This window comes from Xenopus tropicalis, chromosome 6, assembly GCF_000004195.4.
Source record: "Xenopus tropicalis strain Nigerian chromosome 6, UCB_Xtro_10.0, whole genome shotgun sequence".
Taxonomy (NCBI): domain Eukaryota; kingdom Metazoa; phylum Chordata; class Amphibia; order Anura; family Pipidae; genus Xenopus; species Xenopus tropicalis.
In genome coordinates, this window is record NC_030682.2 from 49,629,607 (window position 1) to 49,751,502 (window position 121,896).

General features: G+C 38.0%; 1 protein-coding gene across 1 annotated transcript; it reads left to right on the forward strand.

The window, feature by feature from the left end:
• The first annotated feature begins 63,762 nt into the window (after positions 1-63,762).
• stt3b (STT3B, catalytic subunit of the oligosaccharyltransferase complex) lies at positions 63,763-121,394 on the forward strand. The gene is made up of 16 exons (XM_031903523.1): positions 63,763-64,939; positions 78,731-78,839; positions 80,802-81,089; positions 85,364-85,429; positions 86,573-86,672; positions 102,286-102,384; positions 103,304-103,450; positions 105,102-105,150; positions 106,823-106,977; positions 110,425-110,630; positions 113,699-113,886; positions 115,579-115,750; positions 116,026-116,199; positions 116,285-116,398; positions 117,711-117,923; positions 118,973-121,394. Exons 1-16 carry the CDS (start codon positions 64,635-64,637, stop codon positions 119,051-119,053), a joined length of 2,466 nt encoding a protein of 821 aa, XP_031759383.1. The 5' UTR covers positions 63,763-64,634; the 3' UTR covers positions 119,054-121,394.
• Positions 121,395-121,896: the final 502 nt, after the last annotated feature.

The following is a 121,896-nucleotide window of genomic DNA, read 5'->3' on the forward strand; positions in this document are numbered from 1 at the left end:
GGGAAGGTGCAGGGACGAGGTGGCTGACTTGGTTGTTTAGGCTGCCCCTTCGACTTGGTCTGTCCCTGGGCTCATTTACTACACAAGCTCTGTGTATGCAAAGTGCAATAACAGACACAAATCATCACGTTTTCTACTTTTTCCAGGATGATTTCACGTAAGGAATATGGGAACTGTGAAATTACAAATATATTGGGTGGCAATAGTTCCAGGATCTCCTTGCTTTAATAAGAGCATTTGTGTGTGATTCTTTTTGACAAACAATGTTCAGTGCAACAATGTAGTGTAAGAAGTGTTTCTGGATGCAAGTGTAAGGTTATGGCAAATGCATTGACTTTACCAATAATTCTCCCAGATGAGACTCTTTTTCTCAGGTGTGGGCCCTCATGTATAATGGAGGCAGGGTGTAGTTAACTATATTTCTTGGGTTGAGACAATAATTGACCCCAGTGGTTCTTGAACAATACAGGCTTGATTAACTTACTCCACATAGGAGTACTTGAACATCAATGTAGCAAGATATATACATTGCATTGTGTCAGACGTATACTCAGAGTTATATCTTAACAAAATGCTCATCCCCTCAGGGTCAATCAATGCACAGAGTATTAGTTCAATAGGAAGGGTTACCCCCAGCGTTCAGAATCTTTTCTGCAAATGGAACCTAGGCAAGCTCCTTTAGTCACTAGGTCTATACTAGGGAACTGCAAAGGCCATTACTTTGACCCAGGAAGGTGAGCTTATTCCCTTCTAACATAAGGACCCCTTAGCTGTATACGATTCTGCCTGAGAAAAGGGACACCCTGCACAAGTCTTTACTAGTCTTTACTAGTGTGAGTATTCACTCCCTTTTTATTGCCCCTGCCCCTTGTCATTGTGTGACGGACAGAATGTGTGGGATGCAGATGGGGGTGGAGGGAGGTTGCAGGGACAAGGTGGCTGACCAGGCTGCCTAGGGAGCCCAGTTGGCTTGACCGCCCCTGACTTTTAGAATGACAGAGCAAAGTATGCCTTTTGGTATAGGGCCCAACTAGCAAAAGCACCCAACCAGGGCTAATTGTCAGTCATCGGGTTACTGCTTTGCTCAAGTACAGAACTACCACAGAAGAGAGACTAACTGCTAATCAGGGAAATATTATTACTAGTCTTCAGCTTTAATGTGAGGCCAGCTAACATTTTCCCATCTATTTCAGATCAAGGACATCACAGTACTGGGCTGATTATCTAAAGTTCTACTTTTGCTTTTTATGGCTACTTTAGCAGTAAGAAGATATGAATGTAAATGGGACAGTTCATTTAAGAACTTCTTGCTCATTTACATTTTGATTCTTTTCATCCCAGGTGTGATATATGCTAATACTTGGAATTACTCTATGTGGCTTTATTATTGTAATGTGAAAAGAATTTTGACCCTTCAGTATTAATGGTTTGCGCCTTTTAATATTTTTTTGCTAAGTTTTCCTGATGCTAAAGGCGGCTTTCAACTTTTCTTCCAAAAATGCTTACATTAACCTTTTAATACGTTAATTAGCTGTGCTCTGCTTACAGTTTCCCTAGGCAGAAAAGGTGAGAAGCCTTCAGGGACCTATTCCTTTGCCATTACATATGGTGTTTGAAATTGTTGTTTCAGTTTTATTAGTTCCAACAAAAGCTCAATGTTACACTAAAATTACATAAAACATCTTTGCTCCTTGTAAGCCATTTCTTCCCCACACTCCACTTTTCACATTTATTACATTTTCACTGCAATTTGATAAAATGCAGCATAAAATGTAACAATAATGCCTTCTGTAATTTCCCATGTAAAAGGAATTTGAGTCATTTCGTCAGATGGAAATTTCTGCAGTTGCAAAAGCTATAGTGTCGGATTGAATGCTGAGGTACTTCACTTTCTATTGCTCTGTCTGGAATCTTTACGACTTGTATCTTCTTTTTTTACTACACAATGACGAACCTGCAAAGCAATGTAATGAATAAAATATTAAAATAATGATAGCAAATACATATATACATAAACATTTATTTATAGCACATCTGCTACAAAATGCAATGTATATATTTACACTGCTGCTCAAAATTTAGAATTCAATAACAATAGGATGTTACTGCCTTTCAAGAAATTTAACAATGCTAACTAATTTGGTTTGTTTTTTACTGATTAATTCATGGAATTCAACCCTTAATTAAAAAGTTCTCTCTGTTAATTTAAAGAGCTACTTTACCTTTAAGACATATAGGGCCTGATTCACTAAAGTGCGATAAAATGTGCGCTATTTTTAGTGTGCACTATAAATTTTACCGCGTCTTAATTTTGGCGATTTTTCGCACGATTCACTATAAGCATACTTGCACTTTTTTTACGCGCTATATTGCATGCGTTATTTAAATCGCGAGGACTATTTCAATGCGGTATTTGCCAGTACATGCGCTAAATTACGCACGCGAATAGTCGCCGCATATGAATGGTAGCATAGAAATAGTGTATAAAAATTGTCGCCGCATATAAATGGTGTATATAAATATTAGCCACATATAAATGGTAGCATATAAATGGTATCATATAAATAGTAGATGCTTATAAATAGTAGCCACTAGTGATGAGCAAATGTGTTCTGGTTATCTTTAGTGAAAAATTAGCAAATCTTTCAAAAGATCCACGAAACGGCAAAAATGTTGTGCGGGCAAAAAAATTGTTGCCCGTGACTATTATTTTTTGACTCTTGTATAAATTTTTGGATGTGCGGTGAATTTTTTCATGCGTTTTGCCATTGGCGGATTGTTTTGCGAAACGCATGAAAAAATCCGCCGTGAAAAAATTCAACGCACGTCCAAAAATTTGCTGCAAATCCATGCCTGGCGAAATATTTCATCACTTGTAGCCAAATATAAATAGTTGCGCAAATCAACGCACGCCATGTTAGCCATACACGCCAATACTTGCGGAAAATTACTGTATTAAAAATGAACATTTCGCTGCAAACTGGCGGCTGCGTCACTCTAGGGGAAACACAGACAAAAAACTAATTTACTGTACTTTTCTATAATTATCGCCTGCCTGTAGTAGGTGTTAATTTTGAGTAAAATTGAGTAAAAAGACACATACTTGAATAAATAACACTGTAAGTCTATATTTTATTGCAAAAAACTCATTTACTGTACTTTTCTATAATTTTTCGCCTGCCTGTAGTAGGTGTTAATTTTCGCATAGCCGAATGCAATATTTAGCGCGCAAAAGTTATAGTGAATCATGCGATCGTATACTTTTCAGCGCGGAAATTAACGCATGCGGTAAAACTAGCGCGAGAAATACTGCATGTGAAAATGGCGATTTATCGCACGCGATAATACTATGGTGAATCGCGCGCAAATTATCGCGTCTTTTTTACCGCAAAAAAGCGTGCGATAATTTTTATTGCACTTTGGTGAATCAGGCCCATAGTCATGGGAAAACATGGTTTTTACAAAATTCACCAATGTTGCTTCTCCTTAAGAACCCTACATTGAAAGCGACTTTTTTCAAAAGAGCAAACAGATTTTTCTATATTTAGTTTAGCAAACAAGGGAAAGTTGTGCTCACCACTAAATTTTAAACCATTAGGCAAAGGTGCAATGAGATTGTGACCACGAAATTCATATAGACAACAAGAAATCCTCTGCACTCATTAACAATTATCAATACAGTAGAACCCCGAATTTACGTCCCCGGATTATACGTTTTCCCGCCATTTCTGCCATTTTTTTGTGGTCCCACCAATTTCTATTCATTCTTATGGGCTCTCTTCCCGGGTTTTACGTTTTTATTTCCCGCATTTTGCGCTGTTTTTTAGATTCCTCTGCCTAGCAAACCGCTTATTTGATTGCTAAAAAGTGCACTTACTTTATAAACTAAAGATTCCCCCATCACTAGCGATCGCGGGCGCCATCTTGTGAAGGTCAGCGTCATGACTTGAGGCTGGAAATGCATACTGCGCATGCGCACCTATTGGGAGCTTACAAAATCTCGCGCGAGTTGCACAGGGGGAATTTCTGTGACTGCGCCACAAGAACGCCAGGCTCCTTCTGAGAGGTTACAAGTAAGGTGGGCATTTAAGAATTCTCTTAAAAATGCTAAAGGTTTTTGTTTTAAAAGCAAGTCAAAGCCTTTGTGTCAGTGGTGAACGCTCTTGGGGTGGAGGGAGGGGGAAGGGGTCCTCTGTGTCCTGTGGCAATGGGGTGTCAGTAGTGAACGCTCTTGGGGTGGAGGGAGGGGGAAGGGGTCCTCTGTGTCCTGTGGCAATGGGGTGTCAGTAGTGAACGCTCTTGGGGTGGAGGGGGGGGGGGAAGGGGTCCTCTGTGTCAGTGTCCTGTGGCAATGGGGTGTCAGTGGTGAACGCTCTTGGGGTGGGGGGGGGAAGGGTTCCTCTGTGTCAGTGTCCTGTGGCAATGGGGTGTCAGTGGTGAAGTACTTTGCAATACTGTACTACTATACAATGTACTGTATGTTTAAACTTGAAATAAATCAGTAAAGTAACTATGTTGCAAATAAAAAATGGTTCCTGTACTTATTTCCTTTAAATAGATTACATTTATGTGTCTTTAACACATTTCCCTGATTTTACATTTTCCCTGATTGTACATCTTTTTTCCATGGTCCCTTGAAAAACGTAAAATGGGGGTTCTACTGTATATAGGACATTAAGACATTCTGTGCATTAAGCTACCAAGGAAGGCAACCCCCCCTAATTGTTTAAAATTTAGTGGTGAGGACAACTTTCCCTTGTTTGCTATAGTTTATAGAGGAGCAGAGGCCAGCCCCATGTTGTAGCTCCCACCCTTCCCAGCTACAGTCAGGTGATCCCAGTGGAGCCAATAAAAGGCAACTATTTGGGGGTTTTAACCTTGAAAGCAAGTAAGTTGCAGGTACAGGTATGGGATCCCTTATCCGGAAACCCATTATCCAGAAAGCTCCGAATTACGGAAAGCCTGTCTCCCATAGACTCCATTTCAATCAAATAATTCAGAATGTTAAAACTGATTTCCTTTTTCTCTGTAGTAATAAAACAGTACCTTGTAATTGATCCCAACTAAGATATAAATGATCCTTATTGGGGGCAGAACAATCCTATTGGGTTAAATTAATGTTTTGTTTATTTTTTAGTAGACTTAGGGGCTGATTTACTTACCCACGAACGGGTCGAATGGAGTCCGATTGCGTTTTTTTCGTAATGATCGGTACTTTGCGATTTTTTCGTATGTTTTGCGATTTTTTCGGATTCTTTACGAATTTTTCGGATCCAATACGATTTTTGCGTAAAAACGCGAGTTTTCCTATCCATTACGAAAGTTGCGTAAAAAGTTGCGCATTTTGCGTAGCGTTAAAACTTACGCGAAAAGTTGCGCATTTTTCGTAGCGTTAAGTTTTAACGCTACGAAAAATGCGCAACTTTTCGCGTAAGTTTTAACGCTACGCAAAATGCGCAACTTTTTACGCAACTTTCGTAATGGATACGAAAAACTCGCGTTTTTACGCAAAAATCGTATTGGATCCGAAAAATTCGTACAGAATCCGAAAAAATCGCAAAACATACGAAAAAGTCGCAAAATATTCGTTTTCAAGTCGGAACTTTTCCAATTCGGGTCGGATTCGTGGGTTAGTAAATCAGCCCCTTAAGGTATGGAGATCCAAATTACAGAAAGATCCTTTATCCGGAATACCCTTTGTCCCAAACATTCTGGATAATGGGCCCTATACCTGTAAAACTCAGTCCCTTTGTTAAATGTATATTGAATCAGTAGAATTCCTAATCAATCAGATAGAAGTAAGTGTAGGACTGGCTAGACCAGGGATGACTTTGATGTAGTTGGCCAACTTGAAGTATATTACAATAAACTGACAAATAATCGCTGTTTTGCTTAAAGGGGAGGGCATTTCTTAGTAGCTTAATGCACAGAATGTCTTAATGTCCTATATATATTGATAATGGGAGAGTGCAGAGGATTTCTTGTTGCTGTCTGTTTATATTCAGTTTCAAAATATGATTCGGAGCTAGACATATACTTAGTTTTCCAGGTGCCCTTAACCACGTGACTTGTCTTTTGATAAATTTTAGTATTTACTGCTGAGTTACAAGTTGAAGTGATATCACTCCCCCTTCCCCCTACCAGCAGCCTATCAGCAGAACAATGGGAAAGTGACAAGAGAGCAGCTCCCTGCCACCTGCATTGCTAAATATGCTCCCCTGCCTCACCTAGTGGCACACATAAGAATAGCACTCAGTAGTATAACACCCAAGTCCGGCCATGACTCCCTAGATATATTAAGTAGGAGAAAAAATAACTTACCTGAAAGCAGTTCTAATGTGTAGCGTTGACTCCTTCTGAAAGCTCAGGATCAGGCATAATGTACTGAGATGGCTGCCTACACACCAATATTACAAAAAAAGGTTTCTTCCCTTGGATGGCGCTACTTTTAGGAAAAAAGCATCATCCCGGGGAAGTTTTAATTGCAGCACCACACCACCATCTTGTGTTTTTTTTTCCAGTTAGATCCCAATTAACCAAAAAAAACACCCCTTTGCTAAACACTATATTGGAGTGCAAAGGGTGGAGTCAACCTGTAAACCAATAAGGCACATATGCAAAACTATAACAGGATACATGGGTCTTTGCTCAGTAACAACATAAACTAGGAAGTGGTAGGGTTTAAAGCCATAGGGGGATGTTAACCCTATGGGTCCCTACAATATTTTATATTGGAGCTTTGCAAGTTCTTTGCACTCAGGTGCACTCGCTGGTAAACAAACCGGATGACTGAATTCTCTGGTGGTTGCCTAATATATTGTCATAAAAGTATTTAAAAGCCAGTAGCGGGGGAGAATCAGTCTGTAGAGAAATGCATTGGTTACTTTAACCAAGATGCTGCTAAGCAAGGAGTTGCAAGGATATGGAAAATATGCCAAGAAGTTGATAGCTACGACCACCACATTGGATCTTACACTGATATGGGTATAGAGGCTTAGCATTTTATGACCATAAAAATTGCTGTTTTTTAATGTACAGTTAGTTATTTTGATGATTTTGATTTTAGCTGGGAAAGGGCATGTCAATACAAGGCTGCAGAGACATATGTTCGCATTGTCAGATATTAGCAGGCATAGCAGACTGACACAGGAAAGATGCTGTAGGAGCAAAGGAGACCAAAGGTTTTGATGCTAAGCAGCACCTTAGGAGTGGCAGAGCCTGTTCATGTGGTGCCTCTCTCTTAAGTAGGTATGTAGCACCAAGTCAGAGCTACTTAGGGTTATACCAGGATTCAAAAGTTCCCCATGTCAGTCTAACATAAGAATGGTGAAATAAAGAGCAGTTCTAACCTGAAAGAAAACCTGCCTTTTAGCACTCTCTCTCTCTATTGCCACAGAGTGTGAAGTGATTAGAAAAGCGCTAATGGACCCTGGATATTGTAAGGAAATCATAAAATGGGTTTTATGCTCTTTTGTAAAAGCGAGAACAGACTGAAAACCTATTATAAGTATATAAAGAATTCACAGAGAATGAAGACAAAATGTTTTCAACACAATGTGTAATAAATCACTACCACACAATGATATTGATGTGACTTGGGGTTCAGTTTCTCAGTATAGACTTCATTTATGCAGCATTGCTCATTGTCAAAACCTGAAAAAAAGCCTGACATTTCTTTGTCTTTGGAAGGAATACATTTTTAAATAAATAACATGCCTGATTATGTGTATATGTGATATATATATATTCATCAGAATAACACCCCCTCCCCCAAATGTGCTAAGAAAGTCACAGAAAAACTCTGCTCTCCTTTGGGAACTGGTCCATGCAGTCCACAGTAAAGATCAAGGACCTGCATTTCCCCCTATTAATAGAGTGTTGCCTGCTGCCTACCTATTTTCTATCTACCTTGCACATCATTCAAGGGCATGTTAGCCGCAAGGTGCAGAGCACAGCAAGACCCCGGGCAAAGATGCTTCTTAAAAGAGACCCAATTTAGCATTCCTTTGTGATCTGGTTATCTGCAATTCTGCCAAGCTGGTAGCCCCATGTCAGCAATGTAGATTCTACAATCTAGGGCACAGAAGGGGTTAAATGCTCCAGTTCCATATTCAAGGTTTGATATAAAGTTAATATTATATTGCTTTTAGCTTTTTTGCTCTGTTTTGATAATTAATTTCAGTTGTTTACAACGTTGTATTATGGAATGTCTTTATTTTGCCTAGAATGCAAATGCTGGACTATTTCCAAGAACAAAACGTTAAGGCAGTGCACTCCTGTTGCTTATTTAGTGCAATTAGCTATCTGTGAAATGTTTACTTGCTGAGCCCTCCTAGGAGATTTACATGCCACCATTAAAGTCATTTCTTCATCCTGATTGCCAAAAATCATTTTGAAAGATTACAATGTTGGTTGAAAGAAAAGCCTCATTAAATTATTTGGAAAGTTAAGTATCCAATGAGATATTGTTTAGATAATCTTGTAATTATTATACTTCCCCCTTTTTAACCTATTGTCATTATTAAAGTGAAGATATGTACAAATGTACCCATAAAAAACTCTAGTGATTCCAATTGTGACTGAGTATATTATACTTGTTGCTATCCCCTCAAGATGCTGATTATAGCACTGTCCTTTCAGCACAGATAAATATGTATCTTAAAAGAACTGTTAAGGGATAAACTGCCATTCTGCAATTTAACGTCTATGTGTATGTATATTGCAGTATCCTTGCATCTGTAAGTACTCAGTCATACTGAGAATAAAAACCTATTTTGACACCTGCAAAGACCTTCCTGGTTGCCAAGTGAGCTGAACCGGTGACTTGATGGAATCCTGTTAAGGACAATCTTCACTAACTTTTCCTTTCCTAATTATGCTGTCTCAGACTTGGCAGAGTTCTTGGTAATTTATGCTGTAATGGAAATCAAAGCTTTTCTCTAAATCCAGTACTTTTACTGTCTTTTTGAATTCAAGCTAGCTTGCCCCCAGCAGGATTTATTTTGCAAGTAAGGCTCAAATGTGACTGCCCAGCTGATACTACACTTGCCAGAAGGCTGTCATGGCATTGTGGAGTGCAGTAAAGTGGACCCAATGGAAAATGCATACTGATGCATTCACTAAAGTGATACTGACACAAAAAAATACTTTTTAAAATATGAATCTACATAAAAGTTACCTATAGTTGATCATTTCTTGTTGATAGGGCTGCTTTTGTAAGTAATTGTTTTTTGAAGTTCCAAAACCTGACTGTTTTGCCAGCCAGACTGTCCCTTCTCAGCCTGTCAGTTATAGTTTCTAATGCTAATGGACTAGTGCTGCACAAATATGGCAGCCCCCTCATAGAGAAACATGGGGGATCAGATAGGTAATGTAAACGTATTGGACAAATACTTTTATGGCAAAATTATAAATAGCATGCAAAGACAATGTTATGATAGATGTAAAAAAAAAGGTTTCATTTCTGGTGTCAGTATCTCTTTTATTAAGATACTTGAGTCAATATGCTCTCCTGCACGTCAACATGGTTGCCAATGTCAATGTCCTGCCTGTTCGGATGAATGCTGCACAACAATGCCTAAGTGACACCGAGAATCCCAGAGGGTACCGTCACCCTTGACCTGACAATAGCTCCAGGGCTCCTATGGAGTGTTTTGTTACCAAATGAAAGGGCAATTGCATCCATTTTGAGCAGACACAACTAGGAGTATTGCCTATTTACATTGTAATTATAGTAAGAACAAAGCATTATGGGTAAAAAACCATGGCAAATTGCATCTGAAATTGAACTTGAGTTTATCAATGACCCCTATACTATGACCTTTATTAAAGAACAAAGAAAACCTGATTCCTTGGGTGGGGTGCCAATATATTAGATGCCAGTGGGTCCAATCACTATACTTTTTTCCCCAAGCCAGGGGACTTTGAAAATGCAAATATAATTTTTTTGTAGAGGTTTACATTTTTTTGCCCAAAAACTTGTGAATTCAAATTAGGCTTTACAGAACTCAAATTTTTTTTAGACAAAAAAACTGTTAAAAACATGAATGTAAGATTTTGCAATCTTAAAGGTTGTGAGTTCATTTTTGTTCCTACAAAAAAATGTAAGCAAATTTTCAATTTGAGTTTTTCAAATTCTTTTGACAGGTTGTAGATCCATTTAACATCATGAATAGAATGCAAATTTGATCAAGTTTTTCAGATTTGCGCTTTGTAAAAGATACAAGGCAGAGTGCGGTGTTCCTTTATTCCCTTGCAATTGAAAGTGATGTTTGCCTGTCCTTTTCTGTACAGCTTGTTCTGACTCTTGAAATGTAGCACAAGACAGCTCTTTTCCAGCTACTACTCCTTGAACGACAATGCCCTAGCTCTGTTAATAAATTATCTTCTGCTACATGATTTTCAAGGGTAAGAACCAGCAATGCAGGGGACGGGAAAGACATAGTACTTTCAACAGTAACTACATTAACAAATTACTTTAAAAGCACTGATATTTTTTATAAATGTGAATTCATTTACAATTACATTTCTATTTAGTATACAAAAAAAATGTTTTTAGGTGGAGGTCCCCATAAGTATGAACTTCAGTTCTTAAAAATTTCTGAATTGGCCTTTAGTAAGTTCTTTAGCTCACACCTTTATGCTATATGAATGTAAATCTTTACAAGAAGTATTATCTGTTGCCAAACAACTTGCAGAAATTCTAGGAAAATTTGAATGTAAAATAAAAATAGATCTATTATTCTCATTCCTGTATCATTAGAAAATGTCAGAGCTGTAAGCATTTCATCAAGCAGAAACTGAAGGACAAGGCAAGCTAAAAAAAAATGCACTTCGCTCCTGCAGCAGTGACAGGCATGGTAGGAAGAGTGAACTGTGGGGAGAGAGGCATGTGGCAGCCTGCAGGTAAGGATAAGGCACTAATTAGTGGAGCTCATCCATACTTCATATTATCGCCACAAGGGCTCTGTACATGCTGACTTGTGCTTATGTAATGTTCACAGAGACTATGTCATTAAGAGAATTTCCATCTTTTTTTCTGACATCATTCTAACAGAAAGCCAAACACTGCATGTCAATTAACTGTGTGTTTAAAATGCAGTGCAAGGAAACTGAGTATGGGTATGGGATCTGTTATCCAGACAGCTTTGAAATCTGAGAATAAGAGAATTACCATAGAGTGTATTTTAAGCAAACAGTTTTTAAAAATAATTTCCTCTGAGATGCCTGTGTATTAATTTTATAGCTACTGATGTTGGGTCCTTTTTTACAGTGATATTAGTTTGAGGAGCCACAGGTCTCATTTGTCCTCTAGGGGATAAGTGTTAGAGAGGGAGTTGCTTTCTATTGTGTTATGTGATGGCAACTGTACATTGCCTTGTCAGATAACCTAGGAGACTAGGTTCTATATGTGACGACCCAGAGATGCATAACAAGAAGATGTGCCAGTTGTGTTGGGAGGCTATGTCTGGCAAAAAAAAACAGATGATTGGTACAAGGAATTGATGTCTAAGCCTTTGAAAGGTCTGACCGAGTTACCGAGTTACAGAAGTATCTTCTTCAGCAGCCATTACTAACCCTAAGGTTTTTGTTGAAGGGAATTTGCACTAGCCTGCTGCCACGGTTTGTCAGCCATCTAGTACTGACAAAGAAGGGGATTTAATTATGTTAGATTCTTACTTTGACTTGGATTTGGTTGAACCATTGATTAGGGCTGGAAGGTTCTAGATCTGGAAGATGCAGAACAAGAAAAAAAAGCAAGTCTCCAGGGAAGAAATCACTGGTTTTTCCAGTCTATAATGTTCTGCAAGATGTGAAGAATAATGATTGGACAGTCCCAGATAAGAAGTTTTTAGTACCCAGACATAGACATAGAAGATGTATCCATTTTCTAAAGGATATGTGAGGACTAACCCTCCCAAGGTAGATACAGCCATCACTCAGGTTGCACACAAAATGGCACTGCCGGTGACTAAGTATCCTGTAGAAAGGAGACAGGATACAGTATTGATAAAAAGATTACCCGTTTCAGGGCTACTCTGTAAAACAGCTATAGCAGTCACGTGAGTGTGGCAAAATCATCCAAGATTTGGCTTCAAGAAGAGGAAGCAGAAATACGAAGTGGCACAAATAAAGACAGCATATCATCCAGTCTTCAGGGATCTGCAAAGGTTCCTCAGATTCTCAGTTCTAGAAAATCTTTACCAATATCAGGCACTTGCTTTTGGGCTAGCATCTTCACCAAGTACCATTTAAAAAGTGTTAGCTCCAGTGATAGCCTTCCTGTGCCTCCGAGGCATTCAAATATTTAGTTATTTAGCCGATCTTCTCTTAAAAGCATCCAGCAGATGGTTCTGAATCATCTGAATCATCATCTGCAAGTCATTCTAAGAACACTGGCATCTTGGTTGGTTGGTGAATCTTCAAAATTACAACTGACTCCTTTTCTTTTCTGAGCATCTAGATAGACACCTGTTAAATGAGATTGTTTCTTCCTCACACGAAGCTGGAGGATATAGTTTGGATAATTTAGATTATGAAGAAGTTCCCTTGCACTACAGCTCATATCTGTCAAGAGGTCCTTGGGAAATTAGTCACTAGGAAGGATGCGGTCAGATGGGCTATGATTCATCTGAGGCATCTTCAGTTCAAATTCCTTCAGCAGTGGCAGAGAGACAAGTGGAGTCAAGTAATTTGGTTGTCCTTACAGGTGTTGAAGAGTCTGGACTGGTGGTTGGACCCTGTTAATCTTACCCAGGGCAAGCCAGTAAGTTGTCCAACTTGGCAGGTAGTACTTGGCACTAATCCCTCTTATTCTGTGGGTCCTGGACAAAATACAGAGAGGTATGGCAATAGTTATAAGAGTTTAACCTTGGTGGCCAAGAAGGCCTTGGTTTTCCCGGCTTTTTGCAATGGCAGTGGACAAGCCAATCAGGCTACCTTGTCATCAGAAGATGCTGTCTCAGAAACACCTGAATACTTAGAAATGGGCTTTGACAGGGAGACTTTGAAACGGCAGGAGTTGACTAAGCAGGGTCTTACGAACGCTTACACTGAGACACTTTTGGCTGTAAGAAAGCCATCAACAGAAAAAACCTACCACAGAGTCTGGGAAAAATTTAGGGAGTGGTGTTTGCTGTCTGGAAGTTCATTTTTATCACCTTCCAAAACTGCAGTGGTGAAGTTCCTGCAGTTTGGCAGAGAAAAATCTCAGTTTAGCCACTCTGAAGGTGCAATGGGCAGATTATCCTTTAGTAGCCTGATTTTTGCAGGGAGTCAATCATTTGAAACAGCTTATGTCAATAAAGACAGCTTTAATAATATCCATAACCCGGCATAGAGGGTGGCTAAGATGCAAGCCTTGCTCAGAAGGGAGCCATACTTGAAAATGCTGCAGGGTAAAGTTGTCCTAAGGTTGCTTGAGATGTTTTCCTATTATGCCAGTAAGGAAGTTGTCCTGACAACTTTCCTAACCCCACTACAGAAGAGGAGAGAAAGTGGCACAATTTCTGGTGAAATGTTTGTCCATTTATTTACAAAGAACAGATCTGTTCAAAATAATTTCATAGTCTTCTGCTATTGTTTAAAGGCTCTTCAGTTGGGCTTCAAGCATCAAATAGGTTAGTTGCTAGTTTGTTAATGTCGCTAATAGGTTAGTTGCTAGGCTATGTTAAGGCCCACTCCACTAGGGCTGTGGTGGTTTGTTGGGCTTTCGCTTAAGCTTAAGCAACACTGGAGGAAATCTGCAATGCTGCCGTATGGTCATCATTATCTAATTTTTGTTATTTCTATAAGTTGAATATAACAATTTAATAACGATTTTCTTACCCAAATGTCTGGTTACTGCTAGGGTATGTCCCATTAGCCGCCACTGCTATGTGGAAGGACAGGAAAAAGGAAAATTCTATCATACTGTGTATAGCTAAGTAATAGCAGCTGTTATTTATAAGTTATTTATAAGTAAAATACAAAACAGATAATACAGAAAGCTTTGATACAGGTAGAGATTCCTCGTCCGGAAACTTGTTATCCGTAAAGCTTTGAATTACAGGAAGGCCATCTCCCATTGACTCCATTATAAACAAATAATTCTAATTCTTGAAAATGATTTCCTTTTTCTTTGTAAAAAATAAAACAGTACCTTGTACTTGTTCCCAACTAAAATATAATTAATGTTTAAAATGATTTTTAGCAGCCTTAAGGTATGAAGATCCAAAGTATGAAAAGATTCCTTGTCCAGAAAATGAAAGGTCCAGAGCATATAGATCCTATACCTGTACTGTATATTGTATAATGTCTACATTCTTGCTTGTTTTTTCACTTTCCCAGGTAAATTAACTTGTGCAAATTCTGTCCAGCTAAATTTTGGAATGATTGAAAATTCTATTTTATTTATTCCAGCTTTTATGTTATGCATCAGTCGCCAGCACAAAATACTCAAATGCATGTATACATGCAAAAAGTAATTATGCCAACGCATGACCCAAATACCTCATAAGTGAAACAAAAACTAAGGATAGTATTACCTTTATTACAGCAAACATATTCAATTCCAAACCATAGTTAAATAAAGATGGACAAGGTCATATAATAAAAGATAGGGACTTTCTCAGGGTTAGTAATACATAGCCATCATTCAAATATGTGTTTCCAAATAGCTGATCAGTAAATGTAGGCTTTTCAGTTAAACTTTGTATATTGTATATTACAGAATAGGTTTACCTGACTAGGACATTTATCCAGGTCTAAACTGCTTGTTTTACAGACCCTTCCCATAGCATTCATTAAGAATTTCTATTTTATTATCTCTTTATAGAACTTGTGCCTTTATATTCTTCAATATCAAACCTTCATATTGTTTGTTCTGTAAAAGCAACTCTAATATAGATATGGGATCTGTTATTAGGAAAAAGCTCTGAATTAAGGGAAGGACGTTGCCTATAGACTCAATTTAAATAAGTTCATTTAAAATTTGAAAACGTAGTTCCTTTTTCTTTGTGTTAATAAAACAGTACCTTGTACTGTAAATAAGCAGACAGAAAGAGAAAAAAAGCAAGAAAAAAGAAACAAGGGGGGGGGGACTATCATATGAACAGTGTTACATTTTCACAATAGAAAAACTCACCCTCTCTTTATTAATTTCTATGGGATTTTTAGAAAGAGGGTGGCTGCACCGAAATTTTGAAATTTTGCTCCCTCTTCCCACTGGTCCGTATGTGAGTTTAAATGTCCGCGCTTGCATGCGGCAGGGGAGGGGTTGGGTGTTAGCAAATGCGCATGAGCAGCGGCGGGTGGGCAGGTGACGAATGTGGGCTGCCTCGGGGTGCCCGGATAAGACATCCGGCGATGGTCAACTCTAATTTCACATTTTAATAAATCTTTAATAAATCTAGATTAAAAAAGATAAATTTGCCTAAGCCAAATGTCTCTGAATTTTTTGCTTCAGTGAAAAATCTGAGAAACATGCAATTTTTCTGTCGCTCACATTTTTTTTTTTTTTTGCGCGAGGTAAATCTGTGTTGAGAAATCATATATTTCCCAGGGCTTTCTCCACATCTTGGGCAGCTGTTGTCTCAATCCGTGTTAATGCAATAAATGCATGAATTTAGTTTGGGTGAGTTTATCCTTAACTAATATAGATGAAGGGAGAAGTTGCCTTAGTACTGTGTTCCATTTATCTTCAGCCAAGAATAATATGCGTAGCTTTAATCATATGCTTTATTAAAATAAATGTCAATTCAGGTATGGGGACCACACAGCCCACTTAAACCTCATAACTGAGCGAACCACAAAATCTAGCTTCAAAGATAATAACACTAGATAACAGCATATTTATGAAAATAGGGATTTACCCTCTGACTTACAGGGAAATTATACTGGCAACTTAATTGTATTGAAACAACATATTTTTGTTGTAACTTTCTAACATTATAGTAGTCTCATGTCAAAGGGATGCTTTGTTCCGAAGGGATAATTTGTCCTAATTGCTGAATTCTCTGATATTTCCTGTTATGCTCATATAAAAATACAAACATGTAGGCAAACATCTCAGTGGAGATTAATCTATCTTTATATACAGTATAAATATATCAGCAGTTATAAAATAATAAAGTAAAGGAAGGATTTACTATAACATGATTTTTTTTTAACATGATGTTTTCCTGTTGCAAACACCCAATTTTTACAACCAAAACTATAAATCTATCTGCATTTTTAAGCGCAATGTTTTAACTGAGCCCACATAACAATTTGCTTTAAAGAAGATGTAAAGAACATAATCCTATTAGTGTTTGTTTCAATATTGCATTTTATCTCATCATCTTAGATCATTATGTTAGCCATTATGTTAGCCAAACTTGAAATTATCATTTGATTTTCTGCAATTTGGAATATGTAGCTGAGTTTTAGCATGCCTATAAACCTCTTTTATTTTATCTGAGATACAAATCTCATGGTTTTACTTACTTTATGGGTTGTTGAAATTCAGACTTTTAAAGTCCTAAAATTATCTCACTTAATAAAAAAGCTAAAATGTGCAAGTTGGCATAACGCTTGTGTTTATTCTATTTTGGATAAAAAACTTTATTTAAAGGAGAAATACACCCCCTAGCAATAAAAGCCCCCCTTTGTAACACAATAACCTCACCTTTTGCATTTATCAAGGCTTTATTTTTTTTTTGTGCAAACCCTGAGAATGCTGACATTTTTGCCTAAATATATATATATATATACAGGTATCGGACCCCTTATCCGGAAACCCGTTATCCAGAAAGCTCCGAATTACGGAATGCCCGTCTCCCATAGACTCCATTTTAATCAAATAATTCAGAATTTTAAAACTGATTTCCTTTTTCTATGTAGAAATAAAACAGAACCTTGTAATTGATCCCAATTAAGATATAATTAATCCTTATTGGATGCAAAAGGTTCCTATTGGGTTTAATTAATGTTTTATTGATTTTTTAGTAGACTTAAGGTATTGAGATCCAAATTACGGAAAGACCCCTTATCCGGAATACCCTTGGTCCCGAGCATTCTGGATAATGGGTCCTATACCTGTATATATATATACATACATACACATATATATATATCGGCATTATCGGCACTCACCATACACAGAAAGCATTGGCCGGGTGCTGATCCACAGAACACATCCAATACTTGAAAAGCACTCACGGCATACGATTCAGTAGAATCAATTTTTATAAACAAAATATCTATGCGTTTCGATCCATATAGGATCGTCATCAGGATATACTGTATATATATATATACATGTATACAAAAATGGACACAGCACTCACTTTACTTGCAAATCTGGAGTGTATTAAAATCCAAGAATTGTGCATTTAAAAATGTAGAATGAACTGTTGCTCAGCACTGATATATTCACTGCAAAATGGTACAATGCTCTCCTGACACTTATTACCAGCTCCATTTATAAATGATAAAATCCATTGTAATTATTAATGTATATAATAAAGGGGGAAGTAATAACAGTAAATGAGAACTAATTTGTCTTGGACTTACAATTGCCGCTGCCGTTTGGAAACATTGCAATTTACAACGAATTTGCTGCTACTTCAGAATTGATAGGATATTAAAGGAATGAGTGGGAAGATTCGGTAAAAATAAACCCTCCAAAAGTATCATCTAAAATTACAGTTCACAGCTAAAAGAAGGTGGCAAATACAAGTGATAAAATCCCTTATCCTACATTTGGACCGCTATGCACAGCATTTCTACCATAACCATTAAAGTATGTCTTTAGACTAAATTGTTCTTTAGTGGCAAAAGAGGGGAAATATGTTATTTTCTGTGCCTAAAGGGGTGGTTCGCCTTTCAGTTAACTATTAGTATTTTATAGAAAGGCCAATTCTAAGCAACTTTTCAATTGGTCTTTATTATTTATTTTTTATGTTTTTTCAATTATTTGCCTTCTTCTGCTGACTCTTTGCAGCTTTTAAATGGGGGTCACTGACCCCAGCAGCCAAAAAACTATTGCTCTATGAGGCTACAGTTATATTGTTATTGTTTCTTTTTTTAGCTTATTTTTCTGTTCAGGCCATCTCCTATTGATATATCAGTTTCTCATTTGAACCACTCTCTGGTTGCTAAGGTAATTTGCATCCTTGCAACCAAATAACTGCTAACATTTCAAACAAAAGAGTTGCTAAACACAAAGTAAAATAACTAAAAAAAACTACAAATAATAAAAAATAAAGACCAATTGCAAATTGTCTCAAAATATTAATCCTAACATCATACTAAAAGTTAAGTCAAAGGTGAACAACCCCTTTAAACCCCTTTATTTTTTTATTTAGCTTTAATAATGTTGCGCAGGTAGCCATCTCAGTCCGTTATGCCTGATCCTGCACTTTCACAAATGCCCATCGCAATGTAAGTCCCTTCGGGCAGCTGATGTTTCCTCTGCTCAGTCCTTATCTTCCAGTCCTGAAACGCTTGTTCCTATTTCTCCTGTGTGCCATAGGGGAGTATGGGAGAAGTTTTTAGCAATGCAGACAATTTGCAATTTTGCACTGATCCGTACAATGCTGAGAAACCACCCTGATTACAGTAAGAATTGCTAAAATGAGCCAAAGAGCCCTTCACAATGCAAGGCATGCAGTAGAAAGCTTGCTGAAAATAGAAGGTATTCACATGCCTCATACTATAACCATGCCTCATACTGTACACAAAGCACTGTCTTAAAACCACAAAATGAGAGGTTTTAACATGCAAATCACAATGTCCCTATAGGCAACTATGCATCCAGAACCACTGGTTTACACAAGTACAGCCTAATAAGTCATAGATACAAACTTGAAGGCTGACTGTTTCAGTCTTGTTAGATCTTATCAGTGAAAGATATTGCAACATGGCTTCTGAGGCATGAAACCAGGTTCGGACAGGGACCCAAAGGGCCCAGCAGAAAACCTGAACCAAAAGACCCTAGGCCCACTCTCCAAAATATTTTTCCTCCTTTCCTTACTCAACCAGTTTATTCTCCAAGTCTCTTTTATTTACATGCTAGCATCTATCCTTCCATCTATTTCTTCTCTTTGTTCCCATTCAAAAATAGGGAATGACCATGAAGCAGGCCAAATGGTTAGGAGCAGGAGGTCCCACTGACCCCTGGGCCCACCGGGAGTTTTCCTGGTATCCTGGTGGGCCAGTCCGACACTGGATTAAATCATCTTCAGCCTTCAGGTAACATGCTTTGATTTGCTGTCCTATATATCTTTGGAACTATGAGGTAACTTACTCATACATACTAAAACAGTGGAATTTGAACTAAACAAGTGTGATAGCCAGGCCCAGATTGGGGCACCCCAAGACCAAGTCTTCCTTATGCAATGACACTGTCCCCTACTTTTGCTCACTCACCCTTTTCTGCTTCCCCCGCTTGTTTGCACATGCGCTCTCTTTGGTGGCATTCCGTGCTCAGATATTCAGAAACAAGTGTAGAGAACGGCATTCCACCCCTAAAACTGTGCCACCCTAGGCCTTCCCATAAATCAGGACATTAAATATCATTTAATTTAGTCATGAAATATCCTCTTCAAATATCTGTACTAATGCTACATTTATAAATAATAATACAAATTATCAATAATATCTGGAAATACCAAACACACATTCATGGATGAATAGCTAGGGATAAAATGCTGTGCATATAAAATGAGTTCTTTTTTTTGTGTATGTTATAGGATCAGCTCTCTATTAAAAAAAATGTTGTTTATCCTTATTCTTAACTTTCTATATCTAAAGAGACAATTAAAGGCTATAGCATTATTACTGTACAAGATGTATAGCCACCTATATTCCCAAATATTATTTATTTACCAAAATAAAATACTTGTAAATCTAGATATATTTTTCCATTGTGGCTGGCTCTTAGTTCTCAGTATTCTGACACATCTATTCATTTGAACTTGTTTCCTCTCAGGCAGTAAATGGGATTAACTGTAGTCTTTGTTCTCAGAAAATGTAAAATATTTATTTACCCTTTATTTTATTCGGAAGAACTATTATGCTTATATTATTATTTTTTCATCCGTTTTGAATTGGCTTTGACTTAAATGGGTTGCTTATTAATGTTCCCATTTGAAATGTATGGAAACATGCAACTCCGGTGTACCATGCTGATAATTTTCCCATAGGCTATGCTCACTTAAAGTTAACTGCTTTTTATGAGAGAAATACGGAAGTTAGAATGCATTTCCAGTGGGAAAAAATCAATTTATTTCTTTTAAAAAAGCATCACAGATGGACATAGCCCTTATATAACCATCAACAATAACAGATTCAATTATTACATCTGTGTTTGGATGCAGGATGAATAATTAATGTGGCCTCATATTTTTTCTGCGTTGTGTATTAGTTTAAAATACTATTGGGAACATTTGGGAGAAATGAAGAAAAAGCAACAACAATTTAAAGATGCAATAATTATACAGCTTATAGGGCTGCATTTTGTTGGAAAAAGAAACCTGCCTTTCGCTCCAAACTGAAATTGCCTGAGCTCTTTTACATGAAAAAAACGTTTTTTTTTCTAGACAGAAGTGATGTGTTAGCTTTGATGCTTTGTGGCTACCACAGTTGCCAAACTTTTCATCTTCCTTTTGTCCGAAAAGCGTCCGAATGCGTTTTTTTCGTAATGATCTGTATTTTGAGATTTTTTTCGTAAATTGACGCGACTTTTTCAGATTCCCTATATATACAGTGGAGGAAATAATTATTTGACCCCTCACTGATTTTGTAAGTTTGTCCAGTGACAAAGAAATGAAAAGTCTCAGAACAGTATCATTTCAATGGTAGGTTTATTTTAACAGTGGCAGATAGCACATCAAAAGGAAAATCGAAAAAATAACTTTAAATAAAAGATAGCAACTGATTTGCATTTCATTGAGTGAAATACGTTTTTGAACCCTCTAACAAAAAAAGACTTAATACTTAGTGGAAAAACCCTTGTTTGCAAGCACAGAGGTCAAACGTTTCTTGCGCACATTTTAGGAGGAATGTTGGTCCACTCCTCTTTGCAGATCATCTCTAAATCCCTAAGGTTTCGAGGCTGTCTCTGTGCAACTCTGAGCTTGAGCTCCCTCCATAGGTTTTCTATTGGATTAAGGTCCGGAGACTGACTAGGCCACTCCATGACCTTAATGTGCTTCTTCTTGAGCCACTCCTTTGTTGCCTTTGCTGTATGTTTTGGGTCATTGTCGTGCTGGAACACCCATCCACCACCCATTTTCAGTTTCCTGGCAGAGGGAAGGAGGTTGTCGTTCAGGATTTCACGATACATGGCTCCGTCCATTTTCCCGTTAATGCGAATAAGTTGTCCTGTGCCCTTAGCAGAAAAACACCCCCAAAGCAAAATGTTTCCACCCCCATGCTTGACGGTGGGGACGGTGTTTTGGGGGTCATAGGCAGCATTTTTCTTCCTCCAAACACAGCGAGTTGAGTTAATGCCAAAGAGCTCTATTTTGGTCTCATCAGACCACAGCACCTTCTCCCAGTCACTCACAGAATCATTCAGGTGTTCATTGGCAAACTTCAGACGGGCATGCACATGTGCCTTCTTGAGCAGGGGGACCTTGCGAGCCCTGCAGGATTTTAATCCATTGCGGTGTAATGTGTTTCCAATGGTTTTATTGGTGACTGTGGTCCCTGCTAATTTGAGGTCATTAACTAACTCCTCCCGTGTAGTTCTAGGATGCTTTTTCACCTTTCTCAGAATCATTGACACCCCACGAGGTGAGATCTTGCGTGGAGCCCCAGAGCGAGGTCGATTGATGGTCATTTTGTGCTCCTTCCATTTTCGAACAATCGCACCAACAGTTGTCACCTTCTCTCCCAGCTTCTTGCTAATGGTTTTGTAGCCCATTCCAGCCTTGTGAAGGTCTACAATTTTGTCTCTGACATCCTTGGACAGCTCTTTGGTCTTTCCCATGTTGGAGAGTTTAGAGTCTGCTTGATTGATTGATTCTGTGGACAGGTGTCTTTTATACAGGTGACTAGTTAAGACAGGTGTCCTTAATGAGGTTGACTAATTGAGTAGAAGTGTCTAACCACTCTGTGGGAGCCAGAACTCTTAATGGTTGGTAGGGGTTCAAAAACTTATTTCACTCAATGAAATGCAAATCAGTTGCTATCTTTTATTTAAAGTTATTTTTTCGATTTTCCTTTTGATGTGCTATCTGCCACTGTTAATATAAACCTACCATTGAAATGATACTGTTCTGAGACTTTTCATTTCTTTGTCATTGGACAAACTTACAAAATCAGTGAGGGGTCAAATAATTATTTCCTCCACTGTATGTTTGCTGTATAACAAATTGGGGCATACAGAGAACATACAAATAGAAAATTAAAATTAAATAGGGCCCTGCCCAAAAGAGTTTACAATCTAAAAGCTAATCAGAAAACCCAATTGTGATCTTATTTTCTTGCACAGACTGTTTTTATGGGTTTTTTTGTGGGTTTTATTCGCCATTGTACTTAAGGGAAAAACAGCAATTGATGCAAGAAAGTGAGATTGAGCTAAAAATCACAATAGTGTTTTCTTATATCAATGTGCCCAAACTCAAACTCTGACTAATAATAAATCTGCCACATAAAAAATACTCTACAACAACCTATAAAGGTAAGTAGAGACCCCCATATACATATCTAATGCCTGAATAAATACTGCTTTTTAGCTTGTTAGATGGGGGCAGTCTCTTGCTAGGGACGAAGGGATATTATCTGCATAATAACTCAAACAAGGGCAATATTGTTAGGCTAATGCCAGACGTGGCGTTTGGCGTATATATTCAGCAAGCTGAAAATAGCGCCATACTCCTTCTACCTGTGCCTGCACCTGAAAATATACTGAAAATATACGTTGAACGCCACATCTGGCATTAGCCTTACAGTGATAAATACACTTCAAGAAATTTTTATAGGAATGAATAGAAAGTGGGTGAGTTTTTCTGTGGCAAGCTATAACTTCACATAAATCTGTTCCTTTGAATAGCTAATAGAGTGCTATATATAGCCTGCTTGTAGCAAGGCTTGCCTGTAGGCTGCTTCACTAATGTGCCTTAAATGTGCACTAAAACAATGAACTTATAGTATACTCAACAAATACATTTTTCATTACAAAAGGGTTTATAGCCTACAGTACATGCAGTTAAAATATATTTTGCTTGTAATGTCAGACTGTTTTCATCTGTATATATAAGAACCCTTTCTTAGCTCTTTGCAATGTTAAGGGATAGTTTTTTACACTGTGATTTACACAATTTCCTTTTCATGACTGATTCCCAGATGATTTTTCTCATGATCAAGTCCATACAATTAACATTCACACTTGCTGCAACAAAGGCTATGAAAAAGGTGAGCCAGCCATTTTTGCCCATTGAGTTGATCAGTTTATGTTGTAATTTTAATTACATTTTCCATTGCTGATCTTAGCGTTACCATTTTGCTTTACAACTATTTTTGATCTCAGCTTAAATACTGACCTTGCCAATTTTCAACTTGTTTCAACAAACAACAAAGCTGACAGACCCCTCTCCTTTTGTGGCATTTTGATCTTGTCTGTTAATGAGTAGTGCGGCATTGATCAAAGAGAAATCCATAATATCCACAGGCTAATTTACTTACGCCCTGGTATAAAATCACACATCTTAGTGCTCACACATTTATGCAGCACTTGCATTAGGGGCATAGATGTTCTCTACAGCTTGCACTAGATTAAAAATTATGTACAAGGGCATCTATATATCACCTTCCGATTGCCCCTTATGAATATAGAACTTCTAAATGCAGTCAAACTGTGTTCAAAAGGAAAGTGCAGTTCTTTGCTCTTCTTTCTTTTGGGCACAGTGAAAAGGTGCTTTGCTCCTATTCTTTGCACTTTGCACCCTGTGATGCACTTGGTAAATGACCCCTCATGTCTGCAGCAAACAAAAGAACAGACAAAATGGCAGACTGGACAATTTCTAGTGTTTCTGATATTTGTCACCAGAGGGAAACAAGATGCTAGAAACTACCATACCCCCATTTAAAGTCAATGGGACAACAAGACCAAGCAATTAGCAACAGTTTCCATCAACTTTTTCACTAATTATCTGCCAATAGCCTAAAACCGCAGAAAACTAATAAAGGGAAAAAACATTTTACAACTGAAAACTATATATTCAGCAAAATGATTTCCCATTAGAAATCTGTATTCTAAAAATTCACCCCAAATCTTTTATTGTTGTTATCAAAGAGATTTTTCTGTCACTCTCCAATGAGAAAGGGTCTATGTGTTGCAAAACTATGTTGTGCAAATAAACCAGTTTTGTAGCATAATACTATATTGGTGATTGCTCCCTCTACTTTCCTTGGTTTGTACTCTGTGTGAAATTTCTTGCATTACAACTCTTTCTGTCTATTTAGAAGACATCAAGGCTCATTTACAGTTACCTATACTGTTGCCACATTATATTTACTGGTGCCACATGCATACTTTATGTTGCACCAGTTGAATAACTTGCAGTTAAAGGGCATGTAAGTGTATTCTCATGTCCTGTGCCCCCGTGCCATCTCCTCCCTTGCAGGTTCAACATGCATGCAGGTCTTTGCACTTCTGATATTTTGTACAAAAGCTATCCATCAATTTTTGGATGTAATATTGCAATAAAGGGTAAACGCATGGTTAATTGTACAGTCTTTTTTGTATGTTGCACTCCTTTAATAAATTATTTGTATTCTCTTTTTAACTTCAGACCAGATTAGCCTGGCATGCACATCATTAATGTTCTCCAAGGCTGTGGAAGAACATGCTTTAGGCTACACTACAGAAATTTCTGTTGAAGTTTTAAAAATGCCTTCAATCAATGTTATTATTTCTGCTTGGCTGGAAATCCATGCAGTGAGCCTCCACTGTGACATACTGGCCTCAGCTTTTCAGCTTTTTTACACTTTCTGCTGCATCTGCTTTCTGCAATATATATTGTGAAACCTCAATTTTACATATGCTAATTATGTTTTTTACACAGTTTTTTTGTGGCCCCACCATATAATCTCCCTGATTATACACCATTTGTTTCGCTCCCCTAATTGTAATATATGTTAATGGAAAACTGTTCCCCCCAAAAGGAATACTTAACCAAGTATTTATATCATATTAAGTGGCCTATTACATAGTAACATAGTAACATAGTAAGTTGGGTTGAAAAAAGACATACGTCCATCAAGTTCAACCATAATGCCTATACCTAACCTGCCTAACTACAAGTTGATCCAGAGGAAGGCAAAAAACCCCATCTGAAGCCTCTCTAATTTGCCTCAGAGGGGAAAAAATTCCTTCCTGACTCCAAGATGGCAATCGGACCAGTCCCTGTATCAACTTGTACTAAGAGCTATCTCCCATAACCGTGTATTCCCTCACTTGCTAAGAATCCATCCAGCCCCTTCTTAAAGCTATATAATGTATCAGCCAGTACGACTGATTCGGGGAGGGAATTCCAGAACTTCACAGCTCTCACTGTAAAAAATCCTTTCCGAATATTTAAATGGAACCTCCCTTCTTCTAAACGGAGTGGGTGCCCTCGTGTCCGTTGGAAGGACCTACTGGTAAATAAAACATTAGAGAGGTTATTATATGATCCCCTTATATATTTATACATAGTTATCATGTCACCTCTTAAGCGCCTCTTCTCCAGTGTAAACAGACCCAACTTGGCCAGTCTTTCTTCATTACTGAGACTTTCCATACCCTTTACCAGCTTAGTTGCCCTTCTCTGGACCCTCTCTAGCTCAATAATGTCCCGTTTGAGCACTGGAGACCAAAACTGAACAGCATATTCTAGATGGGGCCTTACCAGTGCTCTGTAAAGGGGAAGAATAACCCCCTCCTCCCGTGAATCTATACCCCTTTTAATACAGCTCAGAACCTTGTTTGCCCTTGCAGCTGCTGCCTGGCATTGCTTGCTACAGCCAAGTTTATTATCTACAAGGACTCCAAGATCCTTCTCCATTATGGATTTGCCTAGTGCAGTCCCATTAAGGTTATACGGGGCTTGCATATTTTTACATCCCAGGTGCATGACCTTACATTTATCCACATTAAATCTCATCTGCCACTTAGCTGCCCAGATTGCCAGTTGGTCAAGATCCTGCTGCAGGGATGTCACATCCTGGATAGAATTGACTGGTCTGCAGAGTTTTGTGTCATCTGCAAACACTGATACATTACTCATAATACCCTCCCCTAAGTCATTTATGAACAAATTAAACAAAAGTGGACCCAGTACAGAACCCTGAGGGACCCCACTGAGAACCTTACTCCAAGTAGAGAATGTGCCATTAACAACCACCCTCTGTACCCGATCCTGTAGCCAGTTTTCTATCCATGTGCAAACGACTTCACTAAGACCAATAGACCTTAGCTTAGAAAGCAGTCGTTTGTGGGGAACGGTATCAAATGCTTTGGCAAAATCCAAATAGATTATATCTACTGCATCCCCACTGTCCAGCTTCTTACTTACCTCATCATAAAAAGCAATTAAATTGGTCTGACATGACCTGTCCTTCATAAAGCCATGCTGATTACTGCTCATAATGCCATTCTCCACTACATAATTTTGAATGTGATCCCTTAACAAGCCTTCAAATAACTTGCCCACCACGGATGTCAAACTTACAGGCCTATAATTGCCAGGCTGAGATCTTATTCCCTTTTTAAATATGGGAGTGACATTCGCCTTCTTCCAATCACTAGGTACCATACCTGATGAAAGAGAGTCTGAGAATATCAGAAACAAGGGCCACTGCAATTCTGCCCCTAGCTCTCTCAGTACCCGAGGGTGTATTCCATCTGGCCCAGGTGCCTTGTTTACATTTATCGTGTGTAACCCTTTAAGCACCATATCCTGTGCCAACCACTGTGTAGTTGGAGCTGAGGCAACAGTGAAGCTATTGGGTGAGACTTGGCCCACTGGCTCCTCTACTGTATACACAGAAGAAAAGAACTGGTTAAGCACATCTGCCTTTTCTGTATCCGCTGTAACCATATTGTTATTATAACTCAATGGGGCCACACCCTCAACCTGCATCTTTTTACTATTAATATACTTAAAAAACTTTTTGGGGTTAGTCTTGGCCTCGGCCGCGATGCGCTCCTCATTTTCTATCTTTGCCTTCCGGATTGCTGTTTTACAACACTTGTTATAGTGTTTATATTCATTAAACGCAGCTACTGTCCCCTCTGACTTATATTTCTTAAAAGCTTTCCTTTTTTTCCCTATTAACTTCTTTACCTCAGAGTTAAGCCACATGGGGTGATTCTTAACACTTCTACTTTTTCTTATTAATGGAATGAATTGAGAACAGTAATGATTTAATATCATTTTAAATGACAACCATTTCTGCTCTGTATTTTTATCAGAAAACATAATGCCCCAATCTATGCCCTGAAGCGCTGCCCTTAAGGAGCTAAAATTTGCCTTCCTAAAATTCAGTGTCTTTGTTGCCCCCGTGTAAATTTGTTTCCTGCACCAAACATCAAATGAAATAACATTATGGTCACTATTACCCAGGGGTTCAACCACTTGCACATTTGCTATACGTTCTGGGTCATTAGAGATCACTAGATCTAGTATAGCATTGTTCCTGGTTGGCTCCTCAACAACCTGTGACATAAAGTTGTCGTGCAGCAAGTTTATAAACTTGTTCCCATTTACTGTCCTGGCAGTACTATTGCCCCAGTCAATATCAGGGTAATTAAAATCCCCCATTATTATCACTTGCCCCAAACTAGCAGCCTTTTCTATTTGCAACAGGAGCTGGGCCTCCTCCTCTTCGCTTACATTAGGGGGTCTATAGCATACCCCTACAATTAGCTTGGTAGATTCTTTACTATCTGTGAGAAGCTCAACCCATAAGGATTCAGCTCCCTCTGTTACCCCCATCACTTCCTCCTTAATATTTGCTTTTAAGTCGTGCTTAATGAACAGACACACTCCTCCTCCTTTCCTATTGCCCCTGTCCCTCCGAAACAATGTATACCCCCCAATATTAACAGCCCAGTCATGAGACTCATTCAACCAAGTTTCAGCAACACCAATCACATCATATTTCCGCTCCAACGCCAGTACCTCCAGCTCTCCCATTTTACCAGTCAGACTCCTTGCATTGGTAAACATACATTTAATACTGGTTCCGGCGTGAGAATGACGTGTAAACAACTTATGGGCCTCCCTGCCATTATCAGTATCCCGAAGCAAGTCTCCTCCCCCAATTTTCCTTACTATGCCCACTACCTCATCTATCCTGTCTACCACAGAATTTCCCGCTGCACCCTCCCCCCCCACTCCTAGTTTAAAATCTCCTCCAACCCTCTAGCCATCTTTTCCCCCAAAGCAGCTGCCCCATCATCATTGAGGTGCAGCCCATCCCTGGCAAAGAGCCTGTAGCCGATTGAGAAATCAGCCCAGTTCTGGAGAAACCCAAAGCCCTCCTCCCTGCACCAATCTCTCAGCCACGCATTAATCTCCCTGAGCTCCCGCTGCCTTCTTAATGTTGCTCGTGGCACAGGTAATATCTCTGAGAAAATTACCTTGGAAGTCCTCGCCCTCAACTTCGCACCTAGCTTTTTAAAATCGTTCTTGAGGACTTCCCCCCCTCCTCTAACTTTGTCATTGGTACCTATGTGTACCAAGACCGCCGGGTCTTCCCCAGCCCCTCCCAACAATCTGTCCACTCGTTCCACCACATGCCGAACCCTAGCACCAGGCAAGCAACACACAGTTCGGCATGTAGGGTCTTTGCGACAAATTACCCTATCCACCTTTCTAATAATTGAATCCCCTACAACTATAACCTGCCTTCCCTTCCTAGCACTACTCCCCCCACCTGTATTAGAGGTGCCGGCTCCCAGGGTGCTCTGAGAGTCAGCCTGCTCCATACACGCCAGCTCAGAGCTGCCTTCCCCAGCATCTTCACCTAACGCGGCAAATCTGTTGGTTTGTACAAGCTTTGAACCAGCCCCCCTACCCTTGTGTCCCCTACTGCCCCTCTTAACTGTTACAAATTTGTCTCCCTCATTAACCTCCACTGTCCCTTCTCCCCCCCCCACTACACCGGCCCCTGCCAGTGGTTGCTCAGTGAGCCTCCTGTTCTCCCCCATGTTTGCAGCTGCCCTCAGTGCTGCCAGTTCCCCCCTTAGATTCTGCACCTCAGATTCCAAGAGGAAAACCCACCTGCATCTCTCACAAGTAAATGCTGCATGGAACTGCTGCTCCAGGACCACATACATGCGACAAGATGCACACTGAGTAACACCAGCAATCATACTGCAACTCATATTGCAACTGGGTACTTACAGTCTCCCGAGTGCAATCCCTTGTATAGTGCCTTTTAAGTTTCAAACGCCTTTTTTGTTTTAAACGCCTGCTATACACTTAAATTTACATGCAACACTTTAGATTACATGCAAAACTCGCTAGCAGCTCCCAAACTCGCTGTGCAGTCAGAAACTTATTGAGGTTCAAACTATTAAAGAATCTTACCAAAGTGGAGTGACAGTAAATATTACCCTTTTACATCTTTTCCTTTGAGCCACTAGTTTGTGATGGGCTATGTGCGCCCTTGTAGTTCCTTGTCACTATAACACTTGGCACTACAAAAATAGAAAATCTTCCTGAACTGCATTAGATACAAAAGAGCAAGCAGTCACTTTGAGTTGTGGGTGGCTTTGGTTAGAGTACAAATGTAAACAAAGAGATCATTTTGCCGCAGCCCAGTGTGACCAACAGAACCAGTTCTGTTTTGACCCAGACAGGCTGGTTTTTGGTAAAGCTATCTGGGTCAAAACTACCTGTCCGGTTTTTCCAATTTGAAAAAGGATTCTCTAAGATTGACATGACAATTGGCCTGTTTGCCATTTGCCACATCATAGCCCCGCCCCCATGATGTCACACCCTGCCTCCCTGTTCCCGGGCAGGAGAGGCAGCAACCTGAACTGGTGGTGGTGGTAGTGAGGGGGGTTAAAATTTAACAGTTCGCCCTTTTCTAACTAGCAAAACTGGCAAGATCATATCAATTCTAGGAACACGACAGTAGAAATTTGAGGACCCCATACTGTCTTTCATTCAACATTAAAACTGAGACATAATGTACACCTGCTAAACATAACCAATATAAATAGGATTTGTGATTAAAAAACTGCTGGGGTCAGTGTCAATTGCAATATTTTATTGTAGTCCTCACTATAGTTTAAAGGAACAGTAACACTAAAAAATGAAAGAGCTTTAACGTAATAAATATATAATGCACTGTTGCCCTGCACTGATAAAACTGATGTGTTTGCTACAATAACACTACTATAATTTATATAATAAGCTGCTGTGTAGCCACGGGGGCAGCCATTCAAGCTGGAAAAAAGGAGAAAAGGCACAGGTTACATAGCAGAAAACAGATAAATTCTGTAGAATACAATAGTGTTTTATCTGTTATCTGCTATGTGCCTGTGCCTTTTCTCCTTGGAATGGCTGCCTCCATGGCTACATAGCAGCTTATTTATATAAATTATAGTAGACTTTCTGAAGTAAACACACAACTTTTACCAGTGCAGGGCAGCAGCACATTATATTTTAGTTACTTTTATACACTTTCATTTTTTGGTGTTACTGTTCCTTTAATGTGCTTTTGAAATCTTACATCACTTTCTGGCTGTCAATAGATTTTAAGGGTTGCATCTGGACCTTTAATAATTGATTCTGTTATGTTATAGGGCTGTGACAGTATTTAGCATGGCCAACAGGGACCAATCTTGAGAACAAACTGGCATTGTAGAACATCAGCAGTGCTCTGACATAAATGTTTTGTGAAAGATGCAGTCAACAGATCTTTGTTGGACAACAAAACAAATCAACTCCGTGACACAGCAACTCCCAGACCAGCTGATGCACTTCTTAACATCTTGAATGGAAGATGTTGTGAACCATTGCTCTATATATAGAGTGCAATTAAATTAAAGGAGAACTAAACCTTGACTTAAGAAGTGGGGCAGATATGTTGTACATTATGTTTGGGCATCCACAGCACTTTAGCAGGTGACTCCAAAGATGCTCCCAGTAGCCCCCCAGCTTCTTTTCTGCTGATTCCCTGCACATGCTCTGTGCTGCTGTCACTTACCTGAACTTAGGGACCAACACACAATAATAATTGTCACAATACCAGGCTGATTAGTAATTAGATCAGATTCTTGTTACATGGCAGCTCTGAAACCAGTGTAATTAGCATCAGAATGTAATAATAAGCCCTGCCACATTAGTATATATTAGAGATAAACCTCATTTTCTATTTGATAATTTGAAACGACCCCTAAGCTTAGCTTCTCAACAGCTGCTCAGACCACACTGAGCATGTGCAGTGTCACTGACACTTCTAACAGTATCCAAGAAGGAGAGCTCTTGTGATAACTGTAAAGACCTGAATCATGCTATTTCTAGTCATATGCATTTTTAGGGTTTAGTTATCTTTTAAGACATATAATGATAATTTTGGGTGTATGCTTCCTACTGCTATTACTTTAAAACCCACTGCACCATTGGAGATATAGCTATAGAATTAATACATGCTGCAAATAGTATAGTGCTATATAACCCATGCCACTTGTTACCAGTAAAATAGCATGGGAGAGCATTTAAGTGCAACAGGCTATCTTTGCCATCGCATACAGCAGTCTAAAAATATGGGATATAGCTGACAAAAGAGAAGGAAAAGTAAGTTAAGGTAAGGGCAGAAGAGAGGTAAAAATATAGGCAATGCTGAGCACAAATTGTTCTCTTCATCTAAGTCTTATGCACTTTGGGGCACATGTACCTCTGCAATTGCAGCAAGCAATTTTGAGCACAGTCGACAACCCATAGCTGTTACTCATAGTAGCCAATCAGTTATTTGTTTTGATCACTCTAATACCAAGTAGCAAAAATGAAAGCAAATATATAATTTGATGCACACAACATGTTATATGTGCTGCATAAGTCCTGTGTTTTAATTGTATGCCAGGTTTCACTGGCAGATAAATATTTCTTAGGGACCTCAATAGGTCATCAAACATAATCCCTAGCAGTAGTATTCACATCTTGAGTTACAATTCTTTTTTACCCAACTATTAGAGGTAGGCTATGCCATTAAACAATTGCAGGAAGTCCACATTTGCAATGACAGCTGTCCCTGTCCCTTTTATGGCTGTCCCATACAGACTGATGAGCTAAAGTTACTGAGCCACACTAAGGGGCACATTTACTAATTTACGAATCCGAATCCCGAATGGGAAAAAATCGGATTGGAAACGAAAATTTTGCGACTTTTTCGTCGCCATCGCATTTTTTTTCGTATTTTACACGATTTTTTCATCACTGTCACGACTTTATCGTATTTTGCTCGACTTTTACGGCGATGAAAAAGTTGTGGAAATTATACGATAAAGTCGTAACGGCGACGAAAAAATCGCGGGACATCCGAAAAACTCGCGACGGTGACGAAAAAGTCACAAAAATACCGATCATTACGAAAAACCGCGTTCGGACGCTTTCGGTCCATTTGTGGATTAGTAAATGTGCCCCTAAATGTATGCAGTATTCACATGCTTTAAAGTAAAAGCTCATGGTAGCTGTGCCTCATGAAGGACAACTAAAGTCATATATATTGATGCTGAAATCATGACTATTAGTAGGCATTTGCACAATAAATAGGCACTAAAAATAGACCTTCTACCACAGAGACAAAACATACAGTAATAATAATAAATGCAGTACATAAAGTGGTGGAATTATTTGCAAAATTTGTTCGGAGGTGCCAACAATCACCGGCAAGGCTGGTTCAATCAAAAACACATATTTATGAAGAACTCAAAGAACTTGCAGTTTCTAAACAAACAGCCATAAATAACTTAAGTATTACTCTTAAGTCTAATGGAAGATGTAATGGTAAATTAGTTAGATCTTTGTAAAGAACGAATTCATTTTGAAACTAGCCATTATGTTTGCGTAAGTGTATTTGGTACTTACTTATGTTCTGTCTTTCTCTAAGCTTCTATTTCAGTTCAATCTGATAACTAAGATCTGCTTCAAAATGTAATTGATTATGAGCCTAGATTAATAACACATTTGAGTAATTCATTTTAAGCTAAAAGCCCTTTACTGTAAAGCTCCGTGTGACTTGCTTGTGCTATATAAAAAAAGATTATGATGACATATTCATAGAGGGTGAGTGAGTCTGTTTCACTGTTTTAATCTCCTTTTTGGAAGAGAACTTCCAACACTCCATTATACTTCCAGGAGGCCTAGTCAAACCCCAGTTTTATGTACCCTCATTTTATGTTTTTCAGGACTTTACATTTTTGTTTATAATGTTCTAATGCAGCGCTGTCCAACTTCTGTGGTACCGAGGGCCGGAATTTTTCTGGCCAACGCGGTAGAGGGCCGATAATGGAAGCCAGTTTGACCACTCCCCCCTTTTAAACCGCACCCGCTTAAAACCACACCCATGTTATCACAAGAGCTGTTAAAACTATACCCACATTAATGGTGGTAGCACAGCAAAACCCCAAATGGTTGGTGCTCACTGTATTAATATCACCCTTCATTCATATGTAAAAGAATTATATTATGTCATATTAAGACACAACCTTAAATCTCTATGACTCCACTTCCCCTGTGGATAGCACAGCAACCCCCAGCACATAATTACACATGTTAGGGACCATTTAATGACTATTTCAAATGCTAAGAAACTCCCATAACAAACCCCTGCCAGGTTCACCTCCCACAGCAGCATAGGGCAGACAGAGTATGGCACACACAGGTAGCATAGGGCAGGCAGAGTATGGCACACACAGGCAGCTAAGGGCAGGCAGAGTATGGCACACACAGGCAGCATAGGGCAGGCAGAGTATGGCACACACAGGCAGCTAAGGGTGGGCAGAGTATGGCACACACAGGCAGCATAGGGCAGGGTAGGGCAGGCAGAGTATGGCACACACAGGCAGCTAAGGGTGGGCAGAGTATGGCACACACAGGCAGCATAGGGCAGGGATAGTATGGCACACAGAGGCAGCATAGGGCAGGGATAGTATGGTACACACAGGCAGCATAGGGCGGGAAGAGTATGGCACACAAAGGCAGTACTCTGCCTTCTCTATGCTGCCTGTGTGTGCCTTACTCTACCTGCCCTACCCTGCCTGTGTGTGCCATACTCTGCCTGCCCTACCCTGCCTATGTGTGCCATACTCTGTCTGCCCTATGCTGCCTGTGTGTATGGCACACACAGACAGCATACACTGACACAATGCTGGCACTGCTCCTACAGTCTGAGGTGTGAACAGGTGAACATTGTGGGTGATTACAGCCTGAGCCTGAGGTGTGAACAATGCAGGGGGGGGAACAATGCAGAGATTAAAAGGTGTGAACAGTACAGGGGATTACATATTTAAACAACACAGGGGGAATACAGCCTGAATATGAGGTGAGACCCATGCAGGGGGCCATTTAATTTCAGTACTGATACCATTTGAAGCTTCCACCAAGGTAAACCATCAAAGCAGCCAGACAGGTGGGGGGCCACGCAGAGGGGAACAGCCCTGTTCTAATGCATTTCAATGGGAACATTTCATGGATTTTACGAATGTTTTCCTGCACTTTACACCATAATTTTGCCCCATTTCCCTTAAATCCCCCTGAAATATATTCAAGTTTTTATTCATAATTGCCACACGGGAGCCACAAGGTCTCAATGTTAGATGGGATTTAAGCTGTCATATATAATTGTAATGGAGTCCCTTTATTTCACAAGGGTCTTTCTGTTCCTCTTTCCTCCTGTCCCCCCCCCCCCTTCCTTCCTTTTTTTTTTTTTCCTTCCATTTTTACTTTCCCTTTTTCTTTTCTTTTCTCATTTTACTTTCCCTTTTTTTTTTCTTTTTTCTTTTTTCACATTATACTTCCCCTTTTTTTCTCATTTTACTTCCCCTTTTTTTTTCTCACTTTACTTCCCCCCCTTTTTTTTTTTTTTTTTCCTTTCCTGTAGAGCACAAATAATGTAACCTAAAGATAACACTAAGGTGGAAAGAAAAAATGAGATTTGTGTAATTCAATGCTTTATTCATCGGTTGTCATTGTTTTTATAATACAAAGAAACTTTATTAAAATGTATCAGTTAACTACTGACTTTGTACCTATGATTACGTGTGGCAACACACGAAACGCGTCAGGTCTGGATCTTTAAATAAAGCTTTTTTGAAGTTTTACAACCGCTGTCCTGGAGTCCGTTGAGTGCATGCCGGTGATGTTTCTACACCTGATTTGAGGTCATGTTTTCCCTTGCTGCCGGTCTGGGGCATTGCACCCGGGCCACTGAGAGGAAGCAGTGAGTGAATATCTAACTGTTCACAACTACATGTAGTATACTAATTGCACTTACATGAAGACTGAATATCTACAGAGCGAGAGGTTCGGGGCATAAGCACCCGGACCTGTGTGTCTAATTTGGTGAGCATTTGGCTTGTTATAAGAAACCATTAAATTTAAGTTTAAGCTTAAGGTTATAGTTCACCACTACACAAGCATATAAGTGAATAGGAACGACTGGGAGCCTCCAGACAAACAGAGTGAAGCATATTCAAATTTTAAAACATATTTCATTTTCCTCTCTAATTATAAAACAGTACCTTGTACTTGATCCCAACTAAGATATAATTAATCCTTATAGGAGGCAAATCAATTCTATTAGGTTAATTTAATGTTTAAATTATATTTTAGTACACTCAAAGTATGGAGACCCCTTATCCAGAAACCCCCAGGTCCTGAACATTTTGGATAACAAGTCGCATACCTTTAGTTTTTACAAGAAAACCCTGATTTTACATTTTCCCACATTTTCCTTTTTTTCTGACAGCACAGTATTATGTATTATTTAGCATATTTCAGTAGCACACTGAACTACATTTCAATACCTTAGACACCATTGTGCTGATCCACAATATATCAGTGCACTGCCACATGTTGAAAAATCTCACATGAACTTTTTTCTTTGCTGCCTCTCAAAGGGTAAGGTGACCTGATGAGCCATTGTTACTTCCCAAATGTTTCTTTCAATGGCAGCAGATGCAGGAATAGAAATACTAAATAACCTTTACAGGTAACGTATAATGCACATTTATTTAATAGATATTAAAAACATAATAAATAATATCAAACACTTAAATTATACTTAAAGGCTCAAGGTAAATTTAATGCAGATTTAACATAAATGCAAAGAACCCCATACAGTGAAGGAAAGGTTTTGCCTTCCTTTCTAACTTTTTGGTATTTAAACAAGTTATTCATATAAAAAAGGCTAACAGTTCCGCATTTATATTTTAAAAATTTATGCCATAATGGTTAAAAAAAAGTAATATGCCAGTCTCCCAAAAAATACTATATTATAAACAATATATACTGTATTAGCATGCAGTTAGCAAGCAATTATCTCAAATAATCTTTCCCCTAATTTGTAAATACTTACAGTTTCTTTTGGTTGACGCCTTACTAAGAAAGAAAGCCTGTGGACACTCAAGCTTGAATATTTTGTTTCCAAGAACTCATCCAAGCCACGCTCTTAAAGACATTAATAGAAACTGCTATTACAACATCAACCAGCAGGGTATTCCACAACCTCACTGCCCTCACTGTGAAGAACCATTTCTGCCACTTCAAATAAATGTTCTGTTCCTCAAGTTAAAAGGAGTTGCCTCTGATTCTTTGTTATTTATATGTAAAAAGAACCCCCAACTATCTGTCTATAATGCCCTCTAATATACTTCTAAAGAGTAATTATGTCCCCTTGCCAGTGCCTTTTCTTCAAAGAAAACAATCCCAAATCCAGATTCTAGTAGCTTTCATGCCTTCCACCTGCATTTAGCATTTCCCTGAAACACTGTGAGTATAAAAAGACTGTGAGCAGTTAGTGCTTGTGTTCCCTTGTTGTGGAATGCATTTAAGAGCCACCACAGGGGAACACACAAGCAAATGCCCCATGAAAAGCTTTTTACTTGAGATAAACTGTTAATAGCAGGAGTATTCAAAAGTGGTACTTAAGAGCCAACTAAAAGGTTAGACATTTTTAAAGAGGCAATTAACCAATCAGACAGCACAAGTCCAAGTTTAAAACAAGGTTTAAAGACTAATTATCAGAAGTGAACGCACTTGGGTTTTTAGAAAATCACTAATGTATGAAGAAGCTTCATTAGTAAATGATACAGATCTGAGTGCTAACATGTCTATGCCAAACACTGTTTTAACGTTTTGTGCAGTTTGGATTAGGAGAAACATGGAAAATGCTTGCCCTGGCCAAATAACCCAGAGCAAAAATGGTAAGCAGCTTTTATTCAGATGCTGCCAGCAGGAAAGAAAGAGACATACATTGCTGTTGTTACTTTAGATGCTGATCTTGAAGTTTCTCCACTATAAATCTGGCATGTGATTACTTCCAAGACGAGAGTACAAAGCTATGCATGTTGTACAATGCCTGATCACCCTATTGAGACACTTTCTAATGGGTATTTATGAGTACATTTATGCAAAAAGCAAAGTGGCAATATGAGTTAACTATTATTGCAGTTTCGGGTCGGTTTATGGTCCGAAAATGTTTAGTGTCATTGTTGCTTTAAAATTTAGGTTATTGGTGTTACTTTTGCAATAACACACTGCAGCATACAGGAGCTATACTTTAAACTGTACTACAAAATAATAGGAGTTATAAAGCAAATGTAGAATATTTACAATGGTATTCTCGTAGGAGTTTGGCCACAATGACTTTATGGTGCTTCTGGAATTGATCAATGCAAGATCGCGCATTGTGTGTGATGGGAATGTCTGGGTGCATTTTGTCAATACGCTGCAGCATTGGTCTTTGTGCCCAACCATATGGAACTGTCATATTCCTGAAAGCTGTCTCACCACTGCAATTTACATAAGTAAATTTAGATATGCAACAATGGCAAAAAACACAATTCATTCACATAGGGAGATTTCCAATGGGAAATCTGCACAACCCATGACAGATAAAGCTTGTGAAAATACCTTGCACTGGTTGGTGTCAGTCTGAATATAAATTGTTTAACTGGCAGCAATTGCCTCCTGATTTTCAAGCAGTCAAACGATTCATATGTTATAGCACCAAAGATTCACACTGACAGCAAAGCTCAGGTATTTATAGGAGACTTTTCACTCGTAGGTAGCACAGTTATCCTGCAGATACCAAATCTTCCTCTGTGCCATCCACCTAAATACAAAATATTATCCAGTTATAACACAGAGAATTACCTGCCTTACAAAGTATTCAAAGCCTTGATCATTTCTTTTATTTCACTCAATTCCGTTCCTACAATGAAATGTATCTGCAATATTATAGATTTTACCCAAAAACAATTTAACTGGCTAATACAGTACCACATGTTTAATAATCAGTCTGCAACCCATCAAATGATACATACAGTTAAGTATTGAATTATTATGTTGAGTTGAAAAACCCAACATACTGTTCTTCGACTTATTTTTCTGCTTTCTCTTCTTCTTCCGCTTCTTCTTCTTATTCTTAGCGCCCCCCAATTTCTAAACGCTACTTTTAGGGGTACAATACCCAAACTCTCCAGACTTATTTGCCCTATAGCGGAGCAGGTTGTTTGTGCTTTTCTAAGCGATCCCGCCCCCCGTCTTTTTGTGGCGCCGCTTTGACCGGGAAGATTTTTAAACTGCAGCCACTCTTACAGCTTTGAAGCTACACCCCCCAAACTTGAATAACATAATAATGGGGTCACCCCGAATGAAACAGCTAAATTTGTTGGATGACCCAAAGTTTGAGGGCCCAACAACAGCCATTTGAATTTCACCCATTGAATGGGGAAATTCAGCCTGCTGCCAATCTTACAGTAATAACACCAGGGTCCCCAAACTTTTCACAGTTGCAGGGGACTGCAGTTTTAGGTTTGAAAAGTGTGCGGTGCCACCAACAGCCAATCAGATTTCACCTATTGAATTTTATTGGTTTGATGCCAGGGTTCCCAAACTTTGCACAGTCAGTCACTGGGTCACTACATATTCAGGGTTAGAAAAAGTGGGCGGAGTCACCAACAGCCAATCACATTTCACCTATTTACTTTCAATGGTGAAGTGTAAAATGCTGTCAGTCCCCAAACTTTGCAGAGTTGGTCACCAAATAGGAAAAGTGGGTTGGCCCACTAAAAGCCAATCAGATTTCATCATTGAATTTTATTGGTTTAAATTTAAAATGCTGCCATTCTCCCACTATTTATGCCAGGGTGCCTACTGTTCACTGGGTGACTTTGACTCAAGGTTAGGAAAAGTGGGAACACCCATCAACCACCAATCACAATTTACCTGTTGACTTGGTTTAAATTTAAACTGCTCCCGTTCTTTAACTATTAATCCTAGGGTCCCTAAACTAGTCACTCGGTAAATGCAGTTCCAGGTTAAAAAAAAGTGGGCGGAGCCACCAACCGCCAATCAGATGTCACTCGTTGACTTTCAGTGGGGAAACTCAAATTGCTGCCATTCAGCCACTTTTAAAACCAGGGTCCAAGGAAAAAGTCGGCCGAGCCAACAACAGATCAGATTTCATTCAGTGACTTCACGTTTTTCAAACCAACATGAAGTTTGTTATCAAACTTCCCTTTCTAATTAGAAAGACTGCTGTTTTTTGTAGGCCAACCAGTCAAGTTCTTCCACTCCAGTTTAAGTAAACCATTCTGTACAGACCTGTATTTGGGCATTACAGTACTAAAACACTGTTGCCTCAATGTATGCCATATAGTCTTAAAATGTAGTTTTGCTGGAACCAAGGTCCATAGTCTAAACCAGGGATCCCCAACCTTTTATACCCATGAGCCACATTCAAATGAAAGTTTTGGAGAGCAACACAAGCATGGAAAAAGGAAGGAAGTCTGACACAGAGGACTCAGAGCAGCATTTCTGTGTGTATATGGCTGTATTTACAGTACATAGATCTTTCAGATAAAGCTTACTTCGTTTTTACATTTCCTTCTCCTTTAAGGTCAGATAATTTAAAAAATCATGCAGTTAAATCACATGATCTGGTTGTTTAATGGTGGGTGAGCGTAAAAAATGTTTTCATTATTTCTCTTTAAATCTTGATAAAGATCCCTGGTGAGGACTAGAATGTTGAAGCAATAATGAAGTTTATTTTGTTTAGTTCCTGGCATAAATCAGTATTTATTCATTTTTTATCATCACTTATCACTAGTGATGGGTGAAATTTTTTGGCAGGCATGGATAATGTTGCATTTTGCCATTTTTTTTGCACATTTTTTTCCCGACACTGACGCAAAAATTTGCTGCGGCAAAAATTTGCAGAGTGAGGAAAAAGTGCCAGTTGTGTCAAAAAAGTTGTGAAGTAACCACATTTTGTGAATTTTTCAGCAGTTTCACAAATTTTTAGGTGAAGCAAAACTGGACAGATTGGCTCATCACTACATATCGCACAAACCATTTTCTCCACTGGCGTATCCACACAGGAAAAAACACTGTCTTTCTTCTGCTCTAAAATCATTGGCAAGTATGGCACTGGCCTATTTCTCAGAAATGTGAAAGTATGACTTTTTTTTTTTGTTTTGATTCAATACTTTATTGGTTTTACAAATAAAAACAGTGTAAACAGGGTAGACATCTGAGTTGCATTGTTTGCACAGTAGTAGTTCCTAAGTTGACAAGGCACATATTTATGTTATCATATATTTATACATAGTTTTGTACATACTTTGCATGCAAACCCTGAGGTTTGTTGTGGGTTAATAATGCAAGACACGGTGGTCGTTTGGAGACGCTGGGGTTTTATGTAGTGAGTGTTTGAGTATCATTGGTTTTCAATGTGTTGTTGTACAGGGGTTTTCGAGCCATGGGCCCCAGACTTTGTCGTGTTTTTCTGGATGCCCTCTATTTCTGTAGGTGATTTCTCTGTAAGGGAGTGCTTGATTTACAAGTGTTTACCAGCCAATTAAGGTTGGGGGTTCTGTTGATAGCCATTTGCTTGTTATGTGTTTGCGGGCTAAGTAGAGAAGCTCATTCATTGCTGTTCTTTTGTATGTGTTTGGGTATAAGTGTTCAAGGATGGCCAGTAAGTATGACTTTTTACACCAAATTCTGCCCTGTTTGTGAACTTATAGGCCAATGTCATAGCTGTCAATGCATAGTGATTTTGGGGCAAAAGGAGGTGCATTTTTATTTCCCAGAGTAAATACGGTTAAGCGTGCTCCTAAGCAATTTACAATTTATATATATTAGGATTATAAAGCTGTGATATTGGACTCTTTTTGTCAAGGGTAAATGTTGACTGAAACCTGCTCTTTGCTGCATTTACATTAAGGTCTTAGCACAAAAGTCACAATGGGAAAACCACATGAACAGGTGGCCACTATATTAACTGGCAATTCCAAGCCAAAGGCTCCCCTATAAATCACCAGGGGTGCAACGGTCAAATTTTGCTTCTACGCAGCATGATGAAATCTGTGTGTGTTGCCTCCATGAATGTGTAATAGCACATAACAGCATGGGTTTGCGTTATTATCTACACATTCTGTATTTTCACAAAATTAGATAATTAGATTTGGATTCTTCAGCTAACATTTATTAGTTTAGGGAGGACTAAACTTTGCAATACGTGACTTGCTCAGCAGTTTGAGTTGAGCTTATTGAAATAATCACCCAGCAGTACTCATGTTGTTTATCTCTTAAAATCTGGCTTGGAACCAATCAAACAGCTGGGAACTTCTCAACCATGTATTTACTACTAAGAACACCATGAGCCCTGTGTTCCTTAAAATAAAAGAATAGGCTATTGAGCAATTACTGCAGAGCAGAACTCAACAGTGTCCATAACACCTTTAGCCAAGAATGATTTATAATTTTAATTAAAATCGTCCGGCAAGCAAGCAGATTTTGCAACTGACATTTTAATTATTTAAACATTTACAAGAAAATCCCCAAATTGTATTTTTTCTTGCAGAAAATATATCCATAAATGTTATATATTACTAAATAAAAATGCAATTTGATTCTATTAAGGGACCAGTTTCAAAATACAGCATTACATACACAGAAAAAAACTCAAAGTAGTTTGACTATACCAAAGCTATGACCTCATTATGCAGAAATAGAATTTTGAAAGAAAATAGTACTTTGCAGCTGGATAATTATGTTGTGAAGAAACAAGTTAAAATGGGGCATACATTCTGCAATCAAATACACTAATTGTGATTTAAATGTTTGCAGACAGTTTCATGCCACACTTATCAACTTCATCAACTGGATAAGCCATTAATGGATCTACATGTGCAGAACCATTGTTCCTGATGTTGCATTCTATGATATACTTTTAACTAACATTATATGACTTTTTCCACATCAGCCTCCCTCTAAAATCTCGGAATATGTTTCTGTTCATTAGATCACTTGTTTGGTAGAAATATTTAGTCGCTTAACTAGAGTATCCTCCATTACTCTTGTCCATATCATCAAGCTACAATAATGTCAACCGTAACACAAAGTTACATTTTCTAACAGACAGGGGACTAATTAAAACTAATTGCTGACTGATTTCTATGACCAATTGCAAGTTTAACGCAGTTTATTATGTATGTTAATACATTAAGCCCCAACAGGTTCATATGCAGTCAAAAATCACTTAGGGGCAGATATTCTATAAATAGTTACAGAACTATTAATCCATAGTGATCAACAGAAGCGGAAACAATTTGTTATGTACCTATCACATTATCTGTGTGGCATCTCTGTGCCCTTTTATCTAAAATAGAGTGATTTATGTAGACCTAGAGCAAAAGTGCAATAGCACTAAGAGGCACAAGGCCATGCAATTTGGATGATGTGCAAGTTAGGAGTTTATGTGCCTACTCCTCCCACCACTAATGAATACAGTGCTGCCAACGCAGGCAGTGCTGTATTCATGGGTGCAGCTATGAAACAGAGTACAGCGAGCTGCAGCTATTCTATCCATGATTTGAATATCAAATGTGGAAGGAGAAGATCAAAATGTCAATCTCTATCATAGCTCATCATAAACATGTCAGTATCACTTTACTACTTTCCACTTGGTTGGTAAATTCATTTGAAGTCCATTCAAATCCACATATAGTTAGATCAGTTACAAAAACAAGAAATGTTATATAACAAAAAAAGGAACCAAATTGAGATCCTGCACCAAAATGAAATACACAGACGTGATTAGTAAGTTTTAATTCCAATCATTTCTTCCAACAAAACATCAAGTATTATATTGTCCATTTAATTGCAGACATATAAATATAATAAGTGTATGGATGTATCCAGATAACTGTAATAATTAAAGATACATTTGTATACTGTTCTACAAAAAACAAACAATTTAATCAACTTACTTTAGTGAGATTTATCTTGAGGAAGATTTCGCTTGTTTGATATAACATTATCCTTTGAAAACCGGACACTTATAAGCTATACAGAATTTATCAATAAAGACACACAATAGCTTTTTAATCTAAAATGTATTTGTAACCCCATTGTAGGCCTTTGCAAAACAGCTTTTATTTTCTACGGGGCCCAAACCATGTTTTATAATATGCATCATACCCTAAATATAATTTCTTTTATTAACATGCTACAATAAGTTAGCTCAATTTGGCATGGCTCTAAAATAGAAGATCTAACCTTAATTGTCTGAGCTTACTACAAAATACTCTTAATCAGTAAGCAGTTCATATTTGTACTACATGTTGTTGAGGAAACCAATAAGGCAACCACTGCAAATGCTTTGATGATTTGTGACTGTCCCTAAATGAATGTTGATGCCTGCTGCAAGCATAGGCTTGACCAAAATTAGAAAGATAGGGAGTTAGGGACACGTTTGAAAGGGCACATTGCTATTATCTTAGGGTTATTGAACACTACATGTTCAGTGTACAGGTATAGGATCCCTTATCCGGAATCCCGATATCCAGAAAGTTCCAAATTACGGAAAGGCCATCTCCCATAGACTCCATTTTAAAGAAATTATTATTAAACAGGACATTGTACTTTATCCAAACTAAGATATAATTAAACCTTATTGGATGGAAAACAATCCTATTGGGTTTATTTAATGTTTAAATAATTTTTTAGCAAACGTAAAGTGTGGAGATCCAAACTATTGATCCCTTATCCAGAAAACCCCAGGCCCCGAGCATTCTGGATAGCAGATTCCATACGTGTATAAGAAATCAAATTTCTAGGCTACAGCTTTTTTAGTTTTTATTTGTCCTTTAAGTGTGGAACACATAATTACAGTTTTATGTACAGGCAAAGTTTGCCCTGTTATTTTTATAAAGATAGGCTCCATATGGTACAGCTTATTTAAACAGTGAAGCATGCATTGGCAGTTGCTACTATAAACTTTTATACCCTGATGTGTCTTGTTTATATGGATGTGTCACACTTTCTATTAGTTTATCAATCAAGAAGACTTGCATTTACTGGTGTCATTTATTTGGAACATCTATATTTCTTTTCTAGGAGCTCCACAGACTTAAATACTAATGTTACGTTCTTTAAGGAGGTGCAGATTTATGAATTTCTTCCAGGAGACTGCAGTGAATGTAATGAAGCATATGATAAAGCTTTTCTGTTATATAACAATATTGTAAAGATACTCATGCAAATAACGTGAGTTTTATAAGTGTAAGGTAAGATCCAATAAGAGTAATCATGATCAAGATTGGCTGCTACTTTTTTTAGGCTGTTTCATATTTGAGTGAAAGGGAATCTTTCTTCTGCAGTCATGTAAATTTCCATAACGTCTCTTTTATATAAAATGTATGCTTTTGGCTGGAATTGGGGTAGAGACACAGTGGATAATGGACCAAATAGTCATTGATAAAGCTTACTACTTAATAATAATTAATTATAATAATGCTTAATAAAAAAAAAAATTTAAGTATAACGCAAAGTTTAACCATGTTTCTGTTTAACTGAATCACCGTAACACACAATGCTAAAATATTCTTTTGCTGCCATCATATCAGTATCAGCTAAGGTTGTCAGATTTTACAAGTGACAAGCAGAAAAACTACAAATGCCGTAATACATCGGGTCTTTACTTGAAGGTGGCCAAATGTCTCCGATATAAGAATCATGTTTCTTTATGTTTTTGGAGAAACTGTCAAAATCAAACTCTCTGATGAATGTGACTTTTCCATTAGTAACTAAAAAAATTGTAATTAAATACCAAATTCCAAATGTATCTATTTTTGCAGATTTTTTTAATATGACAAAGAAATATATCTGCATTTCCTGCCCAAACTTTTTGTTTTTCTGGTTTACTGCCTGCCCTGGCACAGCCTTCATGACATTTCCAACCTATTGCTATTTCTGACTAAACACATAAAACCAACAATAAGGGGGGTTTATTTTGGAACATTTGGATTTTCATAGTTTTATCTTTTTATAAAACCATGACTAAAGTCATTTCCAAAAATGTCAGTCATTTGTTAAAAAATCCAAATTTAAAAAGCATGAATGGAAAAGTCACCTGTTTTAGAATGGACATCTGCCATTGGCAGATACATAATGTTGACGAGGCTTAGCTGGCGTATTTTTACGTTTTTGGCAACAAAAACCCCAAACTGAAAAAAAGGAGCATTAGTAAATGCCCCCTTAAGCATACCAATTGTTACCATGTTCATTCACTAATAATATATAATATATAATATATATATAAGACCTAAATACCATAGAATAATAAAAAAGATCATATCTCTAATATAAAGATCATAAAAATTTGTATGATGGTAGCTTCTTAACACAGTGATCCATTTTAGTAAACCTTCCAAGTACTGATAAACACATGTATAGACTGTCAATGGTGATGGCAAGCCAACTTCCAGTTGCAGTTCAAAGTATAAGAGTCCGTATAAATGTATTTGTGCAGAATTTGATACAATGGTAAATATAACATACAGTGATAATGAAAAATACTGGGGATGACCAGTTTTTTGTTTTTTTTTGTCTTTATTTGCAAGCAAGCTGCTTCATCCAGAAGCATCAGTCCTCAGTATTACTGTGGTATATTTATCCCACAATCCCTAATATGCTTTAAAAAAACCAACATACTGTTCTTCAACTTCAGTTAATACTTTTGCTTCTTTTTCTTATTCTTAGCGCCCCCCCCCCCCCCCATTTCCTTACTCATCTTAGTTTTAGGGGTACAACACCTAGACTCTCCACAGTTCTTTGCCCTAAAGCGGAGCAGGTTGCTTGTGCTTTTCTAAGTGATCCTGCCCTGGGTCTTTTGTGGCGCCGCTCCAAACACCCCAATTTTCCAATTGACTTTCAAACTGCTGCCACACTTACAGCTTTGAAGCTACACCCCCAAACTTGAATAACATAATAATGGGGTCACCCCGAATGAAACAGTGACATTTGTTGGCTGACCCAAAGTGGGAGGAGTCAACAAAAGCCAAATAAATGTCACCCATTGACTTTAATGCGGAAATTGAAACTGCTACCAATCTTACAGCTTTGAGGCTACACTCACAAAACTTGAATCACATAGTCATGGGGTCAGCCTGAATGAACATATATATGTTGAATGCCCAAAAGTGGGCGGAGCTAAGAACAGACAATCAGATTTTATCTTTTGACTAAGGTTAAAGGTTAGGAAAAGTGGGCAGAGCAACCAACAGCCAATCCGATTCCACCCATTAAATTTAATTGGTTTATATTTGGTTTAATTGGTTTATATTTAAACTAGTGCAATTTTTTAAGTATTAATTCCAGAGTTGTTAAACTTCTTTCAATGTTGAAATGTAAAACGCTGTCAGTCCCCAATGACCAGAGCTGGTCACTGGGAGACTGCAGTTCAAAAATAGGAAAATTGGGTTGGGCCACTAACAGCCAATCAGATTGCATCCATTGAATTTCATTGGCTTAAATATAAAATGCTGTAATTCTCACACTATTTATGCCAGGGTGCCCAAACTTTGCACAGTTTGGCACTGAGTGACTTTGAAAAAAGACCAGAGTCCATCAAGTTCAACCCTTTCAAGTGAACGCAGTACACACAAAGCTATACTGGCCTATTTATAAACTCACATCAATAAACTATATTCACCAACATCAATACTGACCTTAGATTTTAGTATCACAATAGCCTTGGATACTATGCTTGTTCAAGAATTCATCCAAGCCCCTCAGATTAACAGAATCTGCCATCACAACATGACTAGGAAGGGCATTCCACAACCTCACCGCCCTCACTGTGAAAAACCACTTACGCTGCTTCAAATGAAAGTTCCATTCCTCAAATCTAAAGGGGTGGCAAATCACTCTGCAAAGTGTCAACATTCTGCATTGAACTTATAGTTTTGCACAATTTAGTATGGTCAGCAAAAACAGAAACAGAACTTTCTATGCCCACCAATAGGTAATTACTAAACAAGTTAAAAAGCAAAGGACCAAGGACAGACCCCTGCGGTACTCCACTAACAACACTGGTCCAATTATAAAATGTTCCATTTACCACCACTCTTTGTAATCTATCCTTCAGCCAGTTCTCTATCCAATTACAAATGTTATGTTATAGTCCAATATTTCTCAATTTTACCATTAACTTTCTATGATGTACTGTATCAAACACTTTAGGAAAGTCTTGTAGATGACATCCACAGCCATTCCAGCATCGAGGTTCCTGCTCACCTCCTCATAAAAGGCAACTAAATTAGTCTGGCAAGATCTGTTACGCATAAAATCATGCTGGTACAAACTTACAGTCTTGTGATTTGCACGGTATTCAAATATACTATTCCTTTTTACCCCTTTCCTACTACTGATGTCAGACTAACAGGCCTATAGTTTTCAGGCTGAGAACGGGCACCACATTAAAAAACAGCACCACATTAGCAATTCGCTAGTCTCTCAGCACCATGCCAGACCTAAAAAAAAAAGAGGTTTAGCAATCATGGTGCTAAACTCGTTTAATACCCTGAGATGAATAGCATCTGATCCAGGACCTTTGTTTACATTTACATGTTCAAGAATTAGGTCTATTAAAATAATAATAGTGAATTAGCCAGCATGCAGTAGAGATTACTACTTTTCCCTCTGATATTTACATTAGGTAATGGAGAGTTAGATCTAAGGTTAATATTAGGCTGTTTCCTTTGTAACAGTAGAAGCTCCTTAGCTGGTAAACTGTATGTCCTTCTCCCTCCTCCCCCATTACCCCTTGCTAATCCCACTGCCCCATCTACACTAGCTTTCACATAAAACTTTAGCTGTCAGGAACTATAAGGATTCGAACCCTGGACTGTATGCGGAACTCTGGGTGCACATGCTTGCTGAGCCACAGGGGGCTCTTTGAGCTATATGGGATCGGTTGCCCTTGTGTCCCTTCTGCCTTTTTACCAGTTTCCCTATCATTATTGGTCATCACATGTGTGGCTGCTTTAGTAATTACCGGACTATATAAACCCTCTCCAGACTACACCCAGTGCTTGATCATCGCTCCCACTTAGCCTGGTCTTGCCACCTCTGATTCCTCGTACCTTCTGTTTCCGTGTTCCCTGCTTGTGCCCTGCCTGGTCCCTTTTTTGACTTCCCTGGTTTGACTTCTGCCTGACTCCTGACTTGCTGGAATCCTGCCTGGACTGACCTGTGCCTGATAAATGGATGTGCTTGAACTCTGCCTGGACTGACCTCTGCCTGCCTACGGATTTGCCTATTGCCGGACTCTGTATTTGCTTCATCTCAGGCTTGTACTTTACTTTTACTTTTGTTCTGTTTGGTCTTTATTAAACTTCCTTGATTATCATACTTGGCTGTCTGGCCCTTAAAGGGAGTCGTGGGGGTTATTACATATAGGCTCCTACCTGCTGGCCTCTTGCCAGAGGCCAGGCCTGACATTAGCTCACCCCCCCCCCCCCGCTTGCCTAGTTTAAAAAGCCTCTTAGCCATTATCTCCCCTAGCACAGAGGATCCTCTTCCACTGTGGTGCAATCCATCATGGCTATATAGACTGTACCCCAAAAAAATTCAGCCCAGTGCTCTAGAAACACAAACCCTTCCTTCCTACACCAAGACTTAAGCCACGCATTTAGCTCCCTAAGCTTCCGCTGTCTCCCTAAACTTGCACATGGCACAGGCAAAACTTCTGAAAAAATGACATTGGAGGACCTTTCCTTAATCTTAGAGCCTAGATTACTGAACTCACTCTTTAAGGTTCTCCACCTACCATTAATATTGTAATTAGTACCAATATATACCTAGACAGTTGGGTCATGCCCAGCCCCTCCCAATAATTTGTCAACCCGGTCAACCACATACAGAACCCTGGCACCAGGAATACAGCAAACCGTTCGGTTGTAGCGATCCAGACAACAGATTACCCTGTCAACTTTCCTAATAATTGAATCCCCTATAACCACAATCTGTTTAGGCCTAGCTCTGCTCTCCTCCCCACCCTGGTCTCCCTGCTGTTAGACAGATCAGCCCCATCTAGATCCGCCACACAAAAACATCTTTTGTGCCGTCCTGTATTTTAGTTTGTAGTTCTTATTTGTGGAGAACCTACATTGGAAGGTGATTGCTAGGAGTACCAACCCCGTTCTCCTTAGAAGAAAAAAAAAGGACTGCTCACAATAGCTATATATAGAACTCTTTTGGGTGAACAGAGAGTAGACATCTCAGGCAGGGCATTCCAATAGTAGGGAAAGGGTACGTTCCTAATCCTTCTTAAACCGAAGCAACATTAACAATAAAGTGGAGGAAAAGAAATGCCATGGTGAAGTGCAAAATAATTACACTCTTTTGGTTATTTTTTTAATATATTTATAAATACACAGTCCAGAGGGGAGCACACTTTAAAATCAAAATGCCTTGGTCCTAAATAACAAAAACAAGTTAAAAAAGTATGGCACGCAACAGGACTCATTTAAATAAAAAATAAAAATTGTTTTTGTCCTGTTTAAGGCTATCATTTTTCATGTGATAATTGTTTTAACTTACATTTCATTTAACAAAGCATGGAATAGTAAATAATGGCTTGGTATGATGTAGTGGCCCCTGTGTTCAGTGTATTTGTAGTTAAAATTAACTGGGGGGAAAAAACTTGATGTTTAGTAAATCAGGTGTGTAAACAATGCAGATGCTAGGACTGCCAAGGGCCCCAGAAATGCAGATGGGCCCTAACTACAGTTTTAATGTTTGAGAACCACATGTCAACTTTCCTAACCTTTCTGGGACCTATTAACTTCTAGTTCTGCCAGTGTAGCTAAGTGAATAGGATTGACAGAGGTGACTGATAATATATATTAAAGAAGTATAAGATACAGTTATTACCTTGCAAACTGCCCCCTGGCCTCAGTAAAGTGTATTTATTTTTCTTTTTACATTTCTGTTTTAACATTTATTTTACTGTTTATATTAGGGATGCACTCCCTAACCCACTTTTTTGGGTTCGGCCGAACCCCCAAACCCACCCCGAGTAAATCCTGAACCGAATCTGGGATTCTTTGCATCCCTAGATTATATTGGTATATAATCTCTGAATTGTGCTAAACCTTTTTTTATTAAATTACTCTGCAAGGTTAATATTTCATTTCCACTTGTGTTAATTATAAGGTATTTCTAATAAATTACAGTCTCACTGGATAGAAGTAGTATTAAATGCTTTCAGGTTAATTCCTGATACATTACACTAATCAAATTGAACACTTATGAATATGTTTTTCACAGTAAATATGACCAGTCTTCAAGGAGACGGTAACTAAAATATATTTGTCATTACTGTATGTAGGTGAATGTAGTAGATGGCATTTTTCACACATCAGACTCTTCTTTTACTGGTACAGACATTCATGTCTATCTGCTTAGAAGCATGCATTAAAGGAACAGTAACACCAAAAAATGAAAGTGTATAAAAGTAACTAAAATATAATGTGCTGCTGCCCTGCACTGGTAAAAGTTGTGTGTTTACTTCAGAATGTCTACTATAATTTATATAAATAAGCTGCTATGTAGCCATGGAGGCAGCCATTCAAAGGAGAAAAGGCACAGGCACATAGCAGATAACAGATAAAACACTATTGTATTCTACAGAACTTATCTGTTATCTGCTATGTAACCTGTGCCTTTTCTCCTTTTTTCCAGCTTCAATGGCTGCCCCCATGGCTACACAGCAGCTTATTATATAAATTATAGTAGTGTTACTGTAGCAAACACACCAGTTTTACCAGTGCAGGGCAACAGTGCATTATATTTTTATTACTTTAAAGCTCTTTCATTTTTTGGTGTTACTGTTCCTTTAAGGTATTTGGAATCATACCCTTATCCCTAGGACATCCTAGATATCTCAAAGGCATTTCCACTAAGCTTATATTCTCAAGTGTGAAAATTATCAGAAAAAACTAAACTTATATTAAAGAGATACTGCAGTGTTGGCCCTGCAAAGTACAGTCTTTCGCGCTGTATAATTTGCAAGTTGAAATGACAGTCTGTAAAATGTATAGATTATGGAATCAAGCACTACATACATTACTGCAATAATAAGCGCACATCTTTGGTATAGGAAAGTAGCCATCATTATGGGGCAGCTTTATATTGAATAAGAAATCCTGGAGATTTCTTTTGATAGAATCTTGTTAAAATTCATTTTTTTTTTTATTCAATAATTTTTTATTGAGTTTACAGATAAAAGCAACATAAACTGGGTTGACATCTGAGTTTGTTCTGTTTATACAGTAAAAAAAGTTGTTCGTATTTTCAAGGCACATGTTTTTTGTATTTGCACAAAGTTTTATACATATTTCGTAAAAAAAGTCACGTAGTATGACATAGGTTGGTAATGCAAGACACCGTGGTCGTTCGGAGAAATTTGGCCTCTGTATAGTGGGTGTTTGTGTATACTAGTTCTCAGTGTGTTGTTGTTCGGGGATTTTCAAGCCATGGGCCCCAGACGTTAAAATTCATTTTTGATTGAATCTGTATTTAATTAAATCCATAGAGCAATTCAATTAATTTAATCAAAATCCTTATTAAACAATCTCCTACCATCTCTGGATGGTATGATGTATCGAGCCTATGGGCAATGTTGCTGGTTTTTTTTTCCCCAAAAAAGCTAACAATAATTATGCTGATCAAATCTACTTTCCAGAAAGCACAATTGTACTTTTCCAGAAGACCAAAGATTGATAAAATTAATCACAAACTGATTTACTCTGTTATGGATCTGTCAGGTAGTCACCTTTTGGCATTTCAGTCCCCTGGGCTGTGTGACCATGCGCATTATGATGCTCCTGTGCATTGTCATGCCCAGCAATGCTGGTTCTGTGCACTATAGCTCCTGCTTAAACCTTTGTTCCTTGTTTTCTTCTCCTGATTATTGACTACCCTTCTGCCTGAGCACTAGAAAGACTTTCTGGATGTTTTTGAAGAAAAATGCTAAGATCCTGCCTTCTCATAGACCGTATGAGTGCCCCATTGACATTGTTTCTGGAATTGTGCCACCCAGGGGTAGAACTTATGCTTTGACTATTAAGGAGTACATTCAAGACAATTTTGCCAAAGGTTTTTATCAGAAAGTCTTCATTTTCTGCTAGAGCTGGTTTATTTGTCCAAAGAATGATTGAAGCATTAGACTCTGCATAGATTATTAAGGTCTGAATAAAATTACTGTTAAAAACTGCTCTCCTCTTCCTCTAATTACTGAACTCTTTGACAGATTAAAAAAAGTCAACTCTTTCTCCAAGCTAGATCTGCGAGGTGCTTTTGCCACTTTTGGCTTTCAGCTTCAATCAATTTGTATTTAGCAGGGACATAAGTTGAAGACTGCATTCAATACCAGGGCCTGTTATTATGAGTACCTTGTTATTCCATTTGTTGTATGTACTACTCCAGTTGTAGCTCCAGTTACAGCTCTCATTTGGAAAGAGTCTAAAGCCATTGGGTTTCCTGAAGCAAAAAAGCGTTTGGGGCTCTAAAGCCTTTTTTCAGCTCTGTTTCTGTTCTGATTAACTCTAATCATTTTACCCTCAAAGTGGATGCCTCTAACATGGCAGTCAGTGCTATCTTGTCTTAACATTTCAATGTCAAAGATAACCTTTCTGCCTTTTTCTCTTACAAACTGTCTCCTGCTAAGAGAAAAACAATATTGGCAACACTAAACTATTGGCTGTAAAACTGGATTTGGAGGAGTGGTGGTTGAAATGTTCTGTGGAACCTATCATTATTCTCACTGACCACAAAAACCTTCAGTAATTTAGTCCACCCCAAGCCCATTGGGCATTATATTTCTCCTAAACTTCCTCTTTTCCTATAGATCAAGTTATAAAAATGTCAAAGCCAGGGAAAAAGGGCATGGGTGAGGAGTGGTCCTGAGAGGGGTCTCCTGCTCATAAAATAGGGAGATCTCCCAGGCAGTCCTAGGGTTCATCTAATTTTATTAAACAATATGCTTTCTTAAAGATTGATCAGATGATTCCCTAATAAACAGATTCCCTTTATGGATCAACTGTTGCATTAATAAATTGTAACGATTGTCATGAATCAACTGGAATCAATAGTTCTATAAATATCATCATGAAATCAGCCCCTAAGATTTACAGTATATTAAAATTGAAGCATTTGACATTCTTTTATAAACCCGCTAAGTTATACTGAAAAAGTAAATATGAAAAAAACATTGTTAGCACAATAAAAGAGGACACCTGAGCCACTAATGTTTGCTGAAAAAAACTATTTTATTAAAAGAAGTCAGTACAAAACAAAATGATAGAAGTGGAAAAACAGTTGGCTGTCCAGCTAGCTGTGTTTGAAGAATTCAACTCATCTGAGAGCATGCTTTGTAAACATGAATCCACATATGCAGAGCAGAAATGTGCTCTGATGTTAAAAAGTAAGGCTTGTATTACTCTAGGTGACAAACGGTGCTGACTAAATACAGATAGGAGCAGCCACAGTGTCAGCAAGTAGCTGCTGCTTCTTTATCTACTCTGAGATTAAAAGTTGTCTCGTACCATACAGTATATACAGTATGCTAGATAGCTCACAGGTATTTCCATTAGGTGTGAAAACTGTTTGAAAACATATTCTCATATTATGTTACAGATATTGCACTTTTGTTTGACCTTGCAAAGTACGGTGTTTCACACTTTATAATTAACAAACTGAAACAACACCTTGGTGAAATGTGAAAATCGTGAAATGCAACACAATTATGAGAAAATTATGCTACTTAACATTCATTGGCTAGAAGCATTATAGACAATAGCAAATGTATAATACATTCTTTATTTGTGTGCTTTCTCATCCTATTTTTTCTACTGCATCCACCTCAACTATGCTGTGTTGTCAGTAGTGCATTGCACTTTGCTGGAAGAAGTCAGTTAGAACAGGTGAAACTAGGGTTGCTACCTTTGCTTTCTTCATGATCCTTGCAAGGGAGATCAAGTGACAATAATGGTGGGTCAATGGCACAGTGGCCTATGTTTAAAGGAATGCTCATGGTTGAAAATGTTTTTTTAAAGCATATCAACATATGCTCAATTTTGTATTCAGTTGAGCACTTTCCACTTCCAATCATAAATGAGCCTTACAGAATTTTACCTTTGGTGCTGAAGTGTGTGGTATCACCAGCCTGGAATGAAAAAGCTCAATGAAGCCTTTAAAAAGAAGGCTTTAGATTCATATCTAAACCTATTCCACTGCCCAGAAAGTCATCTAAGGGCAGAGAAGATTAAAAACAGCTGTCAACTTACCCAGGCCAGTCTTCCCCAGCACATTCAGCCCATGAGCAAGACAGCAAGATGTCTCTAAGAACTTCAAAATTTCATCATGTGACTTACAAGTGTATGAATCTACCATCAGAAGACACACTTTAACCAGTGCCAAAAAAAATTAGCATAGAGGAGTTGAAAAGAATGTCTTACAGTCAATGTCAGCATGTTTATAGCAAATGCTACCTGAGGTTGTTTCTGTCAGGACAAGGACAATACCAGGTATTAGAGTAGAGATAAATTGATCCTTGACCTCTATAGCAGAACCCGAAATAACATTTGCAGACGCGTACCTCTCACAATTCAGTACAAAGTATTATATTTATCCTGATTTTTTTTTTTTTTTTAAATGTCACAATACCTCCTTCCAAAATGTCCAGGCTGCAACTTATTACTGTACAGCGACAGGATTAAAAAGATAAGAGTGAACGTAAAAAATACAAGATCTATTTATTTCAAAGTTACAACATTAGAATGAAACAGAAATACATATTTATATACAGTCATGGCCAAAATTGTTGGCACCCCAGAAATTTTTCCAGAAAATCAAGTATTTCTCATAGAAAAGTATTGCAGTAACACATGTTTTGCCATACACATGTTTATTCCCTTTGTGTGTATTGGAACAGAACAAAAAAGGGAGGAAAAAAAGCAAATTGGACATAATGTCACACAAAACTCCAAAAATGGGCTGGACAAAATTATTGGCACCCTTAACTTAATATTTGGTTGCACACCCTTTGGGAAAAATAACTGAAATCCGTTGCTTCCTATAACCATCAATAAACTTCTTACACCTCTCACCGGGAATTTTGGACCACTCTTCCTTTGCAAACTGCTTCAGGTCTCTCTTATTGGAAGGGCGCCTTTTCCCAACAGCAATTTTAAGATCTCTCCACAGATGTTCAATGGGATTTAGATCTGGACTCATTGCTGGCCACTTCAGAACTCTCCAGCGCTTTGTTGCCATCCATCTCTGGGTGCTTTTTGACGTATGTTTGGGGTCATTGTCCTGCTGGAAGACCCAAAATCCTTTGGTAATCCTCAGATTTCACGATGCCTTACACACATTCAAGGCACCCAGTGCCAGAGGCAGCAAAACAACCCCAAAACATCATTGAACCTCCACCATATTTCACTGTAGGTACTGTGTTCTTTTCTTTGTAGGCCTCATTCTGTTTTCGGTAAATAGTAGAATGATGTGCTTTACCAAAAACCTCTATCTTGGTCTCATCTGTCCACAAGACATTTTCCCAGAAGGATTGTGGCTTATTCAAGTACATTTTGGCAAACTGTAGTCTTGCTTTTTTATGTCTCTGTGTCAGCAGTGGGGTCCTCCTGGGTCTCCTGCCATCGCGTTTCATTTCGTTTAAATGCCGACGGATAGTGCGCGCTGACACTGATGCTCCCTGAGCCTGCAGGACAGCTTGAATTTCTTTGGAACTTGTTTGGGGCTGCTTATCCACCATGCCGACAATCCTGCGTTGCAACCTTTCATGAATTTTTCTCTTTCGTCCACTCCCAGGAAGATTACCTACAGTGCCATGGGTTGCAAACTTCTTGATAATGTTGCGCACTGTGGAAAAAGGCAAATCTAGATCTCTGGAGATAGACTTGTAACCTTGAGATTGTTGATATTTTTCCACAATTTTGGTTCTCAAGTCCTCAGACAGTTCTCTTCTCTTTCTGTTGTCCATGCTTAGTGTGGCACACACAGACACACAATGCAAAGACTAAGTGAACTTCTCTCCGTTTTATCTGGTTTCAGGTGGGATTTTTATATTGCCCACACCTGTTACTTCCCCAGGTGAGTTTAAAGGAGCATCACATGTTTGAAACAATCTTATTTATCCACAATTTTGAAAGGGTGCCAATTATGCCCAATTTGCTTTTTTTTTCCTTTTTTTGTTTTGTTCCAATACACACAAAGGGAATAAACATGTGTATAGCAAAACATGTGCTACTGCAATACTTTTCTGTGAGAAATACTTGATTTTCTGGAAACATTTCTGGGGTGCCAACAATTTTGACCATGACTGTATGTAGTGATATTTATATATGTAGTGATGTGCTGTCTGCCTGTACACGTAATTTTTGGGGGAAATCTCTCACAACGTCCACACTCAAACAGCTTAAAGTTTGGGCGCATGGTCATCCATTATTCTCAAAGTATACCAAATGCATGGACCAGCACTCCAACATTCCACCATTTCACTGAGAGGAATAAAGAAATGTGTTGTTTTTGCTACTTTGGAGTATGGATTGTGTTCTACTATATATAGAAAGAAATTGAAAGCTGTGCTCACTGTGACCACAAAATGTATACAAAGAGAAGAAATCCTCTGCACTCAGTTTAGCTGTTGCTAAATTGGTTTGGTTACTTATCTCATTTTCTAGAGGTGGGGAAGACAATATATGATTGACAGCTAGGATTTTTAAACGCCTTTATAATGCATATGGATGTGTTAATATAAAAAGGAATTTAGGTTTCATGTTTAATTTGAAAAGAATTTTAATTATACAGCTTTTTATATCTGGGTGACAGGTCCCCTTTAAATGAGAGGAAACAATTGCCAATAATTAGCATGGTTTCTTTAGCAACTATGAAAACTTAGGGCTTTAAACCCTGTGGCAGCATCCAAATAATTATCTTCCAGAACACAAAATTATTGGGGTTAGCAAATTTAAAAAGCTCTTATCTGCACAGTACAGAAAACAGATTGTTAAAGGGATAGTTCGCCCTGGTCTGCTCTATCTTTTGTAGAATTACTCACTGCTCCCTCCCCCATGCCTAGTTTAAAATCTCCCCTAAATTTCTGGTATACCATCCCCCATAAACAGCTGCACTGTTATCACTGAGTGTGCTGGGTTTACTTGGAAGGGTTGAACTTGATGGACTCTGGTCTTTTTTCAACCCTATGTAACTACAAACCGGATTCCAAAAAAGTTGGGACACTAAACAAATTGTGAATAAAAACTGAACGCAATGATGTAGAGGTGCCAACTTCTAATATTTTATTCAGAATAGAACATAAATCACGGAACAAAAGTTTAAACTGAGAAAATGTACCATTTTAAGGGAAAAATATGTTGATTCAGAATTTCATGGTGTCAACAAATCCCAAAAAAGTTGGGACAAGTAGCAATAAGAGGCTGGAAAAAGTAAATTTGAGCATAACGAAGAGCTGGAAGACCAAATAACACTAATTAGGTCAACTGGCAACATGATTGGGTATAAAAAGAGCTTCTCAGAGTTGCAGTGTCTCTCAGAAGCCAAGATGGGTAGAGGATCACCAATTCCCACAATGTTGCGCAGAAAGATAGTGGAGCAATATCAGAAAGGTGTTACCCAGTGAAAAATTGCAAAGATTTTGCATCTATCATCATCAACTGTGCATAACATCATCCGAAGATTCAGAGAATCTGGAACAATCTCTGTACGTAAGGGTCAAGGCCGTAAAACCATACTGGATGCCTGTGATCTCCGGGCCCTTAAACAACACTGCACCACAAACAGGAATGCTACTGTAAAGGAAATCACAGAATGGGCTCAAGAATACTTCCAGAAACCATTGTCAGTGAACACAATCCACCGTGCCATCCGCCGTTGCCAGCTGAAACTCTACAGTGCAAAGAAGAAGCCATTTCTAAGCAAGATCCACAAGCTCAGGCGTTTTCACTGGGCCAGGGATCATTTAAAGTGTGGCGTGTGGCAAAATGGAAGACTGTTCTGTGGTCAGACGAGTCACGATTCGAAATTCTTTTTGGAAATCTGGGACGCCATGTCATCCGGACCAAAGAGGACAAGGACAACCCAAGTTGTTATCAACGCTCAGTTCAGAAGCCTGCATCTCTGATGGTATGGGGTTGCATGAGTGCGTGTGGCATGGGCAGCTTGCATGTCTGGAAAGGCAGCATCAATGCAGAAAAATATATTCAGGTTCTAGAACAACATATGCTCCCATCCAGACGTCATCTCTTTCAGGGAAGACCCTGCATTTTTCAACAAGATAATGCCAGACCACATTCTGCATCAATCACAACATCATGGCTGCATAGGAGAAGGATCCGGGTACTGAAATGGCCAGTCTGCAGTCCAGATCTTTCACCTATAGAGAACATTTGGCGCATCATAAAGAGGAAGGTGCGACAAAGAAGGTCCAAGACGATTGAACAGTTAGAGGCCTGTATTAGACAAGAATGGGAGAGCATTCCTATTCCTAAACTTAAGAAACTGGTCTCCTCGGTCCCCAGACGTCTGTTGAGTGTTGTAAGAAGGGGAAAATGGCCTTGTCCCAACTTTTTTGGGATTTGTTGACACCATGAAATTCTGAATCAACATATTTTTCCCTTAAAATGGTACATTTTCTCAGTTTGAACTTTTGTTCCGTGATTTATGTTCTATTCTGAATAAAATATTAGAAGTTGGCACCTCCACATCATTGCGTTCAGTTTTTATTCACAATTTGTTTAGTGTCCCAACTTTTTTGGAATCCGGTTTGTATGTAACTGAGGTTAAATAGGCAGACAACTTAAACAATAAATTAAAAAAAAATTACAGAAAGAAGGGAAAAGGAAAAAGAAAGTCTGTAAATTGACCAATGATAGCAGCAGGCAGTAAACAATAGCAAGTCCATTAGGCACTAAAGAGGTCAGGCCAAGCAGCAGACAATATTAAGTCTGTTAGGAAGAAAAAGGGTCAAACAATAGGCAGTCCATCAGGCAGGGAATAGTCAGATCTAAAATATATGGTCCTAGATGCAGAATACTTTTTATTCCCAGTGACTTTACTCAATTACCGTATATCCCGGGCTAGTGCACTGGCCCGGAGTTGTTTCTGGCAGGGCAGGTTGCTGCCACCTTTACAGGAATCATCTACACATGTGCAAACTATTTCACAATACTGACCTGGAGCTCCCACCCTGGAGAAAACTACCCTGGACCAGCTTCATTTTTTTCAAGAAGTAATAAGAGGGTCACATTTTTTCTGCCATTTTTAAAAAAACACAACTGCTTATAAAAATGTGAAGTAGCCTTACAGGGCATAAAGAGTTTTTTTCAAAACTGCACTCAATTCTAAGTCTCAATAATCAATACATTGTATTGGTGAGGGACATAGTAATTACTAATCAAAATGAATTTATTATTACGCGTTAAAATTCATGTTTCCCAACCAATTTCATAAATAAGGATTTCATATTATCCAGTTATATATTTAATAAAAACTGCAAGAATCAGCTATTAATTCATATTATGCCCAGGTGGTGTAAGGTTCTTATGGTACTTGCAGTAGTTCATAATATCACTTGTGTGTATAATTCAAGGTAGAAAGCATTGAATCCCTGCAGTGTCTATTATATTGGAATATATGTGATTTATCTTCAAGACAAATGGTTATTCAAAGCATTTCAAGGAAGAAAGCATCAATTGCTTACATTGTCTCTTAAATTGGGGTATGTGCTCTTTTTGTTTTTAACCATGCGCATGCCAAACCGAATTAGGGGCTCCATTTGCTATTAAAAGCAGGTGTTTAAAACTAGTGTTAAACATCCAATTCAGACATTTCCAAAGGCTCATTAACATGATCCCTTGTTGTGTATTTGTCTTAGCCATAAACTTGAATTTTTGGCTGCAAGCAGCCCGATTGCACACTTATCAACTTTTCATACTTTACTACCTCTCATACGTCCATTGTCCTTCAAAGCTCTTTCTAAGGCACTTCTTCCCCTTCTGCAAAAATGATCCAATTAAGCTCTCTGGTCATTTATCCTGGGTAGTTTTAATCAAAGGTTTCTAATATAAGGGGCTTAATGTATTGGAAATGAGATTTGGGGTGCATGCTGAGCAGCCTGCACTTAAAACTCCAACAGTTATGCTATAACAATGCTTTAAAAGGTAAAGTTCAAGGGTATAGAATACATATTCACATGATTTTTTCTGTCTTTAAAAAAAAAAACTAAAATATAAGAAAGTGTAAAGTCAATTAAAACAAATATCTGTAGTTATCTGTGTAACTAGCCATATACAGTGGCTTGCAAAAGTATTCGGCCCCCTTGAACTTTTCCACATTTTGTCACATTACGGCCACAAACATGAATCCATTTTATTGGAATTCCACGTCAAAGACCAATAAAAAGTGGTGTACACGTGAGAAGTGGAACGAAAATCATACATGATTCCAAACATTTTTTACAAATAAATAACTGCAAAGTGGGGTGTGCGTAATTATTCAGCCCCCTTTGGTCTGAGTGCAGTCAGTTGCCCATAGACATTGCCTGATGAGTGCTAATGACTAAATAGAGTGCACCTGTGTGTAATCTAATGTCAGTACAAATACAGCTGCTCTGTGACGGCCTCAGAGGTTGTCTAAGAGAATATTGGGAGCAACAACACCATGAAGTCCAAAGAACACACCAGACAGGTCAGGGATAAAGGTATTGAGAAATTTAAAGCAGGCTTAGGCTACAAAAATATTTCCAAAGCCTTGAACATCCCACGGAGCACTGTTCAAGCGATCATTCAGAAATGGAAGGAGTATGGCACAACTGTAAACCTACCAAGACAAGGCCGTCCACCTAAACTCACAGGCCGAACAAGGAGAGTGCTGATCAGAAATCATGGTGACTCTGGACGAGCTGCAGAGATCTACAGCTCAGGTGGGGGAATCTGTCCATAGGACAACTATTAGTCGTGCACTGCACAAAGTTGGACTTTATGGAAGAGTGGCAAGAAGAAAGCCATTGTTAACAGAAAACCATAAGAAGTCCCGTTTGCATTTTGCCACAAGCCATGTGGGGGACACAGCAAACATGTGGAAGAAGGTGCTCTGGTCAGATGAGACCAAAATGGAACTTTTTGGCCAAAATGCAAAACGCTATGTGTCGCGGAAAACTAACACTGCACATCACTCCGAACACACCATCCCCACTGTCAAATATGGTGGTGGCAGCATCATGCTCTGGGGGTGCTTCTCTTCAGCAGGGACAGGGAAGCTGGTCAGAGTTGATGGGAAGATGGATGGAGCCAAATACAGGGCAATCTTGGAAGAAAACCTCTTGGGAGTCTGCAAAAGACTTGAGACTAGGGTGGAGGTTCACCTTCCAGCAGGACAACAACCCTAAACATAAAGCCAGGGCAACAATGGAATGGTTTAAAACAAAACATATCCATGTGTTAGAATGGCCCAGTCAAAGTCCAGATCTAAATCCAATGGAGAATCTGTGGCAAGATCTGAAAACTGCTGTTCACAAACACTGTCCATCTAATCTGACTGAGCTGGAGCTGTTTTGCAAAGAAGAATGGGTAAGGATTTCAGTCTGTAGATGTGCAAAGCTGGTAGAGACATACCCTAAAAGACTGGCAGCTGGAATTGCAGCAAAAGGTGGTTCTACAGAGTATTGACTCAGGGGGCTGAATAATTACGCACACCCCACTTTGCAGTTATTTATTTGTTAAAAATGTTTGGAATCATGTATGATTTTCCTTCCACTTCTCACGTGTACACCACTTTGTATTGGTCTTTCACGTGGAATTCCAATAAAATTGATTCATGTTTGTGGCTGTAATGTGACAAAATGTGGAAAAGTTCAAGGGGGCCGGATACTTTTGCAAGCCACTGTATAGGATGAAAAGCACCAGCAGTGAACACCTAAGGACTGGTACCAAAGTTTGGGGATTCTTGGGCTGACATACAAACATAGGTGTTACACTGCCCAGGTGCAGTTGGCCATAACCACCAGCAAAGGCCTAATTGGTTGAAACGCACAACTGCACTTCTGCAATTTACAATCTTTCTAAACACACTATGGGGCATATTTATTACAGTGTGTAAGCCAACATCACCTGTGATGTTGCCCATAACAACCAATCAGCAATCACCTACAAGTTAAGGTGGCCATACACGGGAAGATTCACTCGTTTAGCGAGGTCGCCAAGTGAGCTGTTCTTCTCCTGATATGCCCTCCTAAAGGTGGGTGATATGGGACTAATTTGATTGTTTGGCCCTGCAACAGTGGACATAGAGGCTGCATCAACATGTCGATGTGGTCCCTGATCAAACGGAAAATCAAACCTGCCCGGTCACGAAATGGCTAATTTTAGGTCAGATATTAGTCGGATACATGAGCAGATAACCTGCCGAATCGGTCTGAAGGACCAGAATCAGCAGCTGAAATCTGCCTGTGTATGTTTAGAAAACAAAAGCAAAGCATTTGATTGGTTGCTATGGGCAACATCACAGATAGCGTCAGCTTACAGCCTTACACACTATAATAAATATGCCCCTAAATGTCTATTGCTGTACATGCATAGAATGCAGGGCTTCCATAGAGGTCACTTATGTTATTTTTAAAGTACCTAGCCAGATACATATCCCAATATAGAGTGTGCTTTGGAGGTACAGCAAGAATATCCCAGGGTTAGGTACATATGAATGTTATTGGTGCAAGTGACTGTGACAGCATGGGATAAATATTGCTATAGAAAAAATGTTATAACTTTGAATACTGCAAACTAATGTAAAAGGTGTCCTTGCTTTATTCTGAAGCAAATATGAATCACCTTGGGAAGAAACTGCACAAGCCAAACAGCTGGGCAACAGTGCACTACAAATAAATATATATATATATTCATATTTATGAGCAGGCCACTTCCGGGACAGCTATTCACACACTACGGACCGCAGGCGTTAGGAATGTCACTCATGTGCCGCCTCATTACAACATATAACCCGGGAAAGCCAAACTAGCTCTCACTCGTTTAATAAAGTGCCAGTAAAAATCATTGACTCTACAACAATTTACAGATAAACCTGCAGGGCCAGTGAGCCACACAGTATCACATGACGCAATGAATAGTTACAATTATTACAATGACTAAACTAAACCGTGTGTGTATTTATTAGAACGGTAAGTGAGGCAGCTATTAGAGCGAAATCCCGTGTGAGCGCAGAGTGCCCCCTACACACGGCTGCTGGTCTGGCTATACTTCAACAGCGCCGAGCCCAAAGCGATCCCTTTCGGCGTCACCTTCTCTTTTCTCTAGAGCAAAACTAGCGCTCATTCTCCGGGCCCCAGAAGCACCGCATAGCGGAATGTGATTGGCTGACAATTAGGGCTAAACCCCACCTTGCAGTTACAGCTCATTTTGCCCGCAGTCCCAAGACGTGTCAATCTCCAATTGCCCTGCATTCTCATTGGCTGACAGAGCGTGTTATTCAAATTGCACAGGCAGCTCCGCCCCCTTTCAACTGACAGCACGTGCCGCGGGGCTACTGGGAAGTCTCCTGAAGGATCGCCGCTTTTTAGAAACGTCACCACAGAGGAGGCGTGGTTTGAGGTGTTTTAAAAGGTGATTGGTTGGCCTCTCCATCTAGAGCCGCCCCTTATGTACCTGTCGCTCTGGCATTGGCGAAGAGTGTAAGCTCGGATTGAATGTACAGGCGTGGTCTCGCCAACAGGCCCCTCCCCCTTTTCAGCATTGAGTAGGAAATGTCATTGTGAGCATAGAGCGCAGGAGCTGGAGCTGGCTTCGCGTCCCCAGGCCCGGATTCCGCTTTCTGCTTTTTCTCACACTGTGATGTGGACGGTGAGACTAGGAGAGAGAATTAGAACGCGTGAGGGAAGGAGAAGCCGACAAGGCTGTGTAGTCAGGGACAATCCGCCTGCCCGCGCACTTTAAACCTTCCTTAGTCGCCACCGAACGCTTCCCTCTGGTGCCCCCACCCCGCCACCTTTACGCACACCCCCACCCCGGGAGGAGGAGGAGCGGCCAGCGGGGGGAATCCAACATGGCGGAGCATGCAGTCCAGGAGAACAAGCACAAAGCGCAAGCCGCCAACTCCGGGGCCTCCTCCCCCGCCCAAAGCTCCGGGCGCTCCGTCGCTTCAGTCAGCAATAGCAGCGGCGGCGGTGCGCATTCTCCCGGGGGAGGGGTGGTGGGCCATGGAGGACTGTCTGGCGGCTTGTCGCAGCCGGCCGGCTGGCAGTCTCTACTCTCCTTCACTATCCTTTTCCTGGCCTGGCTGGCCGGCTTCAGCTCAAGGCTCTTCGCTGTCATTCGCTTCGAGAGCATCATCCACGAGTTCGACCCATGGTGAGTGTGTGCTCTGTGCGTGTGGGATGCCATGCAGCCAGTGGCACAGGGGCATATGCCAGAGCAGCCAGCGGGCTCAATACTTTCATTCGTCTAACTTTACCCCACCGTATATTAGCAACGTGTTCCCCTTCAGCGATTGCCGGACTACAGCTCACCTGTCAGGGTTGTGGGACATGTAGTTCTCGGGGGGGGCTGCAGGTGTACCTCCCTGTCCTCCCTCAACTGGAGGGATCTCTTCCTCACTAAGCTGTGTTATTGCTGTTAAACTCCTAGGTTTGACTTGTCATGGGTACCAAAGGCTCAAGGTTAGGTGAGAGCTAGAGATCTATTTGTGTGGGCATCCCTGCATTTAGTCCTTCCGAGCTGATTTATGACTTTTGGGGCACTGCACCTCACAACAATTAGTAGAGGCTAATGATGAAGAATGAATTGCAAGCTTTTAGATCTTTTACTTTTTGTCAACTACAGTTGTTAGCATCTCTTGTCAGCTTCTGTAGTAGCGTAAACAGGCCATGCCTGCCCTAAGGCTTGACAGATGTATTAGCCTGCAAAGGTGTTAGGGGATTATATGTCTCCCCTGAGTCTTTAGTGACAGAAGTTGCCATTATCCCTGTCCATACATTCAATGTCATCTATACAGGGTAGGTAATATAAGTGTTAGCAGCTGTTGTACAACTCACAGAGCAGTTTAGCAGGCAGTGTAAGTTGTAGTTCTGCACACCTGGAGCACCAAAGACTGCCTCCATTTGTTAAAGTGATTTTGCTTCCTTGTCTGTTGCATATCATACATTTCTGCAGGCAGGCACAGTAATTAGAGGAGGCAATAGCAGCCACGTGCTTTCCACATTCTGCAGAGTATGTAAGATGTTATGTGCCTTGGGCACATGACTGAGATTTAATATAGCATGGTAAACGAGCCTGTAGTTCAAGGATGTCTTTGTCTGATGTACAGCAATCTAGATGGAGAATAAACCTAAGCCGAAAAGGAGTGTTGTGTAACAACAGATGAGGGGTTTGTAAGGTGGTCATCCTTATTGAGTGCTATGTACTTTATCTGCAGAGCAAACTATGGAGGAATAAGTAATGCACTGTTCATTTCTTGTTTAATTCACTATATTACAGTGACCAAGTTTCAAAGCTTTTTGTAATATCTACAGCAGTTACAGGGACTGTAAGTAAGCAGTGTGTTTTTCTCTTGCTTTCACAGAAAATCTGAACTGAAGCATTTTCAGTGGTTTCAGTAAAGTTCTGTTATTTAGGCTGTCAAACCTTAGTATTAGTTGCTTAATATGTGCTAAAGAATGGGAAAGAAGTGTTGTTTTATGCTTAAGTTTTCCTGTTTGTGTTTAGTTACTCAACCATGTCCCTTCCTATCATCTTTTCTTCCATAATTGTGACTTGTGTTGTGTTTATATACATTAGAGTGTAACCTTGTGGCCATTGAGCTGATCTGTGTCCCACATTAAAGTTCTCAAATATTATATTAGAGCCATAAACAGATCACATAAGTACTGTTTCTCAAAACCTTTCGTGATGTTTTCTTTTCATCTGAAAGCCTTCACGTTTAAGCAGGTTTGCAAGCGACAGTTTTGCCTCCTCTCTACTCCCCACCCCCCCTCCAAAAAAAAATCACATGCATTGTGTTTCAGCAAAGGCTTGCAGTTGTCTTACATGAGGGTCTCTATAGTTGTTGACCGTCTGTATAGTGCCTGGTCTAGCATTTCTGCCATCTCAATGCTTGCTACTAGTATAATAAAATGGATGCTTCCTTTTTTGTCACCATTTCCTTTTGGTTTGAAAATGAGGTAGTGGTAGGTGTTTGCCTTTTATCTCATAGTCCCAGGAGACATGATCATTACATCTGGCCTGCCTAAACCACTTGTTTGGGAGGGTTTTAGCTGGGCTCCGTAAGCATTTTCCCTCCACCTCCCTGCCATATGTCCTTCTCTCTTGTGCACTGTCAGATAGCTGTCTGGCGAGAGTGAACACATTGGTATGAAATCAAGTGCCGCCTCCTCAGTTAGGCGGCTGTTCAAACTCCAGTGATTATGAAACAGTTTGTGGCTTGGGTAATAATCCCTCGCTTTGATTACATGCAATTTCTGTGAAATACTATTTTGCTTTTCCTTGTTAGTGACGGTATACATTTGTGTATAATGTGGTTGAATATACACCACTGGCATTGAAGTGACACTCAGATGACTAAACTGCTAATTTTGGAGAAGGGGGGGGTATAGTAATACACATGTTTTTCATTAGACAATATTTTTAACATCTTTCTCAGATATTTTTGCACTAGCAGTGTAAAAATGTACTGGATGTAAACTGGACTTAAGGAATTTTCATATCTAGGGTGCATTTATTGATATTGTTGTTTATAAAGCACCAATATTTTTGCAGCACTGTACAATAAATAGTTATATACATTAAACATACAAAACTGCAGCTGATATTAGATACAAGGCATAAAGAGGGCCCTGCCCCATAGAGCTTCGTCTTGAACATATATGCCAAACGCAAGGCCCGGGGGCCAAATCCGGCCCACCTGGCTGTTTTATGTGGCCCTTGGTGAGTGTGTCTGACAATCCAGCCTGATCAATTTCCATTTTCCTCACATAGTAACTAAGACTAAGGGGTATATTTATCATGCTGTGTAAAAAGTGGAGTGAAGCATTACCAGTAATGTTGCCCTAGGCATCCAATCAGTAATCAGATTTCAACAGTAGCAAAGCATCTATTGGCTGCTATGAGCAACATCACCGGTAATGTCTTACTCCACTTTTTACACATTGTGATAAATATACCCCTTAGTATCTTACTAAGTATATTAATAAAAAATTTGGCCCGCGACTTAGCCTTTGTTTTAGATTTCGGCCCCCTTATGTGATTGAGTTTGACACCCCTGGTCTAGAAGGTGATGGGTGCATTATACTAGAAGTTACTCCAGTGAAATATTTGGATCATGCACAGACCAAGATGTCGTTCACCCAGACAAGTTTAACTACATTTCTGGCAGAAATGTCATTTGGATGTCATATTGGATTTACACTGTAAGTAATTTAGGTTTTCATACATGGTCATGTACTGAAATGGGAGCAGAATTTGCTGTGGTTTATTTTAAAGGAACAGTAACATCAAAATATGAAAGCATATAAAAGCAATAACAATATAATGTACTGTTACCCTGCACTGGTATAACTGGTGGGTTTGCCTCAGAAAGACTATTATAGTTTATATAAACAAAGCTGCTGTGTAGCCATGGGGGCAGCCATTTGAATGAGAAAAGACACAGGTTACTTAGCGGATAACAGATAAAATGCCATTGTATTCTACAGAGTTTATCTTTTCTGCTGTGTAACCTGTGCCTTTTCTCCTTTTTTAAGCTTGAATGGCTGCCCCCATGGCTACACAGCAGCTTATTTATATAAACTATAGGAGCGTTCTGTAGCAAATACACTGGTTTTACCAGTGCAGGGCAACAGTACATTACATTGCAATTACTTTAAAACACTTTCATATTTTGGTGTTACTGTTCCTTTAAATATCACTTTTTGCCTTTGGGGGCTGCATGGTGACAACAGCTTGCAGTGAGTTTGTTTTGGTTCACTAGTGAATCAACACTGGACTACAGATATATGGTTCTACACATGCCAAGTCATTGTTTTTGAAGCAAAAAGATTGATATCTCTCATAGTAATGCAGGGAAATACCATTGTGTGTAGGGTTACTTTAATTGAAACAGTGGGATGCTTTATATTTCTGCAGTCTTTAAATGTTCATGGATGATAAACTTTGAGAGACCTTGTTTTAAAATATTTGGCTGTCAAAACTTATTTTATTATTTTGATAGCTTTGATTCTTCCTCATCTTGAGATTAGTCACCCACAATAAATCTTCTACTGCGGGCTGCTAATCTCCCCGAAATGCCTTTTCACTGGTGAGGATGTGAATTGGCGGTGGGATGGCATACACGTCACATCGGTTATCCTCACCAAGGAAACTTCGGAAACTGAAGTAACTAGTCTCCCTGTGTGCCATGAGCCTAAGGAGAAATTGCTTTAATAAGATTTCCTTTTTTTATAAAGCAGTACTATTTTTTTTTTTTCTTTTTTTGCATAAATCCATAAAAGTTGAAAACAGTCCTATTGGGTAAGAATCCCAAACCTGTACTTTTGGCGCACACAGTGGTTTGACCGCCACTGAGCACAGTGGTGGACAAAATACCCAGTGTCCTATTGACAGGTTGTTATCTGTGCAGGTAGCAGGTGGTTCGATTGCTGCTACAAGTAGCATTGGCAGAACACTCTGTACTGTTGGAAACTAAACGTAAACTAGAATTTTCCTCATGGTACATGGTAATTCTTATACTCGAGTATAAGCCGATCCGAATATAAGCTGAGGTACCTAATTTTACTTGGAAACTGGAAAAACTTATTGACTCTAGTATAAGGGCTCTGGCACACGAGGGAGTTTAGTCGCCCGCGACAAATCTCCCTTGTTACAGGCAACTAATCTCCCTGATATGACACCGTAAATCGCCGGTGGGATGGCATACGCAGTGGCGCGATTTGCGGAAATCGCCGAAGTTGCCTCGATCACGCCACCGCTGCTGTGGGAGGGTAAGAAGCTCTCCAGAATCTTTTATATGCAAGTATGGGCTGCTTGCTGTTTAACATTATAAAAGTCATTTGGAAGTATGACAGAATATATGAGGTGAACTATACATAAGACTCCCAAACCAGTCCCTGTCACCAGTAGGGCAGGTGCGAGCGGGCCAGCACACAAGCGCACGCGTTATCGTCCGTACTTATATACACATGCACGGGGGGGGGGGGAGGGATCGATATTACCTGACTAGAGTATAAGCCGAGGGTTCCCTTTTCAGCACATTTTTGGTGCTGAAAAACTCTGCTTATACTCTAGTATATACGGTATTCTGATAGGTACTGATCAGGCTACTCTCTGCAGAGTCTCTGGTAGAGTGTTTCATGGCTCATGCAATTTCCAGCTCTGTGGGCGACAAAACACTTGCTGTTGCCCCATAGACTTATTAGGGTTATCGCCATGACTATTCTGGTGCAATCTTAGGTTAGGTGATTTGCTTAAAACCAATGTGATACTAATATCAAAGTATTAGACTTAGATTGTAAGCTCTACGGGGCAGGGACCTCCTTCCTACTGTGTCTCGTACCACATGGCACTTATATATATTTATTGTATTTATTTATTATATCACTTGCCTCCCTGTGTGTAATTTTGTATTCTGTAAGATTGTACAGCGCTGCGTACCCTTTATAAATAAAGTTATACATACATATATAGTTTATGCATGTGTTGGTTTAAATTTGTAACTATAGGTTGTGTGTGCTTGGTTTACTTGGAAGGGTTGAACTTTATGGACTCTGTTTTTTTTTTTTTCAACCTTATGTAACTATGTAATGTGATTATTTGGTTATTAGAGGAAAATATTAAAGGTGTGGTTCACATTTAAGTTAAAGGGGATGTTCACCTTCAGTCAATTTGCACAGCCCCTGTAAGAAAAAGTGTTTTTGTAAATCATCATCATCATTATTTCAAATGTGTAGTTTTGAAGCTACAGACCATATAAGCTTTGGATCAGCACTAATGAAATTCACCGACCTCTTGGACCGATTCGGCAGCTAATCGGCCCGTGCATGGGGAGAGCAGAGCGGCCTGGCCGACCGATATCTGGCCTGAAATTGGCCAGATCTCGATCGGCCAGGTTAGAAAATCTGGTCGGATCGGGGACCGCATCGGCTCGTTGATGCGGTCCCCGATCCGACTGCCCCATTGCCGCCCACATAATCCGATCGTCTGGCCCCAGGGCCAAACGATCGGATTATTATTTTTTTTACCTTAATGGTCCCCGATATCGCCCACCCGTAGGTGGGGATATCGGGGGAAGATCCGCTCGCTTGGCGACATCACCAAGCGAGCGGATCTGCTCGTGTATGGCCACCTTTAGTGTTGCTAGCCTTTATATTCATTGTTCATTGTTACATTAAAATATATATAGATAAATGAATAAATATATATATATTAATGTAACAATGAAGGCACTCCCAGGAATTTTCACAACAGGACTCAAAAGGCATTAAGAGTTTTATTTAACCATTTTAGTGTGTGTGTGTGTGTGTGTGTGTGTGTGTGTGTGTGTGTGTGTGTATATATATAATATATATAAACTTTTTTTTCAGATTGAGTATCTACAGTCTGCAAATACCTTTTATTAGTTATTTCATCCATAATTGGGGCACCTGGTTTGGCATGGGAGCATTAGGGTAAGAAAGCACACTGGGCCCCCAAACATCTCATGACATTGTGGCAGCCCCCTTCTGAAACCATTCACAGGCATTTGTATTATTGCTTCCCAAGCCTCTTTGCACTTTATATATTCTGAGTTGTGGCATTAAAGTCTCCACTTTCCATATGGTAACATGGACTCCAGAGGGGACAGCCAGCACTGTGGGTCATTTAACATGAAATCTGACACAGCAGGTGTAAGAAATTGGGATTGCCCTGCATAAAGGGCAAGTGGGAGGTATCACAACCTACATGTCACACCTTTTGTCTGTTTAGAGATTATTAACCAAGGTTCAAGACTCTGTTAATTCTGTTATCAGGTCACTGGGCCTTATCCCAGGAAAAGCAAGGTTGTGCTTTTCTTGTTTCCTAGAAGAGTTTTTTTTTTTCGTCCCTTGAATTACTCAATCAAAGCTGTACTCTGGGCAGTTTCATCATGGCCAAGTTTTAATTGCCACCCAAGAGGGTGGTGAACCAAGGGAGTTTTAACTGAACATTGGGAACAGTAGATTGCACATACAAGGCGTCTGTAGAACAAGTGAGAAGGAAGTAATGCATATTTCTGTTTCACGTGTTTATTACATCCATTTTTAATGTGATGTTGTGCAGTTTTATTAAAATATATTTTCCTTCAGTTTTATGATTTTGTTCATATAATACTTTCGCTAGGTGATTTATTTTTTTTTCAATATTGTAGTTCAACTGTATATTTTTGTAGCCGTCAACAGACCACAGATTTCTAAGTAAATGAAGGATGAATGTATTAATGATGAGAAAAACTACAATAGTCAAAGTTTGCATTTGACTGCTTGTTTTTAAAGACACATAAGATATTGCATGCACTGATTTTTTTTTGCAGCTGGATATGGTAGCTGGTAGTTCCCTAAGCAGAAGGCATTAATACCAAGACACATGCAAGGAGGTGCCAGCCTTTGAAAAATATTACCAGAGGTAAATAGTTGGGTTGTCAATTTTTTTGGGGAGCTGGGAATGTGACCAGTCCCCATCTCTTTTGTATGCTTGTAGCTAATGTTGCCAGATGAGTTGCGCTTCCATTGTACTTATATATTTTTACTTGTCCTTCAAGTCCCCCCCCTTTTTGTGTATTGCTGATAATTCTGTCTCATGCTCTTAAACTTGCTCTGTGGCACTACAATTACAGTATGCTACAATAACAGGAATTCAGTAACAAACTGAAATAGAAGGTATCAATGGCTGTGTCCTTGATCTTGCAGCATTGATCAGTAACTAAGCATTCTTCTGTGAAAGGTCAACTAAAACATCAGCACAACTTTCCCTCTATTACTGGATAGTGCTTGTGTACCTGTGTTACTAAATGGGATCTCACATGATCTTGTTTGTATTAACATTCTTTTACCATGTCAGTGTTTATATCTAAGTAAAATGATTTTTATAAGCGTACATTTCCAGTTTATTATCTGTGTATTTATATGATGCCTACATTACAGGCCTCCTGCTCAGGGATTCACATCATTGTGTTAGAGCCTGGAGGCACCTGAACAGTTCGAAAGTCGGGCAGGCTATATGATTCAGCTCAGACTCACAGCAGCTTGATGCCTTTAGAACAATTTATTTAACCCTGTACATGCTACTAAATCTGCTGGGGAAGCAGACAAGGGGATTATTACTGGCATGCACTACTTACAGGGTATAGGCTTATTGCACACCAGGATTCTTTTCTGTCTAAATATTTTATAATAAAATAAATGTACATTGAAGATAAATTAAGTTTTTTTTTTACTTAAAATGCATTTAATTAGATACAAACATAAATGTGGCCTGATGATATCATATAGCTAACAGCAGGAAACATTCCCTAGATGCATCAACAGATGTTTACTTAAATGACTATTAAAAAAAAAAATAATAATCTGCATCACTTTAACAAATCCTGCTATTTTTATTTAAAAATCCTTCTACTATAGCTGTGCCTTGCTTCCTGAGACTAAGAATGAATATGTATTGTATAAGGCTTTTGTAAGAGCCTGGAAATTGCTGTATTCAGCTTCCCTGCAGCCGAGGCTACAGTTCCCAAGATGCCTTTTACATGTCATTGATTAACAGTTATGTAAAGAATGAGAATGTTATGCAAGGCATTGTGGGAAAAAGCCTTGACATTGTTTCAGTGGTACATGTAGTCTGACCCAGCAGTGCATATTAAAAGGGGGGACAAATTACTTTAATTGTGCATTTACAAGTAACTTCAGTATTTTTCCAGTGTACTGCAGACCCCAATGATTAAATGCATAACTTGGATCTGCTCCTTCCTCAATGGGTATTGGAATCATCATTTGTGCAGCAATACTTAGATGGCTGGTAGTTGAAAAGCAATGGACTATTTATAATTTATAAATATTCTAAAATTATAATTGTATTTATAATATAGCAACCAATAAACTGTTTAAAAGAAATAACCTTATTGGTCACTACAAGATACTACACCTTTAAGGTTAAAACCTGTAGAGGAGATTGTTAATAAGTTTAATGGCATTACCCATCTGTGCCCATGGGAAGTGAGCATATCTGAGCCTAGCAACAAGCAGGCATATTACATTTTATGTAAAAGACCAGAAGTGTATTATCTCACATATTTGTCATACTACAACAATAATAGGATTAAACATTTAATGGGCAGATTAATCGACAAACTAATTATTTTTATCATAAAATTAAGTAAAAATAACCTATCTGTCTCATACACGTTTGAATGCCTTTACTCAGCTCTTCATGATCATGAATTTAAGCACTCAAGGCCTGTTACTCATCTGCTGATTGGCTGGGCTCTTGCCTAATCTTGATTATACTGAATATCCACTATGACAAATTGAGCTAGTGGACTTATATGGACTAATGGACATTATACTTAATATTAATTACTCTGGCTGCTGAAAACAACAGAAAACTTACTTGACGTTCATGCATATAATGTGGTATCAGGATATGTCAGATACATTTTTGCCACACAAAAGCACACAATAGTTAAGCTGGGGCTCTTCCTCATTATGCACGTTTATGTGACTTTTATTCAAAAAAAATAATTTCTCCCTTAACTGGAGGTTGGAATCTGTTAGCTAACACCTCCAGCATGGGAAACCAATTTAGAATGATTGGTGACTTTTCAAGGAGAAGGAAAGGTAGAATCACTTGGGGGTGCCAAAATGTTAGGCAACCCCAGTGATTGTATACACTTACAATCCTGCTCCTGTTAGCAAAAAAAAAATAAAAATGCACCAGCCCGGGGTTAAAGTCGGCTTTTTGACTGCATGCATGGGCCAGCCAGAGTTGCTATTAGTTCCTGTAAGGAACTGATTGAAATACTTTCAAGAAGTACAACTCTGTAACTTTTATTTTCTGCTAAAAGGACACATTATGTTTTCAGAGTTTCACCTCTTAGTCAAAAATTAAAATAATTAAGAAGTCAAAATGGCTAATGAATATTTTGTTCTACTCTTATTTGCTACAGTGGTGCCTGAAAATTTGTGAACCCTTTTGAGTTTTTAGAATTTATGTGTAAATATGAATACATTTTTTTTTTTTTTTTTGCACTAAAACTATATTATGAGACGCCGTTTAAACAAACATATTAAGGTTTTCAGTTCATTTTGCAGACCTACAGTTTGCTAAAGACCACAGAGATAAGGGCAAAATAGAATTTTGTGGCTTCAGTGAAAAGTTCTATGTTTGGGAAAAGGCTATCACTGCATTCCAGCACAAAAACCTTATTCTGTCTGTGAAACATAGTGGTGGCACTATCAAAGTTACATAGTAACATAGTAAGTTAGGTTGAAAAAAGACATTCATGCATCACGTTCAACCATAATGCCTATATATAACCTGCCTTACTGCTAGTTGATCTAGAGGAAGATAAAAAACCCCATCTGACACCTCTAATTTGCCGCAGAGGGGAAAGAAATTCCTTCCTGACTCCAAGATGGCAATCGGACCAGTCCCTGGATCAACTTTTACTAAGAGCTATCTCCCATATACCCTGTATTCCCTCACTTGCTAAAAAGCTATCTAGCCCCTTCTTAAAGCTATATAATGTATCAGCCAGTATGTTGGGCTGGTCTTTCTTAATTGTACCAGCAATTTCTGCAGGAAAATTTCATGCTATCAGTCTGTGAACTGAAGCTAAAGAGAAAACAGGCCATGCAACCAAAAACTTACAAGCCAATCTACAAAATAATTTTTTAAAAGAAAGAAATGCAATCTTTTGAAATTATCATTATTAACAATGTGGTAGTTTTTTCATTCACCATAATACCAGTCCCTGCAAAGTTCATGCACCATAATACTTGTCTTAACACCCTTATTTATTGCCATCGTTTTTATTAATAGGATTTTTTAAAAGCTTCCCATGGGTTCTCTTTACTTGAACGTCGGTAATTTTCATCAGTCTTCACTGTTTTACTTTCCAGGAATTCAGTTTCACCTTTGTATTTGTTATGGGTTATTTCTATTTTATGCAAGCACCTCATCATCTGAGATTTCAGAATACTGTCAGTGATTTTATTCACCTAGTTTATTGTTAATATAAAAATGCTTAATAAGCATAGCTCTAATGTTTATAACCATGTGCATTTGGAAAACTCCTTTACAGTATATCTTAAATCTTCCTGATTATTTCTTTAGAGCTAAAATGTTTTTTTCATGTTTGATTGCTTTTGAAGATCTTGTGACACTAGTAGTTTTTATCTTGGGTTAAATACCTCTTTTCAACTCATTAAAACAAGGTGCTACCATCTTTGGTATAATGTAAACTGCCTGCAGAAAAAATCATTGTCTCTGCCGCTCTTCTCTTTGATTTTGGATGACAAATAATATATTTTCAATGAGAAATTTTTTTCTTACAAAAAAAAAAACATGATTTCATATAAGTTGATACATTCTCTGTTAGGATTGTGCAAAAGTGGTGTGTACACTAAGAGGGACATTTACTAATACGCGAACGCTCCGAGTGTATTTTCGTCGACTTTTTTGTATTTTGCGAGATTTTTTGGTACGTTGCGACAAAATTTGTGCGACAAAATCATATTGACGCGCCGAGTACAAAACTTTCGGATTCATTCAAGCTTCGGTATCATGACTTTCCTTGGGCCAGGTTGGAGCTGCAGAGTGCCATTGATTTCTAAGGGAGGCTTCCAAAATCATGCACTGAAGGATCAAAGTCGGAAAGGTTTTACTGCATTTTATGATCGTTCGGTACGAAAATGTTGTGACTTTTGTATCGCCAATACGATATTATCGTGACTAATACGATTTTTTCGGAAGCATATTCGTGATATTTGCGATCTTAAGAAATTATTGTATCCAATCCAAATTTATCCCGAACTCGTGTTTTTATGAATGTGCCCCTAAGGCGCACAATAGCAAACCAGACATTTTTTACTTGTTTGGTTACTGTGCAATGTATGAGAAACTGACTTTAGCAGTATTTGTATGTACTGATTTTCAAGGGAGGCGGGAGTACATATGTGGAGGTGAGCAGAAATCTAGATATTGGGGTGGCAATGGATGTGATCTAGATTTTACTAAAATTGTATACGGTACTACTTGATGTGATATCTTTTTTTGCTGATGATACTAAATTGTGCAAAACTAAAAGTTTCATGCAGGATGCTGCAACTTCGCAGATTTAACTTAATTTGAAAACAGGCCAACAAATTGGTAAATGTTGTTCATGTTGATAAATACAAGGTTATGTATATCTGTAAAAACAACACAAAATTACTGTTTGCTGGGGGCCACCTTAACTGAGAAGCATTTGGGACACTTTTTTGGATTTTTAGACAGTGTCAGTCATCGGCTACTAAAGCAAAGTGCTGTCTTGCATAAAAAAGGGCATTAATTTTGGTCTGGAAATAACTTTTTGTTATTAGTATGTAAGTGCACAAGCAAGCAATTAACTGCTCCAATGGGGAGAAATGAGGGCAAAGCCTGGATGTGATGATGTATTTTCTAATACAGCATTCAAAATAATAAATGGTTTGCAGTATAGGGCAATTATTGGGGCAGGGTAGAATAGATTTTTTACTTGAAAATTTTTAGTGTTACTTTTCCTTTAAGATGCCTCCTCTTTAGTCAAAACAGGGATTGTCTGAGTTATGTGTTGGATTGCAGGATGCTGCACATATCAGAGAAAGTGGAGTGTTAGTAAGACACCGCAAAAATCCTGCCTTCGCCCACAGCTACTCTGCTGTGAGACTGCTTAGTTGGGATAGATATGCTGGGCATGAGAAACACTGTTGGAGAGTGAGAAGTTTGCTATATACCCCCGTTTGAGAAGTGTGCTCTAGTCCCTCTTGTTCAACATGGCATACTTTTTGTCTGTTTTAATCACAATGTATTTTTAAACTAGCTAATGGGGCAAACTATAGCTACTCCATGTTTGGTCCTGTCAAGGTAGTAAATCAGATTACCAGATTATCCCCCTGTATAATGAATTTCCGGTATCTGTAAAGCAAAACAGTCGCAACAATAAAGGGAAGAGGGGTGGTTTACTGTAATCTCACAAACTGGGCTGAAAATGGCTTTCCATAGTAGGGACAGTGTTCTTTGTTTTCTAATAGGCTATATAGAGATATCCAAAAATATTACATGTTTTGCCATAAAACTCAAGGGTATTCCAGACCGCAACCAATATCCTCTTGGTTTGTTTATAGCTTCAACAGAATTATCATAAAAATCTATGACAGGATAGGTATGCTCTGTACTAAGCACAGCTGTACAAGAAAATGCAATAGTGTTTTTTTAAAATTCGTATCTTTATTGTATGTTCTATATCCTTGGGGAAATCCATTTGTGGTTAAAAGTTGGCTACTAAACTCTGTTTTCTCATTTTAGTCTAATCTGTCATGTCATCTGCAAAAAATAGATGTTTAAAGGGGAAATAACTCCAAAAATGAACTTTGGCCTAAAAAAAGAAATGATAATTTTAAGAAATTTTAAGTAACTTTTACTATACATTTATTACAAATACATTTATTAGCAATAGGTTTCAAACATTGTAATAAGTTTTAAACATATTTGTAAGTATCAATGTTATTAAAGCAATTGACGGACCAGTGTCAATAGCAATTACATTTGCAAATAACTTATATTTGATATGAATGTATAATGCAGCGTTGTATAAAATTACATTTTTTTTCCATTAGGCAACATGTTTTGGGTTTACATTACTTTTGTAACTATCATTAACGTTGAAATGTTGACATGCTTCATCTCATTAAAAGAATAAAACATCCTAGATATAATGAAATAAATCTATGTACCAAATCTGAAATAATCCATTTATTCTTTGGTAGTTTCCTTTTAGTATTCTGTTACTCTTGATGCAGGATATTAAAAGGAAAGGAAGTTAAAGCTGAACATACTCTTTAATATGTATTTTACTGAATGATGTTTGTACTGTGATACTGACTAGTGTGTTTTTTTTTTATGCAGGTTTAACTACAGATCAACACATCACCTAGCATCCCATGGCTTTTATGAATTTTTAAATTGGTTTGATGAACGGGCATGGTATCCACTGGGGAGAATAGTAGGTGGAACAGTAAGTATTTGTCTTTACATTTTTGTAGATTTTACATTTTTTAAACAAGTTTTTGTTATTATTTGCTGTGTTTGTATAATTTTTTTTTTTACTGCTAATATCATTAAGGTATAATGGAAGCACCCTCTGGCCTCTGCTCATCTGTCTAGTTGGGGGTTGGAAAAAACTGCAAATAAGTTTGTTTTTGATGCAGGTGTCAGTTCAAGTATGCATTGCTCCCTTCAATTACTCCTGTAACACACAGTAATAGAACGGAGTAGGGAAATGTCAGGTGACATACCCTACATTAAAAAATAAGCTTTGTCTTTCTTTCCACCTTTTGCCCAGAAAAGCTGTTTGGTGGGTATGTGTCCCCTAATTCAACAATTAAATTAAGGTTTTCAGTAAACCACTCCTCTTAGTACTTGAAAAAAAATATTTTTTGATTATGGTCACCACCTTAGGCATGGCTTCATTTCCCTCTGATGATGTATCATTAAGTGCATGCGTGAGCTCTCAGTGGAAACCCTCATCCATGGGGATGTCAGCCTCTCCTATGCACTGTAATAAATGTAAACGGTACAATGCACATTATTGAGATGAGCAACGTGATTCTGTAAATTTAAATTCTTCTGCCTATTCCACTTTGTGTCCTCGCTTAGGCCTGCTGCAAATATTTGTCTACACAAATGTTCTCTAGGCGACTTGCATTATACATATACATCCCCTTTAAGATTGGTGACCAATAATTTTGGATTTGCAGGTATGGGATCCCTTATCTGGAAACCCAATTTTCAGTTATGACAGCGCCCTGATATCTTGTAGTTGATCCCAGCTAAGAGATCCTATTGGGTTTCTTGGCTGGGATTTAGGTTATAATGAGTAGCTTTTTTTCTTTTGAGAAGTCCTGCACTTTTTTTAAACTTTGCAAAAAGGTGGAAGCCCTTTTAAATTCAGTTTACTAATTGGTACTAGTTAATAGTTGGTATATGAGCTGTTCTGGTCATATTAAAGGCATCTGAGAGAGAACATTAAAGTTACTATTTTTATTAAAATAGTCAAAAATAAAAAATAGTACACCAGAAATAATGGCTTTTTCCAAATGCTTTCTACACAACTGAAGTTAAAAATAAAAAGTTTGAAGGTAAACTCCCACTTTAATACATACAAATATCTACGATTTGCAGTGGCTAGTACGATAAATGTCAGGGAGATGGCTTAGATGCCAAGCATCATCTTGGAAAATCGGGTGCTCGGATTCCTACTGGCCAGACAGATAATGTAGGCATACCAGACAAATATGCTACATGGGGCTCTGAGTACAACAGGAATATGCAGAGCTTGGGATTACAATACAGCACATGATCTTGGCAGGGTTTGATCCATGAAACAAATCTGATGATGTCATTTAAGTGCTTTATACATGGACCATTCAGATAAAGCAGAATTCATTTTCATCTTTCCCTGTACTTTAAATTATCTGGGACACCCCAGATTCCAAGCATTCTGGATAATGGATCTCATACCTCTACAACTCATGGGACTGTTAAATCATAAGAGCCTAATTATGCAATATTGACTAGTAGATTCTATAATCATACTTTTCAGTTTGGACAGAAACTTGATTTATTGATGCAGTTTTTTTCTTGTAAATGTGTTCTGGTATGATAAGGACTTAAACTGGCCATAGAGGGGTTGCTGTAAAGCTGCTGTCTCAGCCTCTCTATTGGATGAGGACCACATTGGCACGTTGATACAGCCCTCATTTGACAGATCTACAATGACAGTAGGATGCCGTGGGAGGGCATCAATCGAATCTCATTTGAACCTGTGTATGAGCAACCTCTCTAGAGGAGTTAAGCTCAAAGCTCATTGCTTGTTATGCACTATTATTGTGTATATGTATTATGTGCATATTTGTGTTGTCTTCCTTTGATTTTTCTCCATTATTTAAAATTACCCTTTCCTGTCCTTTTTTTGCAGGTATATCCTGGACTAATGGTTACAGCTGGGCTCATCCATTGGATTTTAAATATGTTAAACATAACAGTTCATATACGAGATGTGTGTGTGTTCTTAGCACCAGTATTTAGTGGCCTTACATCAATTTCGACTTTCCTGCTCACTCGAGAACTGTGGAACCAGGGAGCGGGACTTCTGGCTGCCTGCTTCATTGCTATAGTGCCAGGATACATATCCAGATCAGTAGCTGGATCATTTGACAATGAAGGCATTGCTATTTTTGCACTGCAGTTTACATATTATTTGTGGGTAAGTAATTGGATTTTTGTCTTCCCTGTAGCTTCTCTCTGTGCTCTTTCCGAGAAACAATAACTACCTTTTATGAACTAAAGATATCATCTGCAAGTTAATTTACATTCTGCAAACATGCACAGTGCTGGCATTTTTACCCGACCAAACCATGCATACAATTTATTTTTGCATTTCAGATTTATTTTGCTAAAGAATTATTATTAGGTAAATAAGGCAAGGAGCTCCAAAAGCTTTAGGCTAATGCAACACAGGGATGTTTCTTGACCTGAGGAAAAATGCAGGCTGAGAATCAACCCCTATGCTGGAATCAGCCTTGCTTGCCTACACCCACAACCACTGTTGGCCAGGGTGCAGGCACTGGTTTTTCGGCACAGAAAGGCGTGAATGTGCATTTTGCGCCAAAATACTACCTGCACCCTGGCCAAGAATTAGCCCTGTGTGGCACCAGCCTAAGTATATTAAAGCTCTCTTTAGTGTAGAATATACAAAGTGCATTTATAATCACTGGGCAAATTTGCACCTGGGCAGCAACTCATGAAATAAACAGGCAACCACTATTTAAAAAAAATCCACATATTCTCCTAGTACTGATAAGCAAATATATAGTTTACCAATGGTAACAGACAGTTAACTTTAACATGTAAAGGGAAAGTTCCAGTTTGTAGTATAAAATATCTTTTTCTTATGTAATTATTGGTGAACTAAACAGGTGGTTATTTAGATGACGGTGAGTGTTAATTCTAAATGCTTAAAGCATAATACACACCTAAAGTTGCAATGGGCTGCTTCACTTCAAGTGGCTATGGTTTAAGTAGGGATGGGCTCTTCTCCAATGAATGCCTTGAAATTCCTAAGTATCAGTATACTAGGTTTATCCCATGTTTATCAATAGAGTCTTGTATGCATAGTTTAGCAGTCCTGTGGTAAATTGATAGTTCAATGCTGGCCTTCCAATGCACACCTCCTGCTTCTGCTATATTCTACTCTTTCTAACAATTACCATACCTCTTCATTAAAAAAAAAAAAAAATCACAAATGCATAGCATATCCTTACTTGTTTTGGTTCTCACAAGAACGTCTTTATAGTTTATCATGCTGTCCCCACCAGTTATCCCATAATCTGTATTACATTTTTTACTCTAAGTAACCACTTGGAATTGTAACTTACATTAATATTTTGCCTTAAACCGGTAATGTTCCAGTTTTCTAGTTTTATCTGGTGCCTAATGCTAATAGTGCATAGTGGACAGCTTTATTTGACCCTTTAATTTGCTAGAAAATATTTTTTTTTTCAAAAGTAACTGTTACCCAATGACACACAATGCTACTTCTCGTGGCTACTGCTCATAATGGTCTCTACATGTGTTTTAGCAGAGACAATTCTCAGTATTTGAAAGGGTATTTTCTGGTGTTTTGTAGCCACGACAAATAGCTGCCTACATGTAGCTCTGTGTGTCATAGCCCTAGCACTCACAGGCTCAAAGCATTCCTTAGACTTGAGGTTTTTTTTTTTGTTGTCCACTTCTCTTATCATATAGGTGATAAAAAGTGGGTTATGATGGCAGTTGTAAATTTGTAACGTAAAGGTCAGAAATGTATTTTTAAGACCAAAACTGTTATAAATCAAGAAAATAAAGAGCCAGCTACATTTAGCACTAATGCAGTGTGGCAGATCCTGTCATTCTGTTGCTAGCTGGTTAACAATGACCATTCTATGGAGAGATTTCAGGGAAATTTCAATTGTAAGGCAGATAAACAGTGTAATAGAGAAATGGCAGCATTCAGCAAGTTACTCAAGTAGTACAGACAACAGGCAGGAAGCATTGCTTAATGTCATTGTTATAAACTTGCATTCAAACTCTAGTGCATGCTTAGTAAAATTCTTAATTGCCTTTTTATTATATGTTTTCTTTAGACACGGATAATTTGTGTGCTTCATTAATCTTACTTTTTTTTTTTCCTACTACAATAAACTCAACCAAGCTGTTTTCCATTAGCACATTGCAAATTGCTGACTCTAGATTGCTTGAAAGTTCCGCCCATCTATGACAATCTTTGTACTACTCTTGATTTGATGGGCAAGTCGCACATTTAAACAATTGTTTCAGGATAAGCTAGGTCGTATGAAAACAAAAAGATCTTTTAAAAATCTTAACGTGTATCGCCAGCTTTAGGGCTCTGGCACATGGGGAGATTAGTTGCCCGTGACAAATCTCCCTGTTCGCAGGTAACTAATCTCCCCGAAATGCCATCCCACTGGCAAAAATGTAAAGCAATTTCACTGAAATTGCGCCACCACGCATGCCATGCCACCGGCGATTTACATTTTTGCTGGTGGGATGGCATTAGTTGCCCGCGAACAGGGAGATTTGTTGTGGGCGACTAATCTCCCCGTGTGCCAGAGCCCTTAGACTTAATTCTTCTAGATACTGTATATTGTGACCTGGATGAATGGAAATCATCTTTGACATGCAAATATCTTAATGTACATCGTTAAGTTGGGTTGAAAAAAGACCGAACTCAATCAGGTTCAACCCTTTCAAATGAACCCAGAGCACAAACACACAAACCTATTCTGACTTATCTATACAGTCACATACATAAACTATGTTTACCAACATCATGAGTAATTGTCGATTTTAGTATCACAATAGCTTTGGATATTATGCTTGTTCAAGAATTGTAGGATAAGCCCTTAAAATACAAATCGGAGAATGATGTGAACTTGAAATAATTGGCAGACACTAATCATAGGAAAGTGACTTCTATTGTAGGTCCCCCAAGTATATCATCAGATACACAATTCATGTGCAGATTTTATCGTTATCTGACCGAAATGTTTTAACCTGGCCGACTAAAAGACCGTTTGCCACGGTACGAAAATTATCGGCATGATAATTCAGAGCGAACACAATTGTCCAACACTGCATGGAATTAGATAACTTGTTATCTACAATAATCCCCAGATCTTTCTCAGTTAATGATACCCCGAACACACTACCATTTAGTGCATAACTTGCATTTATATTATATCTACCAAGGCGCATAAGTTTCAACATTGAACCTCATTTTCCATTTTGCTGCACAATTGTCCAATTTTGTCAAATGCTCTACAAAGTGGCAGCATCCTGCATGTAACTTATAGTTTTGCACAATTTAGTATGGCCAACAAAATTAGAAGCAGTACTTTCTATGCGCACCTCCAGGTCATTAATAAACAAGTTAAAAAGCAAAGGACCAAGGACAGATCCCTGCGGTACTCCACTAACAGCACTAGTCCAATTAGTAAATGTTCCATGTACCGCCACTCTGTAACTGTAATCTATCCTTCAGCCAGTTCTCTATCCAAGTACAAATACTTTTCAAGCATATTCCTCATTTTTATCATTAACTTTCTGTGCGGTACTATATCAAATGCTTTAGCAAAGTAAAGGTTGCAACTTTTTTGTACATTTTTGTACTTTGCAACAAAAAGTGCGACAATCTTATTGTTGAGTATGAAAGTTTTGGATTCATTCAAGCTTCGGTATTGTGACTTTCTATGAGCCAAGTTGGAGCTGCAGAGTGCCATTGAGTCCTATGGGAGGCTCCCAAAATCATTCACAGAACGATCAGTCAGCCTGCATTTTACGATCGTTCAGATATGAAAAAAACGTATTTTTGGGCCATTGTACGATCAGATGCGATTTTTACGAATTTTTCGTACTTTAAAAAGCACGATACAAAAAAATCGTATTTGATACAATTTTTTTGTATTGTGCTTTTTCAACGTACGAAAATTGTGCTGCCCCACAGTATTGTGATTTGAAATGTATTCAAGTATCCTATCCCTTAGGGCTCTGGTACACGGGGAGATTAGACTAATCTCCCCAAGTTGCCTTCCCCCTGCCATCCCACCGGCGAACATGTAAGTCGCTGGCGGGATGGCAGACGCGGCGGCGCGATTTACATGTTCGCCGGTGGGATGGCAGGGGGAAGGCAACTCGGGGAGATTAGTCGCCCGCGAGCAGGGAGTTTTGCCGCGGGCGACTAATCTCCCCGTGTACCAGAGCCCTTATTACTCCTTCCAAAAGCTTTCCTACCAGTGATGTCAGACAATCTAAGATGTTATCTACACAGTCGGTACTTTAGCCTTCTCCCCGGCAAATCAGTATAAACTTTTTACATACAACTATTTTCAAAAAGTCATCTTTATATTTAGGTACTTTTTGTGTTTGTCTTGTTAATATGAAACCAACAAATATATATATATTTTTTCTTTTTCATTTCAGGTAAAATCTGTAAAAACAGGTTCTGTCTTCTGGACAATATGTTGCTGTCTGTCTTATTTTTATATGGTAAGAAATATTTTTTTTAGGCTTAACAGAACTTGTTAAAAATTTTAAACTCTGAACATTGTCTTTATAAGTACTACAGTGTTTTGTGGAATTGTTATAGGTATGCACTAAATCCAGCACTTTTTACAGAATTCCGATTTGCCTGAATCTGAGTTTGGTCGAACCTAAACACTGTCATGTGACTTTAAAGGGGTAGTTAATCTCTAAGTTAACCGCTAGTATATTATAGAATGGCCTAATCCTAGCAAAGTTGCAATTGGTCTTTATTATTTTTTTATAGTTCAAATGTTATAGTTTCTGAACTATTTGCCTTTCTCTTTTGCCTCTTTCTAGCTTTCAAATGGGGGTCACTGACCCCCGCAGCCAAACAACTGTTGCTTTGTAAGGCTACAATGTTATTGTTCCTTTTTAGTTTATATGTTTCTTTTCATTACCTTTTCTATTCATATTCTAGTCTCTTGTGCAAACCACTGCCTGATTGCTAAGGTAAACAAGTCCCTAGCAACCACATAGCTGCTGAAATTCCAAACTGGAGAGCTGCTGATCAGAAAGCTAAATAACTAATAAACCATAAAAAATGAAGACCCAATGCAAATTGTCTCAATATCAATTTTTATATCATATTTAAAAGTTATTTGGAAGGTGAACAACCCTTTAAAAGCTCTGGGCACCTGAATGCAAAAACTATTTTTCACAATTGATCCAAATGATTTGTGAAGGAATTGTATCTTTTAGCGCTAAAAATCATGAATTATACTAATTACCTGAAAACACAAACTGTTATTTATTTAGCATAAAAACCACAAAAACATAAAACTCTGCCATCTAAAATGTGTTATGGTCACGTAGAAGTCAATAGGACGTAAAACTGTCCTAGGCAAATCGTTATATAAATGATGTGTTTTTGTTTTTATTTTTTTTTTATGAAAACAAATGATTTTTATGATTTTTAATGATTTTCATATACATAGATTTTTTATTTCATTATTTTTATATTAGGCAATTTTATTAAATTACTTGGCATACATTGTTTCAGTGAATATCAGAAATCATCAGAAATCAGAATGTTCAGAATTGATGTTGGATGTTTGATATTTGTTAAAATAGTTTTTTTTTCTCTCCTTTTTTTTTTTTTTTTTCTAGGTGTCTGCCTGGGGTGGTTATGTGTTTATCATTAATCTTATTCCACTACATGTGTTTGTGTTGTTACTGATGCAGCGATACAGCAAGAGAGTCTATATAGGTAAGCAAATGGTGTATTTTTACACATAGAAGATAGATACAAATAATTCATTTCTTGTCATTTAGATATATATTTTGATACTTGTACCCTTGTTTAACACATTACTTCTTTTCATCAGAATTATACCCACCTGTTGCTGTTAGGGTCTTTCATAGGCAGAGCATTTGCAGTTATTTTGAAGAGTAAAACAGGCAATTAAATTGTTTGTCTGCCATGGTTTTCCTTGAGAGCACCACAGTAGTTGCATAGTCCATTGTGTCATAAACCTTAGGACAGTGTTCTACCCAGGGTAAATAATTGGTGGAGGATTGAAGGAGCTATCAGCCAAAACAGAAGTGCTCTTACTGAAGCTGATTGGACTGCACAAGTCAGCAGATACAGCATCCAGCCCTACTGGCTTTCATGTGCTGTTGCCACAATGGGTGGATTCTTGGCCTGCAGATAAACATATGGGAGAATGCTGCTTAGGGTATAAAACCAATTGGACATGTTGTAATGATGATGTCATTTTTGGAAGTCATTTTCCAGAACTGTTTCATACCGAATCCGCAGCTTATCTGCCCCAAGATGGGCCAACTCATATTAATGTTAAAAATCAGCGCAGCGAGTATTACTTAGAGATGCTGACACCAGAAAATAAAATTTATTTTTACATCTATCATAATATTGTCTTTACATGCTATTTATAATTTTGGTTTAAAAGTATTTGTCTGATGCTTTTACATTACCTATCTGACCATGTTCCTCTATAAGGGGGCTGCCATATTTGTGCAGCACTTTTTATGTGCATTCATATTTTGAAGAGAAGTTTTTTAGTGTCAGTATTGCTTTACTGTGACCCTCTCACAGTGGTCTGCACAGGTGCCTATTATGATACGATTCAGCTTGTTTGGCAACCTCGCCGAAAAAGTGGACCTTAAGGTGTATGGCCACCTTATAAGAAAAATGATTAGTTTCCAGGTGTAGTTCTCTTTGCCATGGCAGATTTACAGTACAATCACATGCAAAATCGCACAGCTGAGCATGTGTTATGCAGACTTTCTTGGAGAATGTACACTAAAGCCAAGCTTATTTACAGTGGAAGGCTTTTTCATGCTTTGACCCAATCATGTAGTAATTTTCCTTGCAGAAAAAAAACCCTTCTATTTGCAAGCGGTAGCTTTGATAGGGTACTTCTAAACTACAAAGAGCAAAATTTGTGTGAATAATTACTTTTTTGTAATTAAGACCTAACTGTATAATTGAAGTGTTGAAATGCATTTTAATTTCCCTTTTTAATTACTTTTAAATTTATTCAAAATATTCCTGGTGTGCTTTTGCAAAACTTTCTTTCTTTTATTTTTTTTTTATATTATTTTTTTTTTTTTTTTTACATGTATTTTGTATGATTGCTTATTTGCATTTTGAGTATGTATGTTTTAATACTGTAGTGACATATTTAGAAAGAAAGTTATGTTATGGAAATGTTTTATTTAATAAAAATCAGCCCTAACGCTCATATCTTCTGTCTTCAGCCTGTGCTAAGATACAGGCGAGAATCAGCCCTGCGTGGCATTAGCCGTACAGCTATTAAACTGTTATGCAACTGCTGTTAAAGATCTCAATATTTCCATAAAGTATGGGGGCCTTTAGGCTGGGTTCAGTGGGAAAGCCTCTAAACACGCACAGCAATGTGCTGCAGCCAGATGTCTCTGCTCAAATAATGGCTTGGGAATATAGTAGGCGGCAATTATTAAATAGTGCTCACTGTTTGTGCAGGAGTGCCCAGGTGCTGTTTTCTGTTGCTAGCTGAAGGTAACTTCCGATCATGTATTTTTTTTTTTTTTATCCTATTTTCAGTTGCATTAACCAGGTTGGTGACACTTCTCTTTAAGGAATAAGTAAAGCTTTCTATAAATAATCTTTCAAAGGAATGAAAATATTCCCCAGAATCACACATCTGCCTCTCTGTATTCATTGTGACCTGTTTCCAGCACAGAAGCACAAATCTGCAGCACGTTAATCCACTTCCTGTTCCACTTTCTTAGCTCTACTATTATTATGCTCCTACAAGTAGCCAGATGGCAGCGTGGAGTAACATGACTGGGTGCAGTCATATGCCTCCAATAATGACCCTTTAATTAGCAGGTACAACACTTAGGTTTCATACCTGTATAGGCTACAAAAGACCAATTATCCAGATTCCCCCGGGTGTTTTCCCAAATAAGGGATCTTTTCATAATTTGTATCTCCGTGCCTTAACTGTGCTAAAAATCATTATTACATAGAAATAGAAAATCATTTTTAAAATCTTTATTTGTTTAAAATGGAATCTGTGGGAGGTGCTTTTCGGATAATGGGTTTCCAGATAACAGATCCCGTACCTATACAAAGATACAGTTAAACTATAGTTGTGTCATTTTTACCCTATTATAAACATAATTCTAGAGAAAATTGGTGAGTATAGATGCAGCCCTTGAAGAAAAAGTCTGTTGTGTGTAGCTTATTACTATTAGCCTTTTTGCACCCTTAGGGGCACATTTACTAACCCACGAACGGGCCGAATGCGTCCGATTGCGTTTTTTTCGTAATGATCGGTATTTTGCGATTTTTTCGGAAAATTGTCACAACTTTTTCGTTACCAATACGATTTGCGCGAAAAAACGCGAGTTTTTCGTAGCCGTTCCGAAAGTTGTGCAAAATCTGGCGATTTTTTCGTAGTGTTAAAACTTACGCGAAAAGTCGCGCCTTTTAAGTGTTAACACTACAAAAAAAGGCGCGACTTTTCGCGCAAGTTTTAACGCTACGAAAAATCGCCAAGTCGTAAAGGCGCCGAAAAAGTCACAAAATGTTCGTTTTCCAATCGGAATTTTTCGAATTCGTGTCTTAGTAAATCAGCCCCTTAGAATTTATGTTGTTAACATGCATTTTCCCTCTATATAAATATACTAGTTTTGTATGTAACTAAATCTTTGAGTTAAAGCGGACATTCACCTCATTCACTACTTGTAGTAAGGTGTATGTAGGCAATGTTATTAAGTCAATTAAAGTGGTTGTTCACCTTAATATGAACTTATAGTATGATGTAGAAAGAGTGCTATTTGCAAATTATCTTCATTTTGTATTATTGGTTTTGGTGATTTTTGAATGATTTTGTTTTGTTCAGCACCTTTCCAGTTCAAATTTTTCTACAGGTATAAGACCCATTATCCAGAATGGTCGGGACCAAGAGTATTCCGGATAAGGGGTCTTTCTGTAATTTGGAACTCCATACCTTAAGTCTACTAAAAAATAAATAAAACATTAATTAAATCCAATAGAATTGTTTTGCATCCAATAAGGATTATTTATATTTTAGTTGGGATCAATTACAAGGTACTGTTGCATTATTACAGAGAGAAAGGAAATCAGTTGTAAAATTCTGAATTATTTGATTAAAATGGAGTCTATGGGAGAGGGGCTTTCTGTAATTTGGAGCTTTCTGAATAATGGGTTTCCGAATAAGGGATCCCATACCTGTATCTGGTTGCTAAATCCAAATTATCTTAGCGACCAGGCAGTGGTATGAATGAGAGACTAGATTATGAATAGGGGAGGCCTGAGTAGATAACAAATAAAAAGTAGCAATAACAATAAGACTGTAGCCTCAGACAACTGTTTCTTTCACTGTTGGGGTCAGCGACCCTCATTTGAAAACTGGCAAGAGGCAGAGGAGGAAAGCTGATAGCAACTTTTTAATTAGTCTTATTTTTTTTTTTTTGTTATACTATAGTCATTCTATAATATACTAAAAGTTTACTGAACCATGCAGGATGTTGCCGCTTTGCAGAGCGATTTGACAAAATTGGAAAACTGGGCAGCAAACTGGAAAATGAGGTTCAATGTTGATAAGTGCAAAGTTATGCATTTTGGTAGAAATAATATAAACGCGAACTATCTACTGAATGGTAGTGTGTTGGGGGTTTCCTTAATGGAGAAGGATCTAGGGGTTTTTGTTGATAACAAATAGTCTAATTCCAGGCAGTGTCATTCTGTGGCTACTAAAGCAAATGAAGTGCTGTCTTCAAAAAAAGGCATTGACTCAAGGGATGAGAACATAATTTTGCCTCTTTATAGGTCCCTGGTAAGGCCTCACCTTGAGTATGTAGTGCAGTTTTGGGCTCCAGTCCTTAAGAAGGATATTAATGAGCTGGAGAGAGTGCAGAGACTGCAACTAAACTTGTTAAGGGGATGGAAGATTTAAACTATGAGGTTAGACTGTCGAGGTTGGGGTTGTTTTCTCTGGAAAAGAGGCGCTTGCGAGGGGACATGATTACTCTGTACAAGTACATTAGAGGGGATTATAGGCAGTTGGGGGATGTTCTTTTTTCCAATAAAAACAATCAACGCACCAGAGGTCACCCCTTTAGATTAGAGGAACGGAGCTTCCATTTGAAGCAGCGTAGGTGGTTTTTCATGGTGAGGGCAGTGAGGTTGTGGAATGTCCTTCCTAGAGATGTGGTAATGGCAGATTCTGTTAATGCCTTTAAGAGGGGCCTGGATGAGTTCTTGAACAAGCAGAATATCCAAGGCTATTGTGATACTAATATCTACAGTTAGTATTAGTGGTTGTATATATAGTTTATGTATGTGAGTGTATAGATTGGTAGGTGTGGGTTGGGTGTGCTGGGTTTACTTGGATGGGTTGAACTTGATGGACTCTGGTCTTTTTTCAACTCTGTAACTATGAACCACCCCTTTAAGAAAAAACAGATAAGTTAAAGGAACAGTAACACTAAAAAATAAAAGAGCTTTAAAGTAATACAAATATAATGCACTGTTGCCCTGCACTGGTAAAACTGGTGTGTTTGCTACAGTAACACTACTATAGTTTATATAATAAGCTGCTGTGTAGCCATGGGGGCAGCCATTCAAGCTGGAAAAAAGGAGAAAAGGCACAGGTTACATAGCAGATAACAGATAAGTTCTGTAGAATACAATAGTGTTTTATCTGTTATCTGCTATGTGCCTGTGCCTTTTCTCCTTTGAATGGCTGCCCCATGGCTACATAGCAGCTTATTTATATAAATTATAGTAGACTTTCTGAAGTAAACTCACAACTTTTACTAGTACAGGGCAGCAGCACTTTATATTTGTTACTTTTATACACTTTCATTTTTTTGTGTTACTGTTCCTTTAAAAAATTTTTTTTTTTTTTATTAAAGGGGTGGTTCAGTTAACGTTTAGGTTTTTTTTTAGGGCTTGCCAGTTTCAATTTAAGACTATCTGTTTGCTAGTTCCCTGATTTATGCTGGTAATCAAAAGGCTGCTTTTTATAGAAGATAGTCAAGAGTTGTATGGTTTTTTTATATATTGTTACAGAACAACTTGCTTGGAACATTTGATATAATATATAAATGTGTCAGGTCTCAGAATCCAGGTACCCTAGGTATGTTTTTGTTGAATCAGTCGCCTTCACACACCTGCAAAAACATCCATATGCCAAAAAAATTTAAATAAACCCAATCGGAATGTCTTGACACCGATATGGATTTTTGCAACTTAGTTAGGGTTCATTATAAGGTTCAGTGTTATTACGAAGACAATGGAATTTTTTTTTTTTTTTTTTTAAATTAGAATTATTTACTTTATTGAAAGGTGAACTACCCCTTTAAATTTGAATATGATGTAGACATTGATATTCTGAGACCATTTACATCAGGTTTTCATTTTTAATTTTTTTTTTTTTTTGAAGAAAGGCAAATAATTCAAAAACTATAGACAGTAAATAATGAAAACCAATTGCAAAGTTGCTATGAATAGGATATTCTGTAACATACCAAAAGTTATTTTAAAGGTGAACCACCCCTTTAAAATGAAATCTGTAAGATTGCCTTCCTGTAATTTTGACCTTTCTAGATAGTGGGTTTCTAGTTTATTTAATCCCATACCTGTATATACTTAAAGTTCAGATGGTCCAGTGTTCATGCACCCTTTTTTTTTTTTTTTTACATAAGCCCAGTTGAGTGAGATCATATAAAAAGGAGAAGGGGGTATATTTTCCTTTTAAACGTACAGGCTTGTGAAAAGCCAAACAAGGCTATAAATGGTACTTTATTTACCAAGAACAGTTTAGTTTGGTGTTCCTCATAATCTTTACAGATAACATAATTATTTTCCAACATATCCCCCTGTACAGTATGATGCAGCCCTTTTAGTTACATATATACTACACTTAGCTTTCAGACTGGCCCACCGTGTACTCCTCTATGGCACTTGTGGGTGTAATGACTTTCTGCAAAGAAGCAGTATTTTCCTTCCTCAAAGCAACTTTGTAAATACAATCAGTTTCACTGTTTTGTGTCCTTGTATTTATTAAATTAAGAATTCTGACCACTTGCACATAGGGAGACTGAATATTCTTACTGGCAAAATTGTTTTTCTTTACAAAGCTGTTATCAAAAATGAAAGCATTGTGTTTTTTTATGTCAGGGATGGTTTTACCTTTGGCAAGCAGAAACACAAAGAACATGTCCTTGCTGTATATTGTAGCACAGAAAAGGTCTTCACTGGCTCTATTTGTCACCGAAAAACTTGTTTTTAACTTTCAAAGTCAATTTGGTTTTATGCCACGTTTCCCCTAATTTGATAGTTTGTGTAAAATTACTAATAGAAAGTACTTTATTTGCTGAAAGTGACTGATTGTTTAGTGAGTCTGCACTTTCTCCTCCTTATATAGATTAATGAGAGTTCCTGCCATGGCATTATGGGAAGGTTTAGTTAGAAAGATGATTTAATAGAACTAAAACATATTCTTTATAACCAGAAGTATGCAGATTATTTTTTTTGTCAAATGTATGAAAAAAAATCAGTAAGGAATTTGGTATACCTTTTGGAAAATCTTATGGACAGTTGTCTCTACCCCCTGTCTTAAGGGGGTGGTTCACCTTTATCCCTATCAACTTTGCAATTGGTCTTAATTATTTTTTTTTTTATTGTTTTTGAGTTATTTGCCTTTCTCTTGTACATCTTTCTAGCTTTCAAATGGGGTTCACTGACCCAGCAGTCAGAAAAGTATTGCTCTTGAGCTTACAATTTTAGTATTATTGTTACCTTTTAATCCTTATCTTTATATTCATATCCTGTGTTATTCATGTTCCTGTCTCTCATTCATATCACTGCCTGGTTGCTAAGGTAAACAAGACCCTAGCAACCAGATAGCTGCTGAAATTTCAACGTGGAGAGTTGCTGAAGAGAATGTAACTGAAAAACCGCAATTTTTTTTTTTTAAAAAAATGAAAACCAATTGCAAATTGTCTTGAAGGTAATCAGCCCCTTTAAATATGTCCTTAAATATCTTCTTTGTAGCTCTAAGTATGCATATATCTATTGTAATTCTTGTTGCTAAATGCATTCTGCCTTCTAAGTGAAATCTGTTGGGTATATTTGCTTGTTTTAATATTAAATTTATGTGCAATGGAAAACTCAAATGAAAGATGATTAACTCTGTACAGCTGCCCATAGTAAAATCTGTGAAACTAATGGAAATGTAACAATTTTTCATGAAATTCACTGTTGGTAAGATCTTCTTTTTAGGGGGTAATATAGGAACATCTTGAGAGATACCTGACTGCCATTATGGAAAGTATCACCAGAACATATTAATTTCACCTTATAAATTTTATTTAGCTTCTGTCACTTGTCTGTATCGGTAATTAGTCTAGCTTCCCATTACACAGTGGTGTGTGAAAAAAATCTGTTACTCTTTTTTAAAGAAATCTGAATGTGTTTTGTTTTTTTTTTGTTTTTAAAGTATGTATGTATATATTTTTTTTATAAAGCAATACGGGTATGGGATAGGTACCTGGAATTTCTTTATCCTGGAAGCTCAGGCCATCTTCCATAGGCTCCATTTTATTTACATAATTACATTTTTTAAAAGTGATTTCCTTTTTCTCTGTAATAATAAAACAGTACTTTGCACTTGATCCCAACTGAGATATAATGAATCCTTATTGGTGACAAACCAATCCTGTTGGGTTTATTTAATGTTAAAATGATTTTTAGTAGGGATGCACCAAACCCACTTTTTTGGGTTCGGCTGAACCCACCCTGACCAGATTCTGCCGAAAAACCACTGGATTAATTCAGCCTGAATCTGAAACCAAATCCGGGATTCCATGCATCCCTAATTTTTACTACAATGCTAATGTAAAGTCAAAAATCATAATCCAAAATACAAAGGCTTATTTGCAATATAAACCCATTATAAAATACCATTTTTCTACTGTTTTTTAATTAGAAGCCTTTGTATTTTGCATCTTATGCTATTACCCTGAAATGAGTTCTGATTGCGGCTTCCGGAAACCTACAGGCCCAGTGGCCGTCCTGATGTGAAAAAAAGCAGGGACTGTCTTATATCTAACTTGGAGAAAAAAAAAATACAGATAAGGAAGTGAAAGGAATACAGAGTTCCAGTTAGTTGTGTTTTAACCCTGTTTTAACTACCGTATATACCAGGGGTGGGCAAACTACGGCCCGCGGGCCACATCCGGCCCCTTGGCCTTTTTAATCAGGCCCGCCGACGACGCCAAGTCTCATCACGCGAGACTTGGTGTCATTGGCGTACTGGAATTAAAGAGACGAAGGGGGCGTAACGCTGGCCTGGCCCTGCGCGCCCTGGCCCGGTCCGGCCCGGGGGTGAGTAAATGGCCCGTGAGCCAAAAAGTTTGCCCACCCCTGGTATATACGGTATATACACGAAAAATTTGCTGAAAAACTCAACCTCGGTATATGCTTTCGTTGCGCGCACCCCCCCCCATGAGTGGCCACGCCGCGTCTGTAACTGTGTGCGCTCGCACGTATGTTTGTGCACAGGAGAGTTCGTTCGCGTGCTTGCATTGCCATCACAGACACCACCAGGCAGGACAGCAGCCTTTATGATGTGCCCAGTGCGGCTGCCAGATTTGGGAGTATGTATCGTTTTTCAATGGGTGCAGGTGGGTGTCACTGGTGGAGGGGGGGGTTAGGTGATGTGTGTGCGTGCGCTTGCATTGCCGTCACAGACACCACCGGGCAGGATAGCAACCTTTATGATGTGCCCAGTGGGGCTGCCAGATTTGGGAGTATGTATCATTTTTCAATGGGTGCAGGTGGATGTCACTGTGGTGGTGGGGGGGGGGGGGGGGGTTAGGTGATGTGATTGGCTGGTTAAAGGGGTAGAACAACATAAACATGGCAATATAGAGAGGTTTCCCAAAGACCAAGTGCCACACAACATAAGCCTACAATACAGCATAGTCATTTAGATTGTAAGCTCTGTAGGGGCAGGGAATGCCTTCCACTTGCCTTTTAACACTTAGGGGCACATTTTCTAACCCACGAATCCGAACCGAATTGGAAAAATTCCGATTGGGAAAACGAACATTTTGCGACTTTTTCGTATTTTTTGCGATTTTTTTCGGCGCCTTTACGACTTTTCGGAAATTGTCGCGACTTTTTTGTTACCAATACGATTTGCGCGAAAAAACGCGAGTTTTTCATAGCCATTACGATGCGCTCGTATCTTGTCGCGACTTTTTTCGTATTGAGCGCTCGTAAGCGGCGGGCAAAACTTTCAGACTTTGCATGATTTTGGAAGCCTCCCATAGGACTCAATGGCACCCTGCAGCTCCAACCTGGCCCAAGAAAAGTCACCATACAGAAGCTTGAATGAATCCGAATGTTTCGTACTCGGCGTGAACGCTACGAAAAAATCGCAACATTTTGCGCAACTTTCGGAATGGCTACGAAAAAGTCGCGTCAATTTTCCGAAAAATCGCAAAATACCGATCATTACGAAAAAAACGCAATCGGACGCATTCGGCCCGTTCGTGCGTAAGTAAATGTGCCCCTTAGTGCCTAGTCCTGAATGCAACTATATTTTTTATTGTTGCAGTTACTGTAGGTGCAAAAGAACAACTGAACAAAAGTGTTGTTAACAAAATGTTAAAGTATCTTCATATTAGCATTCTTATCTTGATACTTAGTATGGCAGCTTCAAGGCAGGAGGGTCAAGGGGTCCTCCATCCACCTTTCCCTAATCTGCAGCTGTCAACATTATATGTTTATGAAGAGTTCACAGGAGGTCACTCTAAGGGGCTGATTTACTAACCCACGAATCCGAATTGGAAAAATTCCGATTGGAAAACGAACATTTTGCAACTTTTTCGTATTTTTTGCTATTTTTTTCGTCGGCGTTACGACTTTTAGTAAATTGTCGTGACTTTTTCGTAACCATTATGACTTGTGCGAATTGTCGCGACTTTTTCGTAGCCATTACGATTTGCTTGTATCTTCTCGCGACTTTTTCGTATTGAGCGCTCGTCCCATAGGACTCAATGGCACTCTGCAGCTCCAACCTGGCCCAAGAAAAGTCACGATACTGAAGCTTTCGTACTGAAACTTTCGTACTCGGCGCGAAGGCTACGAAAAAGTCTCGACAATTCGCGCAAGTTGTAACGCTACATTTTCCAAAACAGTCGTAACGGCTATGAAAAAGTTGCGACAATTTACGAAAAATATTGCAAAATACCGATCATTACGAAAAAAAATGCATTCGGAGGCCTTCGGACCATTCGTGGATTAGTAAAACAGCCCCTAGGTGTCCTTTATTATATATTTGATTATTGAAACTTAGCAGTAGCAACTTCATTTACCACCCTAGGCTTATACTCGAGTTCCAGTTTTCTTAGGTAAAATAAGGTACCTCGGCTTATATTCGGATTGGCTTATACTCGAGTATATACGGTACTTTGATTCTTTTTTTTTTTTGTTAAGAACATTTATTATAGTTCTTTCCTATTTTGAGGCTATATATTAACAGTGTGTTAGGAGTTTGACTTTACTTTCCATTTAAAGTTATGAACATCCAAATTAAGGAAAGATCCCAAATCTGGAAAACCCAAGCATTCTGTATAACAGGTCCCATACCTGTTCTTATGTACACAGTGCTGCACAGCTGTACAATAGATTAATAAAACAAACGGGTCAATAAAATAATAAATACGAAGTACGGTACATAGAGTGCTTAGTGTAAGGAAACAAGAAGAAGACTATGCTTAAAGGAACAGTAACACTAAAAAATAAAAATGTTTTAAAATAATTAAACTATAATGTACTGTTGCCCTGCACTGGTAAAAGTTGCGTGTTTGCTTCAGAAAGACTACTATAGTTAATAGAAATAGCTGCTGTGTAGCCATGGGGGCAGCCATTTAAATTGAAAAAAGGAGAAAAGGCACAGGTTACATAAGAAGATAACAGATAAACTGTGTAGAATACAATGGGAATCTGCTACTTATCTGTTATCTGCTTAGTAACCTGTGCCTTTTCTCCTTTTTTCAATTTAAATGGCTGCCCCCATGGCTACACAGCAGGGTATTTATATAAACTGCAGTAGTGTTTATGAAGAAAACACACAACTTTTACTAGTGCAGAGCAATAGTATATAATATATTAATTATTTTTATACACTTTCATTTTTTGGTGTTACTGTTCCTTTAACCAATGATATAGTGATGGTGAATATACCTGCCCTAAAAATGGTTCACTCTAACCTATGTTCTAGACTCAAGACTACCCCAGAACACAGTGTTGTATTTAGACAGTTGTTTTTCTGTTACATTTCCATATTTTTGTATACTAAAGCAATATCTCTTAAGGCAAGATATGCACATTATAAGTTGCATTTTTCAAATTTACATTATAATCTAAGAACAGAGAAATTACATAATTCCTGCTTTTTTTTCCAAATTAATATAATTATTAATAGTGCTAAATTGATTACACTTATCACCAAAGATCAGCTGTAAGTGCATGTATTTAAATACTAAATAGATACTGATACAGTATGTTACTTCAGTCACCACAGGATGGCAGTCTTACAGTTATATTATGTAAATGCTTCTGGGGGGGGAAACATTTGAGACAATTTAAGGTTTCTCCTACCTGTATGTGAGCAGTCATGTTATCTTTTGCTGTACACATTTTAGTTGTGTGATTTACTGCGGTAATAGGGCAACTATGCTGTGTGTTTCATATCGGCTTTTAGTAGTTACTGTAAATAATATTGCATGGATCAGTTCCATAGAGCATGTTTTATTACACTTTATTTGATTAGTGTTTTGTCATTATTTAAGTTAAGATTAGAAATGTGCTGGATAAAGGACTTCAAGAGCATTCTGTTCTAAAATAATTTGCAATATTTTCATAATTTCACAAGATGGATGAGAGTTGAATTAGCCGTTTAGTGAAGAAAGCCGTTCTCTTTGGAAATTAGATTACTTTGTAATTTTCTGCTCCCCATTGGCAGAACAGGAAGCTGCAAAGTGACATACTTTTAAGACATTTATTTTTGTTATGCTGACCTAAGAACTTAAATGATCAGATGAAACAGATTTGCTGCTATGTGTTACAGAAGGTTGCAAATTTGCATCGTATTCCTAATTATATTTGCCTGAATATTTACTCTCTGAGAGAACCTAATATTATATACATTATAGACATTTATAGGGGGCGAGATTTTTTTTTTATTGTATTGCTTGTTGGTGGCGTTATGTAAACTATGCTTATGCAATTACTGTATTTGACTGCCTTATGTATACCATCTCATGGTATTGCCCATATCCCATGTTAGCTAGCTGTAGCTAATGTAAATATGTATTGGTGCAAAATTATAACTGTGGTTTTGCTTCTCCAGTTTTAGTTCAGCTGAACTCTGGTGGCAAGGCAAATGCAATTTTCATGACTGAGGCTTAAAGGACATCTAAACCCCACACACACAAATTTAATCAGTGAACAGCCTTTTTGAAATCTTTCAATATCTGCCACACTGGTTGTCCAGAGGTTAATAGTAAGGCTGCAACATCTCCTTATCACTTAGATTTCCTTCTCCTCCTGTAACCCGCTCGGCCCCCCCCCCTCTGGAATTAGCTTTGACTTCTGGTTTGTGGGCATGCTCAGTTGTTCTAAGCTCAGATTACTAAACACGCCCCCAGTCTAGCAGCCAGTAAAGAGATGGCATTGCTGGTTCCCATAGAAACTCTGAAAGCAGACAATTGAAACAGACAGCTAGAGCAATCAGTTTTGCCTGTGTTAGCCTGTATTCTTGATGAAATGTATGCTGAATAAGGGTCTGTTTGTGTGTATGCTGTTTGCAGATTTAAATGTAACTGATTATGTATCAAAGGAAAAATGGCCACCAGGTGAAAGCTGCTATTTGCTTTAGAAAAATGTGATGGTGCTGGCGCTGGCAAGCGGAGGGGATATATGCAGTACAAATGATGCCATTTGGGTGGGGGAGACGTGCCCAACTGATATACATTGTAGGCAAATGTAGGCTTTACATGTCCTTTACATGTTAAAGGAACAGTAACACCAAAAAATAAGAGCTTTAAAGTAATAAAAATATAATACGCTGTTGCCCTGCACTGGTAAAACTGGTGTGTTTGCTACAGTAACACTACTATAGTTTATATAAATAAGCTGCTGTGTAGCCACGGGGGCAGCCATTCAAGCTGGAAAAAAGGAGAAAAGGCACAGGTTACATAGCAGATAACAGATTCTGCTGTGTAAAAGTTCTGTAGAATACAATAGTGTTTTATTTGTTATCTGCTATGTGCCTGTGCCTTTTCTCCTTTGAATGGCTGCACCCATACTACACAGCAGCTTATTTATATAAATTATAGTAGACTTTCTGAAGTAAACACACAACTTTTACCAGTGCAGGGCAGCAGCACATTATATTTTAGTTACTTTTATACACTTTCATTTTTTGGTGTTACTGTTCCTTTAGAAAGAACGTTTCCCAACTGTTGACTGATGTATTAATTTTTTAGTTTTCTGTAAAACTGGGCAGACAGTTTTGACCCGGACAGCCTTTCCTAAAACCGGACAGGCAGCAACCCTAACCCCACTGCTGTGCTTTCTAGTTCTGCTCCAACTAGTTATTTATAGTGTGCTTTCTTTATAAAGGAAACCAATTCAGGTGCCTTTACAGCCATGCAAGGCAACAAACACATGGCGTTCAACCCTTTCTAGAATACAAGCCTAAAGGGGAACTAAAGCCTCCAGAACGGTGCCTGTTAAATACCTGTATAGTTTATTGCCTGCTTTGTCTTCATCCATTTGCATGCAGGAATTTATCCTCCTACTTTAATGTAGGCCACCAGGGTGGCTTGGTGGTTAGCACTGCTGCCTTTTATCACTAAGTTCATTTTACTGCTACTCCAAAATCATTAAAGGAATGATATTTTGCACCTGAAAAAACTGTGTCATCAGTGCATAGGCATGTGTTGCAGATGGCCACTGAAAACTCCTTGTATGCCTGACTGTGTGTCTTAGCATGGGGTCACTCCCCCCCCCCCCCCCCCCCCCCCATCACTGCAGGCACTTACCGGTACATATAAAGATATCTCGGCTTAATGCTTTTGAAGACTTTGCCTTGCAGAAACATCTGTGGGATGTGCCTATCTGGGATCAGTGAATACAGACTTTTGATTTTCATTGATTTAAAGTTCTTTGTAAACATAAATGCTGTTGAAATAGCATCTTTCTCATGCTATTCCCTGAGCTGATCATTCCTTCTGCCATTGGCGTCCACAGAATTTTTTTCATTGGGCAAACAATACATAATATAACAGAAAGTGGGGGTCTAGGTTTAATACCCATATTAGGTCCTTGGGAATTCTTCTAATCTTCCCTTTATTCCCTTCCTACACATAATAGTATGGATGAGAGAAAAGCAATTTTTATTTGCAGGGAAATATTTCATTCTATAGATTTTGATAACTGTACATATTTGTATATTCGTCCCCCAACTAAAGTCTACTAAAGTCTAAAACTAACTGATGTATAAACATTTTATCATTGTTTGGGTATCTTTCTCTTCCTAAACTATGGCCAATGAAACCTGTACACATGGGGCCCTTGCCTGTCCTTACCACCCACGGACACCTAGACTTGCTACATATTCCACAGTATTCGTCTACTTTTCGAAGCTGCAATTCCCACAATAAATTGATTAATCTGTGCTTGATAGAATCACACAACTGTGCAACACATTGTAGAAATAAGTTTGGTTGGAGGAGAGCTTCAGTGATACATGTAGTCAGGACCAGCAGTGCAGAGGAGTAATGGACAGACTGCTCTTAATAATGATTAATTACATTTTCAGATTATTTGATTTACAGTTTTTCAATGATTTTAATATATTTTAATATATTTATATATTTTAAAAGTTGCAAAAGCCACTCTTGAATTACAGACATCCATATGCTTGTGTGCCTAAGTTTAAAATTCTAATAGTGCCTATAACTATTCTAGCGCTTTTTTACTTAGTTTTTCCAAATACATTGTTATTCTCTAAAGTGAATGATTTGCATTACATTTGAAGATTTAAGTATTCCGATGTAGATGTTTGAGTTGTTTTACATTGCAAATTCATTAAATTACTGTAAGCATTTTCTTTCTTGATTATATCAAGATAGAAATTATTTAGCATTTGATTTTAACTGAAGCAAATACATGAAAATGGATTAAAACGCTGCAGAATACATGCATATTGGAACTTAAAATCAGAAAAGTGTGAATAATGCTTATACTCTTTTCTCCTTTGCAGCTTACAGCACTTTTTACATTGTGGGTTTAATACTCTCGATGCAGATTCCTTTTGTGGGATTTCAGCCAATTCGGACAAGTGAGCATATGGCAGCCGCAGGTAAGGTTATTAAAAACTTTGGTGGCTGGGCAAATAATTATTATGTTTGAGAGTCACAAACTGTTTCATAACTGCGCACAGTTCCTTTCTTCATGGAACAATATCACTCACTGTGGATTTTATTATTTCTCTTTTCAGTCTAAAGCCAAATAAATTGCACTATAAATAAGCAATGTCAGTGTGCTGTTTTGCCATATACAGTGGTGTTGAGCAATCAGTTTTGCTGTTATGTGTTTTGACACTGCAGTGGTAGGACAGGTCTTATGTGCAGTTCCCAAAAAAGTGGCATTGCCTAGATACTTCAGTTAACCAGAATTTGGTGAAATCCATTGTAAGGGGCCAGTAACTTGTTAACAAGTTAAACTGTTCTTACACATTTATAGATATTGTCAAGCATGAAAATATAATTTATTTGGAGTGATAGTGGGCAGAGAGCCATGAATGGCATGACTTTTTTTTTTTCTTATAACTTTTAGTTGCCCTTTTTGCAGCACGGGTGCTGCAGGGAAGGCATGGTAGTCCTCATAGCTACAAAGGAGTTTACTCAAATGATATTCAGTGTAATGTTAGTGGATTAATTGCAAGCTGATCACTTGTCGGTGCAGTAGCAATTGTTCTAATGGCCTGCATACAATTGGGTCACCAGTCAGACCGTAGCCAGTCACTTTTGGCACTGTTGAACATCATAAATGCACAGATATAGTTTTCTTGGTCAAAGAATGACAAACCTGTACAAAATAATCTGTGTGATATAATCCTCTGAATCAAATACACTGTATTGTATTTAAACTGATATTTTTTTTTTATTTTAGCCACCCTTTAACATCTTCTCGTAACAAAGATTTTTGTCTTTAAGATATCTTATTTACAGGATATTCTAATGCTTGCTTACAAAATGTATTCCTGCTTATCTATCTAGGGGTCTTTGCCCTGCTTCAAGCCTATGCCTTCCTTCAGTACTTGAGAGACAAACTAAGTAAGCAGGATTTCCAGACACTGTTTTTCCTGGGTGTATCATTGGCTGCTGGAGTCGTATTCCTCACTGTCATCTATTTGACTTATACAGGTATTTGCATGTCTTCCCATATCTATTAAATTCTCTCTTTCTGTCAGTGCAGTAACCCAGACCTAAGCAGATCGATGCTCGGGTTCCAGCCAGAAAAAAACTTGTGATTTTATGTGAAGATATCAGCAGCGTTTTCAATGCAGCCTGGACATTTTACATACAATTATGTAATAGACAATTTTTTTTTTTTTTTACAAATGTGACAAATGTGGTATCATGTTTTACATTTAGCCAGTTTGGGTAATCCTAACTGGTAAATTACCATTTTAAGTACTATAGGCTGTTCCCTGGGATCATACTATTCACAATGCACACATAGAAACCAAGGGCACACATCCGCCAGTTAATGGACAAAGTTCTATCTTTTACTCCTGTTACAGTTAGAGCTGCATTATTTGCTGTCTGGTGATCTCTATAATGTATTCCAGTTTTGTAAGATTATTTGATAGGTTACTTAACATGATATAAAGTATTCATTCTGGGGGTATAGTGTTTTTTGAAACATCTTTTGCTCTACTAAAACCCTAGACACTGAGCCAAAACTCTCTGGATAAACGTGTAGCTCTGTGGTACATGGGTAATTTTGACCACTGCTTCTATCTGGTGGAAAGCAGAGGAGCTTAAAACCCCCCTTGTCTACTTGATTCTGTGTGAGTCAGGCCGAGAGCTTTTCAGTTAATAACATCAGAGGTGTTTTGCCTGTCGTTGAGTGGTGTTTCCTTGTTCCCAGACATAATGTCATCATGCAGCCTGTAGGAAATTTTGACATTACAGAAACAAAAGTAAATATTTTATTCTCGCTAAAAATAATATATATTCGCATATTTGCTCGTGTGTATATTTGTCATCCTTAAAAGGCTTGCAGTGTTCTGAATTCTGCATTTAGTTATGAAATGAATGAATTAAACAGGTAGCGTACTCCAAACCTAACAGTTTGTTTTTTAAGAAAAGCCAGCAAAAATCCCTTAATAAGCTCTTTTGAGCTTTTTAACTCCTGCATTGATCATGAATTGATGAAGGCACCTATCCTATTTATAGCACTGCAGAACATGTTGGTATGGATATGTGACCTGTAATCCAGATGCTTTTTTCATACCATAAGTCTGTTTAAAATTAGACAAATGCAAAATATCTAAAATAATGATTAATTATATGTTACATAGGATCACATTCAAGCTACTGTTTTATTAAAGATAAAAAGGAGATCATTTTTAATCAAGTTTAATTTGTTTAAAATGAAGTCTGGGCCTTCCCATTTTGTGGAGCTTATTGGATACAGATCACATACCTGTACTATATTTATATATTTATGTAAAAATTCTAAGGGGTAGTTCACCTTTAAATTATCTATTTCACGTAGGCAGGGAATTTGAGACAATTTGTAACTAGTCTTTATTTTTTATTCTGGTTTTTGAATTATCTCATTATTGGTCAGCATTTCACCAGTTTGGGAATGTTAGTAGCTGCATGGTTGCTTCATTCCAGGTTCAAAAAAGTGAAGAAAAAATAAAGACATTGCTGAGACATTTATAACATGCTAAAAGTTAACTTAAAAATGAATTACTCCTTTATTATACATTTATACATTAATATGACATTTCCTGTTTTTATGTATATAAGGGTGAATGTCATTTCTTTGCATTTTTTGCAGGCTACATTGCTCCGTGGAGTGGAAGATTTTACTCACTTTGGGACACAGGGTATTTGCTAACTTTATCTTTACAATAATTTAGCATGTTTGCTACTCAAAAACTCAACCTGCACCCAACCATAACCCACAAAATGTTGGCATTGTAGGATCAACATCCAACCAGTAGCCGCATATTTCTGCTTTGTAAATGCCTTCTGTACACACCTTAGGTTCTAAGACAAGTAAACTTTGGGAGCAGAGCAAGAGTGTAGTTCCTCAGCCTGAACCTGCACCCAACCCGCAATAGTCACCCAAATTTCAACCCTAACCCGCCTGTAAATCGCCGGTGGGAAATCGCCCGAAGTTGCCTTGAGGGGAAACGTCGGGCGACTTCGGTAAATCGTAGCACCGCGTATGCCATCCCACCGGCGATTTACATTCTTGCTGGTGCGATGGCATTGCGGGGAGATTAGTCACCTGCGACAACGAAGATTTGTCTGTCACCTCCCTTGGTTTTTGTTCTGGCTATTATTTTAGATATGTGCCCACACCAGCTTTTATTGATTAGATTTTTGCCCAACTAACTATATTAGAAATATATTTTTATTTTGTGCAGTCTATCCATTTTACCCAGTTTAATTTTTTCACTGAACTGTTCCTTTAGGTAAATCTGACTTACAAACCTTTCCATGATCGTAAAGATCCATTGAAGCTTTTTGTATGCTGTGCTTTTGTTTGTGCTCCTGTTTAAAGTGGGCATCCAATTTTGTCAGCCTGCAACTCAGATAGGGGAAACAATTTGGGGTAATAGGTGCCATTTTAAGACTGGTATTTCTGTTATTTTACAAATTAAAAAAAAAACATTGCTATAAAATCTATATTTTGCAGGACTAGTTAATAGATTGTAATATTTTCTGTGCTGCAATATGTATCTGTTTAATAGGCTGATAGTGTTTCCCCTGCGTATCCCATGCTGATGAAATATACCTAATTCAGTGCTGCATAGTTTCTGGCAAACTCCCAGCCTCAGAAAGTGAAGAGATAACAAGATAAAGGGATAGCAGTTTTCTCTGCTCAATAAAGTTAAGGCTGCTCTAAACGATACATTATAGACTAGCAATTTAGCACAGTTTTGCTCCTGCATATTTTTTATTTTGTAATGTTAGGTAGCAAAAATACCAGTTTACTTTATTGTACCCTAACACCCAAGTGTGAAAGGATACATAGATTTCTAGAGGCCCAAATTTAGATGTAGATTGTACAGCACTGCGTACCCTTGTGGCGCTTTATAAATAAAGTTATACATACATACATACATTTCAGAAACACAGTGATTTTTTCCCAGATTTTATAATCGAGAGCTTTATAGAAATCCATACAGTCTGGAGCACAAGGAAAACAGTAGCCTTTTCATTCATGGACCTATATTGTTCTTGTTCCTTTTCTCACTTAATGTTGATCTATATTTGGAACAATCCACCAAATCCTTCTCTGGCGGCACATATTTCAGGGTGGCATGCCACCCAGCCTCAGTTGTTACGGAGCGCTGGAGATTTCTGCAAGTCCTGTCCCCAGTTCTCAGGAGTGAGGGGGTGACCTCTGGGCGTCCAGTGGACAAATCTGGCCCTAACAATGCAATGATGGATTGTTTTATAGTAATGTGTTCCTTAAGAACTGTAAATTTGGGCATTTTTAGCAATGACCCTTTTAATTTTGTACTTTTTTTTTTTTTTTTCTAACAGGTATGCAAAAATCCATATCCCTATTATTGCATCTGTGTCTGAACATCAACCAACAACATGGGTGTCCTTCTTTTTTGATCTGCATATATTAGTATGTACATTTCCTGCAGGGCTCTGGTTCTGTATAAAAAATATCAACGATGAAAGAGTTTTTGGTAAGCAGGAAGGAATATAAAAAAAAAAAATATTTAAATGTACCCACACCTGTATAGCCTAATGTATATGTGTGTTGGGGGTTTTACCTGTTTTGATTATTTCCTTAAATACAGAATGAAGAATAACTTGGTGGCGTTTTAAATATTGCTTCTCTGCATATTAGCATACATACATAAGTGAGAGCTGGCTTTATTTGCTTTGCCTGAGGCATTCCCATCATAATAGACTTCCTCTAATAGTTATGTCTCTGTTGATTTTCCAGACTCTCTAGAATGCCTTTCACCTCAGACATTCAGGTATTGGGTATAAAAGTAAATATGCCAGGAGGAATGTTTTGGCCGAAATAAACCTTATATATATTATTTTTAAACGACACCAATTTTCAGCAGTGAATGTAGATTCATGGTGTTCTTCAAACATTTGTGGCACCCTGTCTTCTAGTTCCCTGTGTGTATGCATGAGACACTGATCTGTACCCCCTGTATTTCCTTTTTGGGGATGGAGGTGCTGCAGAGAAATCTGTTCATATGGACACCTTCTTATACTTGTATGGAGTATCTGTAGCAAAGAAGGGCTGGCCTCTGTGTGTGTTTTTGTTTTCTAATTTAAATACCCTAACCTATCCCACCACAGCCTATTACTGATGCTTTAACCACTAAAAGGTATATGTTGGGGCAAAAAGATCTTTTTTTCCCCTGATGAAGACCTTTTAGTGGTTAAATGCTCTTAATCATTAATAATGCAACTTTTTGCTTTCAAGATATTGGAATGTGCAGTACATGGCAGCTTTGAAACCAGTGCAATTAGCCGGAGAAATTGATAATCAGCCTTGTAGCATCAGACTCTGACAGACAAACCTCATTTTCTCATTGGTAATTTGCTACAACCCCTAAGACTTGGATAATTACGGCTATAAAGATGCTGAACCTTTAGGCTGTGCTTCAATAAGTTCAGTACATAAGATACTTCTAGCATATTCATTTTTGGGGTTTAGTTCTCTTAATAATGGCTAAATTGCAGAAGTGCTCATAAGAGCAAACTGATGGTGGATTGGTGGATTTCTCTTCCCTTAAAATATATGTAATCTGTAGGGAAATAACAAACAAAATAAATGCAATTCAACAGTTGCCTTTAAAAAAGAGCAGCATATCATGTCTGTTTACTTCTTTAACTCTTTTACTGCCAACGACGTATTGGATACGTTGTGGCAGTAAAAGGGCTTAAATGCCAACGACGTGTCCCATACGTCGTTGGCATTTAAGCGCTTCTATACATGACAGCCCCCCTGGGCAATGTACCAGGGGGGCTGTCATGAGGGTCCTGCGAGACGATCGCTCGTTCCCATTGGGGCCCCTACATGCCACATACTTAGGTAAACCTATACATATTTTGCATCATACTGTTCAGTGGACCCCTGACGTTCATATTTAGGGTGTTTTATCTTGGTACCTAATGCTATGTGGGAGATAAGATGCTGCAAAGTGGAAGCTTTGAGGGGATTTTTGGCAATGTCATCAAAATTGCTAACTTTAGAAAAGCTGTGCGGCTTGGTACTTTGGAGTAGAAAGACATGGGTACCCATTTTAGATTCGGGGGAATGTGTACTTTACAAAAATATGTGACTTTCTGGGGTGAGCGTACTTTTTACTAGCTTTATCCCACATATAATGATGTAAATGTGTTGATTTTGCAGGAGCTGAAATGACAGAAATGACAGTACATATGGGGGTATGTTCACATTGGGGCCCCTATATGCCACATACTTAAGTAAACCTATACATATTGGGCATCAAACTGTTCAGTGGACCCCTGGCATTCATATTTAGGGTGTTTTATTTGGTTACTTTATGACCTGTAGAAGATAAGATACTATAGACTGGAAGCTTTGAAGCGATTTTAAAAAAAAATCACAAATTTTGATAAAAACCAATAACTTTAGGAAAGCATTGCGACTTAATAGTTTGGAGTAGACAGACAGTTCTACCTATTCTGTATTCCCCAGAATCTGTTCTTTCCAAAAATGTACCTGGGATAAACCTTCTGTTAGTGGAATTTTTGGCCTTGAAATCTAAAGTATGCAGCTTTCTGGAGCAGTGCTTTGGAAATTTGGTAGTGTACTGCTGGGAGTTTTTGACCTATACAAGTGAGAAATCTCCATAAAACTATATATATTTGGTATTGGCACGTTCAGGAGACATGGGACTTTCCAAATCAGTTGTATATTCGTGCATAAAATAATTTTTGTTTCTAGTATGTGTGATTATATTATGGAAAATTTGATTTTTTTTTTTTGCATTTTTAGACATTTAGAAGCCTATATCTTGTTACAGAATTGGAATTACACAAAAATTCTTACCATATTTTGAAAGCTTAGGTTGTTCTGAAAAAAACGATATATTGTTTTCCTGGGTAAACTAAAAGTCCCCCCGAGGAAAGGCCCCTAAAGTGAAACAGTGCAAAATGTTCAAAAACTGTCTGGCAATACAAGTTCCGCTTTGACCAAAACAGCTGTCAGTAAAAGGGTTAAAGTAAAATGGCCTGTTTTCTCACTCGGATTGTCTGCTTTCCTCTGCCTGCATTTTGTGCATGGGCAGAGGTAAGCAGATCCACTTTAATGCGCTAACCCCTGTAGCTCCATTAACAGTTGTCTGTCTGTGCAGTGCTACAGGGAGTGGAGATTGGCCAGAAAATGCATGACTTTGCTCCACATGGGCCGACACTAGCTGGGCCTGTCAGTCGGCTCTATGTGCCCTTGCCTATTTAAGTCTTATTCCCTTGTATATGCACTCCACATGTGGCATAATCATCTTTCCTCTTCTGCATTTTTTGTTTCTTTTCTCTAAACAACATGCCTTACATAAGCTCTTCTGTGTTCTGTTGTGCCTGTTTTTTCACAGTCTTTTTTTCAATGTACTTTACTGATCTGATTGCCAGTGCACTTGTTATTTAAAGCTATGAAGTCCAGTTGCTTTAGATTTATTTATACTAGCTATTAAAGCTATGCAATTAGAAATATCTGAAGGGGAGCAGATCCAACTATAACATTTCCTACTGCCCCCACAAAGAGTAGCAAAGATAGTGCCCAAGTTAGGCTCTTTACATACCTCCTCCTAGTGATGTCCTCACACGCAGATTTATTAAATTTAAAATGGCAGTGGGGCAGGTGCTGACCTGGTGGCGATTTCAGCCCTCCTTATCTAGTTAGTGTCCTCATTTGATTACTTTACTTTAAGGGTAAGGCCCCATGCGCTGGATTGTCAGCACTTATACGCAGGCTGACAATCCGCCTCATGGGGCCCTTACCCTTAAGTGAATATCTCTTAGGCAATGAACTTTTAGTGCTTTTAATTTTCTCTTGGTGTCGTGTATTTTTAGCTGCATTCTGTTTCTTATGATAACTGCTTTTTTTTCCTTGTTAAACTATGAACTGCCATTTGTCTCTGCAGTTGCTCTGTATGCAATTAGCGCAGTGTACTTTGCTGGCGTGATGGTTCGTTTGATGCTGACCTTGACTCCTGTGGTTTGCATGCTGTCTGCCATTGCCTTCTCCAATGTTTTTGAGCATTATCTGGGGGATGATATGAAGCGGGAAAACCCCCCAGTGGAAGACAGCAGTGATGAAGAACGAAATTCTGGTACACTCTATGATAAGGTAATTAAACATATTTTCTGCATTTACTACAGATATTTTCATACATTTATGAGCTGAAGTTATGTTATCATATCCATGCTTGCCTGTTTATTGCTTTTGCAAGGAATTAGGGCACCCACCAAGCTAAAAGCTTAAATTGCTAGTGATTAGCAGGGAGTGCTAATGTTTAAACCTACATTTTACAATATTGTTATAAGAAACTGCTGGCTATGTTGGAGGAACAAGAGTAGGACTTGCCGTCATATCCAGTGGCCTACCTGGCTGGGAGAAACTTCATTATAATTTTAAATGAAATGAAGCTAAAAATTATATGCATCATCTAGATGCTATAAAGAGATTATGTATTTGTATATGTTGTGTCTCCTGGGGGGGGGGGGGGGGGGTAATTCCAATTTAATTGCTGTGAACTTGAGGATGATATATTATTTGCATTTTATTGATCTGGAGCTTTATAACATACATGCTCCATGCCAGGCTCATACCAATTCTTGATAATATAAATGGGAAGAGATAATCAGAATAATAATGCTGCAGACACTACCATAAAACATTAATTGCTGTGAGGGTTTTACAATTTTGTCTTGTATGAGTAGAATTGTACTATAGTATTAATGTGGCAAATTGTGTTTAACCTCTGTATTGTTTTCTGCATGTGCAATGAGAAACAAAGTGCTCAAAATGACAATCCATTTTCCCCCTCAAACTTTGTTAATTACACTCCTTGGCAGTGCAGTGCATGCGGGGGATAAAAGTTTGATTATGCAATGATTGCGTTGAATGCCAGGTTATTTTTCATGCTGGTTGCCACTCAGCAGGATAAACGCTAGATTGCCTGCTGCTAGGTAAGTGCTACATTATGAGCGCCAGACTGCCAAGAGGCCACGTGGGAATCACTGGCTGTTTTTGTTTTATCCATGTGAGAGCATGCTGTTGAATATTTAATTTAAAATTAAAGTGCTTTGTCATTTGTGCAAAACCAACCTGGAACTTTGGTGCCAAACCTCTTTGTAATGTTTCTACCTTGAAATTTTGTACCGTTGGAGCTACATTTAGACTTTAACAGAATAGGGTTGATTAGCTGAATAAAGGAAGAAAAAGCAAAATTATAGAGCTTATACAGAGTATATGCTCACTTTGTCTTATATACAGGAGGGCTTATTGTCCATAGGGGGGTAAAGTGTGAAATGCAAAAAAAAAGCAGTTGCATTTAGAATATTGATATTTTATTGTTGAATATTGAGATCTTTTTTTCCTCCCAGTAGAATATATCTTTCTTATAACTGTTTTTAGATACAGGTATGTGATCCCTTATCCGGAAACCCGTTATCCAGAAAGCTCGGAATTACAGAAAGCCCATCTCCCATAGACTCCATTTTAATAAAATAATTCAGAATTTTACAACTGATTTTCTTTTTCTCTGTAATAATGCTACCAGTACCTTGTAATTGATCCAATCTAAGATATAAATAATCCTTATTGGATGCAAAACAATCCTATTGGGTTTAATGTTTTATTGATTTTTTAGTAGACTTAAGGTATGGAGATCCAAATTACGGAAAGACCCCTTATCCGTAATACTCTTGGTCCCAAGCATTCTGGATAACGGGTCCTATACATGTACTTGCAGCTCAGACATGCTACTTATTAGCAACACCTTCAATTTAGCCTATCTGCGGTGGAGTGTGCAAGAAGGGCCCCAGCAACAAAAGCAATAGATGACTGGTATAATGTTACCCATTCGTATTTATGATATTATGATTCAGTATCAATAATTTACAGAACTTGTTTTACACTTTCACTGTACGGGTGAGAATAGGGATGTTCTTCATGTCTTCAGGACATGTCCAGGAATGAATGTTTAGTCTCTTAGCTATCTTATAATGGCCAGTGCCAGTAGGACACCAACATTTCCTTATTCTCTCATTGTTATGTGGCATCTTGGGCACCCTACCTGTGGCTTTGGTGTGTGATTTTTATCTACAATTCATATCTGCTTTACTAGGTGGCATTTTCCACTGAAAAATGTTTTTGCGTAATGAAAGAAAATGCAATCTACAACAATTTTACAATATACCTTAATTACATTTTTATTGTGATTTGAAACATGTAAAAATAATTAAATATTTTTAAAATAAATAAACATACCCTTAGCAGTTAGTTCTCTTCATTGCTTAAGTTCTCCCTCCTTCCTTTAAAAATTTGACTGATTGTGGTGTTTTAAATTGTATTTGTAACTGCAATTAAAAGAAATACTAAGCCATACCTTGATACAGCCAAATCTGGATACAGCAGTTCTCTGTCTTCTCAAATGCCATTGAACCAAGACTGCAGAGAATATACACAGCCAGACAGACAAAGTTTTCATTGGCAGTTATATTTCCAAACCATTAAAATATATATGGATAATGGTTTAATGGTTTGTTGCTTAGAATGCATTTTTCTTTATGCAGAAAAGTTTTTGGGTCTAGGTACCCTTTCAGTGAGAGCATGTCATAGAACCATTGGCAGCATAACGTGCACAGTATGCCAATAAAAGAGTTTCTATTCTTAATGTTATACTATTACAGTCCTGGTAGGGTGGCTAAGGTCAGTGAGGAGTCGTGTCCAGAAGATTGCAGAAATTAAACCTATAGGCAACTTTTTAAAAAGTTTGTAATATTTTTGTTATAGTCACTCTTTACTTGTCCTTTTAAAGTGTAATTCTTCTACTTATTCTGGTAAGAGAAATTAATAATTTAGCTTGCAAGTATAAATTAGCTGTGCAATTTACCCTTGATCTACCTCCAACTTGAACCGCAGGCCACAGTTGCATTTCTAAAGATTGTAACACTATAAATAGGGTGACATTTAATTCATAATGTAATGTATATCTGTCAAGAGACAATACCTGGCAGAAAGTGAGTGTGGTACTATAAGGGGGGATGGTATAGTAGTATTGTATATTAAGTAGGCAAATTATAGCAACCGGCTATCTACAAATTTGTAGATTTCAAGGTTACAGAAAGAAAGCATCCATGTGGCATTATAATATTGTTTCACATGTATATTTTATTTGTTGTTCCTTTCAGGCAGGCAAAGTGAGAAAGCATGTGTCGGAGCAGGAGAAAGCAGAGGAAGGTCTTGGCCCTAACATAAAAAGTATTGTCACCATGCTGATGCTAATGCTGTTAATGATGTTTGCTGTACACTGTACATGGGTAACTAGCAATGCTTACTCCAGCCCCAGTGTGGTATTGGCGTCATACAATCATGATGGGTAAGATTTATATGTTATTTCTTTTGTGTGTGTGTATGTATGTATGTATATGTGTATATATAGATATATATATATATATATATGTTTATATATATATATATATATATATATATGTTTATATATATATATATATATATATATATGTTTATATATATATATATATATATATATGTTTATATATATATATATATATATATATATATGTTTATATATATATATATATATATATATATATATGTTTATATATATATATATATATATATATATATATATATATATATGTTTATATATATATATATATATATATATATATATGTTTATATATATATATAATATTCACAAAACGATCCGCACTCCAAATTTCACCTTGAAACACTATACGATTATGCCCGGGTGCAGCTTGGGAAATCTCACATATTCATCAACAAATAAGCGCACTCCAGGGTCTTAGCTTAAAAACTTGATTTTTATTCCATGGTTGCCATCTGATCAACGTTTCGGCTCCGGCCTAGAGCCTTTCTCAAGATCCATGCGGCCATAATAAAACATCCTTATAAATACATCATAACTAAAAGGTGTATCCCAACCACTCCCACACTCACCTCCCCCATTTCAAGGGGAAGTACAAAAATCACCCAAAAGTAACAAACACAAGGTAATAATATCCCAGTTGATAGCTCTATCTAGTGTTAAGAAAACAACTGAATTGGCATTGCTCATTCAATCCCCTTGGGGCCAGAGTGCCTAACTTCTTGATCCAATATGTTTCCCGTTGCAACAATATACGGGCTCTATCCCCCCCACGTCTTGGGGCTGGGACATGATCAATCCCGATATATTTAAAAGTTGGCAATCTGTGCCCCATCTCCAAAAAATGTTTGGCTACGGGTTTGATTGTCTTCTGATCACGAACACTGTGCTACAAAAGGCCCTCGAGGTGAGTGTGGGAGTGGTTGGGATACACCTTTTAGTTATGATGTATTTATAAGGATGTTTTATTATGGCCGCATGGATCTTGAGAAAGGCTCTAGGCCGGAGCCGAAACGTTGATCAGATGGCAACCATGGAATAAAAATCAAGTTTTTAAGCTAAGACCCTGGAGTGCGCTTATTTGTTGATGAATATATATATATATATATATATATATATGTATATATATGTATATATATATATATGTATATATATATATATATATATATATGTATATATGTATATATATATGTTTAAAACAACTGGAGAGACCGCCGGCACTCACGAGAAAAGTGTTGAAAATGCCTGGGTGCAGGGTTCAAACAGAGGTACACAGGGAAAACAACGAAAACCGCACTCGCAGGACAAAGGCTGGTGTTACAGCCGAAACGTTAGTTCACTTTTTGGCAACAAAATAAAAATTTTTTGTTCTTCATAAGTCCTGCGAGTGCGGTTTTCATTGTTTTCCCTATATATATGTTTATATATATATATTATATAAAATATATAATATTGGGGAAATGGACATTGTCAGAAATAAAGGAGATATGTTTGAGCAAATCAGTACCTATAGTTCCCTTCTGCTTGTGCGTTTTGTGGAATTCCTTTAATTAATGAGCTGAGGGACGATCCCTTAAGTACTGGGCTCCTACTCCATTTATGAATCTGTTCAGGAATAAAATAATATCACTGCTGTGTTTGACATCATCAGTATTATTTCAGAACGCGGAACATCTTGGATGACTTCAGAGAAGCATACTATTGGCTAAGGCAAAATACTGACGAACATGCCCGTGTTATGTCCTGGTGGGATTATGGCTACCAAATTGCAGGAATGGCTAATCGAACCACTTTAGTTGACAACAATACATGGAACAATAGTCACATAGCTTTGGTAAGAATAAATACCTCTGCCTTCAGAGCTATAGTACACTGCCAACACCTACAAATACAGTTCAAATATAATAAAAGTCACAAAGTTTGCTCAGGTGCAGTAACCTATAGCAGTTAATAAGGCCATGCTGCCTAGAGGGGCTATAGCCTTATAGCAAACTTTTATTACATTCCCCTATAAGTGTGCTATGGCTCTTGGCATTATTTTAACCAGTCGGAAAGAAAACTGCATATTATTTGCAGCCACAGGATTACCAATTTTCCGTTATTTTATAGGTTGGAAAAGCAATGTCTTCGAATGAAACTGCTGCCTATGAAATTATGAAAAGCTTGGATGTAGATTATGTACTTATAATATTTGGAGGTGTAATTGGATATTCCGGCGATGACATCAACAAATTCCTTTGGATGGTTCGGATAGCAGAAGGGGAACACCCAAAAGATATCAGGGTAATTATCCAAATCTTCTTTTCTAAATTTTATTTATTTTTTAACATGGAGTTCCAATACAGTTTTTCCCTTTTTTCCCCTATAGGAAAGTGACTACTTCACACCACAAGGAGAGTTTCGTGTAGACAAAGCTGGATCTCCAACCTTGCTCAATTGTCTCATGTATAAGATGTCGTATTACCGATTTGGTGAAATGCAGGTACATTGCAAACATTTTTTATGTATTCTGTTACTTTCAATACGTGCCTTTTATTTATAACAGCATATTGTACTCATTTGCATGCACAGTGTTACTGCCACTAAGCTTTTATGTATATAAATGCATTGAACATTAACCAAATCATTTACTCTTTAAGTAACAGTACTAGTGAAATGCAGTGGTATAAAGCACTTGTACAGACAAACACTATTTTTCTCTTACTTCTTGCTCTTACACCAGAACTAATGTGAATGATAAAGTCACTCTGTAAAGATCAGCATAATAACTACCTTTCCCCTGATACTTCTAAGAATGTTTTAGTAAAGTGCACTTGAGATGATCATACACATAAAAATCAATTTGTTTGGTGTGAGGCCTTCAAAAAGATCGTTTTTTTTTTGTCCAAATAGCTTACCGAATTGGGCCAATTCAGGACAATGATCATATCATAATACGAGCCTGTGGAGACCCATTACCAATCATAATATGACATAACGTGAGCAGCCTGATGCAGTCCTCAGCCAACAGGAACTTGAAACATGCCTTTATTTGTCAGTGCTCTGCCTTTTATTTAAGCCATAGACTGATTTGTTCTTGTGATTGTTCTTGTGAGGTGTGCAAATATACATTTGTAGTCATTGGACCAGACAGGTCAGGGAGGCAGTATTTTTGACCCCCATACACAAGCAATAGGCTTCTGGATTGGCAGCTTATTTTGCCCTATGTAAACCTGATAGGGGACTTACACAACAACGAAGGTTGTGATTTGTTGTACATTCTTTTGCAAATACTATAAACTTATGTCAAAGTGGAATTATATCAAGATATGTCCCATTCCTATTGATCTTAATATTCATGAGTTCCGAAATCTGCTGCCATCACTTGTTATATCTGCACGCTGGCACAGGTTGTAGCATATTGATATAAATGGAACTTCTCCATTCTCAGTCCCTCCAGTATGAATTGATCTGCTAACCATTCCTGCTTCGGTTTTTTTTGTAGTTCAGTGGTTTATTGAGTCAATATTAACTGATTTATTTACATTTAAGCAAATAATTAACATAATTAATAAAGAGAGAATCCTGGGAAATCATTTATTTTTTTTATTTTACTCTCCTCATTTTTGCTTAATGTATTTTTCTACCCTTAGTCACACAACTGACTTATTAGCACAACCTTCTGTAGTAATGATGTGGGATCGCCAAGTAACATTGTACAGGTCTATGTTTCAGATCAGTTGGTTGGCTTCTACTCTATATGAGCAGTATAGTTGTTTCACTTGACATTTACTCTCTATTAATTTTTTTTCCAGCTTGATTTCCGAACACCACCTGGTTTTGATCGGACACGTAATGCTGAAATTGGGAATAAGGATATCAAATTCAAGCATTTGGAAGAAGCATTTACATCAGAACACTGGCTTGTTAGAATATACAAAGTTAAACAGCTAGAGAACAGAGAGGCACTTGATCATAAACCTAGAGTAACCAATATTGTACCAAAACAGAAATATTTATCAAAAAAGGTAGGTTTTTGTACTTATTAAACTCATGCTTTCAGCCAATGGGAAATAAATTATAATAAAAACCTGCCTAGAGATTGGTATGATTATAAATTGCCATATTGTGGTTCAAGTAACATTTGAGCAGCAAACAGTAGGGTTAAAGCAGTAGCTTACCCCAACACAGATTATTTCCTGAACGGTCCAGCCATGCATTCAGACTTCTCATGTCTCAGTGTCGTGTAAGAAGTAGAAATTATGGGTCAGTGGTTACATTATGACCACCTTCAACTAATAAATACACAGATGGTTATAATAAGATGGCCCAGGAACAATTAGCCATCATGCAACAAATTCAGGATTTAGTGGTCAACGGAAATCGTGCAACTGAATTTCTATTATACTTTTGATTTGGTTCTGTATTTGGGCAGATCTGGCATATGTATGGATGTATGTATGTAGCATTTAGCCCAATCCAAAATTATGGATTTGGTGCATCTCTAATGATTTTTGAGGATCAGCTTATGTCAGGGGGTGTCTGGGTTCTATTTCCTATATTGTTACCTGAGTGGGAAAAAGTTTCTCTAGCTCACAGATTCTATGTCACACTAAGATGGGCTGCACTGGGCAAAGTTGGACTGTCAGGGGTGGAATGAATGAGTAGCATTGCTCAAACCTTAACCTGCTTAATATCATCAAATTGAAGGTATACTGATAGGTGACATAAAGGGGATCTAAACCCACCCAAAATTGACTTATTCAGAGTGGTTCTCTGACCACTTTTGTAATTTACATTCATTTTCTGTTTCTATTGGTTTAAGAGATATTAGGAGTTATATATTTCTAGTCGCTAGTCAGCGACCCTAACAGTCTATGTACTTCCCAGTTAACCCATGGGTTGCTGAATTCTTAATTGATCCAAAAGTCTAATATTAGCATTCTAACAAGGCAAATATTTCTACGGTCTAAGGCCTTATAGCGGAGGGGCAGAGAATCTGTTTACTACAAGAGTTGTTGAACTGAATACAGATCGTTTGCTTTTATGTATTAAACATTGTGTTTTTTATGTCTAGACATCTAAGAGGAAGCGCGGCTACATTAGGAACAAGCTTACACTGAAGAAAGGCAAGAGACCAAACAAGAAGACCGTTTAAACAAACTTATCTCACAGGAACCTGTCCTGGAGATGGCCAGCATTTGCCTTTAGGTGAACTCATGTTTCTACACCAACATGAGGGTACAGAACCATCTTTGGTCAAGTTATTGTACACATTTTTCAGGCAATGTCTGATACAATATATATATATATATATGTATATATATATATATATATATATATATATATATATATATATATTGGCTTATTAAGAACAGCTGTTATAGATTTGTAATGTGAAGCCAGACAGATGCTGTATCTGAAAAAAAAGCAGCATTTTTTCTTTTCTTTATTTTTTTATTTTGGGTTTCTTTTTTTTTCCAAACAATTTGGACAGCACCAAAGAGCCCTCTAATTTGGTCATTGGCACATGCATACTTGTCAGTTTATTGGTATTTTCTTTTTTTTTCCTAATAATTAAAATAATAAACACATTGCATTTTTTCCATAATGCCCAGACAGGAATAACAGGATAAGTGAATTTAGTGGGTTCTTGAAGTAAACAATTCATATGCCTGTCAATTGTAATAAAAAGAAATTACAAGGATAAAGCATGATATATTGAAATTTAAACAATAAAGTAAAAATTTGTTCGCTCTAGCTGTTTTTATTTGTAAGAATTTCAAGCTGTACAAAGAATAATTGTCTTTGGTCTTTACCGGGCATGTGGAAGTTATACTACATTCGCTTTTACTTTTGTATAATCTAAAACAATCAATGATGAATCAGAATGGCATCCAGGACATTAATAAAAGGCACAGTGAACAGAGAAGCCCAAACTGTGCTGGCTCTGGGGGAGCCGCCCTTGTAACATGAATAATGCCTCTTTCATATCATCAACAAAATCCTGTTATTTGTGTTTTTTATTGAATTGTTTCCACTATGAGGCCCATAGCTTTCTGGGGAACAGTAATTGAAAGCTGGTTAATACCCATTCTTCTAGTCTAGACCGCAAATTCATTGGAACCCAAGCAGTAGCACAAAGCTACTGAATGCTTTTGTTGTATTTAGAGTTCTAGAGCAAATTTGGGCAGTTGTATTGAATGCTTACAGCTTTCAGATGTTTTTATGTAAGCAGTTATACAGTTCTACAATTACTTTGATGAATAGTAACGTGCAACAGAGGGTATCTTTTAAATGCCGCCCTGAGATTCTGGAATTTTTGTGAATTCTTTTTTTTGTTTTGGTTTTTTAATAATTTGACTATGAATTTGGTTTCCTTTGGCTTAATTTGATATCTCATTTTTGTGTGTTCTTTGTAGACAAAAAATGACAATTATGTCAATTGAAATGCACTATACTGTAAATGGGGTAAAGAATATGGGTGGATCTGGTAATATTCTGGCTCTGCTCATTTTGCAGACTTTTTTTTTTTTTTTCTAGATCTTGATGGGTAACAATACTGTGTGTTGCACCTAAAGCAGAATTTTTTGATATATATGGCACACCAATAAATACTAGTGAAAACAGGATAATACAGTGTGCACCATATGCATCAGAAAGCCAGCTCCACCTGTAAATTCAGGCAACATTGCAACTGAATTTCAAGTGTAGGAGGAAGGTGATGGTATATAGCAACTTCACAGTATAGTGACTGTGTCCCAAAAAGATAAATCTATTTACATAGAGTTTGTACTTTTTTTTTTTTTTTTCTTCTTCTGCTTAAATTAAAGCCCTTAGGCTACTGCCAGATGGGGCTGATTCCGCTGGCCTCTGGTCCCTCCTCTTTCTGTACCAAGAGGCACAGTTTGTTGGCCTGGGTGCAGTCACACACAGCAGATTTTGTAGCGGAAATGTGTGGGTTTGCTTTTTCACACCAAAATCTACTCCTTGCCCCAGGTCAAAACACAGTGCCTCTCGGTACAGACGTAGTGAACAGAGGCCAGCGGATTGGTTGATTCTAAACCTGCATTTATACAGAAGCCAAGAATCAGCCCCATCTGGCAGTAGCTATAGCGTTACTTAATTGTCAAGCATTTTCATGTGACTCTGACATAAAGTGACTATATGGGGGGGGGGGGGGGTGGTATGTTTGTCTAGAATTAAAGAAACCGCTTAAAACTTGTTTAAATATAGGGGAATAAAGTTTTATTAATACTTTCCTTTGTGTCTTGTTTTTGTTTGAAATGGCCATGTATCCAGCGTTTCATCTGTCATGGCAATGAATATAATATTGGTTATTGATTAGGCAAATAGTTCTTTTGCTTTAAGATTTTTGGTATAGATAAAAGAAACCATAAAATTATTTTCAAGATGTTTATTGAAGAGACGTGTAAATGGAATTGCAGTAAAATAAAAACTGGAAAACATTTCTTTTCAAATAAAAAGGGAAAACTTTGTGTTGTGGTGTTTATTTACATTGCTGTCACATTTACCCATTTTTAATTTTGCAGTATTATTAATCTTATACATAAAGTAAGTGTGCTTTACAGAAGTCTGGATTATACCGCACAGCAAGATTTACAATTTGATACATTTGCTGAGGGCATTTTTCTTATATTGCTGAGAAATGTATTAACTAATGTATCAAATCTTTTTTTTTTTTTCGTTAATTTAAGTTTGAAGTTTGTTTTTTTTAATAAACAAAAGAGCAGGTTCACATGTGTAACTTATCATATGGACCAAGTTTTAAGTTTTTAACAAAACATAGTGTTTTCCTAAATGTAAATCATATTCAAAAGTAAACGCACCTGAGAGAAAAATAGAGGTAAGAGAGAGTAGAGGAATAGATAAAGAAGATATCCCTTCTAGTCAGTACATGATATTTGAGCTAAAATTCTTGTGGGGTTGTAATGTCTATTATCCTATGGACGGCCATCTTATCATTGATCTAATACAGAT

What these genes read in the sequence shown, in the direction of transcription:
- stt3b (XM_031903523.1), top strand. Translation starts at nt 64,635, where the DNA reads ATGGCGGAGCATGCAGTCCAGGAGAACAAGCACAAAGCGCAAGCCGCC. An exon ending in TACTCACTTTGGGACACAGG is followed by an intron (nt 105,151 to 106,822) that starts GTATTTGCTAAC and finishes TTTTTCTAACAG; the next exon opens with GTATGCAAAAATCCATATCC. An exon ending in CAACGATGAAAGAGTTTTTG is followed by an intron (nt 106,978 to 110,424) that starts GTAAGCAGGAAG and finishes TTGTCTCTGCAG; the next exon opens with TTGCTCTGTATGCAATTAGC.